Below are 112,437 nucleotides of genomic sequence, written 5' to 3'. Positions count from 1 at the left end.
AGCGAGAGAGGCAGGAGCTTCAACAGTGCATGGCCATTGGCTGACTAGGAATTGCCAAGAACCTGGGCCAGGCAGATTCAAGATAGAAAGACAATGCATGAGCAGGACACATCTTGGTAACAACACTCCTTCATGGGTCTTTCTCTTGAGTCACAATTCTGAAGCCAGGACTTTAGGGACATTGGGGCATAGGTGTCATATAGCCATCTCTCTCTGCCTTAATTTTGTGAATTCCCTTATCCTTAAGCTTATTTCCTGTGTCCTTCTTTTCCTTGATTTAAACCCTTATTTTGTTGGTTAATATCTAGAAGTAGTACCTGGAAGATATGTTTGCAGGAGGAGGGGTTTTAAGGAATTGAACCCAAGGTCCTGTGCTTGCTAAGCAAGTACTCTGCCACTGAATTACACCCTCAGCCCAAGATAAATTTTTGGTATTTGGATGTGTGAAAATATCCTGATCTTCCCTTGCCTTTGATAATGTTTGATTGTGTATAGAATTCTAGGTTGGAAATTGTTTTCCTTCAATGTTCTTAAGATATTATTCCACTGTCTTAAGGAGTTCATTCTGACCAGTTTCTATTGCTAAACTATTCTGATTCTGAATTCTTCATGCATAACTTCTTTTAATTTTTTTCCTTCAAGAAGATTATACATATTGTTTCCTGTTTACCAAACTTTCACTATAATGAATATTAATGAATATATATATTTTTAATTAAGCATAACTTTACTGACCAGTTCCTTTAAGAAATTGAATATTTACTCTTCCTTAAATCCTTCATTACCTAAACTCTGTTTTTAACAGTGCTTTAAGTTAGATGTGAACTGTCCCCCAAAGGCCCATGTGTTCAAGGCTTAGTTCCCAGTCAGGCACTATCAAGAGGTGGTAGAAACTTAAAGAGATCAGGCCTAGAGGGAGGCCTTGTGGTCATTGGGGGGTGCCCCTGAAGGGGTCAGAGGGACCCCAGCCCCTTTCACTTCATCTTTTTCACTCCTGGTCATGAGATGAGTGGTTTTGCTAAACCATGTACCTCCATCATGATGTGCTACCTCACCACAGTCCTAAAAGCAACATGGGCAATTGCTCATGAACTGAAACCTCCAAAACTGTAAGCCAAAATAAACCTTTTGTTAATAGTGGCAGAAAGCTGACTAACAAAAACAGCAAGGTTAAAAATGAAATTTCACTGTAAAAGTCATCATGTGTACTTTGGGGATATATGGATAACCACATAGTTTATACATTAAGATAATCCTATATCTCACCCATCTGAGAAATCAGATGCATACATATACTTAAAAAATAGTCAGAACCTGAAGGCATGCTAGATTCTCTTTTTTTAAAAAGTTTATATTCACTAAATTATATTCCTAAGGCAGAAAAAGGTACAGATATGCTTGACAAGATTTTCTGCAAGGGCCCTTCTGCTTTTTACCAGGGACCAGGGTTAGAGAGGCCAAGGAAGGATGTCTTCCCAGTTTTGTGAAGGAGATAACTTGACTGAGTAAAGGTTAAAGTTTCCTCTTAGCTGCACATTCATGATACAGAACGCTAGGGATTACGGAGTACTCCAAACAGGACTGTCAGATAAAACAGGTCTCAATTCCCCCTCCCTAGTACTTTCCAAAGGACAGTCTTGAAATATAAAGAGATTTTTTAATTTAATGCTCCAGGATAGGAGGATAGTAAACTAAATTTCCTTTTGCCTTGAGAGTAAACCCATAAAACAAAAGGCCTGAGGAACTCCCCAATTATAAAGGATACCACATGCAGGAGGATGAATAGAGGCATGGGGTGGGGAGGGACCAGATCTGCATGTATGTGCACATTCTCACCTCCAAACTATTTGCAAGAAGGCAATGTGTTTATTAGGCGATTGAGGGAACAGTGAGCACTCTGAGGGGCCACTGACTTTCTCTGGTTTCTTTCCATCCAATGGGCACTAATGGGGAGAGACAGGGTACTTCCAGAATTTGATGGGGAAAGGATACAAAACATATTTCCAGAGGGTCAGATACTAGACTTTGAGTTAAGTCTCTCAGACTGGCCCATCTTCAGAGGGGCTCTACTGAGGAAGACTGCCTGTATTTTGGGGGGAACCCTAAGCATCACCTGAGAGGGAAACCCAAGCATCTGGTTGATGAAGGCATTGCTCTGTCAAGGGTAGTGTTTAAGAAGAATTCCAGGGGCCTAAGGTTTTCTAGAGAATCCAAAATCACCACAAAAGAGAAAAGCACAGCATTTAAAATCTGATATAATCAGAAGTCTCCAACACGAGATGACAACTTTACCAATTAAGGAGATTTTATTCTTGAGCCTGGAGAGGCCAACAGCAGCATCTATAGGCCATGGGTCAAGAAAATGGGAGAAGCTAAGCTTGTTTTTCTATCTCACCCTCACCGAAGCTCTTCAAGCAAAGTATTTTGGAGGGTGGATAAGTGAGTTTTACAAAAGTTTCGGTGTTTCCATGTTATAGTTTCTTGGATTTATCTTAATTGGAAATGACCAGAAAAGCTTTGGGATCTCTCAACTTTAATCAAAGGACAAATAAAATAAAATAAAGCAGGTGGAAATAAAATATCTGAGATGAATCATGGCACAGGAACAACAACAAAAAAAGACTAAATTTACTTTTTGCTTGCACCATACCCAATCCAGCTTGTTTGATAAACTGATTATCTGAGTTCACTTCTATTCTGAGTGAGGCACAAGCATGATTTACACATTCTCCCCACTCCTTTTTCTTTTGTTTTTAAATTGCAGTATTATGTACAAAACAAAATTTATAATTTTAACCATTTTAAGTGTACAATTCAATGGCATTAAGACATTCATAAGGGTGCACAATTTCTAGAACTTTGCATCATTCCAAACGAAAGTCTATGCCCACTAAATTTCCCATTCTCTTTACCTCCTGCCATTGGAAACCATCACGCTACTTTCTGTCTCTATGAATTTGCCTATTTTAAGTACCTTATATAAGTGGAATCATATAATATTTGTCCTTTGTGTGTAGTTTATTTCATTTAGCATAATACTTTCAAAGTCCATCCATGTTGTTGCATGTTCTAGAATTTCATTCCTTTCTGTTGCTAAATAATATTCTGTTGTATGTATATACCATATTTGTTTATCATTTATCTGTTGATGGACATTTGGGTTAGTTCCACCTTTGGGCCGTTGCCAAAAGTGTTTCTATGAATGTTGCTGTACAAATAATCTGTTTGAGTCTTTGATTCATCTGTTTAGGATTTTGATCCATTTTGAATTAATTTTATATATGACATAGGGTCCAACTTCATTCTTTTGTATATGGATATATAGTTTCTCCAACATTTGTTGAAAAGACTGTCTTTTCCCCATTGGCATCCCTGTTGAAAATCAATTGACCATATATTTCAAGGTTTTTATCTTGACTCTCTATCCCATTGATCTTTGTGTTTATCTTTATGCTACTACTGTGCTTATTTTTTAAGGGGTAGTACTTTGCCATTATTCCATTAATACATAATTCAGAAATTGACAAGAAACATTTTTATGTTTAACAAAGAAAACTGTAGATGTGATATCTTGCCTATTTCTGTCAAGTTCAATAAATATCCTTAATAGTTCATAGTACTGTAAAAAATAACAGAATCAAAATTCTCAAACATTTGCCAAAGTATCTACTCCTCCTTTTCATTCACTGCTGTTATTCCCCTTGCATAGTGTATGGTTTAAATGTTAGGTGTCCCCAAAAGCTCATGTGTGAGACAGAGCAAGAGGGCTTAGAGGTGAAATGATTGAGTTAGGAAAAACTTGACCCAATCAGTGAATGACCACCTCATAAAGGTTAACTGAGTGGTAACTGAAGGCAGGTAGGGAGTGGCTGGAAGAGGTAGGTCATTGGGGGCATGCCTTTCGGGTATATATTTTGTATCTGGTAAGTGGGGGTCTCTTTCTCTGCTTCCTAATATGATACTCTGAGTCACTTTCCTCCACCACGCTCTTTAGCCATGATGTTCTGCCTCACCTCAAGCCCTGAGGAATGGAGTTGGTTGCCTATAGACTAAGACCTCTGAAACCATGAGCCCCCAAATAAACTTTCCTCCTCTAAAATTGTTCTCGTTGGTCATTTGGTCACCACAGTGAAAAAGCTGACTAAAACACATAGGTATTTCCATGGGCTTCATTCTGTATAAAGTAAAATCCAAAGTCCTTTTATTACAAAGGCCAAGACTCTGCATTGATGTAGCCAATGCTCACCCACCTCTCTGCCCTCATTTCCTATTCCCATTCTGCCCCAGTTACACTGGCTTCCTTATTATTCCATAAATACACCAATACAGTCCCATCTCAGTACATGTATCCTGTGCCTACACACAGTATTATCTGTAATCACCATGTCTAAATAACAACCATCTTCCTACTTCTTCCATACCCTTTCTCTGCCTTATAAATTCTTTATGGCACTTCACACCTGATATCCTGCATATGTACTAATTTGATTATTACCTGCTTTCTAAACACCACTGTAATGCAAGCTTTTTGAGGAAGGGACTCAGCACCAAAGAATGAATGCTTTAGAAAAAAAAAAATACAGTGAGTCCTTTTTTCATTCATTCAATTAATATTTATTGTGAACTTACTGTAGAAGAGGCACTAAGCTGAAAACACTGTGGATATTAAACACACAGTACTGAAGAGGTTGTAAAATATAAAATAATAAAATTGAAATATAAAATTAAAAAGTTTTTCAGGGTGGGCGGGATAGATAATATCATAGATGGCAAGTCCTGTTAGAACCCTTAAGGAAAATCAAGGTTTTCAGGGCAGAGCATACTGCCCCTTGACAATTGCTTAGTGCACCAGGGTGGAGAGCTGACCACCCAGAGGATTAGATTCTATTTCTGGGAAGTTTGAAAGGGGAATTCCTTGAAGCTAGTCATTCTTGACTTATCTTTTGAACAGAGGCTAAAAGGGTAAACACCTCCATGTAGAGCAATTATTTTCCCCTCCACAAACAGCCTACTCACCAGTGCCCAAGACAGCCTGTGGGTGTGTATCAGGGGTGCTTCCTCTTGTAGGGCCTCCTTAGGGACCCTGCAGGAACAGAGGCAAAAGCAGCTCTTGAAGAGTGTGACCATGTTCACAATCTATATTTGACTTGTACTATATTTTCATTGCTACCAGGGAAAAGGCCCAGTGGAAAATGTGTGCTGTTCTAAATATAGCACCTACTTTTCTATACCTGCTAGATTTAGGTTGAAGCTTTGGGGCATAGCCCAGGCACTCACCTCCACTGTAGGGCTTCAGCAGGTCTGGGTACCCCATCTTAGATCATGACAGAAAGGTCTTGGGGTCCAGCCTGGGGCTTAAGCTCAGTCTCACTTTAATGCCATTTCCTTCTATATCCCGATCCTCTCTGAGGGTGGCAGGCTTCTATCCCTCGCCTTTACAGCGAGGGATAAAGTCCTTGAACATGCCCTCCAGCACTCAGGCAGTTAAGTTTGCCAATTTATCAGTTTAATGGTTTTTCTTCCTCAGTTTCCCTGTTTGTAAGATTGTTTGGCTCGTACTGAATCCCAAGCTTTTAAACATTTTGTTTTCTTTTGCTTTCATTAAGTGTGTGGGGGGGGGGAGGGTGATGGGGGGAGCAGCCTAGGGTGGCTGTACTTCATCCATCCCTCTTGTTCGCACCGGATAGATGCAGGCGCTCATAAATATTTATGAATGAATGGAATGCCTAAGTGTGTGAGAGAATGGGTGAGAGGCCAGGATGTTTTTAAGCTGGATGCGAGCGAGGAGATGGTGTGAAGAACCACTGAATGAGGCTGATTTGCCTCCCTGTGTTCCTACCCTTCAGACTCACCTACCATGCGCGTCCACGCGGGGGCAGAAGTGAAGGGTGGGACCAGAGAGTAGAGGCGGGACTACGAGGACGCGCCGCAGGAGGGCGAGACTACGAGTGCGCGCCAGGGGCGGGGCGCGCTTGTGGGGGCGGGGCTAGGAGGGGCGCCGGGCGGAAGGGGCGGGAAGGGCGTTCCTAGCGCGCGCTCGGCGCAGCCTTGGGCACAATGGCCAAAGCAGACTGCAGCGTGCCTGCCCCACCCGGACGCTGAGCGCCTCCGACCGTGGAGCGCGCCGGCGCCGGGCCATGTACTCGGGAAACCGCAGCGGTAGTCAGGGCTCCTGGGAGGGCGACGGGCCTGCGGGCGCCGAAGGGTCGGCGCCAGAGGGGACGCTGAGCCCCGCACCGCTCTTCAGCCCCGACACCTACGAGCGCCTGGCTCTCCTGCTCGGCTCGGTCGGGCTGCTGGGTGCCGGCAGCAACCTGCTAGTGCTTGTCCTCTACTACAAGTTCCAGCGGCTCCGTACACCCACTCACCTCTTCCTGGTCAACATTAGCCTTGGGGACCTGCTGATGTCCCTCTTCGGGGTCACCTTTACCTTCGTGTCCTGCCTAAGGAACCGCTGGGTGTGGGACACCGTGGGCTGCGTGTGGGACGGGTTCAGCAGCAGCCTCTTCGGTGAGTTGGACCGCGAGGAGCAAGCATCCTCGCCTCAGCGAACTCCCCACTCCCTGCACTGCCACTTCCCTCCTGCTTGGCTTACCTCGCTCCGACCCGCTGCAGCGCCCCTAGCCGCCCGCGACCCCCAGTGCATGGCGCGTCTGCCACCTTCCCTAGTCTCCTCCGCCCGCGCTACCGCGACTTCGCTCCGGTGACCCACATCTCCCCGCACGCTGACCCTAAAGCCACTGGTTTTCATCCCTAGCTCCCCTTTCAGGCTCCAGCCCTTCCGTAAACTCTCCGGCAACAGGCAAGCTCATCTTTCCAACTCAGATCTCTGTTTTCACCTCTTGATAAAAACTCAACAGGGCATTTATTTCACCACAACCTTTACATTTTGAGGAAAGAAATAAGGGCCTGTAGAATCAAGAGATCCAAGAGAAAAAAAAATTATCTCGTGAAAGTTGGAGGAACGGAGAAGACATTTAATTCCCACATTATTTGTTTCCTAAAATGAGAAGTAGAAACCCAAAATTGTAGCACCGTGTATTATTTTTTTACTCATTAGCAGTTGTAAACCTTTGTTTCCTAAGGAATGAGAAAGTTTCATTCAGGTTCTCAAGATGCAAACTGGCATTAGGTATTTTTTATTGTGTTTTCCTCCTTATAGGTTCCATCACACCAAAATCAAAGACTCAGAATCCCAACACAGGTGAACAAATAATTAACCATGTAGCTAACAGATTTCATGAAAGTGAAACTTGACAATTGTTTGAAGATTTATTTGTACAATACTGTTAATCCTTATGGAAGATTTTAAGGCTCACTGAGATGACTTTTTGAAGGATAACCAACCTCAGTATATGATTCAAGACATATTCTAAGCATGAGAAAGAAGTTACTTTGTGTGTTCCAGGAATTTCATTTGTACAAAGAGTTGAAATAGTTGTATTTTGAGGTCTTCAAGTTCCTTTTCTAAGTCCTGAAATCCATTGGTGATTTATTACTCCTATTATCTTGGCAGATAATTAGAGAACAAATTCTTTGTAGCATTATTACAAATATTTTCTTATTCACCAACCTCCTATACAGTGGCAAATCCAAATATTATGTTATTTTTCATTGTTCATTTTCTTGATATTTCAAAGGAAACTAAATGTCAGAGAAGTCATGATTTCATTTATTTGATTGACTCAATGATTTTAACATTCTCTTCCTGTCCAATAAGGATTAATCTGAGAATTTCTTTAATACAAAAATTTGAAACTTCGTGACTGTAAATGTATATAGGTGGCGATACAGATGACTCTGTGATTACACTCTTTATGTTAATTAAAGATATCTATGGGGTAGTTTTGTAGGCTGGGCTAAGTTTTAAAGAAGGTGGTTCAAACCTGAGCTTAAAATATCAGTAATGCTCCCCAAGGTGAGCAACAGGTGTTGGTTCACACACATGAAAATTCTTATTTTCATGAAGTGCCTTTTCCGTCCTGGGAAATTGTGCACCAAGGACTTTGAAAACAAGGATGTATTGAGGTTTTTTAAAAATTTGTGCTTCCTCACCCATTTCCTCTGCTGGCCCCCACACTCTGTATCTCTCTTTTTTCTCTTTCACCATCTCTGCTCAGGTCCCATCCCCATCAGAAGTGATTTTTCTAAAATGCTAGAAATGTTCACCACATAATATTTTACCTGATGGCTGCTCTATTTCTCAAGGTGTTTAGTTAGTGCTCTCAACCATGAGGTTATCTCCATTTTAGAATTAGAGGTAGACACTCTGGAATTAGAGAATCACAGGACTTGGTTAAATCCTGGAAACAAGTCAAGAGTGAGATTACTGTGGGGTTTAAAAAGTTCTTAGTAAAGATTAAGAATTTCTTTGCATGAAGTGTGCTTCTCTTGCCATTAACCTGAGCAAGAACTAACCAACCGTGAAGTTTTGAAGGGAAAGGGAATTTTAAAATGCCAGAAGTAGCTGCTTATTCCTTAGGGTTGGCAGAGATATTCCCATCCAGTGGAAAGTCCACTGGCCTGATGGCACAAGGGTGGGTCCTGCTTTTGATCCTGTGACTGATTCATTCTGTGGACTTTCTTAAGTCTCCCCTGCCATCAGTTTTCTCATTTTTATTATGGAGTAATTGAGCTTAATATTCTTTAAGGTCATCCCCCTTGCTTTGTATTTTGAGGATTCCTTTGATATCTGTAGCTGAGAAGGTGCCTGGTATTGGTGCTTATGTTGTATATCCTCATCTCCTGCCCTCAGCCCTTTTCCCTTCTAAGCCAAGAGTAAGCACATACAGTGATTATGATTCTTCAGTACCCTCATAGGTTCTGTCTTCCTCTTCACAACCTTCTAGAAGACCAAATAAGTAAATCAGTATATTTTACTAAAGTAAATCAGTAAATTAGGTGTGTGTTTGTGTGTGTGTGTGTGTGTGTGTATGCATAGATCAGGTAGATCAGGTAACTGCTATATTCTGTCTGATCCTGCCTTCTCAGAGAATTCCGAACATAAGTGAAATCTGATATTCTTGAGGCAGAAGCTTTTGACTAGATAGGACAGTCAGGATCACTATTTCCGTTAAAATGATCAGTGGGTTAGTAACCTAGTCAATTTAACCTAAGTTCTGATTGAATGACTTTTTAAATTTTTTTTAACCATTATCCATAATAATCGGTTGTCCTAGCCTTGGCAGGTCCCACTTGTACCAGTCTAGATTTCAGTAGAATTAATGGCAGTAAAATTAAAGGTCAAAGAATTCTCACTGCTACTGTACCAGGATGGATAGAAAAGATAGCACTGTAGGATGTATGTCTTTATCCTGAAGACTTCCAGGTAAGTATGCCTTTAGGCCGTTGACTGTGTCACTTCTGGTCACATCTAGCATCACACAGATGTTCTACAAGTGAAATGTATCCAGCATCATACTGGAAGTTAACGGGAGACTTCTGCACCACACCTTCAAAAATAAAAATAATAACATATTTTGATATCCTCAGCAGAGGATGTTTAGAAAGACCTTTTTTCTTGGGATACAGAGATTCAGGGTTACAGAGTCTGACAAAATGCAAACCGTCACCTTATTCAAATATTAGAAATAGGTGTTACTTATGTTGAGATATTTTAATATCTGAAACCAGGAATTTTTTAACTTATGCATACATGCACATATACATTCATATAAAGACTTATTATATGTACATTTTTTCCTTCAGCCAACCTGTTCTTTTATGTACCTAAGTATTTTAAATGCCAGTTGTCTTATTGAATTCCTTCTTATGTAATAATCTGACTGGTTAACTCAGTCAAAATAGTTGCATGTTGCTATCACAAGATCCTAAGGGTGCTTGGGGCAAGAAAAGGTCTTCTATTCTAAATCATCCATAGACTGGGCCACAGAAATATTCCTAATAGTGACAGTATGTGTGTAGAACCTGATCTGTTTCCATAAACACAGTACAACCACATATTTCATTTAGTCTGAGCTCACAGCTGTGCATAGTTTTATTCAAATAATTTCTTAAAAGCCAAAATTGCATTATGTTAATTCTTTTTTGTTTTTGTGGGCCATTGTTTCCATTCATTATTATTTTGGTTATTTGGGGGGGGGATATGCCTCTATTGTTCATTTTCAAGAAAGTAGAAAATATGTGAGAAAGCATTTAATGACTTGCTTTAATAGAGGTTTGTTCCAGATAACAAGTCAGGCTCCAGTGGATTATAATTGCTGTTGCATGAAATTACTTCTCTTATATTGTTTACAGTTGTATTCTTTCTTGAATTTTCTCCTTTCAGAGAAGAGTTCCAGTCACAAATGCATATGTGATGCATTTAACATTTACTGCTAAGCCGAAATGCAGAAATGAAAAGCACACGTCCGTTTTAATATTCTCAGATGTGATTAAATGTACTTTGTCATGGTTTTATGCTACTGACTTATAAAAAATACATTTAAAAAGGGAAACAGTTAAGCACCTAAGGACCTGCAAACCCAATGCTTCTGGGATGAACCGGAACATTACAAGGAGAGATTTTATTACGCATAAGCATACCTCAGCCTAGATTCATACACATTTCCTTCATCAGCAGCTGTCACAAGACACTTTACCTCCTAGGATGGCAGACACACTCCCCACAGAGTTTGATGTGGTTATAATAGGGACAGGTCTGCCTGAATCTATCCTTGCTGCTGCATGCTCAAGAAGTGGACAGAGGGTTCTACATATTGATTCAAGAAGTTACTATGGAGGGAATTGGGCTAGTTTTAGTTTTTCAGGATTGCTATCCTGGTTGCAGGAGTATCAGCAGAATAGAGATACTGAGGAAGAAAGTGTTGCTGCATGGCAACACTTAATTCATGAAACAGAGGAACCCATCACTTTTTGCAAGAAGGATGAAACTATTCAACACATAGAAGTTTTTTGCTATGCCAGTCAAGATAAAGAGGACAATGTTCAAGAGATTGGTGCTCCACAGAAAAATACCTCCTCAGTGGCATCTAGTACCGTCATGGAACCTCTGAGTTCAGCATACTTGCCCAAAGAAAGTAACTCATCATACTTCACTAGCTATGAAATATCTTCCAAACATACCCCAAAAAGTGATAAAGACATTTCTTTAGAAGTAACTGATGTAAAGGAATCATTAGAGAAAGATAAAAATTGTATACACACAGTTTCAGGTGGGAGTAAAGGTGAAAACAAACCTACAGTAGAAGACAACATTGATGAGTCAAAGAAAAATAGGATTACTTACCCTCGAATTGTTGAAGAAGGCAGAAGATTTAATATTGATTTGGTATCAAAGTTGCTATATTCCCAAGGATCACTGATTGACCTTTTAATCAAATCAAATGTTAGTCGTTATGCAGAATTTAAAAATGTTACTAGGATTCTTGCATTTCGGGAAGGAAAGGTAGAACAGGTGCCTTGCTCCAGAGCAGATGTCTTTAATAGCAAAGAACTCACTATGGTTGAAAAAAGGATGCTAATGAAATTTCTTACCTTCTGTTTAGACTATGAACAACAACCTGATGAATACCAAGATTTCAAGGAATGTTCATTTTCAGAGTACTTAAAAACTAAAAAGTTGACCCCCAACCTCCAACACTTTATACTACACTCAATTGCAATGACATCAGAATCATCATGTACCACATTAGATGGCCTTAAAGCAACAAAAAACTTCCTTCAGTGTCTTGGACGGTTTGGCAACACTCCGTTTTTATTTCCCTTGTATGGCCAAGGAGAAATTCCCCAGTGTTTTTGCAGGATGTGTGCTGTTTTTGGTGGAATCTATTGTCTTCGCCATAAAGTACAATGCCTTGTAGTTGACAGAGAATCTGGAAGATGTAAAGCAATTATAGATCACTTTGGTCAAAGGATAAATGCTAAATATTTTATTGTGGAGGATAGTTACCTTTCTCAGGAAACATGCTCAAATGTACAGTATAAACAGATCTCAAGGGCAGTACTCATTACAGATCAGTCTATACTAAAGACAGAGTCAGATCAACAGATTTCCATTTTGGTAGTGCCTCCACTAGAATCAGGAACCTGTTCTGTTCGGGTCACGGAATTATGTTCGTCAACCATGACATGCATGAAAGACACCTATCTAGTACATCTGACCTGTGCATCTTCAAAAACGGCAAGAGAAGACTTAGAATCAGTGGTGAAGACATTATTTACTCCTTTTACTGAAACAGAGGCAGAAAAAGAAGAACTTAGAAAGCCAAGACTTTTGTGGGCTCTATATTTTAATATGAGAGATTCCTCAGGAATCAGCAGAAGTTCCTATGATGGTTTACCTTCAAATGTTTATGTCTGCTCTGGGCCTGACTGTGGACTGGGAAATGAGCATGCGGTCAAACAAGCAGAAACACTGTTCCAGGAGATCTACCCAGGTGAAGAATTCTGTCCTCCTCCTCCAAATCCAGAAGACATTATCTTTGATGGTGATGATAAGCAACCAGAAGCCCCTGGAACCAACAACATCATAATGGCCAAGCTTGAATCCTCTGAGGAAAGCCAAAACTTGGAAAACCCAGGGAAGCATCTTCAGAATTAGAAATGAACAAACTCGAAATGCTCTTCATCCTAGAATCAACATATTCGTATTTAAAGGACAACTTCCCACATAAAAGAATAGTATGCAGTTGTTGTCTTTAAAATGATTTGAGACATTTGGCACTGGGTGTCTTTGTGAACCTATCAGTAACTGATTTATTGGTCACTGAACTTTTTTTTTTGTTTCAGAATCAGCTCCATGATCCAGAATCTCAAAAAAGGATTAGCTTTATTTTAATATTAGCATTATGTGAGGGTTCCATATTAGCAGCTTCACTTAAAGAAAGGTGATATTGTGCCTAATACTGATCTTCAAATTTTCTTTGTCTACAGAACAATTAATATCATTTAGGAAACACTCTAGTTACTCTTGTAGCTACGAAAACTGCTACCACCTCTGCTTGAATAGTGAAACATACACAAGTAGTAAATTATGTAAGTCTTTTGTAAATAATGTAAACATGTAGACTTGGTAGTAGGAATAGCAACCAGTACAAATACCAATATGATAAAATACAATTGTTTCTAATTGTTAAGTCTACTGTTAATAATACATTTTGCAGGTGACTTTATCTACTTGATTCTTATAACCCATGAGGCAATGAAATCATCATAGCCTTCTACTTTACATAAAGAGAGTTTGTAGTTGAAGAACTCATTTGTGGGAGGTACATTCCAAAGAAATTAAAAGTAAAGTTAGAGTCATTTAAAAAAAAAAGAATCTGTAGAGTCTTGCTTTGACATCTAAGAAGACCTTCCAACAAGTAACTCAGGCCAAAATAAAAAATATGTGACCCCAGGAAAACATACTTCAGGATGACTTCCAAAATTCCAAAAACATATCCTGAGGAGAAGCTGAGTGAGAAACTTTTCACCTGGGATTACAGATGATTTTAAAATCCTCTGTTAAAATAGATTTTCTCATCCCAGTTTTCTCAGGATGAAACATACTGCCTTGCTGACTCTGTCACTTTAAATACAAGCAGTGACAAATATATAGAGTCAAAGTAGGACTAACTGCCCCTATGGTTGTGTCCCATCCATAAATAGTGAGGTAACAGTCTGCATAAGCACTTCTGCCTCTTGGCTGCATCTGGAGAATAAAAACCTTTTGTTTTTCCTCCTAGAACCACCAGAAGCCAAAAAATTGGTTTACTCCAATTTCTTAAGGTGAAAACTTAGGGAACTGTCAGAGAAGGTGAATTTCCACGCTTAGTTCCATTTCCATTCCTCAGGCAGAGAATGATCTCTTTGGAATGATCCAAAGAAACCCAAACCATTTCATAACAATGTTTGCTCTCAAATAGCATATACTATGTGCTAGGCATGTGTAATACTGTGCTTTTGCACAGGTTCTCAACAATATAAGGCAGATTCTATTGCATACTCTTTCAAAGAGGAATGGAGACTCAATTATTAATCATTTTCTCAGTCTGCTATGTGGGAGCCAGTATTGGAACCCATTTTTTTCATGATTCCAAAACCCCTAATCTTTCCACCTGCCTTAATTGCTAGAAGAGTACAAGTGCAGTATGAGAAAGAAAGGGTGCAAATCTGTTGCTGGGGAAGAAAAATAGATCCTGGTCTTGCAGCTTATTGTTAAATCAGAAATGTGAATAAGATTAATTAAAATAAATGTTTTAGAGCTATGAATCTAATTGAAGCAGAATTTGACCAAGTTTTAACAAAATAATGCTCTTTGGTAACATCTTTTGGTCTGAAGTTTGTGTTATAAAAAATGTTAAACCAAAATATTTTCTAATTCAGTCCTTCATTACTCTTCTGTATGTAAGGAATATGAGACAAGATGGATTTAAGTAATTGACAGCATACTGGAAGTATAAAAGTCACGGATTGGTATTAATATTGACTTTTAAAATATAGTAAAGTGGTATTAGTAGGTAGATCATAAAGTTTAAATATCAAAATGCCTGATTGCTACAAAATAGTAATTAAAATAAATAAAATTATAACAAAATGGAAGTGAAAGTAATTCAGACTTACTAAAGTTTTTAAGTATCACAGGTTATTCATAAGAAATCAAGAAAAGAACAGTGAAAAGTTGCAAAAGATGGTATCACCAAATATAATAGAAATAATAAAAAGCATTATATTAGGCCACAATAAGGATTGTTTTAAAAAATTAACAAAAAACATATTACTTTCTTAATACAAAATAGCAAGTTTGAAATGAAACAAGTTGTAAACAGTAAAAGATATTTAAAAATATAGAATATTATAATCTAGTATAATTTTCTGACAAACTAGGATTTGACCCCAGTGAAGTTATTGATTAACTTTTCAAATGTTTAAGGAAAAATAATTTTATGTATCATGAAAGATGATATACCATTAGTTCCATTTTGAGGTACCTATGGCTTCAATACTAAAAGTCAAACATACTTAAAAGGGTCTCATTCTTAGCAAATGCAAAATGAAAAGAAAAATATTAGTAAATAATACATCAACAAAAAACAATTGTTTATTTTGAATCAGAATTATTAGGCTGATGTTCAGTAGAGCAGCCATTACATCAACATAAGTAGAATAAAATGGCAAAAATCCAAAGCGTTAGCTACAGCCAAAGTTAGTCTTAACTTTTTAAAGATTTAACATTCATCTTTGATTTAATTATCCTTGTTAATGATTTCAAATCCTTTTCTTAGAGTGATAATTACTTTAAGAACTAATATTCATATTGGGGAAACATTTCTCAGTTTGAAATTAAACTATGTTGGCACCATTTTCTTTATATAGGGTTGAATAAACTTGTGATAAAGACATTCACAAAACGAGAAAGATAAGAAAACACCACAAATTTTATTTTCTATTTACATGACTTTATAACCATCTAAACTTATACTGTCACATAAATCTAACAAGAGACTAATTGAGGAAGTTGCAGGATATATCATTGTTAAAAATTTCATTTCTAGATGCCAACAGTGACTGCAATTTAAAAGGTGTTTGGGTATTAATATATATGAACCATTTAAAGACTGTTATGCAACTATATTGAGACAATTTAAGAAAAATGCTTAAATAGAAGCAGGTTGCAGGAGCTAAATTTAAAATATGTGCATACTCCCATGAGAGACATCCTGGTATAATGGAAAAGTTGTACATGTGGAGTCCTTACATCACATCTTATTAGTTGTCTCATCTTGAGAAAACCACTTTTAGCTTGCAGTTTATCACCTATAAGTTAGAAATAATAATTACTGTGAGGATTAAGTTAGTGAACATGAAATCATTGTCCAAAGGAATACCAATATATGACATTGGTGTGTAAATTTTTATAATGCCACTTAACGTTCCTACTGAATGTTTTGTATAATTTGACAGAAAGTGAGAAATTATCTAGGCAAGTAAACAGGTAAAGATGTTTTTAGATTAAGAGAAAAAATGGGAACTTTGCCCTTCAAGTGTTTGAAGCATACCTTTGGGTGCTGAGCAGACGGTTTAACTAATACTAATAAACACTGAGAAAGAAGTATTTAACAACCATTGGTAGAAAGACTAGCTGTTTCATTGTGAACATAGATTCGTATCATATGATAAGATAATTTATTCCAGTTGAATTAAAAAGTTAAGCATAAAAGTAAAAATATTGCAACTTTCATCCCAATAATGGTGCCAAGGAACATCATGGCAATAAGAAATATTGACAAGGTAGATCAACTAATTAAAAAGATGAGAAATGCATAATAAATATAGAGAAAAGATGGAATAAAAAGGGTATTGGCATTACATAAGTGGTTAATAATATTTTAAAAGTGAATGAAAATCCTTAAGGCTTTGTCCTCTTTACTAGGTAGATATAGAAAGGGATATGTTACAAATGAGAAGATATTAGTAAAAATAAATTTTTAGAATGAAGGTCAAGTTAACAAATATTTAAAAAGGAGATTTAAATGTCTTTGACCTAGCTCTTGCTATTATATTAAACAAAATTTTTAAATTTGTGTGTCTTCTTACCAGTAGCACTATTAGTATTATTTTTAAAAACTTTTTAGAAGACTAACAAGACTTCTGTAACTGATTTTTTTTTTAACATACTAAATCACTTTGAGTAGCAAATGTATGCCTAGGAAAATATTTTAAAGAAAAAAAGTTACCTGTAGCAGTTCCTTTCATACAAAATTATTTTTTTTTCCTTTCATACAAATTTAAAAGAAAAGCCTATTAATTGAGAAATGGATAAGTTTTGGTGTGTTACTGTTGCTATCATAAACATATAGCCATTAATTAATATTGATATATGTAAAAGTCTATGCAAAACCTGAGAATCAAAAAAATGTTAATTAGAACATAAATTATATTTACTGATTATATTCATATAAAATTGTTTGTATCTGTTGAAAAGAACCAGAAGATATTTAAGTAATTACAGCTTAATAAGGGGTTCTTCTTTTCTGTAAAATATTGATGTGTAAAATAAAAAATAAAAGATTAATTGTAAATTGGATTACTGGATTGTTGAGAAAATTACTGATTTCTTGGAAACTTCTCAAATTCTCCTTTAATTTGAAAAAAAAAATACATTTATAAATATTAAAGCCGAAAAAGATAATCTGCAGAAATGTGTGGCAGAAAGTTTTATAAGTCTTGGTGGAAAGGAATTCTTGGTCACAATGGACTTTGTATATTTCATAACTTAATTGCCCAGCCTTAAGGAATGATAATAGAAATAATAGCAGTGCATTCCAGAGCATCAGCAGTCAGACGTTGCATACTAATGTATGCCCCCAAATCCAAGAACAGAATAATTTGGGAGTGTTAGAGCAGAGAGAAGAGGGCTGGATTCATAAGAAGTGGCTGAGCCTTGGCTGAGTGGGATCTGCAGGGAGACCTATATTGAGGACAGATCTCGGGACTGAGGACGCAGGCAGACACTTTCTTCCAGTCCCTGAGAGATCCAAATCAAGGTGATTTAATTCAACATAGGTTAAACACCTATTGGATTCTAAGATCCGGAAATATAAAAATGAATAGGGTCAATTCTCTCTACCTGAGAAATATTCTGTTTGAAATGTTTAGCTTAAGGTCCCTTTTACCTTTATGAGTACTTAAGACCTTTTCTACCCATCAGAATTTCAGTTGTAACTACCACTGTTCCCCTTCCCTTAATCCACAAGAGAAAAAGATGCATGGCATTTCTTTTGAAGGGTGCCCAAATCTTTTATTACACCCTTGGAAACAGGTGGTTTAAAGGTTAAAGTCCGGGTCACCTAGCACTTTCTGAAATCTATTTCAGCTAACAATCATTTAATTAGTATGATAGTCATAAGCTTTCTGTCCTGCTTGGGGTAAGAACAAAGAGAAGGTAGAAGAAACCGTGTCTAGAAGCCCAAAGCATTGGTGGTTTGGAGAGTAGGAAGTGTGAAGAAATCTTAATGAAAGAAGTTTTAATACCAAGAAATTCTCTGGTAAGGATTAGTTTCATTCGCTTTTATCTGGATAGACCAAGGGGGAAGTCATGATCCCATTGACCTTGAGTTGCTTCCCTTTGAAGATTTTTAAATGCGTACCTTCAGTATAAAGAGGCATTGTTTCTAGCATAGCTCCTTTCCATTTAATCAACCACCAAAAGTTTTCACATTTCAACAGCAGAGGGTGCAGTTCCTCCAATTTTCTATCAGGTGTGAATCGAACAGAACATGATTCACCTGAAAGAGTTTAACTAAAATGAATATTGTAACAGCAACTCTGCTTCAGCATGTGTAGGAATACTTTTCTTCTATTACTTGAGCCCAAGGATAACTGGAGAAGGTAAGAAAGGGCAAGTATTTATACTAACTTAACAGATGAGACCTGAAGAATCAAAGTAACTTGACTGAACTCCCTCCTAGTTAGTATTTAGATCCATTAGTAAGACTTGAAATGCTACTATTCCATTTTGCCTCCTTCACAAGAGAGTCAATTATTGCATATGTAAGAGTGCATAACACCTTGGGTTCAATCCCTAGTCCCATGCCCCAATTTCTATGTTCAGTTTGGGGAATACAAGGTGATGATTGTAACTAACACAGAGTACTTACCATGTGCCATGTACTAACTATAAATTCTTGTTATATATATTTAATCCTCATAACAATCCAGTTGGTAGGTACTCTTATTATTCCCATTTTGCAGTTGGAGAAACACACTTAGAAGATAAAGAACTTGACCAAGATCACATGCTGTGCTGGTAAGTGGTAGAAGTGGACTACAAATGCAGGCAGTCTGACACCATAAACCAAATGTGACTGAGGTGTGATGTGGTATCTTCAGAAAGTTGTCAGATTAAATCTGACACAAGTAAATACTTGAGTTCCAGAAACTGATTTTTCTTCAACATATTTCATGTTTTCAAATAACCCCCCTAAGGGTAGTAATATTTTCTTGTAAGATGAGAAATATGACTCCATAACTCTCCCAAAATTACAGAATTAAGTAGTGCAACTCTCAGTCTATTGGGACTGACATTGTTGTACCAGTAACCACTATATTAATCAAGTTGTAATAATCACTATAATGTAGGCATAGATAAACTTTAAGGGATGCACAGAAAAGTTACTTTTGTCTGACTAGGGGAATCTGGGGATGTATCACAAAAGCAAAGGTATTTGACCTGGGCAATGAAGCTTGAAAAGGATTTCCACAGACTGCTGTGTGGGAAAACATTCTGTGCAGAAAGAATGTGGGAGACAAAGCATGTAGGCATCATGGTCGTGGCCTGCCTGGCTCAAGCTTGGAGAGCCTGGGCTGATGTAGACAGGCAGGACACATGGTATAGGGCCAAAGCATTGTTTAGTCTTAAATGGCATACTAAAGTTGGGACTTTTATTCAGTGGATAACACTGCAAGGGTTTTCTACCTAATTCCTGTGTTTCAAAGATTAGCCTGGTGGCAGTGTAAAGAAAACTGGGAAGAAGGTACAGAGACTGGATGTAGGTGATTGGTAAGGTGGAAGTATGTGATCAGGTCTGGGTAGGACAGGGTGATGGAAATGAAAGAAGCAGAGAACAATTTGGAAGTAGAAATACAGGACCTGGAGAATTATTATATGTCCCACATAAGGGAGAGAAAGTAGGAAGTTGAAAATAACTCAAATTTCATCTTTGGTATTTGATTGAGTAATACATTTAACCAAGACTGGAAACAGGTTTTGAAGAATAGCAAATGGATTTGGTTTTACTCATACAAGGTAATCAGGGTATGATTTTGGAAGGTATTGGAGTGCGGTTGTTTGCCATGCTAAGGAGTGTTCACTTCATCCTAGTAGAGAAACAATGTTATTAAAAAAGGAATCCAAATGGTTGCATTTGAGGTGTGTGTGTGTGTGTGTGTGTGTGTGTGTGTTTTCCTCTCCCCCACCCCCACCCAGTATGTTTGGAGAATTCCAAAGGACACATGACTGAAGACTGGAGTCTAGACATAAAGCTATTATAGTAGTTTGGCAAGAGATGGTAAGGATCTAAATTAGGTCAAGAGAGAGCAAAGGACAGGTTTGAGAATTATTGAGAAGCTTAACTCAGCATGACTCAATGGTTGGTTGCACATGAATGCTGCATGAAAATTTAGAAAGAGCTGGTAGATATAGACCTGGGGGAATTCAGACATAGTGCCCAGGCTGGATTTAACATAGTAACTCCTGCCTTTGGATTAGTTCTGGGTTAGAAAGATTACTTCTCTAGAATTCTTAAGTAAACACTCTGTTTATTTTCTCCTGGGTTTGTGAAGAATCAAGGATTTGAGGATATAGCTCAGTTCATAGAGAGCTTGCCTGTCAAGCACAAGACCCTGGGTTCAATTCCCAGCACCAAAAAAAAAGAAAAGTATTTGAGTTAGATACTGCCAATACCTTGATTACCAGAGAATCTATCTAAGATCTGGCCAAATAAAGAAAAACCAAGCCAATGATTCAAGAAGGAAGACAAAGTCCTGATGACATTATTTCAGACCCTAGTTATGTGGTTCATATCTTATTTCTATTGGGCAACTATGGCTAAAACAATTATCACTTCGAACTTTCAGTTACATAGATAATTACTTTGCTTTTTCCTTAAAGAAAATAAATATGGAATAGATATAGCATATAATATAGGAGGGAGAGCCAGGTATGTCTTGCATGCCAGTGATCCCAGTAACTTGGGAGGCTGAGGCAGGTAGAACCCAAGTTCAAGGCCAATCTCTAACTTAGTGAGAGCCTGTCTCAAAAAGTGTCCCTTGGTTCAATTCCTAGTACTGGAATAGAAGGGATATATATGTATACACACATACACATACACACACACTATATATATATATATATATATATATATGAAAAGTGTTATATAAACCAAGAGGCATTTCAACAAAGCCTGCTCCAAAGTGATAATATTGCAAAGAGGTGGGGTAAACTAATGTTTTCATGATTTGTCAATAGCATTCAGGGTCAGTAGGTACATAGAGGACAACCATAATCAGTTGCAGAGTGGCTGGAGATGAGTTGTTATATATTGTGATGTATGAATGAAGGACTGAAATGAACATCCAATAATATGTTATTGGGGGTTTAATTTCTGTTCTGGTGGGTATTTTGCAAATTGTATTAAAAGCACTGAACTTTCTCATCCTAGCAATATATTGCCAAGAATTATCTCAAGGATGTATATAAAAATACAGCTACATGAATTACAGTGTCCATTGAAAATACTTGGTGTGTACTGTATGGCAGATACTATAAGTGTTTTATGCAAATCAGTTAACTCAGTCTTCATCCCAATTCTGTGGGGTACTTGAGTAGTATTATTACCCTGTTTTACAGTAAGGAATTTAAGATATTAACCAAGATATTAACTTGTCACACAAAAAGTGGAGGATATGGAACCTGAACCTGATACCCTTGATCATTATGTTATTATTTTCCCTCCTCAACAGCACTGTTAGAAAAGTGAGAAACTGAAAGAAATCCAAAGAATTCTTATGAATCCTTGGTGTGAAATCAGGAAAAGCATGTTTTAGAAATCAATATACCACTGAGCAACTCAATCAGGACCCAGAACTTGTAAATACTTTGCTCCTCAGAAGCTGATCAGAACAAATCCCATCATATCTCTCATTTTTGTTTAGGACCCTCCTTGGTCAAGGGGAAAACCTCTCCAGTTGGCCATGATTAGATTCACCTTTTTTTTATGGCTCATGTATTTCTTGATCTGGTCCAATCTTGAACTTCTGTTACTCTCTGGAGCCTCACCTCATGAACAGTAAACTCTTCTAAATCTTCCACATCTCTTAACATTTTCTCTACCTGATTACTTTAACTTAACTTTGACTGTCCCCAAGTACCCTAACTTTCCACCTCTCCCAACTGTCTTTCTTTTAATACTCCAAATACCGTAGGACCAGATACTAGAGTAAGTGACACACTGAGTACCATCGCTGCTTCCAAAGCATTACTCCCTTGTTCTATAAAACCCTTTGCTTCATCAACATTCCCCCATAATGCTGAACTATCACACAGATGTTTAAGGAATATAAAACCTTTATGGCTATCACTTCTCTTGTTCAGTGTTGTATCATTTCCATTAGTTGGAAATTTAACCAGCATCTCCAACTTGTGATTTGTGATTCCTTTTTCTAGTCTTTCTTTTAAAAGTCAAACTTCCAATTGTCTTCTACTTGCTAGTTCCATGTCCTCAATGATTTGTTTTATAAATTATTTAAATAATGGAAAGTGCAAATGGTAATACAAATGTCCACATATTCACTACTCAAAGTGAACAAATATTAGTATTTCTAGATATGTTCCAATCCATCATTTAAGGGTTAAAATATTACAGATAAAATCCATACCTATGTATTCCTTCTCCCAGTTCATCTCACTTCCTTCCCAGAGGTCACCACAAACATGAATTTAATGTGAATGCAAGCAGTGCTTCAGTCCTTTTGCTCAAAAATTTTTAAATCCATTTCCTCCTCTTGATAATCACCGGGTTATTCCCTGGTTTTCACTCTAATATAATTAATGCTTCAAAACATATCCTTGTAACATCTCTTCACACCCAAAGTACAGAATGTATCTAGGACTACATTGATCTATACAGAAACTATAGGTCACACATACCTCTAGAGCACTTGAAATGTTGTCAGTCTACACTGAGATGTCAGTGAGAGTCAGAATTTCAACATGTGCATTTGGAGAAGACACACGCATGCAGTCTGTAACTGTTAAATATTGTAAAAATTAATTTATTTCTTTATACTTCTTTAAGTGAGGCTACTAGAAGAATTTAATCTTTAATGTCATTCACAGCATTTTGCTACTACATAGCACTGCTCAGGGTAGTAAACATGGAATTTCTAGGCATATATATGCTGGGCAAACTTTTAAATTGTTTTTGACCTCCTTCAGGCCTACTCCTTTTATGTAAAGCCTTCCCAGTTCCCCAGTTCTTGGACCCTTCCCCCTCCCTGAGTGCCTACAATATTTCATCTGTATGTCTCATTTGGCATTACAACTGTACAATTTTGTGTTCTAGTTTGTCTTTTTATTTTGCTTTTCCCCTTCCACATTAAGGACCATATCTTATGAGTTGGTTTTCATAGCATTAAGCATCAGGGCCTTACACATTAGGGCTACTCAAAGACTTAACAAAGGCTTAGACACCCCTGACCTATTGATTGTCTGCTTTTAAACTGTGATTTGTCCTAGAACATTTATTTATGCAGAATATGTCTAAAGTTTCATGGGCATCAGGCTTCACTTTGCTTTCTACCATAGGAGAGAATGAGGAAGTACATCAGTTTCCACTTTGCCTCCTTTTTCATGATGAAACTGTCCACCCAACACTGCCCACTGGGCTCTGGAGTCTGAGTAACTGTCCACCCCAGGGCAAACATCAACATGCACAAGAGTTCTCAGATTCCTAAGACCTTTTTTTCAGTCATTTACTGAAATGTTGTGCCTTCAGTTCTAAAAAACATGGCATTGTTATAGTTTATTGACTTATAAGAAACAGAAGATTTGCAAAAGACAAGCTTGGAATAAATAAACTCTTGTGAAAACCAGAACTGCCTACATAAACTGGAAAACTGCTCTTTATCCTGTCACCCTCACTGGCTCTCTCTCTAGGTAGCTTTGTGCCTGACGCTATCTGCAGTACTGTTTGTGAAATGTCAATTCAAACTCACAGCTCTGTTTGATTTTTAAGTGGGGGCAGTTTACAAAAACTCATTGGCAGGACCTGAGCAGGTCAGATAGGAAAAAAGGCAAGCAAGTTTTAGAGCCTAGACTGAGGCAATCGGTATTTTTCCTGAAAGTTTTCAGGTGTCCAGGGGATGAGGAAATGTTGATTTAGAAAGATATCTAAATAATGAAAGATTTCAAATATAAAATACAGGTAGCACTAATTTTTGGTGTAGATGGTATTTCCTTGCCTGGGGTCAACTTCAGTTGTATATAAAAATAAATAAATATGTATATGTGTATACACACACAAACACACACACACACACACACACACACACACACACACTGCTCTCTCTTCTGGGGACTTGAGTCAAATCACTTCATTCTCTTATCTCTTTTCTTTTTTATTTTCCTTTTGGTACCAGGGATTGAACCTAGAAGCACTTCACCACTGACCTATATACCCAGCCCTTTTCATTTTTTTTTTTTTAATTTTTGAGACACAGTCTTGCTAAGTTACTTAGGGCCTCACTAAGTCACCAAAGCTGGCTTTGAACTTGTGATCCTTCTGCCCCAGTCTCCCTAGCTGCTGGGATTACTGCCACACACAACTTTGTATTTCTTATAAATGTAGACTTCTTAGATAGGATTTAAAAAGCCAAACAGAAAAAGGAAAAAAAAAATCCAAAGATGTAAACAAAAGAATATCACAACAAGAGAAGAAGAAAACTTTAAACTGCTAAAACCCTGCCTCAGGTGTGAAAGCCTTCTATTTGAAGAGAATCGTTCCATAGAATACCAAGGTCCTTAAATATGTCTCTAGTCCTAGAATACTGTCTGTACAAAGAGCCTGAGAATGGCAATGCTGTTGGTCTGCTGCAAAGGACAGAGGTCATGATGCAAAGACTTCAGGGGCTGAAGCAGAAACGCACTGTGTCAGAGATGAGAGAGGGCTGCCCCTCTACATTGATTGGTAGGAATCTACACAATCAAAAGGAACCTGCAGTGCGTCTTGGTGAAGTATTGACATTAGAAAGATTCTGAGACACCTGTGGTGATAACTTTTATGTCTGTACTAGGAATTGGAGTCTGTGGAGGAAAATCCTGGGAGATGAGCAAATAGCCATCTTATTATATTAAAAGAGGTCTGACCAATCATTCCAAAAGTCAGTTAAAATCATAGATGGTGACTAGGTATGTAGCTCAGTAGTACAGTTAGCATGCAAGAGGCCTTAGGTTCAATCCCCAAAACTGACTGAAAAAAGAAAAAATCATCAGTGGAGTCTTGTACACAGATTCCCATGTTCCATCCCAGGCCTACTGGATCAGTGTCTTTCAGGGTTAAGTCTTGAAACTGGCATTTTTAACAATCTCCTGGGAGATTTGGTACCTGGCTATTTTAAGAGCTGGCATCTGGAAGCAGTATTCCTACTAAGGGAAAGAGACCTGCTGTTTTGAATCGAGAGGGTTTTTTTTTTGTTGTTGTTGTTGTTGTTTTATTTTTACAGACTGCATTTTGATCCACTGTACACAAATGGGCTACAACTTTTTGTTTCTATGGTGTACATGATGTAGATTCACACCATTTGTGTAATCATACATGTACATAGGGTAATGATGTCTGTCTCAGTCCATCATCTTTCATGCCCCTGCCCCCTCCCCTCTCTCATTTCCCTCTACCTAATCCAAAGTTCCTCCATTCTTCTCTTACCTCCCACACTCCTCCACCCCCATTATGTATCATCATTCACTTATCAGAGAAAACATTCAACCTTTGGTTTTTGGGGTTTGGCTTATTTCACTTAGCATGATATTCTCCAATTCCATCCATTTACCTGCAAACACCATGATTTTATTCTTTATGACTGAATAATATTCCATTGTGTATATATTCCCCAGTTTCTTTATCCATTCATCTATTGAAGGGCATCTAGGTTGGTTCCACAATCTAGCCATTGTGTCTGCTGTTTCTGGACCCCAGCTTGCCTGATTGAGAGGGTTTTTTACACTCAGGATTGAGAGAGAGAGTTAAATCCACACAAAACCAAATTGGACAACATGAAAAAGCTTGAAATAGTAGAATGTGAATGGTTCTGGGAATCCACCTTGCTCTCACACCTACAAGTTTTGCTTTCTGGCCTTGGGCAAAATACCTCATATTTGTAAACTCTCCTCCCCAATTCCCAATTTTTTTCTAGTTCTTCCTTTGGCACTGTCAGATCAAGATGACTAAGGTTTTCAAAGAAATTATATTTTCTCATCGATTCAAAATACCCAACCCTGGTCACCAAGAAGATGGGTTTTATTTTCACTCCTATACAACCACCCACCTGACAGATTAGTGCTTTAAACATCATGCATCTGTCCCATTATTGCATTCTCCAGGTTATTCAGCAATTATGTCTTCTGACAAACTTATCTTCTCTCCCCACTCACTTTTTTATCTTATTTTCTAGTTGATTAATTACGCACACACAAAAAACTTTTCATCTTTTAGAAAGAAATGACACTGATCCTCTGACTGTTTCAATACTTTCCACTTGAGTGAGTAGCAAGGTAAAAGGAAGTGACTTAAATTGGAATTTGTACCACCTGCTGTTCAACTGGGCTCTCTTGAGAGTTTTGTAAATTATAAAATGACTGAACAAAAATTTAATTAGGTACCTCTTAGATTCACTCATGTTCATTCTTTCTTCTTTTTTTTTTCCCTCCTTCAGTGCTGGAGATGGAACATGGAGTCTCAACATGCTAGGCAAGCATTCTACCACTGAGCTACACCCCCAGCCCTTTCTCATATTTTTAAATTTGCTCTTCTGCGTTATCAGATTTTCTTCCCTTGGTGCCAGATAACTTAGGAAGGAACACTAAGAAACTAGACTCATTGTTGCAAGCAAGTGGTCACAGGGTTATTATACAACTTATTTATATGTTGAATTTTTTCATGGAATTAAAGAAACCCGAAGCTTCTTCATTGATTATAACTACCTTTCCAAGTGATCTCTCCCTCATGTGTCATTCCCACCATAATGTCTTTTGCTATGATGTGGTAGAGCTAGGGAGACCCTTACCAGAGCAGGTGACATGTTATTTGGACTTGCAACCTCCCAGACTGAGAGCTAGTAAATAAACCCCCTTTATAAAGATCCCAGATTCAGTCATTTTGTTAAAGCTACAGAAAAGACAAGTAGAGGTTCCTTAGTGTAATAATTATCTACACCCCCCCCATTTTGAGCTATCTGATTCAATATCCTTCCCTGATAATCAGAATCATCAATAAGGAATAGATTCTAATGGAACTTGTCCCAAGAAGAGGGCAGCCTTTCCCTTGTTTAGCATGCATGGAGCTAGCCAATTATTAGAGAGTGTCAAATCAGAGACAAGGTAAACAGTCTAAAACTGGAATATCTGTCCAAATGGGGCTATCAGAAGATAAGAAGCCAGAGGGGTTACATACTGTGAGATCTGGTATGAAAATAATCAAAGATAATAGAGGAAAGAGAAGCCTAGAATGATTTCTGAGCTGCTGCTCTGGTCCCCAGGGAGGCCCACACCAAGTGCTTCACCAGCTATATCAACAGCTAGTTGCCTTGGTCCTGCTATTTAAAAATCAATAGACTTAATGAGAAAATTGGTACTCCCTTTTCAATACACAAGAAATACCATTGGAGGGTAGTATAAGAATAACTGAGTCAGCAGTAGAGACATTTTAATGGGGGATGGTAGCCCACAGATCTACCATGAGTACTGCCTGTCATTGATACTCTTCTGGAAATTCATTGGCCCTTTTGTTAAGGGAGCTTCCAGGTTTGATGCACTGCAAGTATTTGGGAGGCTGTGTTTCCAAATGGCAGTCATAAAGCCATTCAAACTAACCTGAAATCATAATTTTTAGCCCCTGGAAAGCAGTACTGGAACTGAATCCTTGTGTACTAAAGAATATTAAACATAAAGAATTTGTTTTTGGAATAAATCATTGAAAAATTGAATTTGATAAAGGGAGGGAAGAAAATATTAAAGATGAAATCATTAGAACTAATTTTTCTTCCTTAAAAGACATTCAGTAAGTACCTAAAAGATGCACATGAAAAACCACCATCTTTTTGGTATTTTAGAGAAATACTTTTATTGATTAAATAGAAATCTCTCATTCCAGCAGTCAGGAAACATTATCAAGTGAAGATGGTCATCTCAAATTTCCTCTAAACTTCTTCAACTTAAAAAAAAATTGTGTTTACAGAGTAACTTCTTCTGATATCAGAGATAAACACAGTTATAGAATATGTAGTGACTAGGTGAATTAAATCTGCTTTCTATAGAGCCTACTTCACTAATGCAAAATGTTTCCTAATTCCCAAAGGAAAATTAGAAATCAGCATAGCATTGATATTGAAAGTCGTTGTGGGATTTGAATCTCGGCTGTGTTAATTAGCTCATGACTTTGACAAGGTTCTTAACTGTTTTTGCCTCAGTTTCCTCAGCCATAAAATAGTGATTGTAAATAATCTCTACATGTCTCACAAAGTTCTTGGGAGAATTAAATGAGATCACACAAGGAAACTGCTTAGAATAGTGCCTGACACATTGTAAGTACTCTCTATAAGTGTTGGTGGGCTGAATTACCATTGTTCATAAAAAAAAAAAAAACAGTGGGGACGCCTCCTCAACAAGTAAGCAAAGAGCAACAAAACAAGATTTCAAAGACGAATTGGTTACTTAAGAAAAACTTTTTCAAGCATAGTGAATATACCATTTTTCTTTAAAGTTGTCCAAATATGAGTAGAAGCTACTGATATAAAGCAGTGTCTTTATTAAATAACTCTTTAAAAAAGTTTCATTTCCATTACCGTATGTAGATAAACATAATTCACCTGCATCCTTAAAATTTCCTACCAATCAATATGTCTGGAATGAACAATTGGAATTTTGACCAGTTTGAGAAAATGCGCACACGCTTAGTTTAGACTTTACAGACTACCACCTGGTCAACTCTTAAAAAACACAAGGCAAGTTTATAGAGAATTTGAAATAGAGCCCATTCGGTGATTTGTTCAAAATGACCTAGATAATCCATGATGAAGTGAATTATTCTCTAATCATCTTCCCCAGTCTATTTCTCTCAATTCCTTTCCAACTCATTGTGACATCATTCTTTTCCTGTGATTCTTTTTCATTCATTCCCACAGCCAACAAAGATTCACTTTCTTAAATTTATTGGGTCCTCTTGTCTCTCCTTCCCCAGTGCCGCTGTAGTACTTCAGTTCCTCATCATAGCAATTGTATTTCTCCACTAGGTATACCTATAGTCAGATTTGCCCTCCCCACAATACTTGCTGCAACCAGAGGGAACTTTTCATAAGGAAAAGATACAAAATCAGAAGAAAACAAAATTCTCTAGAGCTGTCCCGCAATAGAAGTGAACAAAATCAGTTTAATGGCTTCTAGAGCCCTTGCAGATGCATTCCAAACTCTTCAAATGATACTGATATGTCTTCCTGGGAGAGTCCTGGCCTTTTACTTCTGTTTTTAGAACTCTGCTTCTACCATTTTGAATTTTTTGCAAAAATCCAAATAGTACACACTTTGTCAGGTGTTCATGTGTTAACGTAAGCTCTCACCCTATTTCTCTGTCTGGTTAAAATGTATTTACCCTTCAAGACTCATTCTGGTTATACCTGCTTCCCACAGAAGTCTTCTCATGAGTTGGATATTCCTCCTACCACTCTTAGATGGAATCTACCCACTTCTCTGGAGTACTTGTTTCTCCTTGAAGGATGGGCCATATTATAATAACTTTTTAGTTTAACAGATAGGGATTAAACGATCTGGGTCAAGAGTCAAGCGTTACCTGTTCTAAGCATTTATTCTATTTAGTATAAACTTGCTTTTCTGGAGTCTAGACATTTGAACTATAAATAGGCTATTCATTATGACCATCCAGTGGCCAAAGTAAGAAAATGATTTCATTCTTGGGTATTTGTACATCTTATTAATAGATTCATCACATATTTAAGCCCCAGAGCTCTATCCACTTCCATGACTCTTGTCCACTTTCTACCACTTAAAACAATTTTGCTTCCAACCAACTATATGGTAATATTACCATAAGTATTACTATTTTACTAATCATGTTCACATTCTCATTTAATAGAAACATACACACACACACACACACACACACACACACACAATGAGAAACAATTTTAGTTCTGTTTTCCCTATTTTACTGGTGAGCAAATTGAGGAGCAATTGTGTCATTTTCCTAGAGTCACATGGTAATTATGTAAAGAAACTGAAATTTAATCCAGGACTTTGACCTCAAACATATTCCCTCATAAAGAATTTGTCACATTGTTTCATAATTATTTCTATTTATAACTCGTTTTTGTTTTCACAGCGTCTAGCACAGTGCCTTCCATACTATTTATGTATTATATATGTTCATCAATCAATGCTGAAAAATGCATAACCATCACATATCACACAGAACTATTTGACTCAAACTGATGCATGGAGATGAATTTGAATGCCTCTTCAATCTGTACTTTTGAATATACCATATCCTTGACCCTGAAGTATCCTCACCTTTATCGACTTGATATACTCCTCCCATTCATCAATTCAAACATTATTTCTCTTAAACCCTTCCCCTGTATTTCCCCAGACAGAGATAAGTACTTCCTCCATTGCATTCTCCAGCTCCCTGGGCACAGCTTTTTCATCACTTATCACATTCCTGTACTTACTTGTTTACACAGCTGTCTTCTTCAGGCTGAGATCTTTGTCAGTATTTTAGGCAGAGAGAATAGCAGTATCAAAGCAGCCAGCTCTGAACAACCTGGGAGTTTGAGGCACAATGTGCATCCTGATGTGAGCAACACAATAAGATAAGATTTGATTTTAGAGACTACTGTCTTCAGAGTAGCTGGAGGCATTTAAACTCTTTCCAATGGCTATGCAAAGAGAGTTTCATAATCCTCAGTTTCTAAACTCTCAATTTCCTTTCAGAGTCTTTCCTAGAGATCAGTTACCTGTTTTCAAGGCTCTTCCTCAATCATCTTCCCACTTTACACCAAAAGAAAAGGCAAAATCCTCACCCTTCTCAAATAAGATGAATGAAATCTTACTGTGGAGTATTGCCAATGAGTGGGGTGGGGGAGGGGGTTTCCAGGTTGCAAAACAAAGGAAAAATGTTTAATATTGATGAAAACATTGAAGGAATGAATGATCACTCAAGTGGTTTCCAGTGATTTTAACAAAAGTAAGTTGTTAGATGGCAGATTATTAAAAATAATTTTTTGGCAATAGGCACTATGATTTTTAGCATATAAATTCAGAGGGTTAATATTCAATAAAGAAGGAATGTTCCTATAATTAATAAGAATCGAATATAAAGAAACTCCTTCCATTGCTACTGATACCGATCTTGGAGATAAGCAACAGGTACCTTATTCCCCCAGTGTTGAAGATAAAACACCAAAGAAATACCAAGGCAAGCTTAAAAAGCAAGTTTTATTTAAGAAAGAGAGGGACCAAAGACTTAAAAGACAGGGGGTCCCAGGGCTGGGTGTCCGTAGGAGTGGGTGTGTCTTGCTTTTTTATAGACCATAGAACTCCCCACCTTCTCTTTTTTCTCTGTTTACATGCCTAAGAGCAGAAGGAGCAGGAGCACCAGGTAATCTTTATCAACTCCTTGTACTGGGAAGTGTAATCCTGGAGGTTAGCTGTTAGCAACCCACTTCTTTGATAACCAGTCCTCATCTTCTCAACCCCCAGCTGTTGTGCCCAGACCTCTGGGTAGGTATCTTGCCCAAGCCCTGAACCACCACCAAAGAGACCACAAGGGAGACCAAGCCTATGCAACCGCAGAAAGAGCCAGTTTATTCAAGCAGCTGCTCCGGTGCTAGACACAGACCAGCTTAGCAGTCAATGCCGAGTACCCAGAGCACAAATTTACAAGCTGTTTTATACACTTCAGACAAAGGGACTCAGTTTCTCTTTTACAATTGGAGGGTTTGTGTCCTTGTTTGTGTAAGGAATCCCACGGAAACCACCCCGGACACGGGAAATCACATAAGGGAGTTTATTAAGCAAACAGAGTGTCTCCCTGCAGGGTAAGAGAGAAAACGAGAGGAAAAGAGAAAGGAAAGAGAAAGGGCGCGCGCTAGAGAGAATGGAAAGCGAGGAGGAGAAAGAAAGCAAGTCAGGGGGAGAGAAAAGCAAGAGAAAAGATGGCGGGGATAGCTACCCGAAAGCAGTTGAGTTCTGTTGGGTTAACAGGGGACCAATAACGAAGAAGGATACTTGCAAGCTGACTGATGAACCAATAGCTAGCTAGGATGTTCACAGACTGACAGTAGTTGGGAGGCAGGGAAATGGCTGCAGCAGAAAGGGCAGGGAGAGCAGCTTTGTACATTACAGTTTGCATATCAGGATACGTTTTGGCTACCAAATTTTAGTCATCATAGTAACCACTGTCTATAGGAGGTCAGCTTGACCGCAGTGGGGAGGATCCCCCATTACCTCTAACAACAGCCTAAATTAGCTGCCAAGGTCATCGTGTTATCTAGCTAGGCTGACTTTAGCTCATCTGCAGCTTTTCATTTTTAACCCCTTTTTAGCATCAGCAGCTCTGGCAACTTTTTAAGTTAGCTCATTGGGGCCTTACATTCCCCCCCCTTGTCTTGTGCATAGGGGTAAATCTTTACCCCTATCAGTGAAAGCAAGTATACAGAAGCAAATAAGCAATCTTTAGAATACCTAAGGACTATGGACCATCGGGAACATCAGGGATAGCAGAACACTGGGCCTGGAGGACCATTAGCTGAACAGCACTTATTTTGTCTTTAATACACCAGAATGATTAACAGAAAAACAGCTTTGTTCATTAAGTGTTACACATAACCTACCCTGTTGAAGGAAAAGTAAGTTTAGGCCTTCTGCGGTTGCAATGGGATAAGTAATAGGAAGGGTATTGGTAGAAGCTAATGTATTAGTAGAGATTATCTCTCGGGGCAAAGGAGTAGGGAGAAAAGGGGGAGTTGGGGCTGGGGCAGCTGGTAACATATAATATAGCATATTAAGCAGGTTTCATTTAAAGGTGATAATACAGACTTCTTCCAGGAGGGAGAAGGGGACATGGCTGATGTTCTAAAGTCCCAAGAAGTGAGTGCACCCTACATCTTTTATAGGTTAAGTTCTCCTTTGTTCTCTAGTTCTTTCCCCCTTGTCTTGTGGGGGCCAGCAGGGCCTCCAACTTCCAGAGGCAGATGGCTTTCATGGCCTCCATTTCCTCAATTTGACTGATCCCCTATTTCTACACTAACTGCCAGTCCCCAATTCTGGCTTCATTTTCCTCTTTTGCTTTAGGAACACCTTACTGCTGTAAGGACAGGGGGCAAAGACCACTCTGGCTGCTTTCAGCTGGGAGGGGGTGGCGTGGAACAAGCAGTTTGGAGTTCCCTTTTAAAAATCGGGTCAATCGAGGGGTCCAAGGTAGAAGTTTGGCTGGGGAAGAGCAGGTTGTAAAGGCATCTGGGGGTGGGTGCTTCTATGAGAGAAGAACAAAAAGACATGAGTACTGGAATGAGATTAATACAAAATAAATGTTGCAGAATCTGGAACATGTCAATGACTATCATGAAGATGACAGAAGTCAATAATCCCTCACCAGGAGGTGGAAGAACTGAGACATTTTTCCCATAACAAGTCCCAACAAAGGCTGGAAAGGACAGGCCTTTATGTGGGAACTTTAACATTGCCCAGGTTATCAGGAATGTAAACACAACATTTAACTCTTAATTGTCATTGATGTCCTCAGAAAATATAGCTAAGCTACTTAATGTCATCTGATTTTTGTCAAATATCCTTTTATTGGTATAACCTGTGTTTAGTAGAGATCTTTATATTTCTGTTACTTAGGGCTAGATAATCATACTAGCAAACATAGATTAAGCCTATCTGTGTAGCTTAGGAAGGTCTGTAGGCCTTAAACTGACTAAAAATTTCTGACTCTGGCAGTTTCTCTTGATAGTTATCAGGCACATTTGCCTAAGAATCTCTCTTTTGTAGCTTCCAATCTTTACTTATTCTAGAGGGCTAACACAAGTTTACACCTTAAGTTACATTTAACTATTATTTCTTACATGTCTAAGAATGGCTATATTTTGGGTTTAACTGTTTTGCTAGGTGTTTAGGATCAAGTTGGTCAAATTGACCTGTTCTTGTCTGTTAAGAGTCAGTTGAATTCCCACAGGGGTCACTCATAGAGAACTTAAGAGCAGCTTCTTAGCTCCATTAGTGCCGTTCATTAGGCAGGGTCTCCTCGATGAGGTGGCTTCCCTTGGAAGCATGAGGGATGTCTCCCTATTCCAATGACCCTCCTCTGCAGCAGGGGCACTGATTGACTTTTCATCCTCCAGTGGTCTCATCAATCTCCCTGATCAGGAGTTGTGTGGCCCAGAGTTGCAAAACTCCTTAGAGAAGTTTTCTTGTTCCCTGGATTCAGGCTGACTGAGGGCAAGATCCAAATACTGGCTTTTCTTGGCCTCTGTATTTAATCTCAATCTCTTAAGTTTGATCTTAACCATCCAGCAAGTCAGTCTCACCAGTCATAAAGTAAGAGTACTGGGCTTTAACTTAAATGTCTTTAACTTTACAGTTATTTACCCTTTTATTTAAGTACCACTACATACTATCTGTTTTGTAGGTGATGACTTATTATCACAAATTACCTAGGTTATATGTTCTGGAAGCAGCTACTTCTGCAAAACATTAACAGGCAACAGTTTTACAAATGAAATTAGCAAGAGTAAAAACATATTTAGCTTGTATAATAGCTATTTTGAATTTTGGCTGAGTTCTACATTATATTTTCTGTTTGAGATCACAGTAATTTTATAGCAAGAATTAATCCTTTGACTATAACTTTAAATAAGCTGAAGTCTGGCTTATTTTGGAGCCACTCTAATATGCAGTAAGGTGGGAGGCAGAGCCTTATCTCAGGTAAGGCTTGGCCCCTCACAAATCTTTAAGTGTTCTAATTCTGATGTTGATCTTTACTTCTTTCTTAAATGTCATTTTAAGAAGTTTACATAAATTGACTATCGAGTCTAAATGAACATTAGTTAACACAATTTAAAATTTTATCCAAAACAGGAATCAAAGAAAGGCGGAGAGCTTTTAACTTTCCTTTTGTGTGACAAAATGCTTTTGTTTCATGATAATAACCTTTAAACAAATCAGCCTCTCACTAACTTTTAGAAATACACTTACATTTAAAATTTTTATCTCAGTGAAAAAATTAACAAATTTTACATATACCCTATTGATAAGAATTTCTAAAACAGAACATTAAACAATAGAAATAAATCCCCAATAAAATTTATTCTTTTTATAAGTTTAAATTACCACTGTAGACAAGTTTAGTTTGGAGAATAGCAGCTTGATAAATTTCCTGTTTTAAATACTTGTATGCCTGGAAAACATGAACACATTTAATATACAGAGAGTGACCATTCCACAATTACCTTGATACCTTTATATTAACCAAATTTAGTTTTGAAAGAAAAATTCAGACCCTGTAACATAGTACAATACTTTAACAGTCGTTTTAACCATAATTGTATAAACCTCAATTTTTAAGACCAATTGTCCTAAAGAATGAAACTTAACAGACATAATGTTAAGAATAAATTAGTGGGACTGGGGAGATAGCTCAGCTGATAGAGTGCTTGCCTTGCAAACGCAAGGCCCTGAGTTCAATCCCCAGTACCGGAAAAAAAAAAAAAAAAAGAATAAATTAGTGTTTCTAAGAAATCCTTGTCATTTTAACATATAGATTAAACTTTGGTTTATATCAGTACATCAGTATTTGACTTTAGGAAAAACCTTAAACAGTTTTAACTGATTGTCTCACATATTTGTAACCAACATAGTTACACACAAACTTGTTACTTACACAGACTCTCTTAGTACTTACTTTACCCCTCATATATTTCATCACATAAGCACTTTCTTACCCAGAAACATTTCCTTTTTCCTTCTACTAAATATATATCCATACCCAGAACTTTTTATTTTCTTTTTCCTATCTGTTGATCCATTTTTGTTCACATTCTGAAACAACTCTTATAAAATTTCTGAATTTAGATAAATTACTCCATTTTAATAAGATAAAATACTTTGTTATTTATAGTACTCTAATTGAAACACAGTGAGAGGGGGAGGTGGTAACTCTAAATCCAAATCTAAGAGCTCCTCCGAGCTTTGCAGAACTGGAGGGGGAGGAGGAGGAAGCGGTAAGGGAGCAGATGGAGCGCTCACCCTCCCGGTTGGGGTTTTACCTGTTAGGACATAACTCTTAGTAACCTTGTTTTTAGTAATGACACAAAGCAATTCTAGACTTTTTTTGCATTTCCAACTTATGAAAACACCAATAATGTTTAAGTATGTTACTCCATGGAATTTAAGGAGTTAAGAGTACTCAATGTTATTTAACAATTAGCATTTTAACTTTGCAAATTAATCAGATGTCTCTAACAAACACATTTGAGTAATCCCATACATGTTAACTCTGATTTATTATCTTATTGTAAAAAAAAAAAACAAGTTCTTAGCCAAGAGGGTGGACTGACCACCAGATCCTTCCAAGTTAAATATAAAGTACCTGATCAGAGTGGCTTCCCAGCTGCTTAAAAACTCAGTCCTTTACCTGCTTAATTATTTTAAGATCAAAGGTTCCTTCTGCTGGCCAGCCCAGGCCAAAGGCTGTCCATTCACTCTGGCAGCAGGTAACCAACTCAGTTTTTCTTGCTTCTACACCTAGATGGTGAGCAGGACACTTCAAATCATCATAGTGACCCATGGTTGAAGCTCAAAGCGTGCTCAAAAAAGTAAATGGAGAAGAATAATTCACACACAAAACAGTACAACAGAGAGACAATAAAACGTTCCACACGAGGACGCTCAGGGTACACACCATACAGACCTACAGTGAACACAATACCAACAGACAGACAAAGACTTTCACAATCCACATATTAACCATTGCGCAGACATTCAGACTCACGCTCACACAACCAAATGCCTGCGACCAAATGATGCTTCAAGCGTCCCAGATGCCGCTTAATGCGACCTAAAGGGGGCAGAGATGTCTCTCTCACTTCCCCAGCCTAGGATCCTTCAGTGCGTCAACCTAGATCACATAGGCACACAAATTGGGCCCTTCCACAAATTGACCGGTCACACAAAGTCAGGATCCTTTCAACTTACTGATCAGTGTTCAGGCTCCACAGTTGGGGTCCCAGGGGTCTCCTTGGGGGCTATTGGGGGGGCCATCCCTAACGAGCCCCCAAATGTTGTGCCCGGACCTCTGGGTAGGTGTTGTGCCCAAGCCCCGGACCACCACCAAAGAGACCACAAGGGAGACCAAGCCTATGCAACCGCAGAAAGAGCCAGTTTATTCAAGCAGCTGCTCAGCCACGGGACACAGACCAGTTTAGCAGTCAATGCCGAGTACCCGGAGCACAAATTAACAAGCTGTTTTATACACTTCAGACAAAGGCACTCTGTTTCTCTTTTACAATTGGAGGGTCTGTGTCCTTGTTTGCATATCAGGATTCGTTCTGGCTGCCAAGTTTTAGTCATCATAGTAACCACTGGTCTATAGGAGGTCAGCTTGACCGCAGTGGGGAGGATCCCCATTACCCCTAACAAAAGCCTAAATTAGCTGCCAAGGTCATCGTGTTATCTAGCTAGGCTGACTTCAGCTCATCTGCAGCTTTTCATTTTTAACCCCTTTTTAGCATCAGCAGCTCTGGCAACTTTTTAAGTTAGCTCATTGGGGCCTTACACAGCCAGACCTTCCAGCTGCCGCCCCCCACCCCCTCCGCTGTCTCAGTTTGTTGAGGAATGTGACATTTCCTGTCCCTCAGGCCAGGTAGAGCTATAGGCCGATTGCTTTTTGACAAAGGAAGCTAGTGGTGGGTGGGGTGAGGAGGTCAATACAGTGGGCTCATTTTATAGAATTATTCTTTTAATCCTCATATTCACACCACCCTCATCTATTTGTCCCCCTATATTACGTTGGGGTGTATGTGTATAATCAAGAAATCTCTCTTTAACTTTATAAATAGAAGTAGAATTGATCCTACATCCATTTAGGTAGTAGTAATAGTATAACCATGGATAGATAACAGTCTTTGCAGCGAGGGAAACCACACTGATCTCTTTAAGAAGTGTATTTCTGATTAAATTTTTTACTTTTAATGTGTAACAAAATATTTTGATCAATTAATTATATAGTAATAAATTATAACTCAATTTAATTATTTCTATATAAATTGAAAACTCTTATAAGAATTTTTTTTAAAGACTTAGAACCTTACTGTGCAGGAACTTTTAAAATTTCAACTTCAAAGTATAACTTTTCAGAATTCAATAGACAATTTAAAATCTCTCAGCCATACCAACATATTTCTTTGAGATAAAAATTTTAGGAAAAAAGTGGAATGGATATGTAAGTTTACATGAATGGTCATTGTTATATATATTTATATATAAACATATACACACATATACATAGGGATATATATGTATATGAAATCACTAATATATTTATGAATCATTAGATATATTTGGACATATTTATAAGAGTGAGGTAATAATTTTGTTTTAAAAAGCTGATATTTATATTACATAATACTTTAAACTTAATATTTAAAAAATATAGATGCTACCCTTTAAATATCTGAGCATGTACATTGCTTTTCAAAATTTGATTAGGGGAAAATGCTAGGAAAACAATTTGAAGATTCCTGCTGTAGACCACTGATAGCCAGGGGAGTTGTGATCAGCTTCTCACCTCTCAGTCGTGGCTCCATGCCTAGACCAAGGCACCCTTGCAAGAAAGAATTCAAGGAAGCTGACTTTGCCTTTGTACAAGTTGCTCTTCTAGCCAGAATGATTACCCAATCCTAACACCCAGTCTGTTATTTTTATGACCCATTTTAACTTTCATCTCTTAACGAAGTCACCTCACAACACAGTCACTGAGGTCTACTTTTTCTGATTTGTTCTAGCACCAGACACCTAACATATGATTATGTATTCTTTTACATTGTCCTCTAATGTTGTGTATGAGTTAGTCTTGGCTTTATTAAAACACAGTACTGTAGTCTACTCCAGGATAGGGACCATGTATCTCTAATTCCTTTTCAGATCGGCCTCCATTTTCTCAATTCAACCCGATTATTTATTCTACACTAACTGCCTGTCTTTAATTCTGGCTTCACTACTCAGCATAGTGATGGGCGCTACATGCATACCTGATTATTCTGCAACTTTACAGGGAGAATTGGAACATTGCTCCAACCCCAGTAAAATCATGGGAAAGGAGAAGTCATAGCAGGTGATGTAAAGGCAAAATTATAAATTTTGAAATCAGCACTGGGTTCCCAAAACTATCTCCACCACCTGTTGGTTCCTTAGCCCTTTTGAGTCACTGACCTCTTTTTCCAGAAGGAGGGATACCAACGTAGAAAGATTATCCTGGAGTCTGGTGTAAAATTGGTGCCCTGTTGCAGTGGTCATCTTTCCCTTTTCTTTCCATAGTACTAAGGGATACAGATGCACACATGGAATAAATGGGCTCCTAGGCTGACTAAAATGTGTGTGTATGGAAAGTTACTGTAAAACAGATCTTTCATTCTCAACCTCCCATGGTGTGTTCCGAAAACCAAATAGAATATAGCAAATAGTTTTAACTCAGAACCCAAATAAAGTGTTCATGAGGAGAGGGAAGCTGCTGCATATTTTGCAAGGAAGATGTAGTTGAAATAATTTCAAATGGGTAACCCTTGAAAACCAAAACAGTCTCCCATTGTCATTCATTTATACACGCAGGCCATCTGGAGGGCCTGAGAAATTCAAGGTCTGCTCTTCATAGGTTGGTATTAACCTGTCATTATTAGTCAATACAGGTATTTGTAACCAGGCACTGCACAGTTATGGACAAAAACTATACTAAGAGATTAAAAAATATTTTTGACCTAAACAATCAGAAGGAAAAATTCACTAACCTTTAGTACATCATCTCATCACAATGCTGAATATTTTCATATGCAGTTGTGGCAAACTGACAGTACCATTGCATCCCTCTGCCTGTCCTCTCCTGCCATGCCTTATGTTTTTTCCTATCTCTGTATTCTCTTTACTTCATTGCACTAATTTATTTATTTGTTTTTTAAATTATCTCTCCTACTCACTAGACTTCAAATTCCATGAGGCATTTATTTTCACTTACCTCTTTACATCTATTTTCTAGAATAATAATTGATATATGTAGATAAGCAATAGTTAATGACTAAATGAATGAAGGAATGAATATGTGAACATAATCGTAGGGCATACAAGCTTATTATATCAGCTTACTGCACTTACCCTAAGAATTCATTTATTCATCTTTAATATACGTTGAGATTTACTAATGTACAACAGTGCGATCATTTGCACTAAGATTTCTTGCCTGTGAAGGACTAAATCATATTCATTGTAAATTAACTTAAAGTTGAAGGCCAAACCATGTTTTCACATTTAAAGTCATTTATAAAAGTAAATGCCATTATATTTAATAAGAAAGTTTATAAACAAAAGAAATCAACAATACTTCATTAGAATTACATCACCAACTTTAGGTTTCTAGATTTCCTTCTAGGAATGTAATTAAAGAAAGGCTATCACTCTTTAGATAAAAATTAATAAAGTAAAAATATATTTCCAAAGGCAGAACATCTAATTTGATGCTTTCCTTGTCCTCATAATTACTTTTTATAATTTGAATTTTAGTCCATTATTTGCTATTATCACTACTTTCTATAAGTGTTTACTTACCCTGTATTCCAAAACCCAATCTTCTTCTATTCACTAAAGTATTTAGTAAACATTCTTTTATTTATTCAATGAATATTTGCTGTATACCATATATATCGAATTCTCAGAATAATATTGCTCTCTGTACCACCACATACAAAAACAAACAAATACACCTATCACGTATAAATGAATATTAACTGTTTTACCAATTTCTTTCTAGTCAAGGTCCTCTTCATTTCATACTTTTATAATAGCAGAGTCACAAAATCTTATAACCTTATAAAGTGAATGGATCTTAAATTTTATGAAAATAAAAACTAAGGCTGGAAGAGGTTGTATGATTTGTCAGAAGTTACAGAGCTACTTAGCAGGAGCTAGGACTTGCCCCAGGCCTCTTAATAACCTCATCCTCCAACATACTTTTACCTACTTCTAGAAGACCAGTCTTATTCTTAATTTAGAGCCATTTTTCTTCAACTTCTCTCCATCCTCTCCTTCAACAAATACCTATGTTGATGTGTTCTAGGGAGCTCCCAATTCATTTTCTTCCCTTTATCTGTTCATGTACCTTGTAGCTTTTATTGGTTAATGTAATCAATCTCTACTTGTTAGACAGGTTAGAAATTTCCAAGTTATTTTTTTTACTCCTCTCTCTCCTTCATTACACTTGTTTAATAAGCAGAAGGATTCTATTGATACTAATTGCTAAATGTCTCTGGAACCCAGATTTCACTTTTGTGGCCTTTAATGATACCCTAGTTGGGGCCCATATATCCTGCCTGGACTGCTGCATAGCCTTCAAGCTGGTTTCTATACTCCTGGGCTGTGTTTCAAGTTCTATATTACTGCTGGAATGAGTGTCCTTTCTGAAGCAAAAGAAGGAAGATAATTTAACTCTGTTATTTTCATGCTTAAATAGAACAAGAGAATAGGAGATTTAAAAATTGACTGTTTCCTATGGGAAAAGGTTTTTTAAAAATCTCATCTAACAACTATGAGCCTTTCTCAGAGTGGTTACATCTGCCTCTCTAAATTTCTCTATGTCCTCTGATTCTAGGGTATCCAAATATTCTCATCTTTAATGGACCCTTCTTACCCTTTTACACCTTCATTCTCTGGTACCCAATTCTTTATTCTTCCTGGAATGTGCTTCTCCTGCCTTGTACACAAATGTTTCCTTTTTTGTGCCTCCTGTATGTTGTTTCACATTGTAGAATTTGGCCATCTTTAAGCATTATAGTTGTTCACACATGTACATTCCCTTCAGACATCTGGAGCTCTGCCTCTTAGTCATCATTGGTGCAGTGACTGACAACACAGTAGGTGCTCAATAGGTGCTTGCTGCGCAAATAAATCACTCAGGAGCAACATAGAAATATACAAATGATATTGTTAAAGTGCATTTGTTGCAAAATAGAGGTTTAAATGAAGAACATGGGAACAAAGACTTTCCCCACCTTATCAGCAAGACTTGCAAGGTAACAGTTCCTATGCTGACATTCTAGTGGTGAGGTTAAGGCAGCCCTGTGCACCATCTCACCCTGAATAGCCATTCTGAAGTTCGTGGAACCCATTTTGACTTTAATAGCAGAGAGAAGGCAGAACTAAAGGAGAGCCTCTCCTGCCTCACTCTAGTTTCTCTTCGGCAGAAAATTTAATGCAATAGTGACCTCATTGGGAAAGGCCTGATTTTAGGACTTTTTTTTTTGTCCCACTACAATTCACATGCTATTTTCGATTCTACATTTTGTTTTAGAGGTAAATACACTTCTGATTGAATTTCCTGGGGAATTTGGGGCATTATTACCCTTGGATCTTTTAACTTCTAGAGCCCTCCATTGGTCTCATATACTCCATATGGTATTTCCAGTTAAGAATGTCAGTCCTCTTATGTCTGTTTTCCCCTGCAGCATGCTATACTTTTCTACTTTCTCTTCTTGCAGGCATTGTTTCCATTGCCACCCTAACTGTGCTGGCCTATGAACGTTATATTCGTGTGGTCCATGCCAGAGTGATCAATTTTTCCTGGGCCTGGAGGGCCATTACCTACATCTGGCTGTACTCATTGGCATGGGCAGGAGCACCTCTCCTGGGCTGGAACAGGTACATCCTAGACATCCATGGACTAGGCTGCACTGTGGACTGGAAATCCAAGGATGCCAACGATTCCTCCTTTGTGCTCTTCTTATTTCTTGGCTGCTTGGTGGTGCCTGTGGGTGTCATAGCCCACTGCTATGGCCATATTCTGTATTCCATTCGAATGGTGAGTTGAAGTCCACAAATGACTCTCCCCCAAAACATGTCCAGAGCAGAATATTTTGGGTGGAAAAAAATCAAACACTTCCTACATGATGGGTAGTTGCCCAAAATTGCAGTAACTCTAGGAGACATTCCATTTGGCAGAATTTTGCACTCTGAGTCACTCCATGAAAAGATAAATGAGGAATAACACTTTCTCTACATCAAAAGAAGGACAGAAAAGGGTTCTGGACAGACAAACTCAACAACAACACAGCCTTACATTGTGGAACACTCTTAGAATTTAGGAACTCTACAAAGGGAATTTCATGCTTCTCATGATTTTTTTTTTTTTTTTCAAAAAAAAAAATGTGATTTCCATGAAATCACTACAACAGAATGGTACTGGAAATCACATTAGAGCTATAAAGGACCAGACCTGATCACAAATAGGTTACAGTTGGGAGGCAGCAAGCACTTTTTGATCTGGGCATGCTCTGTGTCCCAGTCTCCAACTTCAGCCAGATATGGTTTCCTTACTACTCCATCCCACTCCACCTGCTCTCTTCTTTCACTAGAACACTCTAGTCTCTTGTTTACTCTTTCAAACACCTCTAACTTTTACCTTTTGTTTTAAACCGAACCTAGTTCCAGGCATCCCTGTAAACCCTCAAGTGCTACATTTCTACTTGCTTTATTTACACCCATTTCATTGGTGAAAAAAAAAAAAAAAATCCCTGGATCAATTCAATTGTTTCCTCCAAGCCTGTAGGCAAAATGTAAAGAGGAGCTGGAGGAAAGATCACTTAGACTCAGATCTCTCAGCCCTGTCTAGAATCTTTGTATCCCTACAGGGTTCACTATCTCATACCATGGCTATCAAAATCCTCAATTTTCATTTTAATATTTTCCCTATTGTTCCTCCTCATTAAATAATCATTAAATAATATTTTCCCTATTGTTCCTCCTCATTAAATAATCACTCTTCTTATCTATTAGAAGAAATAAAGCCTGAGAGGACTTCTCATCTCCCTGCCTCCCTTTATCTAGATGTCTACGTTCACACTATTTCTTAGATGTCTCTCTTCAGTTGTGGAGTGACAAAGGAAGTCCCCCAGGACCATGCTAATTCTAAATTCTGATTGTCCCCCCAAGTCCCTTCCATCCCATTCTCTTTCCCAGGGACCTCTCTCAAGTGTAATGATTTTATTTTTTAACTTTTCAATCTCTCCCCTCTTCCTGTTTCTTTCTCTTTTCCACTGCTTTCATGGTCGACAATAAAGCCTTTGAGTATGACTAGCAGGTCCTACATGACATCTCCCATCTACTGGTCCAGCCTTATTTCTTTACACGCCTTTCCTCTTGCCACCTCAGGCTCCAGCCAACTGTAGCATTTCTTATTCCCAGAACCTGACACTTGGTGTTTTCACCTCTGCTTTAGCACATCCTCTTTCTGTGTGATGTCGCTCCTCCTACGTGGCCAATTCCTCCTCTCCCTAGAAGGCTGTGCTCAGGGTTTCCTACTCTAACCCACCCTTGGGATTGGTTATCCAGCCTGTGTGCTCCCAGAGTCCTTCTCGCTTCCTTCCCTCATGTGAATCACCTGTTGAAGAGCAGAGGCTGAATCTCTGTAGCTGAAACTGTACCTGCCTATAAGAAGTGATCAGTCACTATTTTTGGAATGAATTACAGAGGGCATAGAGAGGGAAAGACAGGAGAAGTGGTAAAAATGTAAAGAAATTTGATTTTAGATTGTGATATTTCCTCAACAGAGAATTCAGTGAGTACACATAATTTGCCTCTATTCCCCAATTCAAAGAGGGGTGACTCATTAACAATAGTGGTGACATAGCTATTCATCCAGAATAGGACTTGTGTGAATTTTTTTTTTTTTTTAAGATCTTCAGGTGTCTAGGTCAATAAGCACAAGGCATTAGCCATTTATATTAGGAAGTTAACACTGCTAGAGGGAATTCTGGATAATTTTTCTTAAGTGGTTTATTTTTTAGGACAAATTTGTGCATGTGCTTTTGCTTTGTCCACAGTAATTTTGAAAAACACACACAAATGGTTGAATAAAAAGGGTGAGACATGAAGTAGAACTCTTAAATGGAAAAAAATTTGAATGACGAGTCAAGAAATAATGAGAATGTTGAAATTAAAAGTTCAAAAAGATTGAAAAATCATCATGGAAAGTTCACAAATACAAACCCAAATAATCTGAAACATTAGTTAGGACCGTCTCCTTATTTCTGGGGGAATACAGAACAACATTTGCTTAAATTAACTTCTTTAGCATGTACACAATTCTAAAATGATAAGTGAGCATTCTGCTTTGATAAATGGTGAGAGATTGACTTGCCCAGAAAACAGTACAGATAAAACCAATGGGACCTAGACAATGGGGGCTTGGAGAAAAGATAATTGAGATGTGATTATATACTAGCTAATTGAAAGTCCGAAGAGTCGAAAATGATGATTATAAATATCTTATAGAAACATTAAAGTGCATATAGTATGTTGGTCTCTATAATATTTCAAATATAACTAAATAATCTCAGAAACAACTGCACAATTTAGTTTCACATACATGTGATGAAACTGGAACTTAGTTTCTGTTAATTCTCATGAACTGTTTTAAACTTCTTTTCATCTTTATTTCTGGAGAGGGTAATTGACTTGTTCCATATCACACTGGGACAAAAGTGGTATGAATCCAGATTGTCTGATTTCAATCTAGAGCTTCTACCAGAACCCCACAACATTTCTATAAACTGGAAGGAGGGACACCTTCCCCCAAAAGAGTAGCATTCTGAAAAATAGAAAAATATCCTATCACATTCAGTAAAATAGTTTCTTTTGAAATAGAATTGTACATACAGATAGTAATAATACCAGAAATTTAATTCTATTTTAAAAAATCAAACATTTTAATTTTTGTGTTTCCCTCTATTCTTTGTCAATCTGAATATGTGAATTTAATGTGAAAATAGTTTAAGTAAAATTTAGATGATATCAATAATTTAAGGATATCAATTCAAATATATACTTTAACACAATGAGCACATTTAATAATTTCTTTCTGCAATTTTCCCTTAGCTTTTATGATAATGCTAGAACTAAAAGATTCATGTAAGAGTTTGTTGAAATATAATAAATTTCCCAGTTTAAAACTATCCAAGATGAAGTATCAATAGTATGCCAGATATTTTTCTTTTAAAATCAATGTATAAAGTATTTATATTTTGTAGCAAAATTAGTGTAACTTCTTACTGTGTTCAGAAAAACCACTTTTACTTAAGAATATATTTTGGTATGCAGAAATATGCTTTCCCTCCCCTTAATAGCCCATTTATGATAACAATAAGAGAAATGTCTACAGAATATCTTATGCAAGAAACTCAAAGAACTTTCTAACTTTACATGATTACTCCTCAATACTTTTAATGAGGACAAACTAGTAGAGCTGCTGATTTTAGAAGAATGAGGCACCCTGAGTTTTATCAAGTGTTGCCCTCTGCAAATAAGCCTCTGATGAAACCAACCATAAAGAAGTTCCTCACCAAATCCCACTCATTAGTTTATAGTTATTAGCAATGAATTGAAAAACACAGTAGTTCCCAGCAAGAACTATTTGGGGATTAAGACCAGCTGTAGGCTTAACTGTGCAGAACTCCTGACATGACATGGGTTTGTTGCCTGATTTGAGAATTTGCCAATTAATGCTCTGGATAGAAGACTTTCCTGATCAGGGAGAAATTGTTTCCATTTTATCATGACCCATGGTGTCTTTTTGACGATCTAGGCAGAATAATTTACTTCATTTCTTATTAAACAAATTAGAAAAGTATTAAAACCCATGAAAGGATGTAAGATACTATTTAGTTCAATCCTACTGTATTTGAAGAGACTGAGAGTCGGAGAGATGAGGGCTCTGCCCAGCTGCAGGGCTTGGTTCACAAGTCAACCTCCCAGGATCCCTTCCAGTCCTCCCCATTAAGGCAGGGCCAATAATGTTAATTGCATATATTATTAAAAACAGCAAAAGAAAATGATTCTTTCATTTCTCAACCCTTTCCTTTCTTTCTCCTTTCTGCAGCTTCGCTGTGTTGAAGATCTTCAGACAATCCAGGTGATCAAGATTTTAAAATACGAAAAGAAATTGGCCAAAATGTGCTTCGTGATGGTCTTCACCTTCCTGATCTGCTGGATGCCTTATATTGTGATCTGTTTCTTAGTGGCTAATGGTTATGGACAACGGGTCACTCCAACAGTATCTATTGTTTCTAATCTCTTTGCTAAATCTAGCTCTGTATACAATCCAGTTATTTATATCTGCATGATCAGAAAGGTAAGCTTTGTAATTGATTTCACCATAGGGGAGGGATTGGAAAATATAATACTTTTATAGAGGTAATTCAGAACCACTTCAATGATAAAAATCCAAATCAAGGATTCTATAAAAAAGTAAAGGATTTAGGAAGAAATGCTGAATATTGCCAAAGAAAATAATAATTCTAGTCTTATTCTTTACTTTATTTGTGGGTTATGAAATGAAGGACCACAACCTCAGTAGGCAAATTTTAAATGCATTCACTAACAATTATTTGTTGTACCCTTTCTTTCAATCAATGGGCTATGAGAGCTTCTAAACTTTCTTATGTGTATACCACATCTGAAAATATTGTGAAAAATGCATATTCTGATTCAGTATGTCTCAGTGCCCAATATTCTGCATTTATAACAAGCTCCCAAATGATCCTGATGTTTCTGTTTCCTGGGAGCTTGCTTTAAACAGAAAGTCTAAATGATACAATAAACAAAAACAGATAAGACAATGGTTCTTGTCCATGAGAAGCTTTCCATTTATATGAGAAAACATTTCTTTTTTTGGTACAGATACTCTGTGTAACCCTTATAATAATAGCACTGAGCCTGACTTACCAAACAAGTTTTGGGGAATAAATACTCAAGCACATAAATATTATAAAATATGAATATAAACTAAATGGAAGCTTGCTTATAATTGAGAGGTCAAAGAAGACAGGAATCAAGGTAGCTATTTATTACATTTGGTTGATGTATCTTGAGCTGGGAAAACCCATGTATCAAACTTTCATTTTATTCTAAACAATTCAATAAACTTTTATTTATATGTTTTGTGGTTCATGGTAGACTTACTAATGTAACAAACAACCCCAATATTTCAGTGGATTAGTACAGAAAGAGGGTTTATTGCTTGTCAGAGTTCACCATCTGATGTATTTTGATGGAGATGAGATCTGTTCTGTGCAGTCATTAAGGGATATTCATTCCCTTCCATTTTGTGATGTTCCCATGTTCAGAACTTGGTCACCAAGTTTCTTGTAGAAGAGGAAGAGCAGAGAGGAGTCCCTGAAAGGACTGAGATGTTGGTTCAGTGTTGTACACAGGACACTGAGAAGAATCATATGTGTCGGTTAACATTAACACTCCTAGCTGTAGTATATTTTCCCCAACTGATTAATAATTTTGATTTTAAAAAATTCTCTACCTAATTAACCCATTGTCCCAGATGTGGAACACATAAAAAACTTAAATTGAGCAATATGTTACCAATATAGTAACTTTGAAATAATATTTGAATATCTATTATGACTGCAGAATTGAAAACTTAGGACTTAACGGGTTAAAGGAACATTCATGAGTCCCTTAAGCTGTGAATTCTAAAAGGAAAGGTTGTGTCTTTGCTGTTTACAGCTGACTGAATGTTTGTGGACTGAATTCATGTTCAAAATCCCTTCAATAAACAGACAAAGCAAAATAAACAGACCACCCTCACAAAAGGTGCATGAACATTGAACCTATAAGGATTATAAGATACTAAAATAGTCCTATGTTGTCTAGTTGATAAGAATTATAATAAAAGACATAAAACTCCAGAATGACTTAGGTAGATCTGAGCCTTACCATGTAACTGTACCCTGCATCAGCTAACGAACAACAAAAACAATAGCAAAAAATAAAAATTTAAAAAATTTAAAAAAAACACAGTCCAAATTAAGCTCAACTAATTTTATTGAATGTTAACCTAGCTTAAGAGCCAAGTTTTTACTTAATAATCAACTTTCTTTTTTTCCTCTACCCAGTTTCGAAGATCCCTTTTGCAGCTCCTGTGTTCCCGCCTGCTGAGGTGCCAGCAACCTGCTAAAGACCTACCAGCAGTTGGAAATGAAATGCAGATCAGACCCATTGTGGTGTCACAGAAAGATGGGGAAAGGCCAAAGAAGAAAGTGACTTTTAACTCTTCTTCCATTGTTTTTATCATCACCAGTGACGAATCACTATCAGTTGATGACAGTAATAGAACCAATGGGTCCAAAGTTGATGTAATCCAAGTTCGTCCTTTATAGAAATGATAGATGGAGCCTTAGATGGAACAGCACATTTGGACTTACGAGGATTGCTCTGGAATTCCCATTTTATGTAATATCAACAGAATTTCTGTGACACAGCAGGAAATCTGAGTTACCCATGTTCTCTGTCCTCAACAAGCAAGACAAATTCTTTTAATCAATGGGTGCTTTACATAATGAAAAACCATTCGTGGCACAAGATGGGCATCAGGCACCATCATCTTCTAATGTGTTGGAAATTTTCATTTCAAATGTATTTTTGAATAACTGTTTGCCAAAGGACATAATACATTTTTTCTCAAAACTATTTCATTGTAAAAGTAAATTTGTCTCGTGCATATGTATGAAATAGCTAGACCTTCTTGAATTCTCAGTAGTGTTGGGTCCTATTGAGTCATGTTGTATGACCAAATTAAATTTATCAAAGGAATAATTCTAGGATGAAAATCAATCCAAAACAAAAGACTGCTATTACATATGTAGTATGATAAAGAAAAGCTTCATACTAACATGCTGCTGAGCAAGTTCCAGAAGATACTACTAAGAAGCATCACAGCAAAGAGAATAAGATGACTTCAAGGTAATCATAGTGTGTGGTTAATTACGCAATATTAGAAAACATACATGGTGAAGATGATGTAGATAACAAAGCAGTATCTCCTCTATTTCATTTCAAGTGCGAGGGCAGGGTTATCATTTCCTTTTAATACTTCCCCACAATTTTGCCAAGGGATCTGGATTCAGAAAAGGAATTCCAAATAAGTAAACTAACTTACAGTTGAATAGGGATGAAAATAAGTGTTTAAGTGTTGTTTAAGTGCCCATCAGTCCGCTGGATAACTGATGGTCAGTGTTAGTGAAGAGGCCATTTTTCTATGGGCCATTGTTTAGACTTTTAGGACACCGGAATATGTTACCTGTGGGTAGCATATGTCCCATTTTGCATAAAGATTACTTTGACCTGAAGACAGTTGAGAAGTGATATAAGGAAAGCTCTCCCAGTGACTTCAGAAGCTGAGGCAGGAGGATTACGAGTTCAAAGCCAGTCTCAGTAACTTAGCGAAACCCTAAGTAACTTAATGAGACCCTGTCTCAAAATAAAAAGGGCAGGGATGTGACTCAGTGGTTAGGTACCCCTATATAAATCCCTGTAAAGGAAGGGAGGAAGGAAGGATGGAAGGAAGGAAGGAAGGAAGGAAGGAAGGAAGGAAGGAAGGAAGGAAGGAAGGAAGGAAGGAAGGAAGAAGGAAGGAAGAAAGAAAAGCTCTCTGGTCTCCTATTTGCCTAAACTCGGGATATACATTTACAAAGGCATCCTTCTCTCCTCTATGAGGAAGGACAAGGTCCATCACCAGAAACAACTTAGACACTTACCAGCCTGAAGACAGCACCAGAAGAATTTACATAACAAACTCCCATTTATTAACTTTTATACATTTACTGCCCCTAGAGACTCAAAGTCCTTTTCTTTTGTCTTGTCACTTCTCTAGCAGTTTGCTGTTGTTTGTTGAAGATGCTATAGAAGCCAGGGAGTTCTAAGCCAACTCTTTGAGATGTACTTATTCTTTGGGCATCTCCCATGTATATATGAGATATATGTTAATAAACTTCTGTTTGTGTTTGTTTTTCTCTTGTTAATCTGTCTTTTGTTGTAGGGGCCCCAGACAATGGACCTAAGATAGGTAAAAGAAAAATGTATTACTTTCTTCCCCTACACACTAAACATGGATTATTAGTGTGTCAAAGACTTGAGGATGTCTTGACAATATAGAAAATAAATGCAGAATTATTTTATTTTATTGCTTATTTTTTTATTTCCTAGATGACTCTCCTTTTAGTGTTACATCTTTATAATTAATCATATCTGAAGGACTTCTAAATGGCTCAGTTGGCTTATTTGAAGAAGGAAAAACCAAAGAAAACATCTCAATAAATGCGTTTTTAAAAAATCAAATTCATTGCTGGTTCTGTTGTAGTATGTAGTTCAAGAACAAGTTACTAAACTGTTTCTGAGGGTCTGAAATGGAATAAAATATGGGTACATATTTCTATAAAAACTGTCTTCCCTTGTTTACTTTCTACTCTCTTATATAAACATATTTAATTTATGATTAAAATCCTTTCTTATCCTTCACTTATGATGGCATTAATGGCCTTTTCTTATCTTCAGAAGGTCATACTGGCATTTGAAAACCATGAACTAAAATAGATTCATTCTATAACTCTTTGGAACTTCCCTGGATCCTTCATTTACACTTTCAGTTTTATCAAGTAAATTTGAGCCCAGCAGTTCTACAAGCTCCATTCAGGCGATGAAAAGCTCAGTTAACATGTTAGGCAAGCTGTTATGTTTTTAGTTTCAGGTGTTGTCAATCTTATTGTGAGTCTATTATGTCCTTTAAAGAAAAAAAAAAGACAATAAAAAACAAGATAAGTGCCTTCCCAGAGGCCTCCAGGGCCTTACTTTTTGAGAAGTGAGAGAGATCTTAGTCACTGCATTTTAAAATTTAGAATGACCCAACCTAAGCATGTAAAATGTGATAGGGAAGCTACCTGTTGAAACTTTAAGAAAGTGATATTTCCCCTACTCCTGAGTAAGTGCAACACAGAGATTCAACATTAAGTTTAATTATATGCTGACAACAATCTTCCAATAGTGAATTAAATATGGCAATGGAGATATATTTTTGATCTTTAATTTTGGTCACAAAGAAATCAAACATTTGCTACCTTTGGACCTTTATATTACTGGCTAATGAAATAGGGAATTCGTTCTAGGGACTCCATAGAGTTTGCAGGTTAACCTGCACCAAATTTTAAAAGTAAGCAGTTCCTGTTTCATGGTCTTCTCAGGTAGTCCAGAGGGCCCAGTGGCATGTAGCGCAAGAGTAGGTAGGAACTACCGATGGTGATTAGCGATGCAAAGATGAAGAGTCCTCTGTTTATCACCTGTAAGGACAGCAAGAACTCTTACTTCATTTATCCAGAAATTAAAATCATGAAATAGATTCTATTCACACACCCCATAGGAGTACATTTTCCTTTTTGTTCTTTAACCTGAAGAAGCAATTAAATTGGATGACCTGATTTCTATCTCTGCACTTACTGTCCTGCATTCTAAGTCTGCTGCTACTTCTTTCTCCCTTTTATACTTCTATCTTTTTGAGGTCAGGGATCCTATTTATTGTTGTACCGCCAAATCTTGATTTCTTCCAACCCATTCTCCCTACAGCAAAGTGACCTTTCTAAAATTCAAACCTATGAGCCTTCTTTGGTGCTTGGGTTTCTCCCAAGCTTACCTCTCCAGCTTCCCCAGTGGTCATTCTCACACCTATGTGCTGCCTTCCAGCTCCACTTAAATACTTGATATTCCCAACTCTGTGTTGCTCATGTTTCTTCATCCTTCTCCTCTTTGACCCACTTGTTCTCCCCAGGGGCAGTATAGCCCTCTCCACTGCAGTTGCCTATCTCCCTTGCTAATCTTATTACCATGTCCAGCTCCATGTCTATGCATTCAGTAAAATGATGAACTTTTATAATTTCATCCATGCAAAAAACAGATCATTAGGAATTTGAATTCCATTTAATGGTATCTCTGAGTAAACTTCCCAAAACCAATGTGTCACAGCATTGCATTAAAACTGGATGGAGTTTTATAAGTGCTTTGGATTTGTCCAATTGTACAAGTTAAACCCATAAGAATATTGCAGGATGAAAAGGTCGAGAGTAAATCACATTGCCGAAATATAGAGAAAAGTCAAAAAATACTGGTCTTAGTGTTTTTTCCCCAAATTCCTTCCCTTTAAAAGCTCTCTAGTGCTTTTTCTTTGTAAGGTTGTTCAGTAGGCACTTGCCCTCTGTATTTTCAGGACAGTTTTTATTTGGAAGGCAAATAGTTGGTACCTGTTCCATCATTTCTGTATCTTCCTGAAATCAAGATAACCGTAACACTGTGACACTTCAACACATCAGTTTTTGTTTTTTTTTTAAGTAGTGAAATTTGTTCCCACCTTTTTTTGCCAATGCCAGCGCAGCATTGCCTCATGGTATCTTATCCTGGAGAAGGCGACCTGTAGAGAAGTTTTAAAAGTATTCTTGTGTATTCTTTAATAGCCCAACAAAGGTTTAAAATGAGGGAAAGTCTTAAATCCAGATCTTACCATGGTATAGAGAGGGATAAAGGTAGAAGGCATAATCGTATGAAGAAACCTTTCTATGTTCTTTTGAAAAATGAACCACCTGGAGTTGACATGAGCCCGCATCTGCAATAAGAGTCTTTTTTAAAAAATACCTTGAACAAAATGTCTTTCTGTATTACATTTATTATTACTCTTCATTCCCACTTACCACAAGGCTGGACACAGGTAGTCAATTCCCATTTTCATAGTGGTCATTCCCAATCTCTTAAGAAATTTCAGTAGTAAAAGACATTATCTTGAAAATGTACAGTGATCACACGAAACCTATTAAGGAAGTCTGTTTATGTCAGGGGTCACTATAAGAACTCTACTTCAGCAAAGAACTTGGGTAAATCATTCAGACCTATGAATAATCTGTGAACTCAGAGATTGAACAATTTCTGTTGCTTCCTGGTTGATTTGTAATATTGTTTATGGCAACAAGGGATTGTTTCAAGCTGTGTCTGTCTCAATCTCTTATTCCTTATACCCGACAAATACTGTGTTGTTGTTGTCATCTGTTTTTAAAGACTCAGGCAAGATACATCAACAAAGTATTTGAGTATCTCCTCGAACTTCCTTCACCACATATGCAATTATGCTCAAGTTGAAGTACCTTTATTTCTTTTTGACCTCAGGAGAGGTGGAAAACAGTAATACTCTTCCTTCAATTTGTAAACTTTTTCTTTCCATTATTTGAAAACTATAACCACAATCACTTGTCATGAACTTTTCATGTTGATAGGGAACAGAGAGATATGAACAGTGAGAACATGAGGTTAAAGGAATAATTCTATAAAAGGGCTCACTGTGCTGACCCCCACAGGATTTCACTTTTTAAAAAACAATTTACCTGCAGCCATGCCTAGCCTAAATCCACAAGATACGTTACATTCCTCAGCAAACTGCCTGAGAAAGGCAAACTTCAGGAGAAAGGCAGGCCCCCAAGTGCCAACGAGAACACATTACCCTGAAGGAGGGTTTTTGTGAACCTTATGTAGACCAGATCCCAGAACTCAGAGCCATAAGGATAATTCTCCCTATCCATAAAATCTGTAAGAACAAGTTTCAATTAGAACCAGTCAGCCTGGGCCAGAGTGACGTAGAGTTGACAGGGCAGTGGGGATGTGAAAGTCTGATGTCATCCTGTTGTCAGTCAAAAGTCATGAGGAGGACCTGGGTACAACTCTCTGGAAATTTCTCTGGAACCCCAATAAAGCTGGAGGGCAGGAGAGACATGCCATCCCTTATCTCTCTAAGAGGACCTTCTCTCTCCCTTGTTAATGTCCTTTCCTATTCCTTTTAAATAAATTCATGCCTATTACTCTGAGTGACATGTCTCAAATCTTTCCGATTTGACTGGAAGAATCAGGGTTTGAAGGTGGGTGGGGAATGCTTTCATGTGGCCTCATTTTCCTAGAAGGCCCCAGCCCTGTGACAATGCAACTGATTTAAAATGGAGTTAATGTGTTTTTTCAAAGAACTATCCTGGCCAGGAATTTCTTTGGTATTATTATACATTTTATCCAGTGCGTAGGCTCCAAAGTATATGCAGTGCTACTCTAAATATACAGTTTATAATGTTAAGGATGGAAAGGTCAGCTAACATTTATTAGACTCTATAATTAGTACATCTGCACATTATATTTTCATTAAAGTAGCATATTATTAACTCTACTGTCTAATATTTGAGATGGTGAATTATTAGAGATTTTGTTGTTTCTGTTACCTCCTTAATGTCACTGAAGTGCAGATGGAAAAGCTACATAGTCACAATTGACCCATATGTAAGGAATGCTGTGTGTGTTCTTGTCTGTACCTATCCTTAGGCATCATGCATGAGATGGGGCTGGAACACAGAAAAATAAAATCATGCTAGTCTATCAGTGAACCATCTTATGAATTGGAGCCAAATCTTACCTCTATGTAATTGTACATAGACAGGTCTGAAATTGCATGGTCATCTGGAATTCTAAACCTTGAGAATTCAGGAAGGCATGTACCTAGAAACCAAGTTAAATAATATATGTTTTCAAAACAGTCTATAAAAACATGCTAGACTTTATCTAGGCCAAATTAAATAGTATATTTACTATCAACATTCTAAATTTTTAAAACTATGGATAGCCATTCTGTATGACTACTGAGAAATGTCTACAGATTATTTCTTGTTGAGATTAAATAAAGGTAATACATATTATACTTCTTTATTGGTAAAGTCATTATTTTTCTTATTTCACAAATGGAAAATGGTTCATGAAAATGGCTATAAATGACCCTCAGCACCGCTTAGAACTTGCCACTCTCTTCTTTGTGTTCCTTTGGTTCTTGTGCATGCTTGTTTCACTGTACCTAAGGCACCTTATTACTTTAAACACCAGCTCCCCCATTTTTCTGTGAGTTCCTAGAGGACAGCTCTATGTTTTCACATATAAAATCTTAACCTGGTATACAAGAAATATTGAAATATTTGACAAGTGATTGACTGAGATTACTTTCACACAGCCAAACAACTCTAGTTGTTAGAGGTGCCACTTCCAAAGTCAGGGGGTCTGGGCTCAAGTCCCAGTTCACCATTTCCTAATGACATGATTTTGAGAAAGTTAGTTCACTTTAATTTCAGTTGTAAAATGGTACTGATGTTCCATGTATTCTGTGAGGACCAAACAAGGGAAAGTTTTTAAAAACAACAAGTAAATTTCAATAATGTTAATTATGATTATTACTCATGATTATTATAGCTTTTCCTTTGTTCTTTAGTATCCCGCCAGTAATAACAGTGTGTTCTGATATGTGAATTCTCCATCCACCTTCATTATTGCATGCAAAACGAGAGCTAAGGGATGGAAACCAAATGCCTCTGGTTCCTGAGCATCTGGGAGAGTTGACTTGGAGAGAAAAATGAAAAAGGAGGAAGAAGGGAAGGAGAAGAAGATTTCTCTGGCATCTTATAATTCCTTTAGATTCAAGCACCAGAGTTTGATGACTTCCTATAACACTATGACAAGTATTTACTATAAACTTACTTTGTACCAGGCTTTCTCTCTCTTTTCTTTTTAATGCCTTACATAAATTATTTAACTTATTTTTTACAACTCTCTCATATAATAATCCCTACTTTTAGATGAAAAATAATGAAGGTTTTAGAAAGATTAAGTGACTTGGTCAAGATCACACAGCTAAGGTAAGTTAATATTCAAATCTGGGTATACACTTCAAAGTTAGTTTTCTATTCTACCTTTAACATGAAACATTTAAATTCAGAGGTAGCTTTTAAGAACATGTGATGCTGGGAAGCAGGAAAAGGTTGTACAGTTCTTGGGCTATTGTTTCCAATTCCTTTTATACATCACATGTATACATTTAATTTCATAATTTCACATAGAAAGTTATAATCTCAATATTTGTAAAACTAATACATTGAATCAATTTTTAATCAAAAGACAAATGAAATTATCAACAGCATCCTTTTTTTCTTTTTGGTGCCTAGATCAACCTTGTTTGGACCTTGATTTTTACAACTACAAAAGAATTGAGACATTCAGGAAAATATGAAGATAGACTAGATATGTGTTGAAATTAGGAATTATTTGATTTTTTTTTTTTTTTTTTTTTTTTTTTTTGTACTGAAGATTGAACCCAAGAGCTCACTGAGTTGCTCAGGGCGTCACTAAGTTGCTGAATCTGGCTTTGAATTCTGATCCTCCTGCCTCAGCCTCCTAAGAGGCTGGGATTACAGGTATGGGCCACCGCACCAGGCTAAGAATTTTTTGATTTTTTAATGGCACTTTTTTTTAATATTTTCATGTAAAATCTCATTTTTAAAAAATATAAGTACCAAAAATAAAAACAACAACAACAAACCCACCATGAGGGAAAAATCAATACAACAGTAGCAAAAATCTATGCCTATAGAACCGACTTGACTCCTGGTCTTGGCATGGCCTGGTGTATATGTAAGTCCCATAGTATCGTATAATAACAACCTAGCAGAGTTGCTGATGTCCCAGGGAGGGACACTGCCTAGTATCAGGATCAGCATTAGAGATGCCTGATTTGCTGCAACCTTTGATAGGGGTAAAAAAAGCAAGAAAGCTCTGGAGTGTTTCTGAGGGTGCTCTGTAAAGGATACAGGCAGGGGGTGTCACCTAGGTTGAAAAGGGAGAGAAAGGAGCATGTCTCCACCTGGTTTTGGTACTCTGACCTTTCTTCTTTACACGGTTTCATTATGTAGAGCTTGGTTTGGTTTAGATTGTAAGTGTCCCTCAAAAGTTCATGTGGAAAAACCTTGCCCCCCCCCCAGGAGGGTGCTATTGGGAGGTGGTGGAACCTTAAGAGGTGGGGCTAGTGGGGGATCTTTGTGTCATTAGGTGCATGCCCAAGAAAGGGATTGTGGGGACTCCAGTCTCTTCTATCTCTTATTTGTCCTCCAGCCATGAAGTGAGCAGTTTTGCTCCACCATGTGCTCCTGCCATGATGTACTGCCTGACCACAGATCCTAAGTAACAGGGCCAACTGCTTGTAAATTGAAACCTCCAAAAATATGAGCCAAAATAAACCTTTTCTCTTTATAAGTTGGTTATCTCAGGTATTTTTTATACTAATGGAACACTGACTAAGACAGAACTTAAAAGAACCAGTTTCCCTCTCTGGGTACTCATTGTCTGAGATGGCAGAGATTGCTGACTGAAAAGTTTATAATCCTGAACAAGGAATCATCATGGGTTAGTGATCACTGAGGATCAAATATAGGCTTACAATTATTCGGTACAGCTAGTCCATGCCCATTTGAGAAATTTTACTTACTAATATCATCATTGAATTTACCCATTAACTCATCAAAGACCAAGCAGTCCTCAAAGCCCTGAAACAATAAAAGAAGAGAAAAAAATAAATGAAATGATTTTTTTTTAAAAAAACTGCTCAATTTCAAACAGAATGTACATAAACCACTTATCTTCAACCAGTATATAGCACTTCAGTTGTCATGTGGCACTGAATTATGATGATAAAAGACCATCAACTACTTGTTTGATGGTGCTGTTCCTGCCTGATTCATATTTATGTGTTTATAGAGATATAGAGTATGATCAAATATTTAAATTATACTACTTTAATGTCAATGGGTTCCAGCACTTCTTTGATAAGAAGAAATAACCAAATTATTCTATCATGAGTTTTAGAATTTAATATTTAAACCATTCAGTTCTTTATGATTCACATTTAGAACAATTTAATGATAGGATAAAATTAATTTAGTTCCTATAACTCACGATTAAATTTCCTAAATGAAAATTGATAAGGTGCTATGCTAAAATGTAGTGAGGACTAAGAAAAATCAAAAACTGTTTCCTGTTTTCCAGGAATTAAACTATAAAGTTTTTTTGTTTTGTTTTGTTTTTGTTTTTGTTTTTGTTTTTGTTTTTATTTTGGTATATGGGACTGGGGATTGAATCCATGGGTACTACACAGAGCTACATCCTCAACCATTTTTATTTATTTATTTATTTTTATTTTGAGGCAGGGTGTCACTCAGTTGTTCAGGCTGAACTTAACCTCAAACAGGAAAATTCTCCTGCCTCATTCTCCTGAGTTGTTAGGATTACAGGTTTGTGCCATTATGGCTGGCTCAAACTATAATTTTAGAGACACTATAAAAACATTTTAAAATATTATTTATATCAATTATAGAGATTACATCTGAAGTAAGTAAATTTATTTGTCAATCAAAACAGAAGTTCTTAATGCTATAGGAATTTAGAAATGAGAGATACCATATGAGGCTCACATAATAGTTTTAATTTTTTATTTCAAATAATTCATTTACTCTCCACAAAATTCTGAGGTAGATCTTATTAAAATTTCAATTTTATAAATGAGAATGTAAAGATAAAGTAAGTAAGTTGTGCAAGAATACACTGGGTAATAAACCTTGGAGTTAAGATTTGAACCCAGTCTTTCTAATACCTGGACACTTAATCCTGTGTGATACAGTTGTTGTCTTCTTAAGTTTCAATAATACAAAATGTTTACTACTGCTCTGTGGAAAATGCAGTGGATTAGATTCACAAACTATTTTTTAATTTAGAATATATTCTAATCACCAAACAAAACATGACTAATGATTATTAAACTATTAGCATTCATGTGCATGCACACTTACACACAGAAAGTTAGTTAGGATTTCATAAATCTAGAATTCAATATTTAAGCACTATTTTTTTCTGAAATTTTTTTCTGGCCAGAATATTAAAATTCCCATAATGACAGTCATATTCAACATTTAATCCACTTCATAGTTTTAGTGAACCCTGTCAAGCATGTTTCCCTTTCCCTTTCCTTTAGAAAGAAAAAGTAGAGACGAAAGAGATAATTTGTAATTTTTTTTGTTTTTGAGGCTAACATCATATACTTATGTGTAATCTCTAGACAAACTTTACTTTAAAAATTAAGGCTTGAATTGCTGAGAACCAAGTTTCAAATGTCAAGTTGTTTATATATTTTCAACTGAACAGAATACTATATTATGATTTATGCTTTTTTCTACATTGGATTACTGGATCAAATAATCCAAATCCTGACTAGAGTTGGCAATTGATCTAGTTAAGCAATTGGTATTATTGTTTAATTGACTGTGTTCCTGGTTATCTTATGGGGATAGTCTTAGATTTATCTCTTATTTAAGACTTAATGAGGTCAAGACTAACCTGGAAATATTTCTGGAACTTACCTAGGGGAAAACAAAACAAAACAAAAACTCACCGCATTCATTCCTTGCCCAAAAAATGGGACTATGGCATGAGCTGCATCTCCCATCAGCACACAGTGTGATTTAAAGTGAAAAGAAGAGCACTTTATAGATATCATGGGCTGGGCAGGCAACAGAAAGAAATCTTGCACCAGGGCTTTCCTTCAGAGAATAAAAAGACATTAAGTTAGTACTAAATTCTGCTGGATTCTTTCAAACTTGTTGGCTTTATTAATATAGGATTTTACTGAAAAACATACAAGAATACCAGGATAAAAATAGGAAAGGGAGAACTGAAGTTTCTACCAGTCCTAAAATACCATTATTCTAATTAATTTATTGGTTTGCAACAATGTTAATCATATCCCAAAAGAACAAGTTTGGCCACATTTGAACAATTTAAAATATTTTTGTGTCATACGTTGTCGGGGTTTCTGAGACCCCCAGCCTTAGGCATGGTCAAGATGGCGCCTGACGCTGAGCCAAAAGCGGCCAGCTATACAGTAAACAACCAGCGAATTCCAATGATTGGCTAGTTAACGATGAGACTAGAGCATGCCCCCCTCGTGTACCCATCCTATGCTTGCAGCTGTCCGCGTTTATCTCGTGTACTCTCCCCTGATTGGTTGAAGGGTATATAAGCCTGGTGGGTGGGAGAGTAGGGGGCAGAAGCTGAGGAAGAGGCAGAAGCGACGGGGGCTGAAGAAGAGGAAGAAGAGGAAGAAGAGGAAGAAGAGGAAGAAGCGGAAGAAGCGGCAGAAGCGGCAGAAGCGGCGAAGGCGGAGGTTGAAGCCAAGCTGGAAGCTGGGAGTACGCGGAAGCTGGAAGAAGCTGGGAGAAGGGAAGCTGGGAGTGCGCGGAAGCTAGGAATAAGAGAAGCGTAGGAGAGGAACTGTGCACAATAAACTTCCAAAGCTTCAGACATTTGTTGTGTCTCTCTCTGCGGCCAGAGGGGGCGCGATAATACGTGATGTCATGAAAACATTATCACACACAGGAGTCATAGAATTTTTGAATATGTTGGTACATTTTAACCTTCTATAGGAAATATTGAACGAATGCTATTGTGCATTTGATTAGACTACAACAAACCAAAATTAAAATTAATATGAATCCTTATGTATTTGGAAATGAACAATAGCAACCAAAATTGTATTTAGGGGACTGGAATACGTTAATCAAAGGTACAGTATTTCAGCATTTAGTTAGAAGGAAAATTTCAAGAGATGCATTGTATAACATGATGACTAAGAAAGAAAACAACAACAACAAAAACACCCTATAAGGGTTTTGTGAAAACTATAAATAAAGAGTACATACTCTCAAGTATCTTAAATCTGACTAGAAAGGCAAGAAATAGCCATGGAACAATTTTAAAAGTAATAAGGGCTAAATGTGGTGTGCACACATTCCATGTTTGAGAAGAAGAGATCAATAGAGGCTGATTTCGGCAGGAAAAGAAGGTAAAATAGCAATTTCTTAAAATACCTACTAAGGGGGCAGGGGAGATAGCTCAGTTGGTAGAGTGCTTGCGTGGCAAGCACAAGTCCCTAGGTTCAATCCCCAGCACCGCAAAAAAAAAAAAAAAAAAAAAAAACCTACAGCAGTGAACTATCCCTTTCACCTACTTTGTTGGATTTTCTTAACTACCCTAAAAAGTAGGAATTATGATACCATTTTAAAGGTGAGACTCAATGAAATAAGAGGCAGGAGGAATATCAAAGTTCGGCTCACTATAGCCTGAATGTTTATGTCCCCTTAAATTCATACGTTGAAATCCCAATCCTCAATGTGATGGTGAGTGTTTGGCCTTTGAGAGGTGATTAGATCATGAGAGCAGAACTCTTATGAATGATAAATGTCATCATAAGAGACCCTAGAGAGATCCCTTGTCCCTTCTACCATGTGAGTTCACAGGGAGAAAGTGCCTTCTATGAACTAGGAAGCAGGCCCTCATCAGACACTGAAACTGGTGGCACCTTTGATCTTGGACATTCCAGGCCTGGAACTCTGAGAAATAGATTTCTGTCATTTATAAGTCACCTAGTCTATAGGATTTTTGTTATAGCAGCCTGAATGAACTAACACATATTCTTCTGGCAGCATGGGGTTGTCTTCATGAGGACATCATTGGTGCAGAAAGTGAGCTGGATTCCAGGAGGAAAAGTCTTTGGGAGCAGAGGCCCTGAATGAGACTACACAACAAAGTCCAGGAAGGGTAACAACATGGGTCAGAATAACAGCAGATCTAAAGCTGGAAAGTTAATAAAATTAGCTGTCAGTTGTGCATAAGTTAATGTGTACAGATCCTGTGCTACATAGTTTATAGGCATGATCTCAATGGCTCCTCATAGAAACCCTTTGGGGTAGATACTATTATTTATCAGCATTTTACCATGAGGGACCCAAGACAGGAAAACTGACATGACAAGTAAGTGTTGGATCCAAGATTGAGGTTGCTAAATGTGTCTGCTGTGTGTCTCCCAGTAGAAGGAAGCACAGCCAAGTTCAGAAGCCCGAGGAGCCTGAGGAACCTGCACAGATACACGGGAGCCAAGGACTTGACTTTCCAGGAGAAACTGGCCATAGCATGAGTTTTTTCAGAATTCCTGCTTGCAGCAGAACATCCACTTAGACTTTTGCTCTATGTATACTTCTTTCTAGGTCACATTATGATCCATCATGCTTAATCAAAACAAATAAATTGCATAAGCTTTATTTGAATTTGGAATAATTCAAACCAATAAAGCAAAAGGCACGATTGCACAGCTTGAAACTTACTCTCCAATTAGGGGAATGGAGTCCGGAAAGTACTTCTGGAAGAAACCCAGCACATCATTACTGGTTAGAAGCTTTTCAAACTCTTCAAAGGGCATGAACAAAGTGCATGTGAAAGATTTGTTCTGTGAGAAGAAGAGGAACAGAGAGAGAAAAGTGGGTTCCTAAGTTGCAGGGCTTGTTTCAAGGACCGAGGAGCTCCTGTAGGGAATGTCCAAGCAGACAGGAAAGGCCTCATCACCTTGTCTCCTCACCCCTAGACGAAAGCTCTGACATGTCCCAGAGTGCTCCCAGGGTTCCTTGCTTATTAGAAGTTCTGCCATCTAAACTTTCCATGTTCACTAAGCAAACTCTGCATTCCTTAGATTACTAATAGATTGGTTAATTTTATTTCTTTTACATCTTTTTAAGATAGTATCAAAGGCACTAGACCCTGGGACAGAGAGCAACAGGAAGAAAAAGGCCAACCAGAGAACAGATGACTAGATCTACATAGGAAAAAAGCCCTAGGGTCTAATGAAAGAAAATCCAACCTCTTTTTTGATAGTGTATATTCCAGTATCCTACAGACCTTCTTTAAAGTCTGGAGGTACTTCAAAATATGTAACCTAAAATCTCTTTAACCTTACTGGGGGAGGCATTTCCTTCTAGAAAGTTTTTGATGGAGATGGCAGGTACCCCCACACATAAACTTCCATTATTCATTCAACTAGGTTAAATCTCCTCCTAAATAATTGGACTTCCTTCCCAGCTTTTTCCTCAATAATCCAAAGCTTTCAAGATATAATCACTAAATAGATTAAACAATGAAGAGATCAAATAGCTATTCGCATTCTAGGTACTAAAGTAAGTAACAAAAAAAATAAGTATAGATGCAAAATTAGAATTGGTAAGAAGTTTTATACTACCATATTAGGAAGTGCAATCATCATGAAGGTATTTCTAGGCCAAATATGCAGATAATTCGGTTCCATGGCATACTGCAGAAATAAAAAGCATATGCATGTTTAGTTAGTGCTTGGATATAGCACATCAATAAAACTGACTCTGCTTTATATTGTTTTCACAGTAATTTCAGTCAATATCATATGCATGGTGATACATCTGTTATTACACAAAGTAGAAGTTGGTTAGAAAATATTTTATAAGCTCAACCTTAGGTATGTTTTCGATACTAGGTCTAATGCAAGATTTGAAAACACACTATAATATGTTTTCTCTCTTTCTCTTTTTCCATATACATGCATATACATATATATATATACACACATATGTGTGTACATATATATAATATATAAACATAAATATATGAGGGCAGATATATGGGTGTGTGTATATATGTGCATATGTACACATAATAATTTAGACCTTATTTGAGTACTTTTTTTATACTGTACAGGAAAATTTTAAGCTAAAGTTTCATAAGGCTAACAAAATTTACAAACAAGCCTTTATTTTGTTTCCCACAGTATAAATAGTAGGGAGGAGTCTTATCTCTTTAGTTGGATAAATACTAAAAGAATACTGTAGTTGAAACAGAGAGCTCCTGAACTTCCTCAACAAAAGTTTGGGTAGAATAAATATCTTCCTCATGCCAAGGACAGATACCAAGGAAATTGATTGACACACATTGTCTGACTAAGCACAGCCTTGCAAAATCTACATATGTGTCACCTGGCTTTTATTTCTGTAAACTTAACCATTTATGTGGGACTGGTGGAGAAACAATCTAGCTGCTTATTACCAGTTTGGTCAAAGGGTATAAAATTTGCTTCTCCTTTTTTCCATGATGCGTGCTTATTTCTTATGCAGGTAGATAACCGAATTAGGTCAGCTAGGGTCCAGGCATGTCTCCTGGCTGCAGGCTACATGATGTCCACACTAGCATTTTCACACTGTATTAAGGTTATTGTGTCTTAGGAGAAGGGTCTGTGCCTGTCAGGAATTTTTTTTTCAGCCCCAGAACCCCAAAGAAAGCCTATCAGAGAGACATAGAAATGTCTCCATTAAAACTCCAAAAGTTAAGGAGGGAGAGAAAGAACAACTGAAACCAATTTTGTTCATCCTTCACTGCAACAGTAAAGGTTGACACTGCCAATTAGAATCATTTAAAGATAATGTATACATTCTATCTTCCTCATTGGCACAGAAAATGGTTTCTATGTCATTGAGACAGAGAAAGAGTAGGATGCCAAGAACATATTAATATTCACACATACTTCATGATCCTAGAAAATAATCCTTTAAATATTCCGCCTCTTTATGACCAAGACCTGTACTTCCAGCTACCTGGGAGGCTGAGGTAGGAGGATCAAAAACAGCCTGGGCCGTACAACAAAACCCCACCTCAAAAACAAAAACAAACAACAGGAAAAGCACTGTTTCTTAAAAGAGTGTTTTGTTTTTTAAGGAAACTACTAATCATTACTATTAATTATCTACAGTTAGAAAATAAGTGACTTCTTAAATCTGCTTTGGCAGGCACTATTCTACTTAAGTCTAGGACAATTTTTCAACAGAATTCTGTTGCCCTAAAAAAAAAAAAAAAAAAAAAAAAAAAAAAATCTAGAACCAGACCCACCTGAAAACCATAAATAATTACTGAAAAATTAATGAATGTATTTTTGACTAGAAGTAAAAAAAGTAAAAAGGCAATGAAATGTTAAAATGTAGATTTGACTGATGATATACTTGGCTGGTATACACCACCACTGTCCCAAAATGACTAGCTGTTTTATAGATGTCTGCATTTCAGCTGGGACAGAATAAATCAGCATCTTTAAAATGGATATTTTATATGCAAATTAAGCATTTAATGTCATCCATTTAGCTTTACTTTTAAGCCAAAATGATTATCGCTTCTGTTAATATTTTAATTTTCCTTAACAGTTTCCTATTTTTATTTGAAAATGACAAAGCAAATAAAAATAAAAATTTTATTTTATATTTAAAATATTGAAATATTTTAAAATAAAAATTTTAAATTTATATTTAATTTTATATTTTAAAGATACATTTTGTATTTTTTACATATAAAATATTAAAATATTTTAAAATAAACTTATTTTTAAAAATAAAATGGATGAAAATAAATTCATATAAAAGTTTGCACACCACTTATTTGCCTCTGATGTCACATATCATTTAACAGAGGAACTAGGGAATGAGAAAAACACAACGAAGATCTCTTTGCAACAGTTTATTAGTCATTTATTATTTAACATTTAATTAAATCATGGTTATAAGAACCCTGGATTATCAGTGTACAGGAGAAATGGGTCCCAATCTGTTTTCTTCTCCCAAGAGTACATAGACAAATGACATTATCATAATAATAAAAATCCCCTGTGTGTTTCCAGTAGAGTAGTTAAAGCTGTGCTCCTTTCTTTCTCCCTCAGGAAAACATATCAAAAGGCAGGGAGCGAGAGTGATAAAATGATATTGAAGCCAGAATTAAGAACAGGTAGTTAGTGTAGAAATAGGGGATCGGGTCAAATCAAGGAAATGGAGGCCATCTGCCTTTGGAAGTTGGAGACTGCCCCTGGAAGAATGGGCTCCAGAGCCCATTGATTACCAAATTTACCTGCCTTTATCTAGGACTGCAAGCAAGGAGGTAATAATTGGTGCCCCCTGGGCCCTTATCTGCCTGAATCACCCTGGCCCTCCCCCTGCCCATGGTTTCTCACTTAATGCAAAACCAGGCCTAGTCACGTAGGCAGGAAGGAGAGATAAGGGGGGAGAGAACTGGAGAACAAAAGAGACTTTAACCTATAAAAGATGTAGGGTGAGCACACTTCTTGGGACTTTTAGAACATCAGCCATGGCCCCCTTCTTCCTGCCGGGAGAAGTCTGTATTATTACCTTTAAATAAAACCTGCTTAATATGCTTGCCTTGGTGTGCTTCTCTAGTGTTCAATCTTCAACATTAGAAGGAGCAGAACTCGTCACTGGTAAACAGCAGTATCAATATTATCAAAGAGATACCTGTTAATTACAAAGATCTTGTGGCAGACTCAAAATTGCTCAAGACGCGTTATTGAGAGCCACTGCATTAGAATACACTTCTTCACTCCTAGGGCAAAGGATGTGGAAAGGGAAAGGACTTACATCCCCATTCTTTGATGGAATAGTCAACTCCATGTACCCATGAGGAATGTATTGCTGACTGTAATCAAAGCAGGGTTTCTTCATAAGGTGATTCCTAACTGTTGAGTAGGCTCCGTCACATCCTACGATGAGGTCATAAGTGATGTCTTTGGGGACTTTGTCAGACCTGAAAAATAGGATGAACCATCACCATCCCCTCCGAAAAATAATCTGGTGAAAATGATGTACTTCTATTTGGGTATGAAAAGTAATGGCTCACTTTCATGTGCCTAACCTAGAGCTTCAAGTTAGTAGGTAACAAAATTAAAGTGAAAACACTTATCCCAGTCATGGTTTTGCTTTTGAGAATGAGAATAATACACAAACATACTGATTACTGAAGACATGCTAGGCCATGAAAATGTGACAGAGGGGGTTCTGTGAATGAAGGGAGAGAATCTTGGGAAAAGGGTAAGGTGTTCTAAGTGCATGAATGAACGATACATTTATACATTCCAGATGTATGAATGAATGTACAAACAACTCCATGGATGCAATCAGGATTTTCTAGAAGTAACAAGTTTGGCCTGAGCAAAGGGTAACAGAAGACAAGCTTAAGACTAGAATACAGTTGTCCCTTGTTATTCCCCAGGGTTGGTTCCAGGATGCCAAAACCTGCTAATTTCCTTATGTAAAATAAGGTAGGATTTGCATGTGACCTATGCACATCCTCTCATCTATTTTAGATCATCTCTAGATTACTTATAAAACCTAAAACAATGTAAATGCTATGTAAAAAGTTGTGTTGTTTGGGGAATAATGACAAAAAAAAGTCTGTACATGTTCAGTACAGATGCAAATTTTTTTTTCAAACAGTTTTGATCTGAGGTTGATTGAATCTACGGATGAGAAGCCCATAGATTCATAGAGACAACTGTATAATGTGTAGAGGGGAGAAGGGAAGAAAAAAAAATTCAGGATGCAATGATAAGAGGTTTAGAAAATTACTGCAAAGGGGAAAAATACATTTTTCCATTGGAAGGATAATGTATTAAGAGTGGTAATTTAAGAAAACTCACTTGTCAGTTTGAAGCAGAGGCAGAGTACAGAAGGGAAGGAAACAGTGAGGAGTAATGGCAATGGCTTACATATGCAGGATCACAGCTGGACACTGCTCTCATCCTTCACATGCAGGAGGAAGAAGGAAGTCAGACCTGCAAGTCAGTGAGGTAGAAGACAGACTGCAGTGTGTTTATAGTTTTAATGGGAAAAAATAGGAAAAAGGTCACATAGAGAATGGCTCTAATTATGTTGGCAATGATACCAGGAAGACAGGAATAAGATATGTTTGGAGAGAAATAGATGATCAAAACTTGAGAATATTTTAAATAATAGCAAGATGCACCTGTGGTTGGGAAATCAACATTCATTGATTAGGACTTTAATAAGGATTGATAATGGAGACAGGCCTGGACTAGAGATGCTCATTTTAAATCCACATCATTTTACAAGTGGTTGTGGAAGTCATGAGTGGGGATCCCAAGAATGGGCTACAAGGCTTAGAATAATAGAAAAAATACAATCAACCAAGGTGAGGCAGAGAAAGAGGACAGAAGACACAGGGCAGTGAGGTCCACCTATTTCCAGGAAGGAGAGAGTTGGAAGCAGAGTGGTCTCCAGTGTGAAAGACTATAGGAAGGTGAGACAACATGAATATTAAAATGAATCACTGGTGCAGTATTCAGTAGGCACCCAGGGCCTATTTTCAGTCTAAAAGTTCTTGAATCTAGAAACTATGTGAATTACCCTTTTAGTTATCATTTAACTCTTTCAAAAGAGACAAAGAACAAAGTTTACGGATACAGTTCTCCACTCCACACCTCCACCTCTGAAGTCAAGAGCTTGCTCCATTGATTACCCGAGCACTGTGATCATCCCTTCCTCAAGATTGCACTTCTCTAGCCTGTGGCCAAAGTGCACCTTCACATTGGGGTGCTTCTCAACAGCTGAGAAAACAAAGAAGGCACATGGAAATGACATTTCAATTGTTTCACTTGATCAAATTGAATAATAATCATTTTCTAGGAACAGTATAATACAGATATTTATTCTTAACAATATAAAACGAATTTGTTAAAATGGTAGTTGAACAACTTGGCAAATTCTTACTATAATTTTTTTAACCAAACAGGTAAATAAAATCAGTTATACTCACATTTTTAAAAAATCTGGAGCTTAGTGGTAGAGGGCTTGCCTAGCATGCACAAGCTCTGGGTTCCATCCCCACCATGACATACCCACACACACACACACACACACACACACACACACATGCACGCACACACAATTGCAATTGTGCAAATTCTTGCATCCCTGTAATTGTTAGTGCATCATATTTCAAAAGTTGGCTCCAATTTAAGGTCTTAGTGTGATTAGATATTCAGTCAAACTCCTTTCCTCATATTGTGCACATCTTTCTATCTCTTTTTAGCAAGTCTTCTGAACTTCTGATTCAAATTGTCGTGAATATAGACTATTGATTTACTAAGTCTTTTTTGGAATCAAACACTGGCACACTGCCAGGTGTGGTGGCACGTGCTTGTAATCCCAGCCTTGGAAAGCTGGGTCAGAAGGATCCCAAGTTCGAGGCCAGCCTGGGCAACTTAGCAAGATCCTGTCTTAAAATAAAAAATAAAAATGGTTGGGGTGTGGCTCAGTGATAGAGCACCCTGGGTTCTATCCTCAGTGCTGAAAACAAAAACAAAACAAACCCCAAACAAACCAAACCAAACCACTGGAATTGTTAGGGAAGAAAAAGAGTTAAGAAGCTTTGAAACGCAACTGGATAATTATACAAAATTGTTTTATTGCTCATTTCTATGTCTGATAACAATCTATAGAACTGAATGAATTTCATTTTCAGAACTAACAAGTTTTGGTATAGTAGTTCAATAATGATTTTTGACACTCATGAATGCTCATTACGCTATTGATGCTCATAAATAGGAGATCTATAAACAGGTTATTTATTGTTTTTTAAAAGCACAAGTCAGAATATGGGTATTAGAGTTGGAATAGATCTTGGAGATGACTTAGTTCAAAACCCTTCATCTTAGAGTACTCAGAATCCTGGAAGAAAATGTAAAATCCTTCAGTTTACACAAAATACAAATTTAAGTACAAGCTTCTCAAGTTGTATACATTAATTATGTACTGTTTTTTAGATGTAAAAAATGAAATTAAAAATACTGAATTTGAAAAAAATTAAAGACAGCAAGAGGGGAATTCTGACTTCCAACTCAATATTCCTATCTTATCTCTCTATTTCATCTCAGGTTTTGTCTTCTGCTGTTTTGTTTGATTCGATTTTGGGTTTGAAGATTTTTAGGGATCTGGAATATGAGATTGGAAGTTTGAGAATATTTAAATGTGGGATGCTAAACCAAAGAAATTTATGTATAAAAATATTTTTGGTAAATAACTTTACAGAAATCAGAATTCGCCTGATACCCTAGCAGCTTTTTACAAATATAAAAGGTATTCACAGAATAAACTTTTTCTCTAATTTAATTTTCTACATAAATTTATAGCATTGTGCCCCCCAAAATTTTCCACCAAACACTAGTTTTGGATATGATCCCTAAAACAAAAACAAAGACAAAAAAAAAAAAATAGTTCTGCAGTCAAAGACGGTAGAGAAAATTGAACATTCTGTCCTGTGCTGCTCCCCAGTCATATGAAATATGCTTGAAATGAGGCTAGTTTGAATTGAGATATGTTGCATGCCAACTTAATATATACATTTTTTACAGCATATATTTTTGACAACTTAATATGTGTGTACAACGGAGAGGTTTTCAAGATGGGAGAATAGAGGAGGTTGCTTTCCTGGCTGCTCCACGCAGTGAAACTAAAAAAAGCAGGCAGGAAGGGGCTGGGGAGATAGCTCAGTCGGTAGAGTGCACAAGGCCCTGGGTTCGATCCCCAGCACCCAAAAAAAAAAAAAAAAAAAAAAAAAAAAAGCAGGCAGGCAACTTCTCAGCAAGGTGGGTGAACAAAAAAATCAGGGGGACTTTACTGGAATTTAAAACTGGACATTCAAAGCAGATCGGGGACTCAGGAGGTTGGATATGATAAAATAAGGGGGAAAAGTCCCCAGGGGTACAGCTACTGCCTCAGCCAAGCTGGAAGCACCAGCCAGAGCAGTCCCTCTGTGAGCATAGTGGAGGAATATGGGAATAAAAGGAACCTGCAGTTTTGGGCGACCCAAGGTGCATCTGGGTAAGGAGCATATTGAGATCAAAGACATTGCCTGACAAACCTGAAAGATGCCCTGCACGATGTCTGTGTGTGGGGAAAGAAGCTGCCATCTCTCCAGGTGGTGTGCAGAGAACAAAGGAAGGAACCATTTTGCAGCTGCTGCATGGAGACTGGCAGATGATGGAGCCGATTCCTGGCAAACCTGAGTTTGCCTGAAATACAGGCCCAGTAAACACACACTGCACAACATAGAGCATGTTTAAGTAATCAAGAAAAAATCAAACATGGAGAGAGGTTCACACAGGGGACAACTGATCATGGAGAGGGGCTCCTCCCCTCTCCTTTCAGTCCAACTTCTTGCAGGACCAGCTGGGAGAGACATATCTGACTGGGAAATAGGAAGGGCGAGGGTAGGAGAAATTGTTTGGAGACTGAACCTGAGACCAGGAAGCATGGGTCCAAAGGTGATGTAGGGGACTAAGAATTGGGTCCCTCACCACACAGAACCCAGGGGAGATCCCTGGGGTACAGTCTAACTGTGGACCAGCAAGTACTGGGCACTGGAGGTGCACTGATTTAAAATGATCAACTGGCATTCAGTGAAGAGCCTGGAGCCTACCTAGGCCTAAACCCTACCTCCAGGAGTTCCACCTATGGGATTACCTCTTTTACTCCAGCAACCCAGAGGGTGAGCATCATGCTCCAGATGACCCAACTAAAACTGCTGAGGAAAGAAACTGAGAATCTTTTGAACTCCAATGGAAAGAACTCTTTAACTTTTCATCAAGATCTTTTTAAAATTCTTTTTCTCTGTTTAATTGTCACCTTAATGGTACATAGACACTTAGGATACATATTCATATATTTTTTTCACATTTCTAGCATTTTTGAAGCCAGTTATTTTTCAGGGATTAGTTCTTTTTTTTAACTAGGATGTTTTATTAGTATAAGTTAGTTTTCTTTTGCATTCTTTTATACTTATTTTTAATTTTTAAATTTTTACTTTATATATATATATTTTTTCTACTACCTATTTCCCTTGATTCTCTCTTTTCTTCTACTAACAGCCAATCTCTATTGTCTTTCACTCTTCCTTTTTTACTTTCTTTTTTACTTCTTCTTCTGACCTCTTCCCTCTTAATGATCACATTCTATATCACCTCTGCTCTCTCCCTGTCCACCATTTGAAATTATAAACCCTTTTGCAAACTTGTTGTTTTTATTGTAGGCAATAACTGATCATATCATTTGTTTATTGTGATGATTGATATTGTAGAAATCATAGTGGGAACTATTTAGTTTAATGTTGTACATTGTTTGCATAGGTTGTTATTATTTGTCTCCCCCTATGCAGTGAGGTAATGGGAACTTTCAGGGACACTATAAGTTCACAGGGTATAAACTCTACTGCCTTAGATCCATACTGTTAGATGGGTAGAGACATAAACAACATGGAAAAGCAAGGGAACAAATTGCAAACAAAGATACTCCAATAACAGAATCCATTGAAAGAAATGTCAGAGAAGGAGTTTAGAATGTACACAATTAAACTGACACGCAAAGTAAAAGATGATATAAGAAATGAAATCTCAGAGAAAATACAGGAAGTGAAAGATCACTTCAATAAAGAGGCAGAGATTCTGAAAAAAAAAAAAAAAAAGAAACAAGCAGAAATCCTTGAAATGCAGGAAACAATAAACCAAATTAAAAATTCAATAGAAGGCATCACCAACAGACTAGATCACTTTGAAGACAGAACTTCAGGCAATGGAGATAAAATATATAATACTGAAAATACAGTTGACTATGGAGAGAAGAGGTTAAGAAATCATGAACAGAACTTCTAAGAATTATTGGATAACATGAAAAGACCAAATTTAAGATTTAACAGGATAGATGAAGGCATGGAGATGCAAACCAAAGGAATGCATAATCTTTTCAATGACATAATATCAAAAATTTCCCAAAACTAAAGAATGAAATGGAAAATAAAATACAAGAGGCTTATAGGACCCTAAATGTACAAAAGTACAACAGACTCATAGCAAGGCACATTATAATGAAAATGTCTAACATATAGACTAAAGATAGAATTTTAAAGACTGCAAGAAAAAAAATATCAGATAATGTATTGGGGGAAACCAATTCGTATCTCAGCTGAATTATTCAATCCAGATCCTCAAAGCTAGGAGGTCCTGGAATAATACATACCAAACTCTGGAAGAAAATGGATACCAACCAAGAATCCTATATCCAGCAAAATTAAGCTTCAGCTTTAACGAGGAACTAAAAACATTCCAGAATAAACAAAAGTTAAAAGAATTTGCAATGAGAAAGCTTGCACTACAGAACATTCTCCACAAAATATCCCATGAAGATGAAATAAAAAACAAAAATGAAAACCAATAAAGGGAGGAACTACACTAAATGAATAATCAATCAAAGGAGAAACTAATTCAAATGAAAAACTAGAAGTAAACCTAAAAGACCAGGAATACAAATCATAGCTCAAAAACAACCTTGAACATTAATGGTCTAAACTCATCAATTAAAAGACACAGACTGGCAGATTGGATTAAAAAACAAGACCTAAAATATGCTCTCTTCAAGAGACTCACCTCATAAAGCACAAACATCCACAGACTGAAGGTGAAAGGATGGGAAAAACCATATCACTCACATGAATCATGTAAAAAAGCAGGGGTTTCTATCCTCATGTCAGAGAAAGTGGACTTTCAGCCAAAGTCAATCAGAAGGGACAAAGAAGGCCATTTCATATTGCTTAAGGGAATTATACATCACTAAGACATAACAATCGCAAATATTTATGCCCCCAACAATGGAGCATCTATGTAGATCAAACAAACCCTCCTCAATTTCAAGAGTCAAATAGGCAAAAACACAATAATACTGGGTATCTTTAACATGCCTCTGTCACCACTGGATAGATCTGCCAGATAAAAATGAAATAAAGAAAAGTTATAAAAGTAAAAAATATAATTGATAATTTAGATGGATGAATATAGAATATTTCATCCATCAATGACTGAACACACTTTGTTTTCAGCAGCACACAGATCCTTCTCTAACAAAGGCCATGTTATATAAGCTATCACATATATTGGCACACAATTGTAATGGTACCTTAATATATTCTTAGCATCTGTAGGGTTATTTCCATAGCTCCATTTCCATTGATATTAATTTTTGTGTTCTTGCTTTCTTTTAATTAAACTTGTTTATTATTTATTTTTATTTATTTATTTATTTTGCAGTGCTGGGGATTTGAACCCAGGGCCTTGTGCTTGCGAGGCAAGCACTCTACCAACTGAACTATATCCCCAGCCCAAACTTGTTTATTTTTATCAAATTTTAACTGTATTATTTCTTCTCTATTTCATCTATTTCTGTTCCTACTCTTATTTTTCCTTCCTACTACATATTTTTAAAATAATTTGGTTGTTATTCTAGCTTCTTTCTGATAGAGGTACTTTAAGTTATAAATGTTTATCTGATAGTTTAAGCATTTATTATCAGTTAGCTCAAAGTGATTTTTATTTACTTTTCTTGTGTTTTCTTCCTTGATCTGATATATTTATAAGTGTGCCATTGAACTATGAAGTAGTTGACATGTGGGGGTGGGATTATATATATCTTAAGGTGATGATTACTAAAGCAAAAAATCATGCAGGAAACAGTCTGCATGATTTCGAATTTTAAAAAAAGTAATGGAAATTATTTTTATATTGATTGTATTGATTATATACATGTCAAAATTGATCAAATTGCATACTTCAAATATGTGCATTTTATTGTACTTCAGTTTTACCTCAATAAAGCTATGGGAAAAGAAAACAATTCCCTATTGCAAAAAATTATATATACAACTTAATTTTGACAACTTTATATATATATGTACATATGTATGTACATGGCAATAAAATAACTCATGAAAAACTTATATTGATTATACATTGAAATGAAAATATTTTAAACATATTAGGTTAATATATTTCATTAAAGGGCAGGTGGTATTGCCCAGCATTCTTGCAAAATCCTGGGTTCAATTCCCAGCACTAAAAAAAATATATACATATAGTAAATCTTATTAAATTTCACTTTACTCATTTTTAAGTTTTTTCTTAAGTCTTATTAATGTAAAGCTAAAAATCACACCTGTGGTTGGTATTTGTGCCCCCAGTGCTGCTTTAGAGGGTTCACAATGCTGACTGGTGTAATGAAGACCCTGAGAAATACTGCAAGTAAAGAAAAGCCAGTTTTAATAAGCTTGATGAAGGATTTATCACATGTCCCGATCACACATTCTTTTTCTGTCTTGTTTTGCTTAACAATTAATAACATTCCAGAGAACAGTGAACCATGAAACAATCCTACAGGAAATGTTGATGCAGGGTTACAATTTAATTATAATCTTTTCCAACTGGAGGTTGTTTAGAAAGAAATGAGCGTGTATAATTGACTGACTATATATGACACACACATCTTATGCCTTTCAAAGAAACAAAGAACTTGATGTGCCAAGTGAAGATTGAGCTAAGAGAATCAGCACTCATTTTATTAATATATACTTGCCATTTATGAAATCATGTGCTGTGCAACACTAGATTGTATTTTCCCCATATTTTAGCACTTTAGTAGTAGCAGATGTTTCATTGAAATTAGAGGCAGAAACAGTAGTTAAAAGCGTGGACTTTGGAATAAACAGACTCAAGTTCAAATCCAGATTCTACTGCTTATTAACAGTGTGACCTAATATCTCTAAGCTTCCATTTCACCATCTATAAAACTGGTTAAAAATAATTCCTGACACCGAAGTCTGATGCCATCTTAGAGCGAGTGAGCCAGCCTGCCGAATCCCACACTGAGGTCGGTCGCCATCGCGGAGCCTGCCTGCCTGCCCACCTATGGCTGAGGGACACTGCACTTGCCTCTGTGCTGACTCAGTGCACCCTCTCTGGGGCTCCCCAGCTTCTTTGGAGGCTGGTGCAGGCATTTTGAATTATTCCTGAGGATGTGGCATCCATCGTCAGAAGGGCGACTCCCTTGCTGAGACACCTACAGGAGACTGGAGGCCCTTGGACAGGACTCAGGATTCAAGAAGAGGAGGTATTGAGAGACTTGGGACCAACTCAGAGCAGCCAGGTGAGTCTTTCCCACTGGGCAAGGCTCCCCAGATGGGGCAGTAGTCCCGGAGTGCAGGGAACTTCGTGGAGTAGAATGGCCCAGTGAGACTCCCCCACTGGAGCCATGAACCCAGTCAACCAGGAGCATTGCAGAGGAGGACTGCCTCGCAAAAGGCTTCGGCACAGAGTGAGGGTCCCAGGCCAGGGCGGCAGGACCAGAACTCAGGCAGCTTCTCAGAGGAGGGCCATCCAGTGAGAAACTCACTTGCAGGGCGAGGCTCCCTGGCCCGGGAGGTAGGTCAGACTGGACCCCTGGGAACATCGCAGAGGAGGGTTGCCCAGCCCAGGTGGTCGTTCTGGACTGAAAGGAACTTCTTGGAGGAGAGCTGCCCAGCGAGACTTCCCCACCAGGTGAGTCTTCCCTGCTGGGCGAGGCTTTCCCACCAGGGTGGTAGAACCAGAGACCCAGGCCCAGACCAGCTATGCCCCAGCCTGCAGTATAGTCCCCCTTTGGCTGACCATCAGTCAACAAGTGGAGGGACCACTTCCCACTAGCAGGGAATATACCCTACCTGAAGGCCACCACCCCTAGAGGGGCAACTTCCTTCTGGAGCACTGCATTATCAAGTTCCTCTAAGACTTCAAGCTGCTGAAGGCTAGGAGGTGAGTTATTGGAAATCTACAGGGACATTATAAGTCAATAGAGGAAATTTGCAATATCTCAGAGTTTCACTACTAGAGGGGTAGATACCTGAACAATATGAGAAAACAAGGGAAGAAAATGTCCCAAACAAACCTAGACGCTACATCAATAAAATCCAATGACAGCACGGCAGAAGAAATGTCAGAAAGGGAGTTCAGAATGTAGATAATTAAAATGATCAGAGAAGCAAATGATGAGATGAAAGAGCAAATGCAGGCTTTGAATGATCACACCACTCAACAGTTAAAAGAGCAAAAATGAAGCAAAAGATCATTTCAATAAAGAGTTAGAGATACTAAAAAAAAAAAAAAAAAACAGAAATCCTTGAAATGAAGGAAACAATAAACCAAATTAAGAACTCCATAGAAAGCAAAACTAAAAACTGGAAGACAGAACCTCAGACATTGAAGACAAAATATTTAACCTTGAAAATAAAGTTGAACAAACAGAGAAGATGGTAAGAAATCATGAACAGAATCTCCAAGAACTATGGGATATCATGAAAAGGCCAAATTTAAGAATTATTGAAACTGAGGAATGCACAGAGAAACAAACCAAAGGAATGAACAATCTATTCAATGAAATAATATCAGAAAATTTCCCAAATCTGAAGAATGAAAAGGAAAATCAAGTACAAGAGGCTTATAGGACTCCAAATATACAAAATTACAACAGACCCACACCAAGGCACATTATAATGTAAATACCTAACATACAAAATAAAGACAGAATTTTAAAGGCTGCTAGAGAAAAGAATCAAATTACATTCAGGGGGAAACCAATAAGGATATCAGAAGATTTTTCAACCCAGACCCTAAAAACTAGAAGGACCTGGAACAACAGGTTTCAAGCTCTGAAAGAAAATGGATGCCAACCAAGAATCTTATACCCAGCAAAACTTACCTTCAGATTTGACAATGAAATAAAATCCTTCCATGATAAACAAAGTTAATTGAATTTACAAAAAGAAAGCCGGCACTATAGAACATTCTCAGCAAAATATTCCATGAGGATAAGATGAAAAACAACGATGCAAATCAGCAAAGGGAGGAAATTTTCTAAAGGAATAGCCAAATAAAGGAGAAACCAAATTGTGTCAAAAAAAAAAAAAAATGAGCCAAATGACTGGGAATACAAATCATATCTCAATAATAACCCTGAATGTTAATGGCCTGAACTCATCAATCAAAAAACATAGACTGGTGGATTGGATTAAAAAGAAAGATCCAACAATATGCTGCCTGAAAGAGACTCATCTCAGAGAAAGAAATACCCACAAACTAAAGGTGAAAAGATGGGAAAAAACATACCATGCACATGGACTCAGCAAAAAAGCCGAGTATCCATCCTCATATCAGATAATGTGGACTTCAAGCCAAAGATAGTCAGAAGGGATAAAGAAGGACGTTTCATACTGCTTAAGGGAAGCATAAATCAGCAAGACATAACAATCATAAATATCTATGCCCCAAACAGTGGCTTATCCATGTACATCAAACAAATCCTTCTTAATTCCAGGAATCAAATAGACCACAACACAGTAATACTAGGTTACTTTAACACACCTCTCTCACCACTGAACAGATCTTCCAAACAAAAATTGAACAAAGAAACCATAGATCTCAATAACACAATCAATAACTTAGACTTAACAGACATATATAGAATATACCATCCAACCAAGAGTGAATACATTTTCTTCTCAGCAGCACGTTGATCCTTCTGTAAAATAGACCATATATTATGCCACAAAGCTACTGTTAGCAAATACAAGAAGATAGAGATACTACCTTGTATTCTATCAGATCATAATGGATTGAAATTAGAAATAAATGACAGAATAAAAAACAAAAACTACTTCAACACCTGGAGATTAAATAATATGCTATTGAATGATGAATGGATAACAGAAGACATCAGGGGAGAAATAAAAAATTTCTTAGAGGTAAACGATAACAAAAATACATCATATCAAAATTTCTGGGACACTATGAAAGCAGTACTTAGAGGAAAATATATTTCATGGAGCACAGTCAATAAAAGAAGAAAAAAAATCAACAAATAAACAAACTAACACTATAGCTCAAAGCCCTAGAAAAAGAAGAACAGAGCAACACCAAAAGTAGTAGTAGACAGGAAATAGTTAAAATCAGAGCTGAAATCAATGAAATTGAAACAAAAGAAACAATACAAAAAATTGACAAAATAAATAGTTGGTTCTTCGAAAAAATAAACAAAATTGATAAACCCTTAGCCACACTAACAAAGAGAAACAGAGAGAAAACCCAAATTACTAAAATTCGGAATGAACAAGGAAATATCACAACAGGCATGATTGAAATACAAAGCATAATTAGAAACTATTTTGAAAATCTATACTCCAACAAAATAGAAAATCTCAAAGACATTCAACTAGTTTCTAGAGACATATGAATTACCTAAACTGAACCAGGAGGACATACACAATTTAAATAGATCAATTTCAAGTAATGAAATAGAAGAAGTCATCAAAAGCCTACCAACAAAGAAAAGTCCAGGACCAGATGGGTTCTTAGCGGAGTTCTACAAAACCTTTAAAGAAGAGCTCATTCCAATATTTCTCAAAGTATTTCATGAAATAGAAGAGGAGGGAACTCTCCCAAACTCATTCTATGAAGCCAATATCACCCTGATACCTAAACCAGACAGAGACACATCAAGGAAAGAAAATTTCAGACCAATATCCTTAATGAACATCAACACAAAAATTCTCAACAAAATTTTAGCAAATCGCATACAAAAACATATTAAAAAGATAATGCACCACGATCAAGTGGGTTTTATCCCAGGGATGCAAGGTTGGTTCAACATCAGGAAATCAATAAATGTAATTCACCATATCAATAGACTTAAAGTCAAGAATCACATGATTATTTCAATAGATGTAGAAAAAACATTTGATAAAATACAGTATCCCTTCATACTCAAAACACTAGAAAAAATAGGGATAGTGGGAACATTCCTTAACATCGTAAAGGTCATCTATGCTAAGCCCATGGCCAATATCATTCTAAATGGTGAAAAACTGAAAGCATTCCCCCTAAAAACTGGAACAAGGCAGGGATGCCCTCTTTCACCACTTCTATTCAACATTGTCCTCGAAACTCTAGCCAGAGCAATTAGACAGACCAAGGAAATTAAAGGGATACAAATAGGAAAAGAAGAACTCAAACTATCCCTATTTGCTGATGATATGATTATATACTTAGAGGAACCTGGAAATTCCACCAGAAAACTTTTAGAACTCATAAGTGAATTCAGTAAAGTAGCAGGATATAAGATTAATGCTCATAAATCCAATGCATTTTTATACATAAGTGATGAATCTTCAGAAAGAGAAGTTTGGAAAACTACCCCATTCACAATAGCTTTGAAAAAAATAAAATACTTGGGAATCAATCTCACAAAAGAGGTGAAAGACCTCTACAATGGGAACTACAGAACACTAAAGAAAGAAATTAAAGAAAACCTTAGAAGATGGAAAGATCTCCCATGTTCTTGGATAGGAAGAATTAATATTGTCAAAATGGCCATGCTACCAAAAGTGCTATACAGATTCAATGCAATTCCAATTAAAATCCCAATGACGTACCTTGCAGAAATAGAGCAAGCAATTATGAAATTCATCTGGAAGAATAAGAAACCCAGAATAGCTAAAGTAATCTTTAGCAGGAAGAGTGAAGCAGGGGGTATTGCAATACCAGACCTTCAACTATACTACAAAGCAAGAGTAACAAAAATGACATGGTATTGGCACCAAAATAGACAGGTAGATCAATGGTACAGAATAGAGGACACAGACACAAACTCAAATAAATACAGTTTTATCATACTAGACAAAGGTGCCAAAAATATACAATGGAGAAAAGATAGCCTCTTCAACAAAAGATGCTGGGAAAATCAATGCACATAAGCCACATAACTCAGTGCCTGGTGCTTTAAAGAATGTTTACTATTATTTTTATTTTAGTAAATTCAGAGGTTGCTGTAAAGAGGTTGTCTTAGGTCTAATACACTGCTTTTCTAAAAACTAGTTTGTGGTTTATTTGTTTTCTTAGGTTCAACATGAATATATCTTGCCAAGCAGTCCCACTTCACTCATCTATCTATCCAAAAGACAGTCCTCTATATTTAACTAATGCAATGGAATTAAGAATTCCATGCTGAGGTGGGTGCAGCAATGTGCACTTGTAATCCCAATGACTGGGGAGGCTGAGGCAGGAGGACAGTGAGTTCAAAGCCAGCCTCAGCAAAAGTGAGGCACTAAGAAACTCAGTAAGTCCCTGTCTCTAAATAAAATACAAAATAGGGCTGGGGATGTGGCTTAGTGTTCTAGTGCCCCTGAGTTCTATCCCCAATACATCCCCTGCCCCCCAAAAATATTCCACGCCATTTCCAAAGTTCTTGATGAGTTAGCTAGAGTGATTCCCCCAAATTGTTCAATCCAATCTATTCAACTCTTCCATTCAGTTTGATTCAGTTCAATTCGATTCAATTTAGTTTACTTCGATTCAACCCAACAGACATGTCTCAAACCCTCTTTGTGAGGGGACTGTGGAGAAACAAAGATAGATCATGCTGAGCCTCTGTCCTCTGAAGATGGAGGTTGCTGGATTACATCAAGAGGGATTGGTTTAAGAGACCAGAAGCACTTGAGCAGCAAATGTTTCTGGTAATGAATGTGTTTTATATAAATGCTGAAGAGAAGAAACTAGAATGATTTAGGTTTAAATATAGTAAAGGCTGAGAGGCTTCCTGGGGTGTGAATGGATTGGTTATCCAAACTACAAATTTAAATTGCAGTTCAGTGACTTTTCCATTAATGAGCAAGCCTTTTTAGTCACTCAAATTAGAACTTTCAGCGTTATATTGTACAACTTCCTCTTTCTCAGCTCCCTCTATCCCCTATCTATTTGGTCCCCACAAATATGAATCTACATCGTCCCCTCCAAACATGGTGCCTTACCGAGGCCCTGTGTTTTACGCTCAGGGATTATGGCAATATGAATCTACATCGTCCCCTCCACACATGGTGCCTTACCGAGGCCCTGTGTTTTACGCTCAGGGATTATGGCAATGCCCTCAAGATCGCAATCTTCTTGAAGCCTCCACTGCTTCTTGTCTCTCTGAAATGCGTATCTAATCATGTCACTTTGCAAAATTGTCTGACCACATCTCTTGCACTCTTGACTGTAAGTTCTTCACCAAGAGCAAGCATTCATGACAGAGCCTGCGAGACCACAGGAACTCCCACCATGAGCAAATGGGTTTCATTGTGATTGATGAGAGGAAAAAGAGACACTGGAGATCACGTTATTGCTCCTTTTCAGGGACATTATAATGTAAGTGACCTTTCTCTTTGTAACCCATAAAAAGCAATAGTAAGGAAATCCCCCTAAATCATGTGACAAGATAAGTATCATGTACTGTACTAAACTAGTAAATAAAAGCAATGAACTTACCATTCAGTAGATCCTTGTTTAAGTTTTCTCTGCTTATGGAAAGAATATACTGCAAGAGAAACAGAGTAGACACTGTTTCCACAGAATAGACAAATATACTCAGCAAAAGGAAATACTTATTATTTAGCAAACTTAGTTTCATAACTATTGAGTTAAGTGGCCTTTCTAAAAAGTACTTTAACCAAATACATGTCAAATACAATGACCAAATTTTAACTAGGATTTTTTTCAAAGTCTGATTAAAAACTAAACCCTTCTCTTACACCTAAAATATTTCACTAACATAATTTTGCTTTAAAAATGAAGTATATGTGACATATTCATATTCATCTTAGGTATCTAAATTTAGCTGTTGGGACACTTCAGTAATAACAACATCATTAGAATAAAGGTACAATTCCCCCAAAAGACTACCGTAGGCCTTCATTTCAATATAGAAAGTATCTATGTGTGTGTGTACATGTGTGCATGCATGTGTGTGTCTTTGTGTATGTTTGTGTGTGTGTGTGTGTGTGTGTGTGTGTGTGTTAGTTTTGGTTGTGGTGGGGTTGGGGATTGGCAGGAGTAGGACTAAACCTGACTGGGACATATGTTGGTTATTTCTGACTTCCTAGGACAATTCAGCAGGACTGACTATCCCATGAGACAACGTAGGCACAGTGCCTAGGACCCTCAACACTTTAAGGGGACCATTAAAATGCTTTAATCTGAGTTGAGGTTGAGGTTCAGTGGTATAGCACTCATCTTGCATGTGTGGGGCACTGGGTTTGATCCTCAACATGATGTAAATAATTAAAATAAAGGTATTGTGTCCATTTGCAACTAAAAATTAAAAATATTTTTAAAATGTTTTAATTTTAGTTTCATTTAAAATCAGAAGAAAAAATAAAGTACAATAATAAATATACAGTAACAAATTCAGCTTGCATTATATTCATCTTTATACCAATGCACTTATAAAAATCTATTTTTTTAAATTTATTATTTTGCATAGAAGTACCTACTTAGAGCCTATGCTAGCCACAGTCTTGGAATTCAAGGTAAATCTACTGCTTTAAATATTCCTTGGATGTCACAATATTTTTAACCATGTGTATGTTAATTTATGAATGTGTACCTTATCCCAAATAAGAGTGTGACAGGTTGACATATTTGACTCCATGGAAATGTTATAGGCCGGGTTATATGGGCAATGACTAAACAGACTCCATTTTACCCTGAGACTCCATGTTTTGTAGGAAATGCTTCTCCCATAGAACGCCCCACCCCTGTACCCTTCAACAGTTGCTTAACATGACTTGTTTGGCAATACAAAATGATGAAAAGGCAATTCTTGTATAATGAAAAATTGTTCTCTTTTTGAGTCCTAGTTTCTTAAACAATGTACCATGTTAATGGTGATGTCAATAGTGACTGTTTAGATGTTAGTAACCATTCTTTAGTTTGTACCTAAGTAAGGTCATTTTGACCCACTTCTCCCTCTGCTAATGATTTCAGATCCCATGATGTTAGTTTGTAATTTTGAATCATATTAATAGACACTTATGATTGATGTACTGATTTATGGTATAAAAACCCCAGCAATCCTATGATGGGGGCTGTTCTCCCAATAACCATCTTTGGGGCATTGTGTGAGACAGTCAGCTGACTGGCTTAATAAAGACTCTCAAATTTGAACTTGCAGTGGTGATCGGTCTGTTCTTAAGTTGTGCTCCATAACAAAAGTTTTACATTAACAATTGAATCTAAACTTGGTGTAAAAATAACTTGGTCATACCACAGTGGTAATGATGACAGAGAATCTTCCTACCTTGGCTGTAAATTAAAATGAACCTCTTCATTCTGTGCCTTATAGTTCTGTTTTCTGGTCTTTTTGTGTCATTAATCACTGTGTTTCAATGGAAACCAAACATGTTGTTCAAAGTATGTCCAGAAACATTCAAATTATGAAGATCCATTTACGTTAATGCAGGGAAAATATCTTTTCCACATTAGTTGTCAGGTTTGTTATTTCCATAATCACAGAGTGCTGGGGACTCGAACCCGGGCCTCCAGCATGAGAGACAGGCATTCTACGAGATAGGCTATATGGCCTGCTAGTTGTCAGGTTTGGTTGACGTTTGCATTACTTGAGAACCTACAGACAGGTAGTCTTTCAGGGACACCAGGTGTCCCTGTCCACTCTACCTCAGATCTTTGAATAGTATTATGTTATAAGCAAGATCTTAAGTGACTCCTGTCAATTCATACTTCTCCAATACCTATTCTGAAATGCTGATCTTTTGAAAAACAGATAAGAATAAATAAGTCAATAGGTACAAGGTGGCACTTATAACCAAAACAATAATACGAATAAAACCCAAAAGAGATATTAAAAATCTCCTTTGGGAATTCATAAGACAATAGTTGTGGTGCTATTTCAAATATGTTAGGAAAAAAAATGTTTACTTTCTCTAACCCCAGTGCCTTCAAAGGAGAATGCTTCATAATAAGATGCAGGGCACCCTTTCTCTCTTTTGAGCATAGGGACTTAGGAGTATAAATTTGGGAGTGAGCTCTGACCTGTTCTGTATATTAGTATTTTGACAGTTTCCTGGGCAATTTGGGTGGAAGGTGACAACTTGCAATCAGACAGGAAGAGCCCAAATGCTTCATGGGGAAAAGGACTAACAAACAAACAAAATACAGCTGGAAGAGGAAGACCAGAGAAGTGGGTCAGAAAGGGTTTTAGAAGTCAGATTTTGCACATGGAAGATTTCTAAATTGTATTCCTTGAATGAAGTGGTCCCTCCCAGACACCTAGATCAGCAGATTCACCTGTCTTTTGAGTAAGCCAAAGGGTGAATTCCAGGACTGAATCATTGTGGCACATAGCCAATAGCATATGAGAGTCAGGTGCCAAGTGGCAGAGGAGGCCAAGGAAAGGTAGGCTCCCTCAGAAGAAATTTTGGGATCATGGAAATGGCTCTGTACTTCCACAGGTTGTGTAACCGAATGGTTAATATAAACTTTGTGTAGTTCTTATAGAGCAAGGAGGCCGCTACAGTTTGAGACACAATGATGCAAAAACTGTAAGAAGAGGGGTGGCTATAAATTTAGAATTAATTCAATTCTTAACAATCTAGAAATAGCTGGAAGGATGGGGGGAGGGACCTTTTCCATCTTCTTAATAGTATAGTGAAGGCCCCCAAAATGGGAGCTCTCACCCACACTTTCACTCTCTTGAGGACTTAATGTTCTCTTTTGTGTTTTCTTTCCCTCTACCACAACCCCTCACCACCAACAACAACACACACACACTTCTCTCTTCTCAAAGCGTGGTCTGTAGACCAATAGTATCAACACCAACTAGGAGCTTGTTAGAATTGTAGAACCTCAACCTCCACACCAGCCCTGCTGAACCAGACTCTGCATTTTTAACAAGATCCCAGGTGAGTCTGAGATCTACCTGCAATGGGAATTCTGCGTGGAAGAATATGAACCTCAGTTTTTACTTAATAAGACAATGTTGGATAAAAACAAAGCAAGTTGAAATTTTTCTCTTGTTGGTGTGTGTTTTCGTACATTCATTCTATCTCAAGAAAACAAACTCAGAAGGTATAATTAGATGAAAATATATATTTTCCACAGGTTTTTTTGTTACCATGTAAAAAATAAGAAAAACACAAGGCAGGAAAATGAATTTTCATTCATAAACTCTTCATCACCATCTGGCCTCCGTTGTTTTAGAAATTATGGAGTACTGAAAGCATTTATGGTTCATTTTATACACTCCATTATAAGCAACTTTGGGGCAAGAAGGTTAGTTAGGGAAAGGCAACAACATCATAAAACTCTCCAGAGTTATTCTTGTACATTGTGATTGACAACAAATAACACACTAATTTTCTCTAATTGTGAAGGAGATGGGAGGGAAAGGGCATCCCAGGCAGCCAAACAGCAGGATCAGAGCATAAAGGCAAGAAATGGACTAACAGGAAGGACAGTAATAATAATGAATTGTGTTTGAATGTGTATTATGGTCTGGACCCTGTTTTGAGCATCTTCTATGAATTAGCTTGCTAACTAGTAAATGTATTCCTGGGGTCTAGACTGAAGTAGGAAATGTCAAAGTTAGAGTTGGAAAGAAAAGAAGGGGCCAACCAACAAGTGGCAGGTTCCAGATATTAGGCTTAGTTTTGATCAATGTGCAAACCATTATCTTCAGGGTAAACCTACCTGAGACTTTGTCCCATAGGGAATTGCTGATTTTCTTCCTGAAAGAAAGTGAATCATTCTTGCTCTCATGGGAACACCTTGGGATATAATCTGAAATGAGCCAGAAATAGTAATTTCAATTACTTATAACATGGCATCATGCAAATAAGATAAACATTGAATTTAAAAGGTAATTTTCAAATATTAATAACTACGAAGGACCCTTGAAAGCCAGTATAATGACAACTCATGCAATGAAAACTGTTCCTGTTTAGTAGGTTTTTTTCAAGTTGAGATCTTCTAATTGACTTATCTGATCTAAACCAAGTATCACAGATTAGGGAGAATGTTTCCAAATTAGGTAAAAAAAGGGGGGGGATCTTGGGGGGTAATTTGGGACTCTTAACATTCAGTATAAAGTATTTTCTTATGCAAGGTTGTTGCTGTTTCAATAACAATTGTGGGAATGCAAGTAGCACTCATGTTTACTTATATGATCAATTATAAGACACACTGTCTGGCTGTGGGTATAACTCAGTGGTAGAGTGCTTGCCTAGCAGCTGTGAGGGCCTGAGTTTGATTCCTAGCATCATAAGGGAAAAAAGAAATAAGCTAGTGTAAGTAATAGTAGTATCAGGAAAAATATACCACTTCTGTTTACATTTCCAAATTACATGATAATAGGAGATTCCATAACAGTAAGCCCACGTTGGGGAATTTTACTATAGGTTCACAATCCCTTATTCAAACCATGGGGCTAGGTGGTTTCAGAGTTCAGGAATTTTCAAGTTTTAGTCAGATAGTATAAGGCACAGATGCACGATATCATGTAATATTTCATAGGTCTGGTACATCATCTCAAAGTCAAACACTATTTTTGTGGTAAAACACATGTTATGATTTAGATATGAGATATTCCCCCAAAGTTGATGTGTGAGACAATGCAAGAATGTTCAGAAGTGAAATTATTAGTTTATGAGAGCTGTAACCTAATAGTGAATTAATCCACGGATGCAGATTTACTGGGCGTTAACTATGGGCAGGTAGGTTGTGGCTGGTAGAGGTAGGTCATTGGTGATTTTCCTTTGGGGTGTGTATTTTGTCCCTGGTGAGCTGAAACTCTCTCTGCTTCCTGGCTGTCATGTCCTGAGGCACTTTCCTCCACCACACCCTTCTGCTATGATGTTCTACCTCACTTTGGGCCCAGACCTATGGAGTCAGCCAACCACGGACTACACCTCTGAAATTGTGAGCCAATATAAACTTTTCCTCCTCTAAATTGTTCTTGTAAGGTATTTGAGTCACAGTGAGGAAAAGTTAATTAAAGCAACATTCATACTAAGTAGGATTTAAAAACAAGACCATAAAGTCTTGTGTCAGGTCAAATTTTGTTGTTAAATAAGTGATGAAAAGCTTTCTATTATCCAAACTCTGTTGGAGTGCAGAGTTGAGAATAACAGATTATGGTTCCACGTAATGAAAATAAAATGGAGTTTATCTGCTACTTCTCATCCTGGATGCCATTTCCAAACACTCTTTTTTTCCTTAGGCAAAGATCCAACATCCATGAGAGCCCAGTGTCAGAAGCAATCATCAGTTGAGGTTGTAGTGATCCCTGTCACCTCAAATCCCCCAAGTTTCTCAAAATGTCAAATGTGTCTCCTTTTGTCAAATTTAGAAGTTTGAAAACTTTTGTAGAATGAGTTTTCATGCAGAGGTCCTTGGCATTAAATGGCTCTTCAAACCAGGATAAAAATAAGACCACAAAATTTTTGAAACACATCAGATATTATCTTTTATAAGGAAAATGCAATAACAAGGTACCTGATCTTCCAGGCCAATGGCTTTCAAGGCTTGCCGTCCTCTATAAGAAAGGGCCAAGTTAATGCTTCTTCCACGTGCAAAGTTAGCCACTCGGATGTCTAAGACATTGGAAGCAGAAGCCACATTACTCGCACCTCCTTATGTGTGGGTGGAGGATGAGCATATCATTGCACTTGAGGAACTATCACATTCAGAATTAAACCAAAAGACTTGAAAATGCTTCAAAAGAATACTACTAATAAATTAGTATTACATTAAATGTAGACATTGAGGCTTTAAAAATAATCCAACAGTTCTTAATTTAATTTTTTTTATTAAAAACATTAGTGTATTCAGAAAAACCTAAAGAGAAAGAGGTCAAAGAATTAGACTCACATCTCACATTTTTCACTGTTGACTTACCCTCCCTTGCTTCATATACATCAACTTGAAAATTCCTCTTTGCCAGGAAGCATGCATTTAATGATCCAACCTAGGAATTGAAACAATTTCTTTTTAATGTTTTTATATAATCTCACACATAGAGGGAATTTTCAGTGGAAAAATGAAATATTGGTGTGACTATTGTTATACTGATACACTCAGTCACTGCTAGAGAATACTTTTTGCAAAATTAGTAAGATTAATTCAAGATTTAGTGGTGTAGATTTAGATGTATTTTTTGTTTTTTGTCTTTTAACTTTTTGTAGAGAGATATAACTTCCATAGGGAAAGAACACGAAATGTATACTTTTAGAATAATTGGAAAGCAATCTTTTTGATATTACAACCATTACTCAGATCAAAAAGTAGAAATTGCCAGTTCCCTCTAACACCACCCCCTGCCACCTCCACCCAATTACAATACTCTCACTTATCATAAACATTACTCTGATTTTTTTGTGATAACCTATCCTTGCTTCTTCATAATTCTACCATTTAGGTATACATGCCTAAGCAGTGTAGTTTGCTTTTGCCCAATTTTGAACCATATAATTAAAATCACACTCTGTATTTTTTTTTTTTTTGCATCTTGCTTCTTTAACACAGCATTGTATTTATGAGTTTCATTCATCTGATTATGTGTCAGCTTTGAGTCATCCATTTTTATTCCTCTCTGATTCTACATTGCATGAAATATCGCAGTTATGATCCATCCTACTGTCAGGGACATTTGAGTTGTTTCTGGTCTGGGAATATGACTCATATGTTTCAGAGAACATTTTGGTACATGTGTTCCGGTACCTAGGTGATAATTTTTCTTTAAGTTTTTATACATGGAAGTGGAATCTCTGCCTAAGCTATATAGGCATCTAATGATTGCAGAAGAAGCTGAGAACTTCGTCAGCATTTTTGATAGGCTGTTGAAGCTAGAAGGACAACATTTGGAGTTTGGGACACACAAACTTCTTGTTCAAGGGTGGTTTTGAGACCACCCCGACCCCTACCACTGAGTAAGGACTGAAAAGAGGAGTAGGGCAAACTGGAAAGGAACCAGTGGTCAAAGGGATCAAAGCTTGGGAATTATCTCTAGTCCTGAGAGGATCTGTTTGTCTGGGATTGCTGGTAACCACAGCCAACCAACAAAGCAAAACAAATTCTCTCTGGAAAAAAAAAAATGACAGCATTATAGGACTCACATTTTCTCCATATTTATTATTATACAGATTTAATCATGTCTCATTCTGCCCAGTCTTGCTAGTCTTCTTTCAGCCTCTGATATTCACAATACTTTCTCTCACAGGCGAATTTACCATATGTTATTTCCATGAGCAGAAATGTTCTTCCCTTCCCTCTTGATTGCATAAGTCCCACTCAATCTTCAGATCTCCACTCAGTTTCACTTCCTCAGGGAAGCCTTCCTGGACCACTCTTAACTCACATTCCCCTCCTATGAGTTCTCAGAGTGTTGTGGACTTTTCCTCTGAGAAGTAGTATAAGCTGAATTGTGTCTCTCCAACTTCATATACTGGAGTCCTAACCCTAAGTACCTTCCTTATTTGTAGATACAGTGTATACAGAGATAATCAAATTAAAATGAGACCATTAGGGTGGACCCAAATCTAATATGACTACCATCCTTAGAAAAGGTGGAATTTGGACACAGATATGAGTAGAAGAGTCCTGTGGAGAAGATGGCCATCTACAAGCCACGAAAAGACACCTGGAGCAGATCCTTCCCTCACAACTCTAATTCTGCTGATGCCTTTGCTTTGGACTCCTAGCCCCCAAAACTGTGAAACAATACATTTATATTCTTTAAGTCACCCTGTTTATGGTAATTTATTTTAGCAACCCTAGCATACCAACAAAGAACTTGTCACAATGGAAAGTTTATAACTTTAAAGTGAATCTATAATCAATATGTTTACCCCCCCTAGGCTATTGACTAGTTTTGCTCACCATCTTATTCCCGGCTTCTATTATATGATTTAAAGTAAAATTCATTACCAAACTTTATTGAGTAATTACTATGCAAAACTTATGCTAAACTTTAAGGATCTAAAGGTTACCAAAATCAGTCCTTGTGCCCAGTGAACACTCAATTTAAGAAGAGACAAATGTATAAACTGACTAATGCTTAATAGCCCACTTCTAAGTATGAAAGTCCACTTTTTACATAAAAATTGAATATTTCCCATATTATCTAAACTTCTAATATAGATTATATAACAAATGCATAATAAATTCAATCACCATCTTCTAAGTACATGTAAAAATTCTTATGTGTTTGACACTTGTACTTTTATTCCATTTACCCAAAGTTTGGTGTGCATATAAGTTAACATTAGAAACTCCTTATAAGGAACTCTCAACTCATTTTAAAATCAATGGAAAAAAAATAAAAGGAAGGCAATATAAGCCCTAAAGAACACACACACACACACACACACACACACACACACGGACTAATTTTTCCTTAAGGAATAAAACAGATTGTATTTTTTCAAAGATGACCATAACAATATTTTTTATCCTCTTCTGTAATGTAAACTTGACATTCTTTCACGAAGAGACAGAGGTTATTTTTTCACTCTTAAAATCAAGATGGCTTGTGACAGCTTTGACCAACAAAATTCATTAGAGATTGCCAGTGTAACTCAGTGATACAGTGCTTGCCTGGCATGGACAAAACCCTGGGTTCCATCCCCAGCAGTGCAATAAATAAATAAATAGAATGCTGTGGAAGTGACACTTGAGCAAAGCACAGTGGCACATGCCTGTGATTCAAGCTACTAGGAAGCCTGAGGCAGGAGGATGGCAAATTTGAGAAAAACCTGGGCAATTTAGCTAGATCCTGTCTCAAAATGAAAAATAAAAGTATTAGAGATATAGCCCAGTAGTAGAGTACTCCTGGGTTCAATCCTCAGTACCGGAAAAAAGAAAAGAAAAAGAAGAAGTGATACTTGAGTCACTTCTAAGCACAGTTTTTAGCTGATCCGGAAGCTTCTGCTTCCTGTTTTTGGAAGCCAGTTATCACGTAAGTAGAGTAAATACTCAGAGGTCAAGCCTTATGAGAAACCCAAGCCATCTGACATCTATGCATGTTATCCCAGTGAAAAGTTAGTGCCACCAGTTGTCAGCACCAACTGCCAGGAATGGGAATGGAATCATTTGGATATCCAGTTCCATCAAGTTTTACAGATGGTTGCTGCTCCAGTCATATGACAGACTACCCACAGGACAGAGACACAATAAAAGATTGTCATTTTAGGGTGGTTTGTTACACAGCAATAGATAATCAGGACAAGCAAACTGGAAAAACCTTTGTGCAGTATGTTACTCTTGGTTGATCTTTGAGAGATGAGACTCTTGCCATATAGAGATGAAGCAAGTTGACAGAGAATGAATTATTTTAGAAACTTAAAAACAATTTTAAAGAGATAGAATGATGATCATTTGAAAAATATTATTGATTCCTTAGTATTTTAAAATTCCTTTCTAGGTATTAAGGTGATCCAACAGTAATATACAACTGCTGTTCTAAGGGAGTTTACAGTCTTATCTGAGTCTCCTTTTTTTCATTCATTATTTATACATCTATTTACCATACATATAGTGGGTTTTTTTCCGTGTGCCACCTCCATGCTAGGTGCTAGAGAGATGACAGAGAACAAGATATAACGAGGCCTCTTAGGGAGATTGCGGACTAATACAAACAGCATGGTACATAGAACAATGGGGGAAATACAGCATTGAGAGTACAAAGGGAGAATCCTTAGGTCAAAAGCAAGAGTGTGGAGTGGGGTAAGATATGACCTCTTAAGAAAAAAGGGAAGCTAAACTTAGCCTCGAAGGATGAATAGCAGGATAGCCAAATAAGGGTAAGGAGAAAGAGGGGTCTAAGAAGAAGCACAACACATGGGTTTAAAATAACTAGTAGACAGAATGAAACAGAAATCTGATTAAAGAAAGAAGAATAATAACATATAATACACATAAAATGATTGTAACCGCCCTTCACTACTGTAAGTCATTTACTCTTCACTGCAGTCAGATGAATTAGATACTGTTATTATCTTGTTTTGCAGATAAAGAAATTAAGTGGCTCACCTAAGTTAGCACTAAGGAGTGGTAGAGTTGGCACTGAGATTCAAACATATCCAATCTATTTCTTGGGCACGACCTAATCAACTAGAAGTGTGACTGAACAGTGTTGAAGATCCAGTTGAGGATGGAGACTGTTATGGTTTAGATATGAGGTGTCCCGCAAAAGCTCATGTGTAAAACTATGAAAGAAATTTTAGAGGTGAAATAATTGTGTTGGGAAAGCTTTACCCTAATGAGGGCATTACTCTCCTGATAGGGATTAACTGGGTGGTAACTGCAGGCAGGTAGGGTGTGGTTTTGAGAAGGTGAGTCATTGGGGGTATGCCTTTGGGGTATATATTTTATCTGTGGTAAGGGGAGTCTCTACTTCCTGGTGTGATATCCTGAACCACTTTCCTCCACCACATTCTTCCACCATGTGTTCTGCCTTGCCTTCGGCTCCCAGGAGTGGAGCTGGATGCCTATGGCCTGAGACCTCTGAAACCATGAGCTCCCAAATAAAATTATCTTCCTTTAATTGTTCTTTTCAGGTCTTTTGGTCATAGCAGTGAAAAAACTAATTACAACAGACAATGAATTTATAAAGGGCACCAAAATGTGGGGTTATACAATTTTTTTCTTGCAACACTGACTTAGATTTTAATGCAGAGGAAGAAGACCTCTGAAATCGAGTAGGAGATTTAGCTAATTGGATGCGATGGAAGGACAATGAAGAAAAGGTGTTGACAATATTGACTGAGTTAATGAACCATCACCACCATGCTGAATAGGTTTGAAGGAAGACAGAGAAGGGCCATTGAACAGTGAGAAGTAGGAGGACTTTAGCAGGAAAAGTTATGGCAGAAGTAACTGAATGAGAAAACTAGAGTGTTAGGGAGTGTTTTAGGAGAGTCTTAGAACTGACACTGTTACTACAGATGTGACCATTCTGTGAAGTAACAGAGTCTAGGTCAAGGATGTGGGGTGGTAGGTAGGATATAGAGTCTGAAGTCACCAGATGGAAGAGATTGGAAGCACAGAGTTCAAGGAACCGAGGGACTGGGGATCTGGATGGGTCAACAGTGTGAACTTCAATAGTCACTCAGGGTGATGGCACGGGTGGAGGACAGGGAAAAAACTGTGTAAATGCTGAAGTCTTTAGTATTGGAGAGAAGTGGCTGTGAGGCTGATCACTGACAAGAACGAGGGGAGCAGGAGGTGGTGTAAGTAGCTGGCACGAGTCTCAAAGAGTCAAGTGATGAACACGTTCCACACTAATATTTGGTGTGTCTGAAAAGATTAGTACAAATCGCTTCCTTTTTTAAAAAACACTTTTAATTGTAGGTGGACACAATACTTTTATTTTATTTTTTTATGTGGTGCTGAGGATTGAGCCCAGTGTCTCACACATGTGAGGCAAGAGCTCTACCACTGAGCCCCAGCCCCAGCCCTAATCCTTCAAACTGATATAACTTCACTTTCTCTTGCTGCCATCATTTCCCCTATAGTAAACAAGCTTTCCCAGCCAAGAATATGACTGGCTCAGTCTGGCCCAGAATCTTACTATCTTTTTCATCGCCTTCTTCGCTCCACTCTAGCAGAGAATCTCAGTTGTTACTAATCATCATGCTTTTGATTTCCTTTTCTTAAACACTAGAATCTTCTTAAATCCCTTTCATCCTTAACTCCTTTTTTTCCTACTTTTGAAAAGTTGCCTCATCTTCCTTACATTTGTGTGTTCAAGAATATGTAGTAAAGGCAGGGCCAGGATCAGGGATAAGTTTGTATGGAAAAGAAAAACTAAAAGCTTACAGTGAATTTCACATAATAAACTGCTTCCAAAGGCTAAATAGTTATATAATATTCGGGAAAGAAGAAAAAGATACAGGGATTAAAGGTTAAAGAGAATATAGACTCCAGAAAGGAAAGAGAAAGTTTGTGAAACTCTGCTTTCTTTCACAGGGTTATAAGCACTAAGTGCTGTGCTTAAGGTGGTGGGAAGCCGTTCAGGGGAAGGATGTGGATCCAGAGGTAATGTGGTCAGGAGGGTGGGAAGTCCCAGGAGGTTCGCTTAGAACCTGGGTCTCTCTTACTAGGAAAAAAGGCTCAGAAGAAAGGTGGATAGGACACACAAGCCACTCTAAAGGACAGATTATCCGAGAAATCCTAATGTAAGGAAATGGGCTAGGTGTAGAGAGACTGGGATTCAGAAGTAAGAAATTCATTTACTCATTTCCTGGGCATTTGCCCACAGTAAAAGAATGATATGCAATGCAGCAAACATGATCTCATTGACTAGGTTGAAATATGATCACATCCAAACAGTCGTACCAATGGTCTGCTTTCATATGTTTGTTATGATCCTTTGAGGAGAATTGATTTTATTGATCTGGGGAAAATAGGGCTGGCCCAAATGAAGGGCATGCTTCAGTCCTTTCTAAGGCTGGCAAGTACAGTACAGAAACATGACTCTGCAAAGTTTGTTGTGTATTTGCAATTGGACATGTATTCGTAGTCCTTCATGACAGAGAAGGAACTGCAGGTGGTGTGGACACGGTAGAATTAAATCTGATCTTTGGTTCATAAAAATATCAAGTGCTAGAGAGGATGAGGTCCAATGAGATCTCTTATGCTTTGCTTGTAATTATCTTGTAAAGCTGAGTCTTTACATATTTGACAAACCAGCAATTTCCCTTCCTAGAATAAGGACAAGAGAAAGTTCTGCTATTTGCTTATCAGGAGACATATGACAGAATGTTCATAATAGCTCTTTTCATAACTGAATGAACAAGAAAATTTAGTGCACACAGCCAAAAGGACCACCACAAAGGAATGGACGAATGAAGTGTGGCAGAATCACATGATGAAATGCAATAATATGAATATATCAGCAATACTGTAAGTGAAAAGAGTAAGTCCCAGATGATTTCATACTGCATGATATTCTTATAAAAACAAAACTGAACCATAGATATATCTATGCATCTAATTTATAAAATATATGTATTATTTGTATATGTCTATATAATTATATATGATAAAAGTATAAATAAAAAGAGAAAAGAATGACAAACTATTCAGGGCAATGCTTCTAATGGGTGGAGGAGAAGCATAGAGGTTGGAATATGTTAATTTTTGTGTTTAGTGTGGATTTTCAGATGTTAATATAATTAATAAACAAACAAAGCAGTAAATAAAAGTGGTTTCTCCAAGGCTAGTCATTATAGAGTGTCAAAGGTTACGATGATTCTTATTTTGTATAATTGAGACTCAAATGATCTAAGAAGAAAAAAATATTTGTATATGCTGTATGTGTTCAGTTAGAAGGGATAGTAATGTGACTAATAATGTAGTTTTTAGACTCCATTTCCATTTCTCACTTTCTGTAAAATGTGCTTAATTGGGAAAAACTGTCAGTACCACTTTAGTTGTTAGACTGGCAAATGGACTAAGACAAAAAGATAAAAATGGAAATAGAAATGTGGTGTGTAAACCATTCTAAGCCCCCACAAATTCTTGGTTGAGGCACAGCTGGGTTCCTGATCCTAAATAGGGAAGAGGTCAGTGGTGGTAAAGAGATTGGGCAGAATTAGACAGGTGGGAGAAATAAAAATTTCCATTAAGGAGAGGAACAATTAAGAAGAGTTTCTATATTTGTTTTAAAGCACCAAAAGCCTGCAACAGTAAACTGTTTTGATCACAAAATAATTTGTAAATTAAAGGTTCTATTAATAACCAATCTAGCACATCTGTGAATAAGATGAACTTCAAGGAGAGTCCTTGGTTACATAATTATGGGTTTACTCAATTATCTCCTTTCTTTTTAGACTTTTCATACTTCCCTCTTTACAGGTCATGTGCTTTAAACCCATCTTAGTCCTTTTTATGGTTGTGTCACCAATTTTAAAAAATTATTTGTAAATTTATTTTACATAAATGCAGAGGTATGCTTCTCATGTATTTCACTGTATGGTTTTCTGACTCCTCCACCAGTGATTGTTCAACTTGCCAATGATGATGAGAAAATTATACATATAGTTTGGATTTGAAATGTCTCTGAAAGGTTCATGTATTAAAGTTTTCATTCCCAGTATCTTATTTTGGGGACGTGGTTGAATGTTAAAGAGGTGGGACCTAGGGGGAGGATTTTAGATCATTGTGGTTGTAGGACCCAGCCCCTTTTTCCTCTTTTCACTTCCCAGCTGCTATGAGATAAGTGATTTTACTCTGCTATGTGCTCTCCACCGTGATGTTCTATCTCATCACAGGTCCAAATGGTCAACTAATCATGGACTGAAACCTCCAAAATGTGAATCAGAATAAACCTTCTGTCTTTGTAAGTTTATTTATCTCAGGTATTTGTTATAATGACAGAAAGCTAATGAATACACAAAACCTTTTAGTTTATAAGTGTTGACCCTAATGGGAAAGGGAAATCATGATTATAAAAATTCATGCATTTCATTCCTCTTTTTGTAATGTCTTAAATTAATCTGAAAATATGATTTTAAACACGTCAACTACTGTTAACTTAATGAAACATAAAACTCTCCCTAAGAATCATAAGGTGTTTCCATGTTTATTATCAAACTTGTTAAAAACTTGTTTACATTTATTGAAATCTGTATTATATCATGGAACTATAATTTGGTCTCTCAATAATGGGATCTTTGGACATATCAGGGTAATGAGAAAAAAATCAGATTAATTCTACTTACTTTGTAATAAGCACATAAAAATGTCTTCCTACTTTGTTAGTAACTCTTACACCAGCCAGAATTGCATATGTTATGTCCAGATCTATTTTATTGTTTAAACTTTACCATAAAGTTTCTGATCTGAAACATTTGCACTTGGTCTCTAAAACCAAGAAGTGATCTTCATGGTCCCTTTTTTTTTTTTTTTTTTTTTTTTTTTTTTTGTGGTACTGGGGATCAAACTCAGGGCCTTGTGCTTGCGAGGCAAGCACTCTACCAGCTGAGCTATCTCCCCAGCCCCATGGTCCCTTTTTTGAAAGGTGAACATCCTGCATTCTTTCTGTGGGGATTCTTGGGTTCACTAAGAGTCTTGATCTTTCTCTTGAGCTCTATTTCTGACTATAGAATCTGTGTCCTGGAGTGCCTGAGAGGCATCTCTATCTCCTCTACCTATAAATTCCACTTATTCTTATTCTTCAACCTTCTCCTGTATGCCATGTTCATAAACCTTCTTCCCCTTCTGAATTCTATATCTTTCAGATGGCAACAGCATGCACTAATTTACCTACCAGGATGATTCGGGTGAGGTCCAACACCCCTCTCTATCTACAAAATACTTAGGTAACAAGGCCCATTAGTTGCTCCTCTTGACTCTTTTCAAAACAGATCTCCTACTCTCACCTTCTTACATAGGGCCTCCTTACCTTTTGCCTGGACTACTGCAGTGGTGTTCTAATAACCCTCTCTTTTCCCAGTCTCTACCTGTTGCCTCACTAGAACTAAATATGCCACACACTTTTTTTAACTTCATGCCTTTGAATATAGAGTTGTCTTTGTATGAACTATTCTTTCCTGCATTATGTATTTGGAAAATATTTACCTTTCCTTCAAGACTCATTCTCAGTGAAGTTTACTTCTTCTCTTCTGAATTACTTTGTCTTTTCTTCTGCAATTCTATGGATGTATATATGTGTAGATGTGTTTTAACATCTCTCACAATGAGTTGAATTACTTGTTTGCATTCTAATCTGACAATCCCAACAGGAATGACATTTACATCAGTCTTTCTGTTTTCGGCACAAACCACAATACCTGATACATAATAAGGCCCCCAAAATTTTAACAAAAATTAAGAAATATAGATAAATATGAATAAAGATACTTCCACAATCTTACCATTAGAGACAACCAATAGTAACATTTGTATGTATATAAAGTATATGATATTTCTTTTAAAAATTGTAGCAAGCCATATATTTTTTTTCATGATTTTTTTCTCAAAAATGCATGGTATAATGTATCAGAAAATAAATACAAATAAGAATTGCATTACATTTAATTATATGCAATGCACTTTATTTGGATATTCAAGTTATTTTAATTTTTAGCATTATAAACATTTTTTTCTTTTTCTAAAATCCCAGTAAGGAAGTAATCCACCAAATGTCAAATCTGATGAATGGAACAAAAACTCAGCAACTCCTGATCCACACCCTCTTTCTACCTACCCCACTGGCTCTTGGGCCTAGCTACCAGAGAGGAATGAAGGAAAGAGAAGAGGGAATTGAGAAAGCAGAAAGAAGGGAGAAAGAAGAGAGTCTTCAGTGAGTCGGGGAAAGAAATATGATAGCCTAGACCAGAAGAAATTCTGCTTGATTTTCCTTTGTTTTGTTTCTGGAATAGTTGCAAAGCATGTAAAAGAGATTCAAACTGGTGGGGGCAAGATTATTTTTAGAAGGCTTTGTTGTGAGTTTTGATTAGATTCCAGATTTGGTGTTTTAGACAGACCACGTGAAAAACTCTAAATGCTCTTAATTTCTCTTCAGTTGAAGGACAATTGTTTCTCTTAATGCAATGCCATGCAAACAGTGCAGAAACACCATTTGGGGCCAATTTGCCATGAATGTCATTTAGCCATGACAGACTCTAATATCTATAGCTATGAGACACAAACTCTCAGAGTCAAAGCTGAGCTCCTTTGAAGGCCCATGTATGAAGTGATACTATGATGAGGATGATAGCCATATATTTGTGATTTCCAATCACATATTTGTTATCTCTCCCCTTGAAGTTCTCTGAGACATTTTAAGAGACATCATAACTGCTGCCCAAGTCTTGGACCAACAGCCTTCTAACTGGTCTATCTTCTTGCAATTTTCCAATCATTCTCCATATAAAAGCCTGAAGGAATTTTTAAAGGCAGCCATTTTTGCCCCCTAAAATCCTCCCATGGCTTTCCCTTGTAATTGGAATAAAATCTGGATCTTCTTGCCTGGCCTTCCAGATCCTACACTCTCTGATTATGCCAGCTTCTCCAGTCTGACCAGTTGCTCCTTTGACCTTGTTCTGCTCTTAGAACAGTTGCAGCTTATTGAAGTCCGGGGTTTCTCTTCCATCAGATTCCTCTCACCCAAATGCTCTTTCTCTAGATCTTCCATGGATAGTTCCTTCTCATCATTCAGGTTTCTGGACATAAATCCCTTCCTCAGAGAGGCCATCCTTGACCACACTCTAAACAGGTGCCCTCAGGACAACCACATTACCCTGTTTGGATTTCTCTCATAGAGCTCATCCCTACCTGAAATTATTTTATATGTTTTCTTCTTCATTGTTTGCTCACCCTGTATCCCTATTCCTGAAAACAATGTGTACACACAGTAAGTACACAATATGATTTCGTTAAATACGTGGATTTTCATTTTGTGTAATATTTTGATAGAGAAGAATTGGACAGAAGTCTGGTATGAAGCAATAAAAACTTATGTCACAACCGGTGACCCATACAGCATGTGACAACATTCCTTCCCATTTTGAAATTTGGAATCTGAAATATGAAAGGATGGTCTAGCACTTTGGGGAGAAGGCAATAAAGAAGGCGAACAAAAGACAAAATTAACATTTATCATACATTGTGTGGCATAAAAATCTATCAGTCTACATAGTCTCATATGGTGTTAAGCCCTCAATAACTTTTTGTTGAGTAAATAAATGAGTGAAGCAATGCATACCTATGAGTTAAAGACCTGCAAATGATTTGACCAAAGGTGAAAACAAAAATGATTAAATTTTAACTAGTTGGGACGCTTTTATTCTAAAAGAGGTACTCTGCTGAGAGGAGAAATATTTAGTTTGCAGGAGGCTGCCGCATGTTCAATAGAGAACCCCGACTTTGGTACCATAAGTAAGAAAACAAGAAATCAACACTTTCCTCTTTCCAGGTGTGGACCAAGTCCCAGCATTTTTATCTTATCTGCTTAGGTAAACAGTGAACGCCTCACTCCACCATGCTACGTGCAGCACAGGAACAGCCAAATAAGTCAGGCAACCACGTAGGTATTGTTCCCAATTACTCAAATAACTACCAACCATCCAAAATGATTTAAACATTAATTTCATATTTCTTGACCCTTATTCTCATTAAACAGTATTAACTGTGTTATTAACTACAGTGGAGTCAATGTTTTAATTAAAATGACTATTAAGACTAGTATCTGTTTATTAAAACATAGTCAAGTTGGGAACAAAATCAACTTTAATTTGCTTTATTATTTTTTTAATTCTTCACCAAAATGATGAAGGGAAATAGACACCTTTGTATTTAATGAATATAAAACGACTTTCCTGGAAAAGAACAAGTTAACATCAATGCTGCATTTAAAACAGGGATATTTAAATATTAGAAAAGTTTTTACAAGAAAATTTACAATCTGTAAAAATGATGAATAATAATTATTAAGAGTAATAACAGTATAATAACACCAACAGTAACAATACATCTGAATAGATTCTTACCAAGCCACCACCAATGATAGCTACTTTTTTCCTTTGAACGTCAGATGAGTCCATAATTGCCAAAGCACTTTTCACAACTGTTGCTTCTGTCAGTGAAGGAACTCTGTCCTACACCCTGATTTTCTTGGTCTTTATACTGCAGAAATCCCAGTATCTCTGTGAACCAACCAAAATGTTTGGTCAGGGTTAAGTTCCCTTGTTAGTATTTAACCCATTGGTAGCCAAAGTTCAATCAGCTCAATTTGGAGAAAAAAGAGAATTTATTGCAATAACGAAATTTCGAAAGATCCAGCCAAGTGAAGACACTCTCTTTTGTAGAAGACACAGAATTTTTTAAACAGTCTTGTGGTTGTTCTTCCCTTTTTCTATAGCATCTGTTAGTTTCATTTTCATTCATAATTAACTATGAATGGAACTGCCCTTGCTGAAGCCTGTCAGAATGTTGTACTTCTCTTACAGAATGAGATGACACGGTATGATGACATGATTGGTGTAACTACATCGTGTACAACCAGAAGAATAAGAAGTTGTACTCCAAATATGTGTGATGTGTCAAAGTGCATTCTGCTGTCATGTATAATTATAACAAATTTTAAAAAAGAAAAAAATAAGATGGCATGGTTTTATAATTTATCCATGAGTTATTGAATTGAATTTTATAATTTATCCATGAATTATTCTTATAATTAAGGCACCAGGATACTATGGATTCTTTAGCAGAAGCTAACAGGAAAAATTATTTTCCCAGTCTTATTTAATATATTCCTATACAAGATTTTCAGTTGTGTAATTGACTGTACTTCACATCTTATCATCTACCTACTCTTTTCTCTTTTTCACCTCATGTGAGATGTATATTGTTTGCTTTTTGTACATATTTGAAAGATGCAATGTTTTCTGGAACATTGTATGAGATAAGAACATAAAGGAAGATGCTTTTTCACTTCCTGGTGAGAGTACAAAAAAATTCAAAATGATTTTTTTCTTTTGTAGGGTTTGAAATGAAACCCCATTCAATAGTGACCTCTTGTGGATAAGTATGGTTAGAGTTACTGACAAACTTTTTCGTTAGGTATTTTTATTTTTATTTCAAATAGGTAGTAGGTTTACATGGTATGGAATTCAAGACCAAAAAGGGCATACAGCAAAAAACAATTCTTCTCCTAACCCTGTCTCTTTGGCAGCCTATTTTCCCTGCCCAGAAACAACCAACGGGCAGTTGTTTGGGTGTGTGGCTTTTCCCTACTCCTCTACAAGCTTATTTTCTCTCTCCTTTCCCTCTCCGTCTTCCTTTTCCTCCTTGCTTCTTCTCACTTGCTCACGCTCTTGCCCTCATTATCTTCCCTCCTTTCTTTCTAAAATATAATGAGTAGTAAATTTAAGACCTTTTTCACATTCTATTTTTTCAATTTATCACATACAGTTCAAGAATTCCTTAATATCAATTTATAGAAAATATCTTTTTAAAAGCTTTTAAAAATTATAGACTGTAACCAAAACAGTACATAAAACACTAATGTAAAGTATAATAACTTTCTGTCAAGCAAGCACCTAATGTAACTACCATTTAAGTCTAGAAAGAACATCACCCACATCCTAGAAGTCTGTGTTCATTGCTGATCATTTCTCATTCATACAAGTTACCAATATTTCAACTTTATTACTTCCTTGCTATTATTTATGATTGTAGTAGCATGCATTAATCTCTAAAATAGTTTAGTTTTGCTTTTTTAATTACTTTGCTAAAAATGAACTCCTACTGGTTTTTGATTTTTTATTTCGTGCAACTTGCTTCTTTTTCTGAATGTTATGCTTCTTATGATTCACCTGTATTGTTACACGTGGCTCTAGTTCATTCATTTTTATTGTCCTATGCTACTTTTCCATTCCATTGTTAATGGACACTTATGTTTCCAATTTTTAATAACACAAATAAAGCTGCAGCATATATATAAGTATCCTTGAGATTTATATGCTGGTTATGCAATTTTTAACCTTCCAAAGTACACAAAGTTAAATTCCAAAATAGTGTGGAATTTTGGATTTTTACTTGATTTTTACTGATTTTTACTTCACAAGTTATTTAGAGGTTTTCCTTCTGCCTTATTATACCAACAGGTATACTACTGGAATTTTTAGTTTTTGCTAGTCTGATGGGTGTGGACTGTATCTTGCTGTCTTCTTAATTTGAAATAATAATTAATGAAGTTCATTAATGAAGTTGATAATCAATAAAGTTGAACTCCTTTCTACCTTTTTTTTCAATTTTGTTTTCTTCTTTTGCATTTAATACTCTTTTTTGGTGAGGAGATGTCTTTGAAAATTTTTCATTGGATAGGAGTTTTTTTTGTTTATATACATATGTTGCAAATACTTTCTTTTGTGCTGTTTTGCCTTTTTGCTTTCTCAACAGGGTCTTTTGATTGAAAGATATACTTAATTTAAACATACTTAAGTTTATCAGTCTTTTCCTTTGTGATTATAATTTTTAACATAATGTTTTCCATATATTTTATAGTCTTGAGGTCATGAAGATATTCTTCCATGTTGTCTTCTAAGAGATTTTTAACTTATGTTTCATCTTAGATCTATAATAAACATGGGATTAGTATTTATGTATGTTGTGATATAGAAGCCCAAAATTGATTTTCTTCTTTAAATGAATACCCAATATTCCCAGCACTTCTAAATGAAAGGCTTCCATTTCTCATGACTACCTTTATTGCAGGTACAGTGTTCACATATGTGTGAGTCTGGTTCTAGGTTTCTATTCTATTTTATTCCATCTAGTCTATTCTTATCTAAGCCAATGCCTATTTCACAGCCTCATTATGATAGCTTTAAAATAAAATATTTTAAAATCAAGTCTATTATCTTTATCTTTGAACTTGAGTCTGGTTTTCTGTAGTTTCACTAAGACATATCCAGGTAAAGATTTCTTCGTATGAATCTGATTAGGGAATCATTGGATTTCTTAAATATGGATCAGTTTCTTTCAACAGTTCTAGAATACTCTCAGTCACTAACTTTTCAAATATTATTTAGTGTTCCAAGTCTCATTCTTTTATGTATATTTTTCTCCTATGTTCTTTTGTTCTTCATTATGACTAGTTTCTTTTAATGGATTACTCAATTTACCATTCACTTTTCTGCTGAGTCTTATTAGCTGACAACTTCCATATTGATTTTTTTGGTTTTGTTTTTTTCTCCCTCCATGCAGGATATCAAACTCAGGGCCTCTCACCTACTAGGCAAGTGCACTACCACTGAGCTACACCCCCAACCCAGTTCTTCATTTTGGTTTTTGGAATTTTCAGTCCTGGAACTTTTATTTGGTTCTTTTCCATAAATACTAAATTGCTTTTAGTTTTCTGTAGCCTTGCTAAAATTCTCAACCTTGTGTTGTGTTTTGTTACTGATTGTCTTATTGTCTGTGTCTGATAATTCCTATTGTGGATTTGTTTTGATGGTTATTTATTTATCTTCTTGTAGGTACTCATGTTATCTACTTTCCATGTCAGTGTTTTAAATTCAGTGCTCAAAATTATGTTTCAAAAAATTTTTAGGTAGTTTGAAGCTTAAGACACCAGAATATAGCTTTAGAAATGATTTATTTTTGTTTTTGCCATATGCCTGTGGGTGATTCAGTACTTATTCAGTAAGTAATATGAGTGAAGTTTATCTGTCTCTGGAATAGTTGTTCCTTTGGTATCTTTATAACCTATTTGAGACTAATTATTGGCTAAAATACAATATACCAAGAAAATACTTGAGATAAAAGAGATCGATAAGGAATCATGTAATCTGTACAGCTACTCTGTAAACAATGTGCTAATAGACTGATAGGTAATGATTACTATCACTTTGGTACTAAGTCCTGGCTCTTTTTTAAAAATTTTTTAAATGGTTCTTTATTCATAAATTTGATGCAAGTTTACAAAATTTACTGTACATTGCCAAATAAATCTGCAATGAAAAACAAAATCCAAAAAGAAAGCATGCCAAATGTGCAGCTGTCAATCTGCTAGCTATCAGGATATTAAAGAATTCAATAATGTACTCAAGATTTAGCCTTAGGCTTAAGGAACTTTAATGCTTTAAAGAATTCTGCCTTGTCACTTGTTATCTGAGCAACTGGCAATCAGAGCTTTATATAAATGTAACCAAGTGAGCAAGAATGCCAGAAAATCTTTATCTACTATCCTAACCAAATTAAAATCAAAAGAAACACAATAATGCGTAAGTGCCAAATCTCTTGAATAGGGTTTACAGAGTTAAAAACCAAATCTTAAAGCAAATGCGTAAGAAATGCGTTTGAACTTTGAAACTGGTTTGTACAGAAAAAAACTGTGCTTCTGGGTTTCTTTTAAAAAGTGCTTAATAACTAGAATTTATTTTTAAATCAAACTTGGGTTTATTAAAAAAAAAAAAATCTCTCACCAACCAACAGGACTGATTCATGTAAGGCAATAAAATGGAGAGTACATTGATTTGAGTCAGGTTTTACAAAAGAATTAAGAGATCCTATTAGTCTTTGGTTCTAAAAGCATTGTCATGACAACAAAAATTTTAAGAATCTCCAAATCAGGTATCTTTTTGTACTAAACTATATAGCTTTTTGCTCAAGGAAGTCTGTCTTCATGCCAATCACTTTATAAGTTTATTAGTTTACAAATAATTGCAACATCCCGTTAATAAAATGGAAAGGTAAAATGACTTAGTATTTTAAATAACTTCAAGCTCTAAATTGTGGCTCTTCTTCGTAAGAAATATTGAACCGACAAGAAGCAGATTCAGCCCAGCAAGACTCTGCTGCCCCAGTGGAAATTACTACTCACAAGCCTTAAGTGGCACTGCCTTACTTTGCTTTGCCTAAAAAGTACAATTCAAGTAAGAGCACACCTTCAGGAAACAGTTCATATCTTCATATATCCATAAAACATGTTTAACAATTTAATGAGTAAATTTCCTGTCATTACATTGGCAATATCATAAAATGGTTTTAGGCCTTTAAAAGGCTGTGGTTTAGAAGACTTAAAATTTTCTAAATCAATATTGAACATTGATTAAACTTTTATTGGCTCTAAATGGAACAGTATTTTGCAAATCCTCGTAACCCATGGACTCAACATAGGAAAGTCACTGCCAAGTCACAACTGCAGTAACCTGATGCTGACTTGCCAGCTTAAAAGATTTCACTTTTCAAGAAAAAGAGATAAGGAGTGGCCAGTAAGTGTATTTTTCAGGAAAATACAGTAAAGGCCCCACTGCTCAATCCAAGATAACTAAAGTGAGCAAAATGAAATGGCTGTAACTTATACTGGATGTCAGTTGACAGATTATCCACTAAAATATCTATTAGCTAACATTTTCGGTACTGCTGTTATAGGGGCACTCAAAGCTTGTATCTGCATGTTGGGAAGATTTTCTTTAAAGCAACATTGGTCCAAACATATGAGAGTCAACATATTTTAGCCATCTTCCTTTGGAGGAGTGTACCAGCCATTTTTCTCATGTATCTGTACAATGGAATTATAGGACTGTTGGGCTCTTGCTAGATTATATTGATTCTTATTTGCTCCAAACTGCACTTTGGCCTTGCCTTTGACTAGGGTGGCATTTATTTGCATGATGACCAATTTCATTGAATAGGCACTGCTCCAGCCCTGTTTTGTGAGAAGTTCTATACATAATGCTCCTCCACCCAACACATACCCTCCTGAGAGAACAGGTAATACCACTCGAACAAATGTAGGATCAAAGGGAAAGTTATCCTTAAATGAGAAGTTAAGCAAAATGTATTATATGCCTTCTTTTTCTTTTAAGATCTGAAGATCACTGTGCAACCGACTATCAGGGTCAACCTTCTGCAGTTTAACATGCCAATCATATAAACTGTCATTTATGAGTTCCACTGAATAAATCCTGTTTTATAACTCTGTGATCTGTGTATGTCCCTGAGCTCTTTCATAAGTCTATCTGAAGCTTGCACTGCCCAGACACCACACCATTTGGTCTTGCCTTTGAGTCTTCCTAATTTTCTCTAATATTGCCAAATTTTCTTTTTCAATTCCTTCATCCTCTGACTTTTTCCCACTAATAGGCTCTTCTTCCTTCATCTCATAATGATCCAAGTCTTCTATATCTTCGGCCATCTCTTCTTCCTCCTCCTCTTCTGAAGTCACTTCTTCTGTTATTCCATTCTGACCCGTGGGTAGTGGTTGATCTAGCATCTCAACATCCAGGTGCTTAGGAAGGTTATATAATCTGCAGAGTTCACATATCGACCACTTCAATTGCTGACGAAGCGAATTGTTGTTCTTCGTATCTTCTAGACGTCGCAGAACCGATGTCATCGGAGTCCACAAACCATATTGGTGAAGAAGACGGGTAAGAGTCCGTGACGTTGCAGTGGAGTGTGAGCGGCGGCTGCGGTGAGTGCGGGCTACCCGGCGGCGCCGGCGGCCGTACCAGGAACTGGCAGTGCAGTTCGTCCAGCTTCCAGCTGACGATGCGGAATTGCTCGTGGTTCTTGTCGAAGATGGACGCCAGGAACTTCGGCTCGGTCTTGAGCCCTGTCAAGGCATCTTCCCCTCATCTCCGGCGGGAGGGGTGCGGAAGGGGAGCAGGGCCCCCAGCCGCCGTCACTGCCGCGACCGCCCCGCGGGGCCGGCCCGGGCCGCGCTCTTGCGGCTCCGCCTCTCCCCGCCGCCGCCACCCGCGTCGGAGCGCGGCTGGAAAATGGCGAGGGGCGCGAGGCCTCAGCGGGCAGCTGTACCGCAGCCCGAGCGGCTGCTCCCTTTTTAACCGACTCCAGCCTAAGTCCTGGCTCTTTTTGAGACAAGAACTAAAGTTCGATCTTGGGATAGATAAAAATATTTTATATTGTTATCTCTCATTTTTCCCAGTTGCTGTAATAAGGAGAGTCAGTAACACCTGACTATATTCCAGTGGTAACAATTTTCAAATCTCATCTTTCTGTCTGTTTTTGACAGTTCAAATCTAAGTGAGGGCTGGGATGTGGCTCAGTGTAGAACACTTGTCTGTAATGCATGATGCTCTGGTTTGAACCCCAGCGCTGAAAAAAAAATCTTCAATGGAGTCTGAGTTAATAATCAAATCATTGGATTTGATATTCTATGGGTTGGAAGAAGAAGAAATAATTAATTTTCTGTATAAGGTTAGGCAAGTGAAAACGAATATGGGTGGAACACAGTTAAGGACTTTCAGAAATTGAAAGAGAACATGAAGTACTTGCAGCAAAAGTTTGAACAAAGTTTAATGATTATGAAGTTACAAGGTGACCCTGGCTATTTATTCCTCTCTTCTTCCTAATAAGTCATGCAGGAAGCATTACCTTAGAGGAACTCTAGGAAGATCAAGGTCACCACCCCTTCTTTCTCTAGAGGACTTTCCTGGGGGTAGAGCAGAACTAATCATTTAGTTTCCTGCCCACTCCCAGCCTGAAGAACTTGAGGCTGTAAAACAAGTTAGGAAAATAGAAGGTAACCTGTGTTAATAGCATCAAACAAATTGTCTTATTTAGGATTCAATAATTTGTTAATTCCTAAAACAGGTGCTTTATTAACATCAGAATAACTCCAAGAGGAGCTTACTTTATATGAGTCACTGAATCCTTCCATGTTTCTACCCACATTCATACATTTAACAAAACAGCCTTACTGGGAATAATAAAAAATACAAAAATTTACAGTTTAGAAAAGGAATAAATAATATATACTCTTGTTTAGTCATTCTCATATTGTTGACAGTGACAGAATATCATCTCACTGATGAACTTGGCTTGCTCAATAATGGTTTACTCAATTGACCAGGTTCTTTATACTTGTAGCCTCCACCAGGAATGCTCTTTGTCTTTATAGGGCTGGCTCTCATCCTTTAGATCTCAGCTGAAATGCAATGTCCTTACCACATCTGAAAGAAGCATCCCCTCCATCATTGTCTAGACTTCTTATTTCTTTGCTATGTTTATTATTGTATTAAACTACCTGGTTATTTGATTAACAAATAGAAATTGTGGAAGTGATCAGAGAAGAAAGTGGTTAGACTCAGGATTTAATTTTGAGGTAGAATAGCCAGGAGTTGTTGGTAAAATTGGCATAATGTATATGTGTGTTTGGGAAATGGGGTCAGTGTTCAGAAATCAAGGAAGATTCATAGATTTTTAAATGGAACACTGGGGAAGAATTGCCAATCAAGATTTGTTATTTGGGATAATTGAAATGTGAGTATTGAGTTAGATAACTAAATAGAGATAGTAATTATACAATTGGATATGTGACTCTGGAGCTAGGAGGAGTCTAGGCTTGAAAGATAGGTTTGGTATCATCAGTTCATTAGCATAAAGACTGGTACTCTACATCAGGCAGACAATAACCAAAATAAAACTGGTGTAGAAATATCAATATCTAAAAAAGAATTTAACAATAGGAACAGTAATAAAGAAGGATATTACCCAGTGAAGAGAGAATTGATCTATGAAAAAATCATAAATTTATGTTCATTAAAGTATTGTGTGTAATAGTAAAAAAATGCCCTTCCTTAAGAAACTAATAAATAAAATATTTACTATCCACACAATAAAATATGATTAAATGAAGAAGATCATGGAGCCAGATGTGGTGGCTTACGCCTTTGATCCTAGCTATTCAGGAGGCCAAGGCAGGAGGATTTCTAGTTTGAGTCAGTACAATCAACATAGTGAGACTCCACCTTACCTCTAAAAAACATAGAGTTCACTTACAGAACAATAAAACTTTGAAGTAAAAATTTAAAACTATTTTTTGTATACCAGTAAATGAAGCACAAAATACACAGATGAGGTGAACTGAAAAGATACAAAATAATGAGAGCTCCTGGGAACATAGGGAAGAAAATATCATTCCATTACTAGTAATGTTTTATTTTACAAAGGTATGATGCAATTAAGTAAAAATATAAGCATTTCCTAGGAAATGATAGTAGTCGACAGTAAAGTTTTATTTCTGTGACTGTGTCAAAACAATGACAAAGATAATATTTTTACAATTAACTTGCAAGTGTTGTTTGTCTTTTAAAGGTGGAAAGTATAAACATTTGGGTTAGGTGGCTTACTGTTTGCTAACACTATTCTTTATGATTCTGATCTTTTTATTTTTATAGACTGTATTTTGATTCATTGTACACAAGTGGGGTACAACTTTTCATTTCTATGGTTGTACACAATCTAGATTCACATCATTCGTGTAATCATACATATACATAGGGTAATAATGTCTGTTTCAGTCCACTGTCTTTCCTTCCCCCACCCCATCCCACCCCATCCCACCCCATTTCCCTCTACATCGTCCAAAGTTCCTTCATTCTTTTCTTACCTCCATACAACCCCCACTGTTATGTATCATCATCCACTTATCAGAGAAAACATTCAGCCTTTAGTTTTTGGGGAATTGGCTTATTTTCACTTAGCATGATATTCTCCAACTCCATCCATTTACCAGCGAATGCTACAATTTTATTCTTCTTTATGGCTGAGTAGTATTCCATTTTGTATATATACCACCGTTTCTTTATCCATTCATCAACTGAAGGGCATCTAGGTGGTACCACAATCTAGCTATTGTAAATTGCAGCTATAAACATTTATGTGGCTGTGTTACTGTAGTATGCTGATTTTAAGTCCTTTGAGTATACAGGCCAAGAAGTGGGATAGCTGGGTCAAATGGTGGTTCCATTCCAAGTGTTTATGGAATCTCCATACTGCTTTCCAGAATGGCTGTACTAATTTGCAACTCCACCAGCAATAAATGAGTGTGCCTTTTTCCCCACATCCATGCCAACATTTATTATTGCTGGTGTTGATAATAGTCATTCTAATTGGAGTTAGATGAAATCTTAGGGTGGTTTTGATTTGCATTTCTCTAATTATTAGAGATAATGAGCACTTTTTCATATATTTGTTGATCACCTGTAAATCTTGTGTAATTCTGATTTTTTTATTCTGACCTTTCAACAACTAATTCTTAGTTTCACTTTCTCATCAAGTAGATCCCCCAAATCCAATCATTAGTTGACAGAAGGAAGAGATACCAAGGTAAAGAATTTGTAAGGGTTCTAAGGAGTGTTTTGATTGTAGTTCAACTATTAGTCTCTTATTTAGTTTTTTTATATTTTAAATATGTGAATCAAATTCTTAAGTCACCAAATTACATAAACAATGTTACCAAGAGGTTTGACAGAGTCACTGATTCATAAAGTTGGCTTTGCCTCAGGTTTCAGACTTTTAACATCTGGACATCATCCAATGGTTCTTTTTCTTTTTTAACTATCATCTGGTTCCTAGCAATAGAAGAAAAGATAAAATTGTCATTTAGATGTAATTTTATATCAGTTGTTGCTCTTCTGTCATAACCTATTATATTAAAACAATATCTTTTTTAAATTTGCAAATGTATACATTAGTCAAAAAATAGAGAACCTAAATACGAAAAAAAAAAAAAAAATTCAAGACCATCTGTGATTGTGGATATCTTCCTCACTACATTTTTTAAAAAAGAGCTCTGAGAGTTGCTTGCGAAGAAGAGAAGGGAAACTGTAGAGACTCCAAAATGAAAAGTTAAAAAAATGAGTGTCTTCATTGGTGGGATTAGGAATAATTATTTCATTCTCTACATTTTGCTGCACTTTCCAAAAGTTTCTATTAGGAAAATGTGTTCTGGAAAGACAAAAAAGAGTTCCAAAAGGAAAAACATGTCATGAGCGATTAGGCGACAAATAAAATAATAAATATTTCTTTCTAGGAT

General features: G+C 36.9%; 3 protein-coding genes and 1 pseudogene across 5 annotated transcripts; 2 read left to right on the top strand and 2 right to left on the bottom strand.

The window, feature by feature from the left end:
* Positions 1–6,051: 6,051 nt before the first annotated feature.
* Opn3 (opsin 3) lies at positions 6,052–51,224 on the top strand. 3 transcript variants are annotated; one of them, XM_047520628.1, is made up of 4 exons: positions 6,052–6,510; positions 42,529–42,848; positions 46,923–46,955; positions 48,952–51,224. In XM_047520628.1, the coding sequence occupies exons 1-4, from the start codon at positions 6,138–6,140 to the stop codon at positions 49,213–49,215; spliced, it is 990 nt and encodes a 329-aa protein (XP_047376584.1). In that variant the 5' UTR covers positions 6,052–6,137; the 3' UTR covers positions 49,216–51,224. The 3 variants fall into 3 exon arrangements, with proteins under 3 accessions (XP_047376584.1, XP_047376583.1, XP_047376585.1); XM_047520627.1 differs by having other exon boundaries at positions 46,923–47,174; XM_047520629.1 differs by lacking the exons at positions 42,529–42,848; positions 46,923–46,955; positions 48,952–51,224 and adding an exon at positions 10,289–10,420.
* Chml (CHM like Rab escort protein) lies at positions 10,603–16,988 on the top strand. The gene has a single exon (XM_047520624.1). The coding sequence runs from the start codon at positions 10,610–10,612 to the stop codon at positions 12,560–12,562; it is 1,953 nt and encodes a 650-aa protein (XP_047376580.1). The 5' UTR covers positions 10,603–10,609; the 3' UTR covers positions 12,563–16,988.
* On the bottom strand, positions 50,471–101,788 carry Kmo (kynurenine 3-monooxygenase). Its single transcript, XM_047520626.1, has 15 exons — positions 101,636–101,788; positions 89,040–89,109; positions 88,638–88,735; positions 86,835–86,924; positions 82,617–82,665; positions 68,927–69,014; positions 67,030–67,195; positions 63,831–63,902; positions 62,926–63,047; positions 60,159–60,306; positions 58,203–58,260; positions 55,317–55,399; positions 53,379–53,480; positions 53,229–53,288; positions 50,471–52,167 (listed from the first exon to the last, which is right to left on the bottom strand). The coding sequence occupies exons 1-15, from the start codon at positions 101,687–101,689 to the stop codon at positions 52,057–52,059; spliced, it is 1,371 nt and encodes a 456-aa protein (XP_047376582.1). The 5' UTR covers positions 101,690–101,788; the 3' UTR covers positions 50,471–52,056.
* A 4,437-nt stretch (positions 101,789–106,225) lies between these two features.
* On the bottom strand, positions 106,226–109,531 carry LOC124961352 (ubiquitin-conjugating enzyme E2 Q2-like; annotated as a pseudogene).
* Between the last annotated feature and the right edge of the window lie 2,906 nt (positions 109,532–112,437).

This window comes from Sciurus carolinensis, chromosome 12 (genome assembly GCF_902686445.1).
Source record: "Sciurus carolinensis chromosome 12, mSciCar1.2, whole genome shotgun sequence".
NCBI lineage: Eukaryota > Metazoa > Chordata > Mammalia > Rodentia > Sciuridae > Sciurus > Sciurus carolinensis.
This window is presented reverse-complemented; position numbering and strand designations above follow the sequence as displayed.

Excerpts from the sequence above, each read along its gene's own strand:
- Opn3 (XM_047520627.1), top strand. The coding sequence starts at position 6,138 with ATGTACTCGGGAAACCGCAGCGGTAGTCAGGGCTCCTGGGAGGGCGAC. Across the intron at positions 6,511-42,528 it reads GTTCAGCAGCAGCCTCTTCG|GCATTGTTTCCATTGCCACC; the intron begins GTGAGTTGGACC and ends CTCTTCTTGCAG. Across the intron at positions 42,849-46,922 it reads TTCTGTATTCCATTCGAATG|CTTCGCTGTGTTGAAGATCT; the intron begins GTGAGTTGAAGT and ends TCCTTTCTGCAG.
- Chml (XM_047520624.1), top strand. The coding sequence starts at position 10,610 with ATGGCAGACACACTCCCCACAGAGTTTGATGTGGTTATAATAGGGACA.
- Kmo (XM_047520626.1), bottom strand. The coding sequence starts at position 101,689 with ATGGACTCATCTGACGTTCAAAGGAAAAAAGTAGCTATCATTGGTGGT. Across the intron at positions 60,307-62,925 it reads TCCATTCCCCTAATTGGAGA|GAAAGCCCTGGTGCAAGATT; the intron begins GTAAGTTTCAAG and ends TATTCTCTGAAG. Across the intron at positions 52,168-53,228 it reads GCTGGCATTGGCAAAAAAAG|GTGATAAACAGAGGACTCTT; the intron begins GTGGGAACAAAT and ends CTGTCCTTACAG.